The following is a 144,179-nucleotide window of genomic DNA, read 5'->3' on the forward strand; positions in this document are numbered from 1 at the left end:
CCTGGACTTAGGGCCTTGGCACAGCACTTTGGGGGAATCAGAAGTTAGGCTGACCAATGCCTGAGCCCCATACCTGCTAACTCCTTACCTACCACTAACTTACTGAGCTAAATGAGGTAATTTATGAAAAACACAGACACGTGGTAGGTCTGCGATGCATCTCCGTTCTCATCCTGTTGTTTTAATTGTCCTCATCCCAAAGAGGAAAAGATGGACGATGGAGCGTGGGAGCAGACATAACCCTTCTGAGAATGGCTAACATACCCGGCCTGTGGGACTGTCACAGCAGGGAGTGTGGCGGACATGGGCCCGCGCTGGAGGAAGGGGGTGACTGTGTCTTCCCCCTTTCAACCTCCTAACACAGAGGGCTAGCAAACAGCCAAGCCTTCCAACCACTGTGAAATAAACCCCTTGGGTATGCAGTTGTCTTGTTTCATTCAGTGATAAATAAGTTTATAAAGGTCTATGTTCACTGTCTTCTCAAGACTAGACTCACGTCTCCACTTCTTTGTATTAGGTAATCATTCTTCTCTGTTTGAAAACCCTTCCTGCAAATTTTGCTCTTCACTCCTATCCCTCTGAGTGCTTCTTAACCTAGAGAATATTAAAAACTAAGGCCTCCTGGGGTGAGCCCTGGGCATGGGACTTTGAGAAGCCTCACTGTTGATGTTTGAGAACCACTGCTTTCTAACTCCAGTGAAGGCCCACCTCCCCCAGGCAGCATTCCCTGATTGTGCCACCCACGGCGATGGCCCGACTTCCAAATTCCCACAGCCCTCGCCTCTCACACACGCCGATCGCAGACAGTTTCACAAGCTATTTGTGGTGAGAGAACTGGGTCACACAGGAGGCTTACATTCCAGGCTGCATCATGTCCACTGAGGAGATTTACAAAAGTTCATCTCCAGCCTCAGTTTTCCCATTTCTAAAACAGAAATTGTACAGATGACCCCACAGCGACCTTACAGATAAGGAGGTGGACAGTTTGCATCTTGTCTCCTAAACAAATGTGCACATTTCCTGAGGGCAGGGGCTGTCTCTCGCGGGGCTGTGCCCTCCCCCACCACTGGCAGAGAGCTCCAGGCAAACTAGAGACCTTGGTCTCCGGCACCTGCACCACTGCGGGCTTTCCCAGGAAGCTCTTTCCCTCCATTTCTTTGGCTGCCTCCAGAAGAATGATCCCATTCTCAGCTCCCTCTTTGCCTGATGAGCTCCTCTTGAGGGGATCCCAGGAGTTGGGGTGGCGGGGTTCTTTTCCCCTCCATGTCCACTCATAATTGTAGTTCAGAAGGGCAGGTACCATGCCAGCCACTGTCTCTGTGTTGGTTCGCTTACAAACTAGTCCTGTTTGCACAGAATAAATTTTTCCATAAAAAGAGAGTTTTTCCAGCATGATGGTGGCCAGAGCTCTGCTAACTTGCTTCCCAGAGAAACTGATGGAGACTCTCAAACCCTCTGAGTTTCATTTCAGGCCTCCGGCTATGGTAAGCAGCAAATGAAGAAACCTCGATTCAAGGACATCTACAAAACTTCAGTCGTAAAGTCGAGAGTCTGTGGCATTTAAGCCAAGACGTCCCTTCCCTCCCCATGGCCAGCTCAGGGAGACTCCATTCCAGACACCGCGGCCAAGAGCACAGGCTCCGTCTGCCCCGGGCTCCGAGCCCCATCTCCTTGCCAGAAGCCATGTTTGCAGGAGCCAGATGTGGGCATTTCTGCACTGCCTCCCTAACTCTGGTGGGGATGCTGAGTCCTGGACAGGTGCGGCACCCATCCTTGGATGCCCAGGGTAGCGTCGTTGTTCCCTGTCAGGACACACAAGCCCTGGTGCTGGCCCCACCGATGGCTCAGCCACTAGATTGTGGTGTCTCTCAGAGGAAAGACAGCCATTGTCTTCACCCCCAGCTCCAGAGCCTTGGCTCAGGACATGCCTACAGGGAGACACAGGCCTTATAAAATAGATCTCCTGATCTCATCCCTAAGGAACTGACATCATTACCAGCAAACCTGGAGGGAGTCAGGCCTGGGGAGCTCTCAAAGCCAATGAACTTGCCAAGGTTCATAGTTAGAATGGTGATCCGGCCTCGAGTACGAGCCAGAAAGGCCCGGGACTTATCAGACAGGACTGGGAGTAAGGCAGCTAGTTGCCTGGACCCCTCCTGGCTTCAGAATATCAAACACGGACTCCAGAAAGGAACCCATCCCCAGGGAACAATCTCTGAAGATCTGCACATGGCCAACGAGCACATGAAGCGATGCTTTGCCTTATTTGTCATCAGGTAGCTGCAAGCCGAAACCACAGTTAGATACCACGTCACACCTGTCAGAAGGGCTAGACCCCAAAAGTCAAACAGCAAGTATTGGTGAGCTGGTGGGGGAGACTGGAACCCTGTACATTGCTGGTGGAGTCCCCACTTTGGAAACCGGTCTGGCCGTTCCTATCACGGTTAAGTATAGAATTCCCATATGACCCAAACATGCCACTCCTGGATATCTACCCAAGAAAAATGAAAACTTAGGTCCACACAAAAGCTTGTGCATGAGTGTTTATAGAAGTATTCCTCATAATAGTCAGAAAGTGGAAATAACCTAATCATCCATCAACACAGGAGTGGATACATGAAATGTGATTCGTCCACATGATGGGAATTTATTTGGCCCTGGAAAGGAATACCTTCCAGGCTACCTCGTGAGTAAAGCTTAGAGACTTTATGCCAAATGAAGAAGCCAGTCAGAGGAGACCACACACTGCATGACTCTGTTGATAGGGACAAATATAGAGCATAGAAATCCAGAATGCTGATGTCTGTAGAGATAGGAAGATCCGCCCCAGAAGGGCGTGGAAATGTGCTAGGATTGATGGTGGCAATGGGGGACACATATCAGTGACCAAGAGTCCTTTGGATTATGCCTTTCATGCAGGAACATTTTATCTCAATGACACTGCTAAACACATAGTAAATTGAATTTGTGGACATCAAAAGAGAAAAACAGTTGCCAAGATGGTGTTAGAAGGGCCATGGTTATGAAGGACTGTGGATCTAGATATATTTAGAAATATTTCCTCCCAGCAAAGCGTCCATGGCTTTCCAAAGAATGTTTCCATATTGGCTGGGCCCAGCTTACATGCCTTCCTGTTAGCCTTCTGAATGTAAAATGATTAAAAGGGACATTGGCTATCTGACACGTCAGGAATGAATGCCCCACGGAGGAAACAGTAAAACTCCCTCAAGGACTAGAAGCCCCCAAATGTGATGTCCTTTGTTTGGGGACGTTGACGTCCGTGTTCCTCCCCATTCCGACTGTCTACCCATCAAGACGGTATTTACGACCATCGTTGAAACTTCTTACACTTTTTAAAAATACATATATACTTATTTATCTATTTATTTGAGACAGTGAGAGAGAGGTGAGGGGCAGAGGGAGAGGGAGAGAGAGAATCTCAAGCAGACTCCCCTAGGAGCACTGAGCCTGACACAGGGCTCGATCTCACAGTTCTGAGATCATGACCGGAGCCGAAATCAAGAGTCTGACTCCCAAGCCACTGAGCTACCAGTGCTCCCAGTTGTAGCTTTTTAAGATGCTTGTGCCAGGGATTGAAGCTACGAGTTCTCTGCTCCAAAGCCACTCTTCTCAACCTTTGCGATGTTGGTCCAGGACTCTGGAAACCACTTCTCTGCTTCTCTGTCTGGCCCTCAGTTTGGGCTCCCCAAAGACGGTGCCAGGAAGAACCAGGCTGAGGGAAGGGAGGCCGTTTTCCTCCCCGAACATCGCGCACTTCCCTCGGGCAGCAGTCCCTGGGCCAGCGCGCGGGCTGCTCTTTGGAAGGCTGCTTTCCAGCTCCGAGGGGCTCCTTCAGGCTACGAATCCTTTCCGGCTCCTGTGGTCCTGGACGGTGGAGGGAAGAGCTACTCCCCAGAGCTGTTTCACGTGTGTCTTCGTGCTCTTTTCAGTTGTCTTCTTGACAATTGTTTACAGAAACCTGCTTGGATTCTTGTATGGTGATACTGTTGATGTTGTTTTCTTTCTATTAGAATAACTGTGTGATTGGTTTCTCGGTGGCATACGTAGTGCTTTACAGAGAGGATCGGACTTCATGCTCCCCATTCCCCGTCTGGACAAGCACAGGATGTTTAACAGATGAGGCATTGGACTCCCAGAGGTTTAGACACTTGGCCAGAAGCTCAGAACCAGTGAGTGAGAAATCTAGGTCCAGAAGGTCTGGAGGATTCTGAAGACCCTGTCCTCCATCTCCATGATAAGAGGCCACCTGGTCTGCCACTCCCAGGGTTCCTGATTTTCCTGAGTTTCGGCTTCCCTTCCAGAATGCTCTAGATCAAGCACAGCTCTCGTTCTGCAGTGAGCTCCACTGCGTTCTCTCTAGTGGCACTCTGCTCTTGGTGTTGAGTCTGATGGAAAGAGCGGTGCTCGCCATGTCCTTCTAGGTTCCTCTCAAAACATGGACCCCACCTCATGAGGGAGGGCCACTATTCTCAGCCTGCCATGCTCGCGGCAGAGCCCTGGTCCCGTGAGCTGGGGACTGACTGCACCTGCCATGGCTCACCCCCGAAGGGGCAGAACGAGACACTCATCTCCTACTCCTCAAAGGAGTAAGACCTTGCCACCAGATGCTGAGGGAGGTGCAGGGAGCCCCGAGGGCCCAACAGGCTCTCTGCGCTGCCTGCCTGCTCTGCTGGGCCAGGGAAGGAGGATGGACACTCTCTGTTCAAGTACCTTGGACTCTTAGTCTTAGCGAATTCTGACAGATTTTGTCGACTAGATATTGCCTCATCTGTTCTTTGTCCTCAGGACCATTTCCAGACCCTTTGGATGGTTGTTTTGTAAGTATTTGTTGGTAGTTGCACTGCAGAGAAGGCCTGCGGGGCCATGTTGGTGGCTGGCTTTTGGCATTTGTTTCCTGGAGGACCCAAGCAACACATCCTTGACCACCAGTCCCTCCATGGAGGCTGTCACAAAGCAGGACTGAGGACATTACTTGCACCAGAGGGGGGTCGTTTCAGTAGTCTTTACTGTCAGTTCATGTGACCCTGTAAGAATGTTTCTTAAGCAGAATCTGCCTTTCTGGAGAGAAAGACAGCGTTCCCGGAGCACCTCATTTCTCAGAATTCTTGGCAGCCCCAGGGCTCAGCCTCTCTGTTGTAACACTGCTCTGGAGATAATGATCTTCATTTTGGCAGAACCTCAGGATGACCTTGATGTTTACAGCAGCAGGAAAAAATGATGAGCTGGCTGATGGCATTAAAGCCGACAACGAATGGCGAGGAAGAGGAATTCCCTCTTCTTCCCATGTACGTATATTCATTAGTAAAAGGGAAAACTCATAATCTCTTGCTTAAAACGAATTGTGTGCCCCCTTCAACTCCTCATCTGAATACATTTTTTATGACACTGGAGAAATGTTTTTCAGTTTGTTTTAAACATATAAATGATGCTCATATTTTTAAAAATTGATGTTGAAAAACAAAAGCCTCTAAGGATATGACTCAAAATGTCATTTTATATACATTGTATCCAGACAGGGTGTTTATTTCAAGACTTCAACACAAGGCTTTTTTAACCCCCTTAAAAGCCTCATTGAAAGATTAAAAAAATACTTCTAAATATTTCCTTAGAGTTTCTATTTACCATTCTAATTTTATTTTTTATCCAATAAAAGAGATGCTTAAAACTACTCATAAATTGCCTTATGAGGCAAAGCCACCATTAACCATATAAATCCAGTGGGGATTAAATCATGTTTGGCTATTCATAACGAGCGTTCACTGTGCATTATCCAAAATTGCACTAATATACACTTTGATTTTTTTTCCCAAAGTAATTTATAGAAGTGTGGTCTTTTTATGACATCACAGCTTTTACTCTTTATTCTCTATTGATTATAAGTCAGGTCAGTTTGCCTCGGGACATCTCGTTAGGGGTGATTCAGATTCAGGCCGACTAGAACTATATTTAGCTAATGTATAGAAAATAAAATAGATGGCTCTCAAGAACTATGGGAAAAGCTACAGTGAACCTTAGCTAATTGTGCTGGCTTGTGATATATCATGACCTTGCTAGTGGGAGCCATTGACTGATGCCCACTCAGCTGAGAAGAGCAGAACACATCTTGGAAACGCCTGTACGCTTTCCATGCAGGTTACATCCAGAAATTAGTACAGCTAAAAAGCAAAACGCTTTTAGTAAAAACAAAGCGATGCTGGTCACAGATACCTATCGATGAAACCGACGACTACATGAATTAGATTCATAGGATATGTTTCAAACAATTTTTATTCATCTAGTTCTGCAGTGTCAAAAGAGCTTGAAAAATTAAGATTAACATTGGCTAGAAAACATTAAGGTAAGAAAAGATGCAGAGAATATCTGTAATTATATTGACATTTATGGTGAAGTTTTGGAGATTAACTGCCTTAAGCTTCACTATTTCAGAGATCAGGAGGCAGGGCAATAACAGCAAAATCCCCTTTGGTTCTTTCTCTTATGCGAACAAACTAGCAGTTAGTGTTCATAATTTCACCCACATAAATACAAATCAAACCACACATTGTTCTTACAAAAGGAAAATAGAATTGCTCTTATAGTTCCTAGCTGTTTGAGCTTTCATTTACAAGATTATGATTTTTTTTTTAATTTGGGAATATAGAAAGAAACGTAGAAGAATTAGTATAGCTTGGTCATTATACCTACATGCACCTATCCTAAAGAACAAATAAAATACAGAGAAAATTTCTTTATGAAACAATGCATGATTTCATCATTATGTATATTAATAAAATACTGGAAACAGCCTTTGGTTCCAACTGCATGGGGATGATTAAGTATATTTTGATGTGTCTATTTATGGAATAGTGTGCAGAAATGTTAAAATGCTATTTATAAAGGGTTTATAGTTGCAGAGAAAATGTATATAGTGTGTGTACCGAAAAGTTCAGAAAATATAGATCTTTACATAGAATGATGACTCTGGGAGCAGGAAATGGGTCATGAAATCACTGAAGGAGAAATAATAGAAATGGACGCCTTGCAGTGGTGAGTTACAGGTAATTATTTTTGTCTTTTTAGGTGTTTTTCTGTGTCCTATACTGTCTCAAAATAAGGATATACCTTTTATAAGTGGGGGACTTTGATGGCTTTTGTCATTTTGAATAAGATATAACAAGGCATTCATACTCATTTCAAGACCTAGAGTAAGAAAAATCAAAGGGCAGCATAGTTAAACTCACTTCAATCGGTCAATCAGTCCTGCGTACAATTAGGACGCTAACTGGGGCCGCCCAACGTGTAGCCATCAAAAAGAGCACATCGGAAAGATAAAAGGCGGTGAGCATGAAGCGTGGCCCTTGGGCAGCATGGTGCAGAGGTGGAGAAAGATCTTAATGGAGCAGGTAGTGGTTTCTGCACGCATCTGTGACAAGCATTCCAGGCAGGAAAACAAAGTGAGATGCCCAGATGCAGAGCAAATCAGATGTAAGAACGGAGGGACCCCCATGAGGGAAACGGGCAGCTGAGTGTGGGAGCAGAGCTGAGGGTAGGAAGAACAGATTCTTTGAGTAAATTCCATGAAAAAGCAGTAGATTTAGGAAGCACAGAAAAAAGAGATGGGGAAGAGTGTCTCAAGTAGAAAAAATAATCTCGAGTAAGCAGACAGACCAGAGACGTCAGGCTGGGTGCACAGCTGAGTCATTTCTCTGTCCAGGCAGAGAAAAACGGGCAAAGTCTGGCTTTTCAGCATGAAGCTTGGAGGTCACTCCCCAGGCCGTGGAGGGTGTGGAAGACGTGGAAGCCGGCTGCATTCACATTTTAGGAAAAGCACCAACAATGACGTGTGTGATGTTGACTTCTACTTCTGGGCTTACAGGTGGGCTCTTAAGTCACCCTATGGGGACACGGAAAGGTAACGAGGCCCCTTGCACAGGAAGCGCAGTTAGTGACCCTGCGGCCACCAAAGAAATGAAGCCGGCAGCTCCGAGCGAACCGGAATTCTCAAACGTACAATGAAGGAGAGGGTGTCGTCAGAGCGAGGAGGGGCTCAGAGAGGGAACTGGAACTATGCCTGAGTTTATTTGGAAGCCCAGTGAGCCTGGGCTTGGGTTTTCAGTGTAGGAGGTGTGAGGGGCAGCAACAGAGGTCGTCATACATCAGAGCGGCTCCCCGTGAAGCTGGGACTCTAGCGGACCCACGCCTCTGTGTGGGGACACATCCAACAGCAGGTCTCTTTGCACATCCCCCGGTGCTGTGACCAAAAAGATAGCTTCTCACTTAGACATAGTCTTACTGAAATGAAGAAAGCCACGGGCACCGAGAACATTTTGGAACTAGCCAGACATAAAAGACCTATTTATCTGCAAACAGAGAAACAGTTATGCTGGCAAAGCTGTTAATATCAGCAACGAAACAGATCGCAAGGGAGCATTGTCAGTGTTGCACAAAAGCAACTCTTGACTTTCATGCTGTGACCTAAATTCAAGAGTGGGGATATGAAATTAAAAATACACTCCAAGAAAAAGAAAAAAAAAAAGGGAGAATTTACACCATCCGATTTGTCCTAAAAGAGATGTTTCAGGTAAAGGACAGTAATCCCAGGAGAACGCCCGAGATGCTGGCAGGAGTGCGGTAACACAGAAGCACCGCGAGCAACTGTAAGTAAACGTCGGCGTACAAGAGTGACAGCTACCACATTCTGTCAGGTCAGAAGTGGACTGCCCACATATCTAAAACGGTGACATACCCAGCAATCGGGAAGGGGATATAGGACATTAAAATATTTTAGGGTCTCTCTGCTTCTGGAAGAGGGATAAATATATATCCATGAATGCTACAGTCTGACACTGAAGGAACACAGGGTCCTAGTTTCAGTGCAAGTGCTAAAAGAATAGAAGGGAAGACTGTAGCTCCCAAGTTCACAGGAGGCCAAGAAAAGAAGGATAAAATAGTTAACCCGACAAAGGCCGGGAGAGGAGAAAAAGAAGCCGAGGGCAAGAGCGCGGGGAAGCCCCAGACACTGTGGCAGGAGTGAACCCTAATCACTACAGCAGAGACGATGGGCTGCACTCCCTGGTGACAAGGCAGAGAGAACCAGGTTACATTGTTTAAAAATTGCTAAATAATTTAGCAAGAGGTACCTCTAAATACTGTAACATGAACCACACCATGACAAAGGTCCTGTATACATTGTAATATTTGACAAAGTCCACTTTGTGAAAAATAATTCTCAGTAAGGCAGGTACTTCCTAACTATGCAGTGTTAAGATCACTGAGATGATACGGCATTATCCACCATGCATGTCGGATGCTTTTTTTTTATTGCATTATGCGAGTTACCATACTGTGAGCCATTCGTGTTTGATGTCGTGTGCCCTGATTCGTTGTTTGTGTGCAACAGCCGGTGCTCCCTGCAGTCCGTGCCCTCCTTAATACCCACCCCCAGGCTCACCTAACTGCCCACCCCCACCCCTCCAAACCCTCAGTTAGTTCCTCAGAGTCCACAATGTCTCATGGTTCATCTCCGAGCTCCGATTTCTCCCCACCTCCTCTCCATCTCCCCATGTCCTCCGTGTTATTCCTTATGCTCCACAAGTAAGTGAAACCATATGATAACTGACTCTCTCTGCTTGACTTCTTTCACTCAGCATCATCTCCTCCAGTCTCGTCCATGTTGCTACAAAAGTTGGGTATTCATCCTTTCTGATGGAGGCATCATACCCCATAGTGTATGTGGACCACATCTCCCTCATCCATTCGCCCGTTGAAGGGCACCTCGGTTCTTTCCACAGTTTGGCTATTGTGTGTGATCTCTCTATTCTGAGACAGAAGTCTGGTAATCTCACTTTAAGAATATAGTGTATACTACTCTAGTATCTACATCTCTATCATCTAGTATTATCCAACAGAAATCCAGCGAGCCTAGAAATATACTTGACTTAACTTTCCACGTGAAACCTTTTGGAGAACATAGCCTTTTCCACAACTACCACTCAGGGAACACATTCAGTGGGGACAGAGAGGTCCAGCGCCTGCGGCGTTCGGGGCTGGGTGAGGTGGGGCTTCTACAGTAAAGGAGAAGGTGGTAAAATGTCTAAAAATGTTGGAGATGAGAGAAAACTGCCCGCCGCTGCCGGTGGGTGCAGGAGCCCTGACTGAGGACCCATGTGTTCTTGCCCAGGAGAGCTATTCCGTCCTCAGTCCTCGCTGGTCCCCCAAACTGCACCCAAGCCGGCCTCTTCCCACCCTGGATCCTCCCCTGAGGGGAGACTGAAATCGCTCTTTCTTGGGTGAGGGCTTTCATCTGGGGTTAGGTGGGGGAAGGGCAGAGAACTTGGCTGGAAATTCCCCACCTTCACTTAGCAGAAGCAGCGAACACTCCCCAGGCAGAGGCAACTTCGTCTGGGTTTCTCCCCAGAAGCAACAAACACTTTCTTGCTTTCTTGGGGGTCTGAGCCTGGAGGTCTTCCCGACCATCCCCAGAGGCCTAGGGTTCTGGTGAGTGAGTTCTGAAAAGTGCGGGTCATTGGGCACCTGCACGCCTGTGACACTGGGGGGTGCTGAATAGGCATCCCTTGGCACTGGGGTCCTATTTACTTGGCACACTGGCCTTGGCCCACCCCAAGCCCTCAGAACTGTCCCAGATGCATTGGCTTAATCTCCTCACATCAGTTGCCTGGCCTGTCCAGTTTTGCCAAGAGTAAGCCAGGTGCTACGTTCCTTCTCTCCTCGGTGGACTCAAAATGTATGTCTTCTGTTAGCTTTTTCTCATTGTTAGTGTGGGAGCCGTGTTTCTGAAGTCTACCTCCTCTCCAGATAGGATTCCCCCCACGTGGTTTCTGAATGTAACTTCAAGTATGGAGCCCCTCATTTCTCATTCATAAATTCTGATTCATTTTATTAAATGGATCTGTATGTCAAGACCAACTTTGCACTGAAATGGTCTCTCTGCTGAGAAAGCTGTCAACTTTCCTGAGATGTCCTATGTGCCCTCAAAGGGGCCGGTGACACCGGACTCCACCAGCGTGCCGGCATGTTCGCCAGCACCTGCTAATGTTCCCAGGTCTGGAACAGCCTTCTTTTCTCCCAGAATTTGGGGGGTGGTGGGGGGAAGAGCCACATTTCCTCCTTTTCCAGTGAGGGCATCTTCTAGATGGTCGGGTTCTTACACTCAGAAGCCAGGGTAGGTTTGGCATCTGCCACGGTGTATGCCAGGTCAAAAGCCATTGCATTTATAGCTCCAGTTCATCAACAGTTCACCGCCATGTCTCTGGCTCTTTTTTTTTTTTCTTTAAGATTTTATTTATTTATTTGACAGAGATCACAGTAGGTAGAGAGAGAGAGAGAGGAGGAAGCAGGCTCCCCACTGAGCAGAGAGCCTGATGCGGGGCTCGATCCCAGGACCCTGGGATCATGACCTGAGCTGAAGGAAGAGACTTTAACCCACTGAGCCACCCAAGCGCCCCACGTCTCTGGCCCTTAAAGAACGTTTTCTCAGCTCCAAGGAAGGCAAAGCTGGTGACCCTTCTCAGAAGCAGAGGGGTCAGGGTTTGGGTGCAGATCTGTCTGCCGGGGTCCTCATCCCTGGCAGCATGATCTTCACCACCTCACCACCCTGCCTCACAAGGGAAGGGACCTGGGCTTGGGGACTGGGCTGGGCGAGTGGCTGGCCTGGGGTCCAGCAGGGTCCACGCGCTGCAGCGCTGTTGAGGGTCTGCATTCCTGCCTCTGCAAAGAAACTGCCTTTCATAGAATCGTGAGGCACAGAAATTGGGCAGGTTGTACTTTTTTTTTTTAATAAATATAAATAAATGGCCACAGATGAAAGGCTTCAAGCTCTGCACTTATCTCAAGAGCTAAGGGGAGAGAAAGGTTATATTTTTTCATACTCAGGTGTCCCCATGGTAACATGAAAAATCTTTTCTCCTCTGCAAACCACACTTGTGTTATCAAGACTCCCCAAGAAATGTGTGCCTGTTTGCAATCTGAGGTTAAAGAAAAATAGACGCATATATACAATGTTTCAGAATGTTTACTTTTGAGAGCTTTTACTCCAGAAAAATCGACTCCGTTATCTCCCTTCCTGAGATCTTTCTCTCAAGGGTAGACAGAGAAGCTGTTGCTTACCGGTTCGGGGCAGATGATGAACATCGGGAAGGCCCTGGACGGCGGGGGGCGCCTGGTGGCCACAGGGCTGGCGTTTATCAGCAGCGGGTGCTTGTGGCGGCAAAGGTCCTGCACTGCGCTGCGTCTCCGGGGCTGGAATGAAAGCACCGGCGGGTCAGCATGCAGAAGACGGAACAGCAATCATATATGGACACAATCCGGGGGTGGAACAGGTACATCTGAGGGAGACCTCATTTTTCCAACAAGTGGCAGCAACCCTGGCAGCCCAGACTCATTCCTTCAAAGTCTTAACAATCCTGCTGCCTGCAGAAGGGCGGCAGCTGTAAATGAATGTCGCCAGCAGGGGGTCGGAAACTAGTTCCGCTTACTTACCATACCAAGTCCAACTTTGTCGCTGTCTTTGCGGACATTAGAAACCAAAACTAAGTTTTAAAATATAAGACTCAGAAGTGAGTCCTTTGATGAATGAAAAGGCCCCCATGGCTTTCCCTTCTCAAGCTCTGTTAGGCTCACGCACTAAATAACTAGCATAAGGCAATCCAAAGGGAAAGGAAGGGGTGTGCCAAGGCAAGACCACACTCCCTAGGACGGGCTGCAAATGAGTTGCCCTCTTTGTGACCCGACGGACCTCAGCACGCAGAGGACTTCTGTGACCCGCGCACTCTATGAAGGGCCTGAGGTCGGAGGCTGCTCCCCACTTATCTTTCTCCAGCCCCAACCTAGCATGTTCCCTGGAAGGCGGTGGTGCGCCGCTAATCATAAGCACCTATGCAACAGAATTAAAAAGAGCAACAACAAACACAGGGAACAGACTTTCCTTGGAGCGGATTCTGATAACAGAGAGGCGCATCACAAAAGGGAGGAGAAATCACGGTTGCAGGCCCTGGGCGCTCCCCAGGGGCCGACACATTTAACCTTCAGAATGAACCTGTGTAGTAAGAATTATGGTCCCACATTTTACAATGAGAAATGGGCTCAGAGTGCTGAGGGGACACAGGCACCAAGACTGGTGCATAGGGTAGGTGTAGGGGTGAGGACTTTGGTGGTGGAGACCACAGCGGGGCCTCTGGCCGTGTAGACAGAGAACAACACCCTGGGAAGTGGGATGGGCAGAAGGTGAAGGCGTTTGAGCTCTCAATCAGCTGGGTGTGAATCCCGGCTCTTCCACTTGTTAGCCAGGATTTCTCGAAGTGAAATGACCCCAGGTTCTCTACATTCCCATGAAAATAGGAAAAACAGTCTGTACGTCAGAGGGCATCGCATAAATGAGATACAGGTGTCTACTTGGTATATTGTCAGGGGCAAAGGAAGTGCTTCATAGAGTAAGTCTTAGCCACTTGCTACATGTTATTATCACCGGGATGTCATTCAGTCCACAGATGAACCTGTCTATGCAATATCATAGCACAGAAACTGGCTTGAGCACAGTTCTTCCTGAGAAAGACATTCTGCATGTCTGTCTGAGGAGCGCTGTAAGACAGCTCCCCAAACTCTAGGGGTAATAAAACCAGTGCAGGTCAACTGACTCCAGCATGCCAATGAAATAAGTTTTCCCCATTCCCCCTGGTCTGAATGCACGCTCATCATGAGAGCACGTGTCTCTACAAGAACATTTCGTCGCCACAATTTCGGGCAGTTCTTCCGGTGACGCTCCATGTCCATCAGACGGTCCCAGGTGAGCTTGTGGTCTTCAGGTCTTGCTGACTTGTATCTCTGCTCGTTTCCTCCCCAAACCAATCTAATAATCCTACCTTTATTCTAAGATGAAACCTTGCAAGTTTGGGGCGCCTGGGTGGCTCAGTGGGTTAAAGCCTCTGCCTTTGGCTCAGGTCATGATCCCGGGGTCCTGGGATCGAGCCCAGCATTGGGCTCTCTGCTCAGCAGGGAGCCTGCTTCCTCCTCTCTCTCTGCCTGCCTCTCTGCCTACTTGTGATCTCGGTCTGTCAAATAAATAAATAAAATCTTAAAAAACAAAAACAAAAACTTGCAGGTCTGGGCACAGACGTGAGAAGCTCACTCCTTCAACTATGATAGCAAGTGCAGTGGAAGTTGTTCCAGACCAGTGTGTTTAACGCCATCACGGAAAAGACCACACAGCACTGCGAGGGAGAGGACATCGGGCAGCTCATGACTAGACAGAGCTCGGTTTGTTTGGAGAGTGCTGTGCGCACGCAGAAGGACTTGATTAGATCCCGCGGGAATTGGCCTACAAGAGGGAACCTGAATGCAGCATCGGAGGAAACATTCGGAAGACTGGTCAGGAAGAATACAGTCTTGGACCTGTGTGGCACTCTCTGTGGAAGTATGATAAAAACGCTACCTGTCACCTTTGGTTCCAGAAATGGGGTTGCCACTGTTCATCCAATGAGCATGGCTGGATGCAAGTGAGACACTTGCTTTAGCGTGCTTCTGAGCTGCACCCGTGCCCTTCTGAGTTCCTGGGAATGCCTCTACCCTGTATTCTTCTCCATGCACACACGCCCTTCGAAACCACGCTTCGATTTCATTTGCAGGTGGAAAAATGTCTTGATCCTCCAGAAAAAATAAATCATGCCACCTGAATTGTTTCAGTGCAAACAATGGTTTTGTCGCATTTTTCACTATATGCTGACATTCATTCATTTGGAAGTCTATGCTGTGTACATAGTAGATGCTCAATAGACAGTCGCTGAATCAGATGACATCTTCTCTCTTAGGTGGTGATGTGATGAGCTCTGAGTGGGTGTGTGTTTAGACACTGAGACCAAACACAAATGTGGCTGCTTTTCTCCCTGTTCGGTTGATCAATCATCTGATTAAAACATTGAGTGAGCATCCATTACTTGCCACACATTACGCATCTATCTGGAAATGAAAGAAATAATTAAGCTTTTCTACTTGATTCATTGAGCGTGGAGAAGAAAAATTATTTCCATTTTTTAAAAATGTTTTGAGAGAGCAGTGGGGATTTTGCATAGACGAGTGTTTTGTGGTGTAGACTAATATTTTTAATGCAATCACAGTTGTGAATAGCAGTGTAAATATATTTTTTTGTTTGTTTTTAGAAAGAGTTACTTAGAGAATTCAGTCCCTTAATATTGTAGAAACATTTCAGTCATTACGAAGATTAAGCAGCCTGGAGTCTGAGAACAAAATGAAGCTCTCTCCTCTACTGACTTAGCTTTACTGTCCATCCACCATTGTCAAGAGTCTAAACTCAGAGTGAGGGAGGTGGGGGCAGGGCAAGGCAGAGAGGAGGAGAAAGGAAGCAGCCTTGGCCAGGATCAGGCTCTGCTCACATCCAAGCTTGTTTGCACCGTAGCTGTTTTCTAAGACAAGTGACTAACTTGACGCCAGGATACAGGTCTGGACCTCTCTGGATCTCATCCCTATATCTACCTGGAAATACATACTGAACATTAAAAGCATGTAGCAAGGCAGGGTGTTAGGGACACGGTCACAAGCGGAGTCTTGGTCTGCAGGTATCAATCCCCACCCCTCAGTCCCCAAAGTCTGAAACTGTACTGGGAAAGTGACATGGCTTCCAGCCTCAGGATCACCTGGAGGGCTGGTGACAACAGATTGCTGGACGCCGGCCCTGTGGTCTTCTGATCCCACCGGTGTTAGGTGGGGTCTGAGAGTTCGTGTCTCTCACAAACACTCAGGGGATGCTGATGTTAATGGTTCGCGGACCACACTTTGAGAACCAAGGATATAGCTAATGGACCAAATTAAATGAGAAGTGCCTGTTTCATGGCCCATTCTCCTTTTTCACCAGATAAGTTTTAGAGCACCTGATTTTCTCCATCTGAATTTTTCATGTAACCCTTTACAAACATTGTTTTCCCTTTGAAATTCAAATTTTGGAGAGCATCTGCTCAATAGATGATGCCTATTCTTGAGTAAATGAGGTCAATGCACGACAGGCGAGAAGTTGTGAAAACTCAGATACTCAGTATTGCTGTCACCACGATGGCTTAGTGGGTAACCTCTGTGCCGTGCCCGAACCCCCGTTATGTGCGGAGACTGTGCCCGATTCTTAAGCTGCTGATCTTTCTATTTCAGGTCACGAACCACTTGACAAGCTTTGCTTTTAAATGTATAGAAATTCACAAGAGTCTTACAATAATGTTTTACCAACATTATGGGAGGCAACAAGTCTCAAGAAAATATCTTTCTAAGTGCGTGCCACTTGTCTGCTTTTCTTCCGTATCTTTCCCTAGCAACGGCCTTGGGGATTTTCTCCCTCTGCAATTTATGAGTCCCCCCACCCCATTGGTAGGAAAACTGTATGCACAGAACTCCTGTATCATTTCCTTAGGCTAACTTGCCAAAGTTGTTTAAAAAATGATTTTTCCCTTTGGGATGCCGGGATGGCTCCGTTGAGCATTTGACTCTTGATGCAGGCTCAGGCCATGATCTCGGGGTCGTGAGGTCGAGCCACACTCAGCGGGGAGTCTGCCAGAGATTCTCTCTCTCCCTTCCCCTCTGCCTCTCCCCTAGCTCCATGCTTTCTCCCAAATAAATAAATCTTTTAAAAATGATTTTTTTTCTTAATGCAATAATTTTGGTAATAGATTGTCTGGTCCTTGCTTAAAGTTCTAATTCCAAGATTTTTTGTGTTTGATTCTACATGAGAATTTGGAGCCTTGACAGTCCTAACAGCCAGCAATGATAGGCAGAACCAGATCCTTGAACTCATCATTCCAGACAACACTTACGAGCACACCAGTTGGTCATGGCATGTCTGGTCCCATGTCACAGAGGAGGAAACTGAGGCCAAGACAGAGAGAGTGATTTAATGAGTGCTACACAGTCAGTGATGGCAAGTCAGGGGTGGGATTTGTGTGGGTCAGGTTTCCAAGTCCACTGCACGCTCTTCTTAAGTCAAATACACCGTGAGAGAGAGTGTACTCACGGCACTCAGTCCTATTTTTATCTTGATCCAGAAGGATTACCTCCTCTGGCTCCAAATAATGTTCAGAATTCCCCACTTTAATAGGAGGATGCTTCTATCGATAAGCCAAAAAGATGCATGAGAATGAATTCCCTACATCCGCTAAGTGCTACTCAGAATTTCTGGATGAAACTTGTGAATCCAGGCTCAGGGTTTCCTCGGCACTGAAAGCCACGATTCTCCCTTTTTGGGCCTTGTCTTAGTCACTCCCTAAAACATGGCATCTGAAACTTCCTGTCTTAGGATGCCGTCAGAGTCCCTGGAAGATGCAGTCACTCTTCCAATGGCTTGGCTAAGAACTTTTCTGGCTCATGGTTTGCAGGTGGGTGCTGTAGCACTTACATGAATAGGAGAATTTCTTGCCCTTACCAGTCACCATATCACAGAGGATATGGACCGACTGCTTAGAATTAGCAGCTACGTATCAGCTACTACTACATAATAATAAAATGGTGTCATGAATGAGATTGAGTGAAAGATCATGAGGCTCTAGAGGAAGTGATAATTTCAGGCTGGCAGGACCAAAAGCATCTTAATGAAAGAAATTAGCATATTTGGTGAGCTTGAAAGTTTTGTCCATAAATGCACCTATGCCCACTTCTAAGACATGCAGGGAGACCTCCTGTGTTATAGGAAGAAGATAGTAACTTTGCAATTCCACTATTTTTTTAATCTAATATTAAAAAAAACAAAACCTTATCAGTACTAGTACTTGATTTACTTTCGAGACGGGTGCTTTCATCCAGAACCAAGTACCATATTTGACACTGGAGTAGAGCCTAAGGAAGCATGAGGTTCCATGACACAGGATGGAAAGATTGCCTGCTATCGTACTGATACACATTAAAGAGTGCTCCATTAATGGGATTTACAGATTGTATTATTCTGTGTTTATTAAGCAACACACAGAGAAAGGCACAAGTGGTTTAAAATCTTTACAAGAAGACGGGGATTAAAGATGATACTACCATGTCCTCAAGAAGAACATGCAGAACTCCACGTCATTTCCATATCCCATTCAGGTCCAGTTGTGGTCACACTCTACAACCCACAAACCACAGTTACCAATGCAACTTTTAATTCTAGATTTAGAGTCCATTATTCATTTCATACCTCCATCTAAATGGATACTTGTGCTTGTATGTTTAGCTTGCAAAGAACTACACATGCAGTGTATCGATGGATGGGTGAATGGGTAAGTAGAACCTGGAAATGAAGCCACTCTTTAGGATCTAAGTCAAATGAAAACGAAACACTAAGTGATTCAGATCCACAGGCTGAAAGATGTTAAACATAAGGACATGGGCCTTGAAATTTTACTATGTTTCCATCAAATTGCCAATTTGGAAATGTCAAGGCTTAGATCCTTAAAAATTAATTTTAAAATATTAGCTCCTAATAATAGTACACATATTTATTTTAAGCATAAGTGTACATGTATTACAGGATATGAATCAAAGTTTTGTTTTTGTTCTTAATAAACATTATCTGAAGTGTTGAAATGATTACCTAAAGGGATGGGCTTTATTCTAGACTCTAGTGGTCACTGTGATGCTTCAGAACAGTTTGCAAATCCCATAGGCTGCTCTGGAGCTTTATTCAACTTGGAATCAATAGCACTTGGAGTCACACCTGGTAAACTCAGAAGCTGGTGATTGAGTAGGTGTTAAAGCACACACAGCTACACAGCAAGTTCTTACATTTCCTCCTTCCTACCTACCTTCCTTCCTTCCTTCCTCCCTTTCTTTCTTTTTTTTTTTTCCTTCACTCTTTGATTCTTTCTTTTTAAAAGGCCTAAGGAGAGCAAAATTACTATTCCAGATCATCAGTGAAATGGACACTGGGATGAAGCCTGCTAGGGGAAGGGAAGGGTACGCATGTATCTATACAAACAACATAAAGTGTTGTCATGTGGTTCAACAGATGAAACCATGTCAAGCATATTTTTGTATCTTCTCCTTTTTTCTCTAGTAGTAATTAAACATCAGAATCATCATGTTTAAGTAATTACTTATTCTAATTACTTTAGGCAAGAAAGATATTTATACCTTTTTAACAGAAAATCCTTAATTAGCATATTAATCAAAAGATGAATAATTTACAAGTTCATAACAGTTATAAATTATTTTAAAAGAGGCCTTGTTCATGAGGGCCCCAGCAAGTTTATCCATTTTTTGATATTCCTGGACACCTGACCAACGGAAGTTTTACCTTCAACCAGCTCTGCAGGGAAACGAGAGTAAGATCTCAGTGGCTCAAGGACACTAGAAACATCACCCAAGCTCATTCTCTGTCCCAAGGTCCAGAGCTCTCTCTTGACTCTGACTGAAAAGCAAAGCAAAAAGGAGAAACAGGTAAGTCCAGATTATCCAAAACCATCCTGAGATGGTAAGATGCATAGGCGAACTTCAACCCAGCGTACGCTGCCCCGAAGCCCAGACTTGGGCTCATTATGAAATAAGTCCATGGAAATAAGCTCATGAAGACATGCTCACAGGAGCTTGAGGGAGATGCGCCTGAAATTTAAAATAGAATTTCCCCCCTTGGCCAAGCCAAACTGTGCTAGCCTCACAAAACCAGTAGCATTGTTTCCTAGGGCTGATGTGATTTTCTATCCCTAACACAGTAAAGCATGCAGTCTATACACAGTTGCCTGGGGTGAATGGGCCATTTTCCTGGTGGGGAATACATCTGACTCTATCTCCCTTCCCCTCTGACTGATTTATTCATGTCTCTCCTCTACCTCTTCAACTCTGTCCTTGGTCCAATAATTCACAATGGCCCCTCGTAACCACAGCTGCATCCCTGTATGACGTTGGTTGAAATGCCAACACTAAAGCATGGTTATTTGGGGCGCATTGTGTTTAAAATATAGAGTGAGTCACCAGCAGGTAACTTGGGGAAGAGGCATTGAATGAGATCATATTAGAAAGAAAGAAGAAAGGAAGGGAACGGAGAGGAAAGGAGGAAGAGAGAGAAAAAGAGGACGGGAGGGACCCAGGGAGGAAGGAAGTGCTAGGTAGAGAGGAGTTGTGAGAGTTCATTGTTCTTCATGGGCTTCTTTCCCCTTCACGATGGCTGAAGATGCCTCTCTGAGGGCTGGGCCGCTGCGTAATGAGAGCAGAAGGATGGTGGAGCTAAGACCCCGGCTTTGGAATGAGAGGGAAGAGAGGGGGCTCCTGCACCCCTGCTCCCCTGGAGAAGGTCAGTGCATGAGAGTGGACCTGGGGCAGGTGCTGGGGACAGCTCCAGAAGCTCTGAGAAGGAGAAAGTGACCATCACTGGTGCTCTTGACAGCCCTGGAAACAAAGGCCCTGAGGCCACTGTCCAGGTTTTCATTTGGTTGTTTTCCTGTCATTGTGGCCTGTAACCACAAACCTCATGACATTTGGAAAATTGGTTCTAAATTAAAACATTGGTTAATCCAATATAGTCTGTGGGACTTTATTGTAAAGATGGGAAAGCCATGAGTGTGTGTGGGGAGGGGGCGGGAGGAGGGGAAGTGCCTGTGCTCTAAGGAAGTAATCTCTTACATTACAAGATTATGATATTTAGAACAGTTTAATGAAAAATCCCTCAAAACTTACACAGTTAACATAGACTAGGTTAACTTTTAACTTTGACCTAAATGTCCAGCTTTGTCCCGATGTGGGCGTCCACGCCATGCCGTCCACAGGAGTGCTCTACAGACGCTGATGTAAGGCATGCGTGCGGCTCGCTGGTGGACACATGCGGCTCATGTATCCAGGTTCTAGCCCTGCTCCAGATGGTCAGGTGGACAGCAGCTGCACAGACAGCTACACTTGGGATCAGTATCACCTGGAGCCAATAAAGGCCCACCTATCAGAAATCCTTGTCCTAAAAATGGCAAGAATTCTTAAAAGTTACGGCAGAGACACTTATAGGCCCTTGGATGACCCCACTATCCTCCCATAGACAGTCAGACCTAATGATCAACCCTGGGTCACCAGAATCATGCAATCTCTGTCCTGTCCTGCCTTCCACAAGGCCTATGGGTCCCAGTCTAGTGAGGTCTGGCCAGTCCTCCAGACAGATGGCTGACACTAGAGACCCCCCTTGACAACTCCGAGAGTTACTGAGAGGACCCTACCTTGCTCCTCAAACCCATGTTTTCTTAGAGCCATAGTCCTGAATGTTTTCCTCCTCCTCCCCCTCCCCCCTCCGTCCCCTTCTCCATCCTCCTCCTCCTCCTCTTTTTGAACTGCGTGAGATCTTTCTGTTCCGTCCATCTCACCCATGTACTCAGGAAAGAACACCAGTGAGAGACGTCTCTTCCAGGGTGTGAAAATCCTGTGGCTGACATTGATTTTCTGCTCTTTCCTTGCCTGTCTTTGATGATTCTTACCTTTTCTTGCTTTCCAGAACACCCTCAGAACACAAACAGGTGCGCTCTACTTCATGACCTAGAGGTAAATGAGGAGTCACAGAGAAAGGGAGAAAAAAAGGCTTCATACTATTGCCGAGAGTGAGCCCTTATGATGAAGCAATGGGATGTCTACACACACCCCTGAATGCAGTAGAGTTTTTAGCCTGATGTCATTCATCCAACAAAGGCAAACATATTCACTCAGTAACTTATTTGCCATGCGTGAGGCAGGGCTAAGATGAAAGGGCAGTCTCTGCCACAAATAATTCAAATATTTTATACAACACAGGAAGTCAGCTGGTGGCCACTCTCTGTAATGAGAATGTTGAACCGGCGGGGTCTACTCAGGAGACCGTTTCTTCTTGGTCTTAATCTCTTTGAAATATATCCAGTGGAGGAAGTTCCTACCTCGTCCAGGTCGAGAATTGTGGCAGGTCCCCACATTTCCTAATCCTTCTTAGGCAATTCAAAAGGGTTAGTCATTTTAAGACACAAAGCACAGTCCTGATTCAGAAGCGAGGAAGCCCATCTCCGTGGGCTGGTCAGCGTGCCCAGGCTCCTCCTGCGGCCAGAGCCCCTCCTCTGGGACTGGAGGTGGTCCTCTCACTCACCTGCGCCCTGGCTCGCCTCCTCTCCTACCTCTCCTGATGGCTGGGAAGCGTGGGGAGCAGCTAAGGAGAGAGAAATTTTGACCACTTGGTTAAAAACTTTGGTGAACTTGGGGGGCTTCTTGAGATTCCCCTTTACTTTGTCAGAATCAAGGTCTTTACTCCTGTTCTCCTGACGCTTGCTCCAGGCCTTACCTTTTGGTTCTCCTTTGCCGAGGGTCTTCTATCCTCAGGGCAAGTACAGGAAAGGCCTAAGACAATGTCTGCAGGGCTCACCTGTGACCCTTGAGGAACACGCTTCTCCCTTCAACAAAGACCTGCTCTGTGGCGCCCAACACAGCACATGGGCCTTCCTTACAACAACGAATCTCCAATGATCTCTCCCAGTGGAGTCTCCAGCAATGACTGGGGACAGTCCACGGTGTCCCATGAGGGCAGCAGCGACATTTCAACCTCTCCCAGCGGCAATGCCAATGCCATCTCATTAGTGTGAGGCGAGAGAGAGATAACCTACGCTAGCTCTGAGAGGTCAGATTATCAACTCTCATCAAGGAGACACGCTGCTCCTGAAATTCCCATATGTTTTCTGGGTGTTCCAGGAGATTCTATCCTCAACCATTTTCTTTTAAAATTTCAAAATCTCCATTGATGCCTACCTCACAATTCATTTTGCTGGTTTCTACCTCAGTGCCTCAGTCGAAATTGCTAGTGGGACGGCACCCTGTCACAAACATACTGTGGGAACCCACGAGTGGGAGGAGAGGTCAGAGGAGGGGCTGGAGCTGGAGCTTCGTCTCCTTTCTCCAAACTCTCCTCTTCCTGGAAGGAAAGGAGAGAAGGATCCTCAATATTCTTTCTGCAGCCTGGTCAGGAGAGATCGCCCCACCTCCTACCAGCAGAAACGTCCTTCTGCAAAGAAGGTTTTTACGTGCATCTTGTCAGAGCAGAACTGAGGGTGACTCTCAGACAGTTTGGAGTCCTGATTTTGCTGTAGGAATTGGACAAAAGGAAACTCAATTTGCTCCTTTAACACTGAGTGTATTTGATACATTTGATACAGGAAGTAGGTGGACAGTATGAATCGACGGAATGACATCTGTGTATTCATGACACAGATTCGAGCAAATTTTAAGACAAATAAAATTAACTAACTGAATATTTAGTAGCTTGAAGCAAAAAGTTAAGCGTATTTTCTATATAGAAAAATAATTTATAATACCAGGAAGGCCCAATTTTGGCCTCCTCTACAGAATTACATCTGTTTAAAATGTATCAGTTTGGTGACAGACTATACTAACTATAATATATAGTGATTTAACCAAACATTTAAGGAATAATAAATTATCGTCTTTTACTAGCAGAACTCAAAGAAGCCAGAACAGAATATAGTAGACACACCTGCCATTTTTTTAACCAATGTATTGATGAGACCTGATTTTCATCATGATGATGTATTTTAATTTCTATTCATGATTTATAGTTAATTCTAATATTATACTCAATCGTTGTTTACGTAACAGGATGTTATCTCCACAGTTAATTTTAGGGAAAAGTCAACATGAGATCTATAATCCAAAATTCAGGAGCTAAAAATTCTAACCTTTTTTTTTTTTTTAAGATTTTATTTTTAAATAATCTCTACACTCAGTGTGGGGCTCATACTCACAATCCCCAGGTCAAACGTTGCATGGTCCACCGACTCAGCTAGCCAGGCACCCCTAAAATTTCCAACCTTCTAAACATATTCTGAGTCATCTAAAATATTTGGTCGTTTGAAACATAGTAAATGCCTAGTAAATAGAAATAGTAAATAAGATAGTAGCTCTGAATAGCTTCAATAACAAAAGGCTCAAACCCTTGTGTTCCTTGATCTCGCACTGCCGAGGCTCTAGAAGGAGTAGCTAGCCTCCCACCTTGCCAGCCTATGTCTTGCTGGTGCCATCTCTCTGGACAGGCAGAACTTGTGGAAGACAGGAAGCACCGAGGAAAACCAGGGCCCCAGCATGCAGGGCAGGCAGGGAGTGAAGCAGCGGGGCTCCCTGTTGTCCCTGGGATGTCCTAGTCAACTCTCCTCCAGCTCACGCTCTGACTGTCTAATCTCTGAGCACTTTTCCAGTTCCGGTTCTCTGCAGGGCGGGGAGGGGCAAAGGTCCTACACTAGACTGCATGTTCTTACTGAATCCTGACAGTAAATTAGTACTGGGTCCCCTCCCCCAAATGTTCTAGGATTGGGATACGGGGTAGTAGGCTAATCATCACAAACCCATCTTATAGATGAAGCTCTTAGACTTGACGGCTCCTCTCTAGGTTCCTAGCTGTGGACGAAACAGAACTTGGTTTCATTGGGCTGGATGAGAGCCACGGATTGAGCTTCCTATTTCTAGTGTGAATTTAAACATGCGTTTGATGAGCCTTATGTACTTAAATAAATGTAAAAATATATACCTTGGGGAAAATACATTTCATTTAAGAGCAGAACAGTTATAAATTCATAATTTTTCGCCTGAGATTATCAATAATTGTTTGCATTTTTAGGTCGCAGTTCAAGGTTTAAACCAAGAATTTAATATCAAGAAATACAGTGGATTCAATAATTATTAGGAAGAAATCAAGGGAAACAAACTCTCCTGAGGGCATTTTTTCAAGCAAGGAGAGCTGGCGCTGTATTTTAGAGATTATCAGAATAGTGAGCATTTTGTACGCTCATGGAGAATATCTTTGTGTTGTTTTCATATGCATAATTGTATGTTTTCCACCACCTGATGAGGTAAGTTGAGGCAGATTTTCCATTTCCCACTCTGTTTATAGGAGAGGGAAGCCCAGGGAGGTAACGTGACTTCATGTCCACACAGCAAGTAGGTGCTACAGCTGAGGCGTGAGCCCAAGTCCACGGATCCTCGGAGTCTCTTTCTTCTCTACATGGTACTGCTCCCACGTGACAGCACATCCTGCAGGAAGGAAATAAAGGTGATTCCAAAGGAAAAAATCTGTTGAATTAGAGGTTAGTGATATTTTTATATGATAAGTAACATTTTTAAAGATTTCTGGTTCCCAGTGCTCAAGAGTATCTCGGGGAAGAAGCAGTTTCCTATACCACAGGCAGCTGTAGGGACCCTCACATCTGCAAAAGTCGGTTTGGAAATAGCTCCTCCCTGGGACCCACACAAAAAGCCTTTTACCAAGAAGATGAATTCTTAGAACTTGTCTTGGAAATTTGCATTCATGATGCCCATCCAAGAATATTTATTGCATGTATACTGTAATTGAGAAACAGTGGGAGTAACCTAAATGTCCGTGAGCATCTGACAGCTCCCAAAAATTATTCTGTATCTCTTCAAGAGACTGAGTGAGAACTGAGGAGAAGACCACTGTGTGTTTGCGAACTATGCCCTGCACAGTCTTACGTGAACGTGCGCATAGGCAACAATATTTGTAGAATAATCCGGTTCGGGCTGGAAGAAAGACTGATGAATGTGTGTGCGTAGTTCCTTGGCTGAGTAGCTCCATGGGAGCCAGAAATGCTCTGCTCGTGGTTCCAGACCTGCTGGCTCCCTTTCTGCACCCTCTGCTTCCATGACAGGAAGGGTCCCCTCAGGGTCCCCTCCATCCACTCTCCACTGGGTTTGGGCAATGGAAGTGAGGGGGTCCTGCTGGAGGTGAGAGGGCAGGCGCGCGGAGGTCAGCGATCTTGCTACTTCTGCTCCGGGACCGAGGGACCACCCTCCCTGACAAACAGCGCTGCTTGCTCTGAGCCCCTCCCCTGCACTTGCTGGGGGCTCATAGGAGCCTTACGGGCCTCTCTAACCCTTCTGGTTTTCTTATTTCCCACGCAGACCTTTGCAGATTGACCCCTTGTTAAGCTCTCCTCAGAGTATCCCAATTGCAGGGTTCTATTTGTTGCCTGCTGGGAACTTCACGGAAACTATTTATATTTTGGGATGTGGGCATGTGGGTGTGTGGGTGTAAGGGTGTGCGTGGGCATGCATGCTTATACCCCTACATACACCCCACGGCCAGGTGACGTGTCCTTCCCAAAAAGCATGTCCCTGTCCTAATCCCTAGAAGCTGCGAATGGGACCTTACTCAGAACACGGAGTCTTTGTAGGAGTTATTCATTGAAGTATCTTGAGATGAGACCACCTGGACTTGGGGTGCCCCCCAAGGGACTCGCCCTTATAAGACAAAGGCACAGAGAGATCTGAGCCCCACAGAGTCAGGGGCAGAAAGGGGGTGGTGGGGCCACAAGCCCAGGTAGAGCTGGTGCCATCGGAAGCTGGAAAAGGAAGGAAGGACAGCTCCTGGAGTCTGCAGAAGAGCAGGACACACGGACATTGTGAGTCCAGACTTCTGGTCTCCGGATGTGTAAAAGAGTGTGTTTCTGTTGTTGTAAGACCCCATTTTGGGGTGGGGTGTTTGTGGAAGACGTAGACTATGAATGCATGTTGGCATTTTTATCAACGTTTTTACATATTCTGAATATAAGCATAGACAACATCTAGAAACATTTTTAGTTAACCCTTTCCCTGTGTGCGCCCCTGGAAGCTCCCCATACGTCCATTGTTATCCAGGTATGTTTATGCGTGCTTCGAAGGTGCTCACCTTGATGATTTATAAAAAGAAAATAGAGGAATGAGAACCTAAAATTCCCTGCCAGGGCATGTCTGCTGGAGAACAGTGGGGTCTTCTCAGGGTCTCGCCGCAGAGCTTGGCGAGCTCACGGGAGAAGCCAGGGGTTTTCCTCTTGCCCTGCAACTGGGCGCAGTATTTGCAGGTCAGCCTGCTTCCCACCTGCACAAACGTGGGTCAGAGAATCTGGTTCAGAGCTCGCAGCAAGGAGATGCTACAAAGTGCATTTTTAACATGTCTGCACTGTAACTAAAACAAACAAATGGAAGATTCGTGATGTGATGACATATCAAGGAAAATAGATGATACTCGATCAGCCATGTTAGATACAATCGGTGAAGTTGTGCTTCTCTAGTATTGTTCCCAATTTTTATTCTAAATCAGTGCAGGCATCTGAATTATTGAAGAATCAGTATTTTCACTGTCTTGTGACTTTGGATGTATTATGGGTCTTCTTCAGAGAAAATGTCTTGGTGTGCAGTTTTGCAGCAGACTATAATTTAGAGAGCATGAAAACGAAGTCCAACATTTATATAAAAAATGAGCACTGTTTTGTTCAGCAGGAAATAGCTCTGGCATATTGTAGACACTTCTGTTTACTTATATGTAATAGACAGCCAATTCCAAGCAGAAGAAAAATGTTGTACAGAAAGAGAATTGCACAACAAAAATGCTTTCCTGTCCACTTACCTGAAACTAATGCTAGCATCCCTAGTCCTTTCCTCTGCCTCATGCATCCTCTTGCTTTCAAAACAGTATTTTTTTACATTTTTACTTCACATTATTCTCAAGAAAAAGACTCTTATTGCAGTGTATTTTGAAAGGAAATTTTCTTCGGGACAGGAGGGCAAGCGTGGTGATACCGACGGTGGAGGTCTGATGCATCCCCGAGTCAGAGGTATTAAGGAAACCATTGTCGGTGCATGGGGAAAACAGCCCACATCCCTACAATGCCCAGACCTGGGGCTGAAGAGAGAAAAAGATCAATCTACTGGGTGTTTGTCTCAACGTTATGTTAAATAACATCTTTGATTTCTTTTCATTGGATAGATTATTTTCCACTTGGTCATGGTTGTTTCATCTGTTTTAATCACTTAGTTAAACTGATGCTGTTTTTGTTCATTCATTTACTCATTCATCATTTTCTTGTTTGTTTATTTATTTATTTATTTGAGCCAGTGTGCACACAGTGGGTAGGGGTAAAGGGAGCGGGAGAGAGAGAGATCAAGCAGGCTCTGGACTGAGCATGGAGGAACCCAACTGGGGGCTCGATCTCATGACCCTGAGATCATGACCTGAGCCAAAGTCACGAATCAGTTGCTTAAGCGACCGAGCTACCCAGGCACCCCCATCATTTGTGGGGGTTCTTGGTTCCATCATTTGTGTCGGGCCGGGTCCTCTGCCCGGCACGGAGGAGACACAGTGCGGACGCCGAAGGATTTCTGACGCTGACCTGTCCTGCCACACGGGCCACAACGCAAGCTGCGTACCACAAAACGGCCCCCTTCCTCTTGCCAGCGTGGATTCTGCCCCTGCTCCATTCCTGGCCTTCGGGTCTTTATGCAGAAGTTGATTAACTGTCTCTGCTTTTGTTTTGTTTCCCACAAAGACTAGATTTCTCAGCTATAGTGAAACTCCAACTTGTGACACAATAGAAGCGTTTCTACTAGAGGACAGTTTTTGTTTTAATAAAACTTTTTTTCACTTTAGAATGGCTGTAGAATTCTCTGGAAATAATGGAGATAGTGCCGAGATCTCCGTCATGCCCCACACTCAGTGGTCTTTTGTTGTTAACGCCTTACCTGAGTAGGCTGCCCTTGGCACAGGTAACAAGCCAACAGTGACACGTGATTTCTCACCAGACTTCATAACATTTTCATATTTCCCCAGTTTGGTCTGATGCCCTTTCTTCTGTTTTAGGAAACCACACCTCATTTGGCTGTGAGCAGCTTTCAGTTCCTTTCAGTTGCACAAATTTCTCAGACATCCCCGTTTCTGATGACCTTCACAGATCTGAAGAGTACCAGTGGAGTATTTTGAAGAACATCCCATAATTGCAGTTTATAGGATGGTTTTGCCATGATGAGATCAGGGTTATGGTTTTGGGGAAGTCTGAAGAGGTAATGTGCACTTCTCACCACACCACATCCAGAGTGTATGGTCCACGTGACCTACCCTCAATACCCCTGTCGACCTTGCTGAGGTTGTGTCTGGAAACTGGCTTCTTTCTCCACCCCGCTCCCCAGCCAGACACTACTCTTGGGAAGGCTGTCACTGTGCGCGTCAACCTGGGTTTTAATCTTGGTCCTGGAACCTGTGACTTGTCAAGAATTTCAAACTCTTTCGAGCCCATTGTTCCCATCTATAAAATGGAGATGAGATGTCTGCTTTGAAGAATGGTTTTCAGGATGAGAAGTTACTGATTTTGAGCCTGGATGCGGCTCCTGGAATCGTGCCCGGTACTTCAGTGCGGTTTCATGAGTAACGCCCCCAGCTGACCCCTCTCTGCAGGAAGGCGCCCTATGCACATGGAAACCCATGTCTCGTTTCCTACAAAAGCTGTGTAACTGCAAATGTTTAAATGCCCTGCTATGTACAATGCATTTATTGACCAGTTGTTTATTTGTTAATGTTCTTTCATGTATTTTAGTAGGAAAGAGGCATTCTGACCAGATGGCACGTGCTCTGGTTTTCTCTTCTCTAGCCCGTCATGCAGGTGTTTAATAACCAGTCTTTATTTTTTAAAGATTTTATTTATTTATTTGAGAAAGAGAGAGTGAGGGAGTGTGAGGGAGAGGGAGAAATCACAGGCAGGGGGAGAGGCAGAGGGAGAGCAGACTCCCTGCTGAACAGGGAGCCCGATGTGGGGCTTGATCCCAGGACTCTGGGATCATGACCTGAGCCAATGGTGGATGCTTATTAACAGACTGAGCCCCCCTGGTGCCCCGTCAATATGGGACTTTGATTTTCCGTGTTTGCTGCCCACATGAGATAATCTAATAAGTGCTTTGCACATTCCAGGTGCTTCCTTTTCTCAGAACACCACATTTTTTCACTTACATGTGGACTTAGGATCCCAGAAAAAACAGCTTGTTAGGTTGCAAAGTTTGCCAGCTGAGATATGCCTTTCAGACATGGGGTCCCCTGAGCTCCCGGCAAAGGGCATCACAGCCCATCCCCGCCCCTCGGTCTCACATGAGAATTAAGACATCCCCCTAGGGCCGGCGGTGCCCTATGCGTCCTGACGGTCTTGTCCTCGTGGAAGGTGTGCAGTGTGCATGGAGAAGCTGTGATGGCAGAAGGCTGCTCCTTTCTCTGCAGAAGAAATGCTTTCTTTGCATTCCTTCTGTTGCTTTGCTAAAACTGAAAAATACCCCTTGGACACTCTCAAACTTTATATTTGGAAATTTGAAATATCGCATTGAGAATCAGCAGAAAGCCAGCTTGGTCTATTTTTTTTCAGAGCAGTAGAAGCCGAGAAAGATGCCTCCAGATTTATTATTGACTTTTGGTCCTTCAGTGAGTGCTCCTATACATTTATTTTGTGTTTTAATATAAAGAGAAAATAATTTTATATGCAAATAATATTTAATTAAAACATTTTTATGTAATTAGAATATGAGAATACAAGACCAGTAAGTATTCCCCAAATGCTGCTTAATTGATTTGATAAATCCAGATATCAGTTTGACAAAATATCTCTTTCTATAAATAAAACTGCAAAGGATAAAGCCTCTTCACTAAATGAGGCAGCTGTCATGTTGCATTAGGCTGTAATCATAGTGTGATGTAACTTGTAGCAAATAGATAGAATGCATAAACCCAGGCTGAGTATTTTATTGGGCCATTTAAGCATACTTCCATCTTATTAATAGCTTAGTGTTGTTTGAAAAGAACCCCATGATAATTATGTTGCCCTTTCCCATATTTATTGGCAACAGGACTATTACAATAAAATATCATGAAGGAAACATCACTCGTAAGAGTCAGTTGCTCAGAGCTATACAGCAATGTAAAGTCACTATGTCTATTCATTAAAACTTGGACGTATTCTGCTGAGACTAGAACCGGCAGGAGTGAATTATAACAGTGAGACTACACATTTATCTAGATAGATTTGATATTGAGGCAGGAATCTGAAACATTGCTGGGTCCCCCATTAGGGATGCTACCATCTCTGTGTAGCAGACCAAAGATTTCCATCCCTTCTCTAAAAACCACAATCCTTGGGCACCAATGCATCCCACAGCCAGAGCTGGAAGGACCTCATGCCAGTAAGAACGTGTCTTGGGAGGTGTGTTAGCTCAGGGCAGAGCTGAGGGCCCCACCATGGTGAAGCCAGGAGTTTAGGGGTAGGACACAGATCTGTGGAGAGAGCATCTGCAAGAAGAGAAGGTCACAAGCAAGGTCATGAGTCTAAGCCAAGCTATCAAGACGCTTCTGGGGCGCATCTATGTATCAATACTTTATCCTTTTCAGTGCTGAGTAGTACTTCACCATGTGATATGCTTGCCCTTTCATCAGCTGATGGGCCTCTGAATGGTTTCCACTTGTGGGCTGTTATGAATAATGCCGCTGATGTTTGTGTGTGAATTCTGTGGGTGCATTTGCATTCAGTAGATTCCTGAAGTAGACTCGCTGTGATGTGTGTCAACCCTGTGTGTATCCTATCGAGTAACTATATTTTCCTTCACATTCCAGCAGTGGTGTTTGAGACATTCAGTCGCTCCCTCCGACACATGGTGTTGTCTGATGATTTTATCACAGCTATTCCAATGGGTGCATGGGGCTAACCTCCTATAGTTTTACCTTAAATTTTCTTAGTGACTAATGATGTTGAGCCCTTTTCATACCAAGTCTTCTGCCCACTTTTTATTTTTGTTCTTTGTCATCTTTTGAATGAGTTGTAAGCATGCTCATATCATCTACACTTGAAGCTTTTATCTGACAAATGGTATGCATATGAACCTCCTGGGGCTGCCGTCACAAACTGCCACCAAAAAAAGAGTGGCTTCCACAGCAGAAATTTATTGTCTCACACTTCTGGAGACTAAAAGTCTAATGTCAAGGTGTCTACAGAGTTGGTTTTTTCCAAGGGCTGTGAAGGAGAATCTGATTAAATTGTGAGTGGCCACTTTCTCCCTAGGTTCATCCACATTGCTGTCCTTGTATGTCTGTCTGCATCCAAGCTTCCATTTTACAGGGACACTTGTCATATTGGATTAGGGTCCACCCACGCTAAGGACCTCACTATAACCTGACTATCCTTGTAAGGATCCTATTTCCAAATAAGGTCACATTCTTGCACTGGCAGTAAGGACTTGAGCTTGTGAATTTTGGGGGAGCAGAATTCAATCCATAACAGTGTGCAACTGTTTTTTTCCCAGTGCTCTATGGTCTGAATGTTTATGTCCCATCGACATTATTTCTAACCCCTACGGCAATGGTATCAGGAAGTGGGGTCTTTGAGGATCATGTCATGAGGGGTGACCCCTCATCAACAGAATTAGTACATTGATAACACAGACCCTTCTGTCAAATTTTTTTCTTCAGCTATTGCTATGGTTGTGTGTTTTGTTTTTATTTTACTCTGTTAGGATTGTATATTACATTGACAGATTTCTAGATGTTAAACTAACCTTGCATTCCAAATAGAAATCCATTTGGTTATGGTACATAATCTTTCTTATGTGCCAATGATTTTGGTTTGCTAGGATTTTGTGAAGGTTTTGGTGAGTATGTTTATGAAGGATATTGGTCTGTAGTAGTCTTTCTTGTGATGTCTTCATCAAGTTTTGGTATGAGGATTATGGTGGTGTCATAGAATGAACTTGAATGTGTCCCTTCATCTTACACATTCTGAAAAATTTGGGGAAGAACTGGCATTATTTTTTCTTTAAATATTTGATAGAATTTTCCAGTGAAGTCATTTGGGCTTCAGATTTTTGTGAGAGGAAGATTTTTAATCACTATTTTCTTTTCTTTTTTTTTTTTTAAGATTTTATTTATTTATTTGACAGAGAGAAATCACAAGTAGATGGAGAGGCAGGCAGAGAGAGAGAGGGAAGCAGGCTCCCTGCCGAGCTGAGAGCCCGATGTGGGACTCGATCCTTATCATTTTAATTCATGATTTTGGTCATTTGATTCACCTAGTTTTCTTGAATAGCCAAAGATCTTTCAACTCTGCTGATCATTCTAAAGAATTAACTTTGACTGACCATCTTCACTTAACCCATCAGAGCCCAACGTGAACCACTTAACTCACCTAAAAACTATACATTCATCAAGGTAATTACATGGTTAATTATATATTTTGCACAAGGTTTTACATTATGAGTGTGGAGGAAATGTATTTCCTGTTGTTCAGGAATGTGCTCTCAGGGGCTGGTGTATAATAATATGTGCTCAATAAAATGTTAAAGAATAAGCAAATTAATAGAGACAAAGATGAAAATGTTCAGAAAAAGAAAAAAAAAGAGCAAAGAGGAGGGAAAAAAAGACAAGCATAAAGAAAAATCTTTAATGTTTTGCCCACCTCCTATTTGGATACTCTTTATTCGTTCTTAGTATGTTCTTGTTTTTCTTCATTTCACACAGATCTATCCATAGATCTATAAAACTTGCCATGTCTTTGTATCAAGGTCAATGTGAAATGCTCAAAAAACATTCAACTGCGGGGCACCTGGGTGGCTCAGTGAGTTAAAGCCTCTGCCTTTGGCTCAGGTCATGATCTCAGGGTCCTGGGATCCAGCTCCACATGGGGTTCTTTGCTCAGCGAGGAGCTTGCTTCCTTCTCTCTCTCTGCCTGCCTCTCTGTCTACTTGTGATCTCTGTCTGTCAAATAAATAAATAAAATCTTTAAAAAAAAAATTCAGCTGCACTATCTAGAATTAAAAGGCACACTTTTGTCCCATTTAGTTACTCTTTTTGCTATTTCATACAACACAGATGTGTGCCTATTAGAGATCAGACTTCCCATTCTACACAACATACCTACTGTCACCATCTCAAAAATCTCAATCTTTGTCTCTTTTCCCCAGACTCTGGGTAGTTCTGGCCCTCAGTGGGTAGAAATAAACATTGAACTGAGGATCCCTGCAAGAGATCTCCCAGTGTTCACAGTTAGTTTTCTGTAGTTACTTCCTGTGCTGCATGATGCCTGACCCTCCCGTACTCCTGGACCATAGATATGATTGAAACTATCTACCTGTTTCCTCAAGAGATAATACTATGGCCTCATTCACACCTGCTGATGTATGGCCCACTGAGGCACCTGGAGCCGAAGAGAATGACGCGCTGCGGGGTCTGGGGCAGCAAGACCTGTCAGCGGGATGGAGTAGAAGGACCATGAAGACAGGCGCTTCACTGTTTTTGTGTTTCAATGACTCGTTTTGTGTCTTTCCATATTTTCTTTGCTATCAAATTCCAGAACAGAAGGAAATGGCTTCTGCAAACATCTGTTCTCTCCAGGCTAACACTGGATAAAAAGAAATATATTGAGGGAGGCCATTTGTCCCATTAGCTGGCAAATCTTATTGAATGCATACAATAAATGTATTCTTACGTCCCAGTGACTCCACTGATTTAAATCAAATTTCATTTTAAAAGCACTTTGCCTAAATAGATCAAGTTGCCGCCTCCTCAGATTTAAAGGAGCAGAGCTCCAGGCTCTCAGCTGGAATTGGTGACAGGAATGCAGAGACGTCCTGCTGCATGGGAGCCCTTCTGGATGCTTCCATGATGTCCAGGGGTCTGAGGATGGCCAGAGAGCTCACACATGCACTTTCAAGCAAACAGACTACCAGGCTTTTCTACCAGGCATGTTACCAATGCAGCATCTAAGTATGTTCCTTTCAGGTGAGCCAGGCTGGGAAGCTCACACAGACTCTGAACTGCGCGTCACGCACTGTGGTTCACACGGACAGCAGTGCGCACTCAGCACACCTGGAGCTCTTGCTAAAATGCAGATTCCAATTCAGGAGGTGTGGCATGTAGCCTGAGCGTTGACTACACTTTTCACAAGCTCTTAGCTGATGTTAATGCTGCTGGTCTGTTGACAGTACTTTCTTTGAGTGACCAGCATCCAAAATATTACAAACGTTTTTGATAGCAGTTGATCTATGAAACCCATTATCCACAGGGTTAAGAACTGCGTGCCGCAGAAGTTTGATAACTCCCCACCAGTGAAATGGATGTGGATCTACAATTTGCTGCAAAGTTAATCCTGCCGTGTTACGTTGCTTTTTCACTGAATGCCATCATCTAAAAGAAATGAATTTCTTTGAAGTGGGATAGAAAGTTCCTAGATATAAGGTGATACACAGGAATTTTAAGAAAGACATTCAGAAATTCCATGTATGCTGAAAAAATGGAAACAATAAAATATTTGCAATTGTATGCAATCTCTTAGCCATACTCAATACATTAATAATATGGTGCGAGTCTAATAAATAACTGAAAATACCCCACTGATAAAGAAATAACTGATATGACAATTATCGTGCTATGGAAGCAATAAGAAAATTGGACGAAATGTATTAAAGACATGTTTTCAGATACTGGACAACATGCAGAGCTGAACTGTAATTCCTGAGATAAAAGAAATTAATGATGGGAGTTAAACAATTGTCCCAACTTTCTGCCTGCAGGACATTTCTGGGCATTGCTACAGGCCTGAGGAATCCCGCAGAGACTCACTGTCTCGCTGATACAGAATTAAGAGATCAGGGAGGCTGTGGAAATTGGAATTTGCATGGCAAATATCGCAGCTACGAAGGAAAAGACCCCATCCATTCACATAGGGTTCTCACGGAGTGTTGGGCTGACCTGCTCACATGGCCAGAGGCCACAGTCCAGCTAGAGTAACAGGTGAGTGGGCGTGGGGAGATGTTAGAGTTTGTGCCAACCAGACCCGGGAACTCTGCGGAATACAAAAGACAGTCCGTACAGATTCCAGAATAGCCTGGAGAAAAGTCTACTCTGTACCTTCTCTGACAAACTTTAAAATCAATACTGAAAGAATTGAGCTGATCTGAAAGCAACTTCAAAATAAACTTTAAAATTCCTCAAAGGAAGACAATAAAATCTAAGCATTCAACCTGCTTATATCCAAAATCTCAGGAAGACAGTACAAATTCACAAAGTTGTATAAATAAATAAATAAATAAATACCCTAGCAAAAAGTGACTAAGAACCTGATTTAAAAAAAAAAAAATCAGTTGGGCGCCTGGGTGGCTCAGTGGATTAAGCCGCTGCCTTCAGCTCAGGTCATGATCTCAGGGTCCTGGGATCGAGTCCCGCATCGGGCTCTCTGCTCAGCGGGGAGCCTGCTTCCCTCTCTCTCTCTCTCTGCCTGCCTCTATGTCTACTTGTGATCTCTCTCTGTCAAATAAATAAATCTTAAAAAAAAAATCAGTTGATAGAACCAAAGACAGAAATAAAGGAGATAATAAAATTATCCGACCATACTTTAAAATAACTTCTATAGATGAGTTTTTAGAAAATGAACATAACGAGGGGAAAAAAGGAAGTTAAGATAATGAATGACACTTACAGAGTTGAAAACTGTAATTTGAAATGAAAAATACACCAAATAAAACCAATTACACAGCAGACGCCACAGAAGAAAGAATGAGTAAATGCAAATCAAAGCAACAAAATTTAGCCAAAATGAAGAATCAAGGGGAAAATGGCTGAATATTAAAAAAGAACAAAACTTACTGCGAAGCCAGTAGAACAATATCATAAGCTCTAATGTATATTTAATCTGTGTAGAAAATGAGGGGAAGTGGGATGAGGGGCAGAAAGATGTTTTGAAGAAATAATGGTGAATAGTTTTTTAAACTCCATGAAAACACTAAATGTACAAATCCCAAAAGCAAACAATCCAAGTAAGATGAACACAAAGAAAACAACAAGATACAATATACTCATATTGCTAAAAATCAATGGTAACAAGGCAGTATTTAAGGTTGCCAGAAAAAAATATATATATAGGTCATATATGTAAAAATGTATATTGACTACATCCAAGGAGAAAGCTATATGAATGACTTTATATTTCTTAGCCAAAAAAAAAAAAAGGCAAGGAATAAAAATTTGTTTATACTAATTTTAAAGTATTAAAAAATAAAACCGTCAATTTAGAATTCCATATCAAGTGATGATATCTTTCAAAAAATTAAAGATAATGTATTTTTCCACAAAATCTAAGATGAGATAATTTGTCCCTACCAGGCCAATATTTCAGGGAATGTTAAAAAAAGGTTTTTGGGTAAAAAAGGAAATGATACGCAAGGGGAATATTGAAGTACTTATAAGAATAAAGAGTACAATAACTAGAAAACAAAGGTATATGTATTGATGTAAATACATTTTTATATAAAAATACAAAAATATTTTTCTCAGGTTTTATTTGAAAGTAAATAACTGACTCATAATAGTAAAAAAAAAACCTCTGTATTTGGGGGTTTGTAATATATAGAGAAGTAAAAGATTTGTAAAAAGTTACACAATATTTGAGGGAAGAACAATATTCATTGCTAATAGTTTCTTCACATATACTTGAAGTACATCATATAATTTACCATATAAATTAAATCTACATTTTAAAAAATCCTGGGGCACCTGGGTGGCTCAGACAGTTAAGCATTTGCCTTTGACTCATGTCATGATCTCAGGGTCCTGGGACTGAGCCCTGCATTGGGCTCCCTGCTCAGTGTTAGGCCTGCTTCTCCCTCTCCTTCTGCTTGTGCTCTCTTTTGCTATATTTGTCTCTCTCAGGAAAATAAATAGCAGCTTTAAAAAAAAAATGGGGGCTCCTGGGTGGCTCAGTGGGTTAAAGCCTCTGCCATCGGCTCAGGTCATGATCCCAGGGTCCTGGGATCGAGCCCCGCATTGGGCTCTTTGCTCAGCAGGGAGCCTGCTTCCTCCTCTCTCTCTGCCTACATGTGATCTCTGTCTGTCAAATAAATAAATGAAATCTTTAAAATAATAATAATAATAATAACGAATCAGGGACATCTGGGTGGCTCAGTATGTTAAGCATCTGCCTTTGGCTCAGGTCATGATCCCAGGGTCCTGTGTCCTCTCTTCCTCTGCCATTCCCCCTGCATGTGCTCTCTCAATCTCTCTCTCTCTCAATATAAAATAAATAAAATCGGTTAAAAAAAAATCTTAAATAAATGACTAAAAATGAAAAGCACCAAGTTTTAGCTTTTAATTAATATAGTACAGGCAAAATGGAGATAAAAAGAACAAATAATGAAAAAACCCTTAAATATAGTTTCTATAAAAAAATGCACAAAAATAAGGAAAGAAAAGGAAAACAGCATATGGGATATAAAGAGAATGAATACAATGGGAGCCTTAAGCCCAAATAGATCAAAACTGTATTAACTATAAATAATCTAAATTTAAGGCAGAGATTATCAGACTGAATGAAAAAGAATGATCCAACTAAATGATGTCTACTAAAACTCTCACAACAAAGACACAAGTGCATTAAAAGTAAAAAGATCCGTAGGAGCACCCTGGTGGCTCGGTTGGTTAACTGTCTGCCTTCAGAGCCCCGCATCAGGCTCTCCCTCTCCCTCTCCCTACTGCTGCTTCCCCTGTTTTTGCACTCTATTTCTCTGTCAAATAAATGAATAAAATCTTAAAAATAGAAAAAGAAAAGTAAAAAAATACATAAAAATAATTAAAAAATAAAAAGATATGTCATGCAAACCCTGACCTTAAGAAATCTGGAATCATTAAGATCAGAGTGAATGACTTCCAGAACAAGAAATATCTCCAAGGATAGGATGAGCTTTTCACAATGTAAAGTGATTTATAAACAAGAGAACTTTGTAATCATAAATATATGGAGCAGCAGAGATACAACGTATGTGAAGTAAAAACTCACAGAAGTGGAAGGACAAATAGAGAGAAAATCAGTTATCGTCAGAGATTTCTTTTTCTTTTCTTTTTTTTCTTAAGTTTTATTTATTTAAGAAATCTCCACAGCTGCTGTGGGGCTTGAACTCATGACCCTGAGATCAAGAGCAGCCTGCTGTTTGACTGAGCCCGGCAGGCGCCCTCATCAGAGTGTTCGATGGGCTTCGATCAGTAATTTGTGCAACAAATAAATGGAAAATTACTAAGGGAACAAGAGACCTGACAACTGTATCAACCAGCTTGACTTAATTAATATTTACAGAACATAGAACCCCAAACAGCAGAATACATTTTTCTCAGATATGCGTGGAAAGTTCACTAAAGTAGACTCTCTACTAGGTCAGAAAATAATTCCTTTCAAAAAAAGAAAGCTTGAGGGACACCTGGGTGGCTCAGTTGGTTAAGCAACTGCCTTCAGCTCGGGTCATAATCCCAGCGTCCTGGGATCGAGTCCCACATCGGGCTCCTTGCTTGGCAGGGAGCCTGCTTCTCCCTCTGCCTCTGCCTGCCACTCTGTCTGCCTGTGCTCACTCTCGCTCCTCTCTCTCTGACAAATAAATAAATAAAATCTTTAAAAAATATATATAGAAAGCTTGAAATCATAAAGAGAGAATTCAATGACCACAATTACATTACATTAAAAATCAGTCACAAACAGATAAAAGAAAAATTCCCAAATACTTGGAAATTAAATACACACTTCTAAATAGTCTGTGGGATGAATAGACACATTTAAAAATAGAAAATATTTTGAACTGAATTGTGTAAAAAATCAGTGTATAATTGTAGGATGCAGTAATTCAGTTGAAAGGAAATTTATAGTTATTGATGCTTATATTAGGAAAGAAGATCCTCAAATCAATGATACAAACTCCTCCTGTTAGAAACTAGAAAAAAAGGGAGGCATATTTATCCAAGATTAAGTAAAGGAAAAGAAGTAAGAATGGAAATCGATGAAATAGGAAGTGGACAACCAACAGAGAAAGTTTATAAAATCCATGACTGGTTCTTTGAAAATGTGAGTAAAATCCCACACGGCTCGCTATGCTACCGGTAAATGGAAGAGAAAACATAGCACCATGTTATAGCGGAAGTGAACGAGAGATTACCACTTCATATCCTACAAACATTAAAATGGCTTTAAAAGGCTATTTTAAACATTACGCTGAATTGCTGAAGGAAGCCCTGCCCAAACTAGCGTGTCCTGCATCTATCCAAGAGATCGCCCTGGTTCTTAAGCCTCCCCAGGAAGAATGCTTGGGCCCAAGTGCCTCACGGAGGAGCTCCGTCCAACTTTGAAGGGAGGGATTATGCCTAACCTGATGCGGCCTGTCAGAAAGTGGAAGAGGAGTGCATACCTCATGACTGCCTTCCACATGCCGCCATGGCACTGCTTCTAAAGTGAAAGACACCACAAGGAAAGGAGACATCAGATCAATATCCCTGATCAAATGCTCACAAAAATAGAGCAGGCACCATAATCTGGATTCAGGGTTCTACTGATGGGAGACTCCATTTTTACCACAATTTTCTACCAATTATAATAAAAATGATTTAGGGGTACAAATCAAAACCATGATGACATACCATCTCACGCCTGTCAAAACAACTAAAATTAACAATTCAGGAAACAAATAGGGAGAAAGGGGAGCCTTCTTACACGGTCGGTGGGAACGCAAACCGGTGCAGCCACTCTGGAAAACAGCATGGAGCTTCCTCAGAAAGTTAAAAACAGAGCTACCCTACAACCCAGCAATCACACTACTGGGTATACAAAATAGTGACTTTGCATAGGATACAAAGATACAAAAATAGTGATTTTTATTATTTTTATTTATTTATTTATAAAATATTAATTTTTTGTTTTGTTTTTTGTTTTTTTAAATTAAATTTATTTATTTTCAGCATAACAGTATCATTATTTTATCACCCCACCCAGTGCTCCATGCAATCCGTGATCCATGCCCTCAGTAATACCCACTACCTGGTACCCCAACCTTCCACCCCCCCACCACTTCAAACCCCTCAGAGTTATTAAAAAATAAATATTTATTTTTATTATTGGGGCACGTGAGCCCCAATATTTATAGCAGAATTAGCAACAATAGCTAAATTATATAAGGAGACCAAATGTCTGTCAACTGATGAATGGTTCAAGTAGTCATGGTGTATATATATAATGGAGTATTACTCGGCCATCAAAAAGAATGAAATCTTGGATGCCTGGGTGGCTCCATGGGTTAGACCTTTGCCTTCAGCTCAGGTCATCATCTTAGGGTTCTGGGATTGAGCCCCTCATCGGGCTGTCTGCTTGGCAGGGATTTGTTCCCCCTCTCTCTCTCTGCCTGCCTCTCTTCCTACTTGGGCTCTCTCTCTCTGTGTCAAATAAATAAAATCTTCTTAAAAAAATGAAATCTTGCCATTTTCAATGATTTGCCATGATGTGGATGGAACTAGAGGGTATTAACCTAAGTGAATTCCGTCAGCCAGAGAAAGACAAAGACCATATGATCTCAGTCATATATGGAATTTAAGAAAGAAAACAGACGAACATAGGCAAAGAGGGAAAAGGAAAAAGGAGCGAGGGAGATAAAACACCAAAGAGTCTAGATGATGGAGAGCAAACCGAGGGAGGTTGGAAGGAAGGTGGGTGGGCTGGGCTGGACGGGGGATGCGGACTGAGGAGGACATTTTTGTGATGAGCACTGGTGGTCCTACATAAGTGACAGATCGCTGAATTCTACTCCAGAAACCAAGATTGTCCCGTATGTTAACTAAGTAGAAATTAAATAAAACCCTTAAAAACAAATAAATAAATACGATTCGCCATTCTCTTTAAATCCGGGTGGGAAGCTCCCTATCACCAACACTGTTCTCTCTCGCTTCCACCCAGCTGCAATTCAATTATAAATAGTGAAGATAAAAATACACGACACGAGTTCTTCGACCACGACTTTCACTCTGCATTTGTAGGGTAAGTCTAATCCCGTGCAGGGATACGTATAAATTTAGAAACATCCCTGCCAACATACTCACATACATATTAAAGAATCTCGTTTGTACATTGTCAACATAGGAACATGGTTTATTAAAAGGTTTGCAACCTTACTGGTCTTTTTTTGAAACAAATACAGAGCAAATATATTATTAAGCTCATTAATTCTGAACCCCACCGTATCTGTATGCACTTCGGCCCTGTGGCGCTCCACCACTGCCCGTGGGAAGCAGGCTGGCAGACCAAGGTGACTCTCGGGGGCTCCGCCAGAATGTCAGCAGCCCTGCAGCGGCCGGAAACTAGCAGACGGTCGCTCACGGTTGGTGCAGAGCCTTGCTTCATTCCATGTAACTTTCCCCCACAGCGTAATAGGAAACTCAGTATTTCAATGAACCTGATACTTTTGTCCAATTAATTCCATTCTTTATCAAAATGTGCTTACTTGGTGGTTAAATTATAGGGGGCTCAAGCTCTTGGTAGTAGAAGAAATAAAAACCCTACAGGGTAATTCAGGTTTGAAGTTCTTACTGACTTTGTTGAGGTTTCGAGAATGTAGGAGGCCTAGGGAGACTCCGCATGGAAGGGGTGCTCGGGCAGGGCAGCCAGGACCCCGAGGTAGAGCCCCTTTCCGTCCACGGCCTTCCCGCACCGACACGGCACTCACCGAAGCACTGCCCTCTCCAGACCCTGGCTGCTCTGGGGTCATCCTTCCTGTTGGGGGTTGGGACCTGGTTGGTTCATCACAGCTCCGCAAACAATTCCCTGCACTCCCTCCTCTCCCGCCTGTGTTCTACCCCGTGGTGACCATCGGCCCCAAGCCCCGTTTCCGTTTCTCACCGTGCTGCTGACATAACACAGCAGGCAACCGTCTGTAGTGGGAGAGCTGGCCCAGGAGCGCACCCTGAAGCCCCACACTCACCATACTGGCCCCGCCCGTCCCAGAGCCTCTGGGGTCTTATGTCCGTCTGCACCAAAGAGCCTCCTCAAACACTCAGGTCTGCTTCTACTTCCTCTCTGAGCTTCAGCTTTCGCTTTACGTTACTAATTCATGTTTGGATTTTTAAATTGTTATCACTATCTAGGTCACACATTACAGATTTCTCCTGAATTTCAATAACTCAGCTCCCGGAAATGTAGTTTGGATGTCGAATGACCTGGCCTTTCACCGTTGCTACCACAAAGTCAGTCAACGGCATAGTTATGGGGTTGGATCCATAAAACTGATGACTTGCAGTGGGTGTCCCAGCGTATTTGCTGATCTCAGTAAGTTCTTATAGAAAACATCCTCTGGTTGAGTCTCACAGTGCACGTTTCTACTCAATGATCAGTCATCAATTTGAGGAAGTATCTGTAGTTTTTGAAATACAAAATAGAGAAAAATCTTGTTTGCGACTTCTAACACAGGGGTGATTTTTTTTTTCTTTATGCCAAACACAGTGGGATGTAGTGGAACAAAATACTAAAATATTTATCAGAACACTGGATTCAGGTCCCAGATCTCCCAATATTTTTAACAGGCGCATCCAGAGCTCAGTGTGGGAACCAGAAGCACACTAAGTGTTCTATGTGAAAAAGATCGAAAACACAAACGATACACTTAGGGAATGACTGGAGAGGCTCAAGTAATTGGAATTAGTGAGCCAGTGCTTTCATGTCTGCTTTCAAAGCTCTGTAGTAATGTCTGGGATGCAGGAATCCGGGGCAGAAGTCAGGGACCACTGAGGTCCCCACTGATTCTTGGCAAACATGAATCCTTTGCTCCTTTACCCAAAATGTGTCCAAATGTCTGCAAACGTCTATGATTTCTTTTATTTGTCTCTGGGCAACATTCTTTCTACGTTTGACACAATTCTACTCAAACATCTTGTGAACTTGATCTAAATTATAAAGTTAGTCACAACTATCAATTTTTATTTTACATAGAATTGTGGACTCTGAGAAACAAATGGAGGGTTTTGGAGGGTCAGGGGTGGGAGGCTGGTGATCCTGGTGGTGGGTATTATGCAGGGCATGTATTGCATGGAGCACTGGGTAAGGTTCATAAACAATGAATTCTAGAACACTGAAAATTAATAAAATAAAATAAAATAAAATAAAATAAAAATAATTGAAAGGAAAAGGCAATGAAAGACAAATTTGTATATGTGTATATATGTATGCATAAGCATATATATGTGTGTGCATGTGCATTTGTGTGTATGTACGCATGTGTATGTATATGGATGTATTGTGCATATGTGTATGTGGGTATATATATGTGTATATGTGTGTAGGTATGTATATGGGTGTGCATGTGAGTATGTGTGTATGCATGAGTGTGTGTGCATGTGTGTGCATATATGTGCCTGTGTGTGTATAGCACAACAAAGAAAAGTGCGTGGGCAGTGTGGAAGGGAGCACTCACTCAATGCAATGTTTCTTTTGTTCTCGTACAGTTTTAGCTCTTTGGAAATTAGGCGGAGCCGTGCCATTGCTCTAGACAACAGACTGAGCTACCGGAGCCACTCTCACTTCTAACCCGAGGCACAGGAGGGCTGGCGTGAGTTCTCTGTACCCTCTCTTCTGCTCCCGGGACAGGTCTGGAATCAACCTGTGGCAGATGCAACCAGCTGGACGAAGCCTACAGGGCAGCCGCCATGGTGCACCATCTGACCTACCTTGAACTTGGCATTAGCCGATGATGTATTAAACTGCTGAGTTTCCCAGGTTCATGTACTGTCCTAAGAAAACTGATCCATCCGAATGAGGCAGGTATTAGAGCTCTCACGTCTGCTAATGATCTGGAGGCATGGCTCTCCACCGTGACTACCAACCTCCATATGTCCTCTGCCCTCAGCCAGCATTTCAGCAAAACTTGCTGAGACAGAGCAAAACTTCTTTGCTGAATGGTCCAAGTGGATATAGGGTTGCTGCACATTTCTGTGAGTTTTAATCATATTAAAGGACCAAAGAAGTACACTCTAGAGGACTGCATGGTTTCCAGACACAGTCTTCCTTCTTTACCTGGTTTTATGGCAAACTATTTCCTCTTGATAACCAGGATTAGTAATTGCAGTCAACTCAGGACAATGAGAGACCTGGTCAGTTCCTGGTTTAGGGAGATGGTGGTGATTGTTTTCCCTGCTGGAAGTGCTCTTACTGTGGGAAACAATGTCCTCAACACAAGCAGAGCATGACGCCATGGAAGAGGACCCAAAGTGGACCATCGGGTGTAACGGTCAGGTGCGGGTTCCATTCCCGCAATATGGTTTCTGAATCCACGGAATTTGTCTGAGAGAGAAGCAGCATGATATATGTGTCAACAGTTCAGAGCATATTACATGCCCTAGAGGCACCACCTCAGACTTGGAAGGCTCTGTTTCCCAACCAGCATCATCCCTGAGTCTTCACTACTCACCCTTTTCTCGAGCCACTTATTTCTAAGTGACAGAGGGTGTCTCAGCTGGAGAAGCTCACAGACTTCATTTATCACTGCCCTGCTTTTGTGGTGAGAGCAATCACTTGGTCAGAGCAATATTTGAGAGATACTTGGTGTGAGTGCCTCATTCACACCAAGTAAGTTCACAGGGGGCCCTGCTGTTTGCAGTTCATCCCGGAAGGAGTCCCCTGCCCGCCCGCCCTCAATTCTGTGGAGTCTGATCCTGTGTTCCGTCACGGATGCTGGTGTATCACACTGGAATGCTAGTGAATGGGGTTCCATTCCCCTTCCCCAGTTACAGAATGCTCCAGGAAACCATAAATTGGGATGAGGGAGATAACATAATACGGCCAAAGTCGTCAGAAAGGGTTTAGAGATTAGGGAGAAATCACCACAACTCCAGTGTATTTGTCTATTTTAGTCCTAAAGAGTCACAGGAATCAAAATCCACACCAAGATCCAACAGGTCTAATGGCCGACCGCTTCCACCTTTCTCCTTCACCACGCTGCCGATTCGAAGGCAAGTGAGCACTTCCATTTATCCTCTGAGATTTCTGAAGATCGTCGTCATTTTTGAAAATAAGGAGGTCATTCCAATGGTTATGTCCCAAGCTGCACTTCTGACTTAAAGAAGATAAACACCACAGGACTTCCAAGAATACTGACTTTCCATTCTCCATCGTACTACTTCTTGCTGTCTTTGTGAAGGAAATTTTATCTGGATCTTTTGAGGGTCAACATTACTGGGTGGTGGGGGGGATCCTACCCATTGTCTGCGTGAACACTTAGAGCCGTTCTGCACATGTGACCGTGTTTCTGTGTGGGGTGTGTGTGGGGGGGTATGCACTCACACATATGGACGTGTCTACGTTTGTGTGTGTATACCCATTTTACAGGTGAGGACATGGTGATGCATTGATATCTACTTCCCTACTTCCTTCTTCCATGTTGCTGGGTCAGAAGTTTTTTTTGTTTGTTTGTTTTTTGTTTTTTGTCTTGGAGTCATGCTGAGATCTCATTGCATTTACAAGTCTGGAGACAGGAGAGAGGGAAGTGGCGGTTTTTGCAAAAGGAGAATTGGCACTATTTCATGATAACTACCATCGATGAGGTTCCTACACAGTCTCAGGGCAACACCAGAAACACCTTGGTGGGCAGAGGAGGAGGATGGTTTCTGCTAATAAGGGGTGATCAGTGGAACTGAGTGTTAAGAACACTCAGACTCGTCCAAGTCTCCAGAGCTGGGGGCATTCGTATTTTCCACTTCCCGCTTTTTTCCAGTCAGTGTCACACGCTGTGTACTCATGGCACGAGGCACCTGGGAAACCAGCCTGTTGTCACCGACCAGCCCACATGCCCACATATCCGCCACATTTGTGTAATGGGAATGTTGGACAGGCAGATCACTGAGCTGCCGTAAATGCTCCACAATATGTGCTAAAATAAAGCTTAAATCTTATGATTTACCTGGGATTCTTACGAGATTTAAGCAAACTCTACTCCTTGAGGTTCTTTGTTTAGGTAAGACCATTTTGATCACGCACTTACTACATATAATGAACTATGTGTAATGTGCTTTCTTGCCAATTATTTTCAGTTTGTTTACTCTCTCATTTAAAGATCTATTGAAATGTATCTCAGAATTCAGGAAAACATTCTAGGCAGTGAAGGAATATTAGGAAAATAATTCAGTTTCAAGCAGATGAATAAAACATCAAAGTGTCACACTGAACCCAAATCACCAAGCAGAACTCATCCAGCTTCAGTGAGTCATAGATATCGGGAGAGCTCTGAGAAAGCAAAGTAACACATCGCATTAATATTATCAGATGAACTTAATTTATATTAATACAGGGTTCCCTTGGGACGCCTGGGTGGCTCAGTTGGTTGGACGACTGCCTTTGGCTCAGGTCATGATCCCGGAGTCCCGGGATCGAGTCTCGCATAGGGCTCCCAGTTCCACAGGGAGTCTGCTTCTCTCTCTGACCTTCTCCTTGCTCATGTTCTCTCTCACTCTCTCTCTCTCTCAAATAAATAAATAAAATCTTTAAAAAAAAAATACAGGGTTCCCTTGTGTTAAAATTCATATTAAAGAAGTGTATTTTTCATTTTTTAGAGGGCTTGCCTTTTATTGAAATATGAATTGTTTGAATATGCTTATAAAGCTTGATGAAGCTGGCTTTAACCTATTGGGAAATGTAATTTTATATCTTGGCATAATGTTTAAAAATAAAATCTTCCAACCTCTGTACGCCCCGCCCTCCTCACCCCACACTGGTAAGAGATGGTTAGTTCCATGTGATGGCAATGACTCCTCTTATATTCTTGCTCTGTTCAAATGTTACATCAGGAAAGTCAATAGAAATTATGACTTTCAAGTTTAAGACCTGAAGACAAACCGAAATGTAGATTTATAAAGAATGCCCACTGTATCTGGATGGTCTATTTTCAATGAAATCAAGGAATATTGTTTAGTTGGTGTACATAAGATGTTCAAAGACAGGAAATAAATCCTTTTTAATGAAGAATCCACATGCTACGCAATTCACACATAATTAATCTGTGAAACCCAAAAATCACTTAGAGAGATATTTTGAGGACTTAAAGGATACATTTAGCTAATAGTCCTATTGTCATTTAAATCTTAGGACTTTGTGTAATCAAACTATTCTAGTTTAGAATAGATAAGAGGCTTGTTTTTTTAAAGGTAATGATCACCTCCTATTATGTTCTTGCATGATTAACAAATTAATATTTCATTTTATTCCATGAAAATCATTTAATACATTTATTCCTAATTATGTTAAAAACAGCATTTTCTTTTTTCTTTTTTTAAAGGTTTAATTTATTTATTTGAGAAGGAGAAGGAGCAAGAGAGAGAGCAAACACCCGTGGCAGAGGGGCAGAAGCAGACACCCCACTGAGCAGGGAGCAGGACCAGAGCTCAATCCCGGGACTCCAGGATCATGACCTGAGCCAAAGTCAGATGCCCAACCAACTGAGCCATCCAGGCATCCCTAATCTTTTATGTTTCCATAAGATTTAATTCATTTATTTGAGAAAGGGAGAGAGAAAGAGGGAACAGAAGCAGGGGAAGGGCAGAGGGACAGAGAAAACCAACTCCCCGTGGAACAGGGAGCCCGACGCGGGGCTCGATCCAGGACCCTGGGATCATGTCCCGAGCCGAACAGACGCTTAACCAACTGAGCCACCCGGGTCCCCCTAATTTTTTCTTAAAGAGATATTTATATCCAATAATGTTTATTGATATGAGGATATAAGGTAAGTATTCAGGAATTGTATTTTCTCTTTTATGGAATAAAGTCAAGAAAGGCAGTATTTAAAAGGCTGATACTGTTTGCTCAAACACGACCACGTTTCTTTTCATGGGAAGCCTAGTCCTGTCTATCTGTCTATATGTCTATGTATCAAAATATAAAATACACCATAACCATCACCCTGAACAGTTATCAGTAAATTTCAGTTGAATATAGTTAATTTTTGTAATAAAAATCACAACAAGCTACAGATTAGAAGGTCTAACAGTCAGTTGCCAGTCAGATCAACTTCAGGAAACTACCTGAGATCAATGAGGGGGTGGGGTTATTTTATTTACAAAGCAAAAAAAGCAGACAAATTGCAAAACATAGACCAAAAAGTGCTAATAAAATACAAAACAATGTTTCCTAAAGTGCAAGCCACGTTCCTTCCATGGAGTTGTGATAGCATAGGCCCTGCACCCGAGACAATTGTGTGCACCGACTCTGTAAAGCGGAAGAGCTAGGAAGAGAATCACCAATTCTTGGCATCACAGCACACAGGAAAATTAAACATAAAACGTGAACCTCAAACTCCCACTTACTCTCAATAAATGAATACCAGTGTCACGGACTTTTCTTTTTGAGTCACTTTCTTACTCTTAAACAAAACATATGTGATGCATGAGGTCTATAATGCCCATTTTAAAATATTGCTACCATTTTTTGATAAAAATCTATTGAACTCTTAACAGGTGTGATACGCTCTTCTCAACATTTCCTGATGTATTATGTTGTGCAAACTCTCACCCTGGGTTGAGCCACTGTTGTCTGCACCGTACAGACAAGGAGGTATTGCAAGAGACACAGCAGATAAGTCATCGAGGTTTACAGGGAGTGGTCAGGCTCAAAGTCAAGCTTCATGTGTTTCAGCTTCAGAGTTTATGTCCTTCAGCATAACACTGTGTTCTCTCTTTCCTAAATGACTTCGCTAACCTAACCATTTCACCAAATTAAAATTTTCACCAAAATTAAAAATAATTTTTAATGTACTTGTAAAGTGAAAACAAATTGTGGTAAAAATATAGAGTTTGCCACCTTCCATGTTTTTGGGTACAGTTTGGTACTTTGAACTTCATGCACACCACTGTGCCTTCAACCTCCAGAACTCCGTCTTGCAGAATGAGGCTCCATGAATCCACGACTTTCCACTCCCCAGCACCTGGGACCCACCATTCTACTCCATCACGCACACACACATACACACAAATAAATAAATCTTTAAAAACGAGAGAGACAGACAGACTTACTGGGAGCTGGAAGAGAGATCCTTGGTACAGAATAGTGGAAAGTGGAGTAACAGCATCACCTGTGTCTATACAAAAATAGAAAATACACAGAGTGCATTTTTATATGTCAGCATATGTGTGTACACTTTCCTGAATGAGACCTTTATTAATTCTAATGGTAACTATCAAAGTGAATTTTACTGCTATCTTAGTAAGGATTATACAAAACAAACAGCAGCATGAAAATGATTACGGGCCACCAAACAGAGATCAGGAGTTGGCCATACAGCACAGCTGGACCAGGCCGTAAACCCACATACCTCCGACTTGGATGGTTATGTGCTGAACTTTATGATAGCAATTCCATAGGGGTCTGAAATAGATCCACAAACTTAAAACATTAGAAATATAAAAGGTTCACTAAATGCTAACACTTTGTCAGCAGCATACGCACGTGCATTTCTTAAAGATCTGTCAGAGATACTGGGCACACTCTGTGCATCAAATATATACATCCTACAAGATGTCCAAAGAAATCTCTCCCTCGGCTTATCAGGCTTAGAATCCAAAGCAAGTAGCAGCATACATAATAACGTCAAGAAAACAGCCCTGTGCTCTGAGGCACTGCAAAGCCTAAGGCAAAGAAGAAATAGTGGAATGATATCGTTCTGAAACACAGGCGTTAATAAGATCATGCATAAATAAAATGCAATAAGAAAATCAGCAGTTTCTGCAAGACTCATTTGTGCCTTCCAAAAGGACTCACTATTTTTTCTCTCATTGTGTTTTATTTCTGTTTTCATTTCCTCAAATGTTTTCACCATCAAACATGTTCACCAAGAGAAATGAAATAGACATAATTTTCTTTTTCCTTTTATTTCTCCAGGCTCTGCAACCTGCTGTTTTGGTAGACCCTCTTTTCAGAAGATGCTGGTTAAGTACCAGAATGTTGCTGTGCTCTCCAGCTACACGAGGTCACATCAGGACACAGAAGTAAGTCTGGGGAATAAGATGTTATGAGGAAGAAACAGTCACAGAGAAAATGAGGCACACTCGTCGTTGGTGTTGGACCAGTGGCCCCGTGGAGCTTGGCTGCTGGGCCTTAGAAGAAAGCAATGCAGCTCAACGCTCCAGTGTACCCACTGGGACCGAGCACCCCGTGGGGCGTGAGTCACCTGCTCTCCACTCTCGGCCAGCCAGACTCCTTTTCCTTTCCTTCGGTTTGTCTCCTCCCCACGAATGAGAGATGTCAACGTACTGCTGTAGTTTAGTACCCGCAAATCTGAGAGAAGCAACTGTTGAGCAAGCACTGAAAATAGCTTTCGAATATCTTTTGCCTTGGCAAAAGTCTACAAGCATTTTGCAAAACCTCTGTTCTCTCCATCTAAAAAACCATCTGTATTTTAAGGAAAATTTAATGTTTCTAATTGATTGACATCATTAAAGAGCATCTTGTTGGGGCTACTGGATCTATCAAACCTTGTATTTCCTAAAAGACTTTTTTTTTAGAATCTTTAAGCATTGTTTACTACCTGAAATGAAAAGGAAGCAATACTATAAATTTTAGCAGATTTGACAACTCCGAAGACTAGGAATCATTTATAAGCTAGGCAGAATCTGCTTTAAATCTTGATAGGTTTATAAACAGCAAGAGAAGACGAGATGTAGAGTATAATAACTATAGAAACATGAAAAATATTTTAATCCCAAAGAGTTTCTACTATTCAAAAGTTTACATTAGCAGAAAGCTGTCTATCCTAGCCACAGTCTTTAAATAGCCGCAGATGTAACGGGGAGTAATTTGAAAAGCTGGTTCTGAATTCACTTAAATAGTGTGAAGTGCTCATCCTCTCCACAGCCACCGGCAGGCCCCGTATTGTCCCCAGTCTGATAGAACATTCTTATTACACCAACAGGGGAACTCACACACGTGCCCTCTCACGTCTTGTCCCCAGCCAGTCAATCGTTGTTTCAAACTTGAACACAATTTTTCATTATTATTTCCTAGGAGGAGCAGAAAATGTTCCCTCTCTGATAGAAGGCTAAGAAGACGTCCCCAAATCTCCAAAGAGCACTTTCAACCAGACAAGCAGAGAGCACACTTTGCTGCATCTCAGGCAACCCTCGCCCTGTTAGGGGTCCAGCATGTATCAAACCCGTGGTGGATTCCCATATCATTCTTGACTCAAAATCTGCACACATTATAAAATCTCTTCTAAAATCCAAGTCTTACTCTTCTATAATAATACAAATAAAATACATACAAAGAGAAGCTCTAAAGGCAGGAAGTGGAAGCTGAGCACCGTCTCCATTTAGGCAAGTGCAGTAAGAGCAGGTGGAGGGACACGGAGGCCGTGAGATGCGCTGTCCCCAGAAAGAGGGGGACGTGCCTGAGCCTTGGTGCCGACCCCGCAAATACTCGCATCCATGGCCAAATGCAACACGGCTAAATATTAATAAGGTTTTGTCAGAACCCAACTTTTCTGACTTTAAAAACTGTGTATTGTCCACTACTTCATTCCAGTCCCTCATTAGGGACACCCCAACGTTGAAAACTAGTGTAAGCTTGGCAGAGAGTAAGCCTGCAGCTCATTCTTGAACAAAGTTTTCTAGACTCTGATGGGATGTTTTACCGACTAAAATAGCAAGTGAAGGGCTTGGGGGGAAAAATTATTTCAAAAAGAATTGCCTAAATAATCTTTTCTAAGTGAGCTTCTGTGTCACCAGAAATTTAAATTTTTCATGCATATGATCTGGACTGCCTAAACCAATTGTACTGAAATATGAAAGTGCTGTCTTGCCTATCAGCATAGTTTTTTTTTTAATTGCTATGACTGTTTCTGTATGACCTCACTTTGAGTATCATAACACTCTCCTGTAATATTTCATATATAATATTATGCATGCTATATTTAACTGTGAAAGTACTACATTTTGAATTTTGAAGGTAGAAGACTTGTCTTTGACAGTCTTGATATGTTATGGGGAGAAAAAGGAAGGTACACTATGATGGCAGCGGACTTTCAGTTCTGCATCAAAACAAAGAAAACAAAACAAACACTGCATATATTTTATGATCTATTGTATTTTATTTTACATTTATAATTAAATATTATTTTATTTTATAACTACAAACTTACATGCTAATTACCAAAATAAAACATGAACACAATACATTGGTTAAGAGGACATCAATGATATTTAGACAACTTCTGGAATATTAGCAACAGATCCATTGATTTCACGTACCATCTCTAATTCATTCATAGTATCTGGGCAATGGTTTGTTTATAAACAATGGGATGTTTATGCTATTCCTAAGCATATATCCTTGATTAGGGTCACAGGTTTTTGATCAAACTCTTTGGGTTTGAATCCCAGATCTTCCATTTACTACATAGAAAACCAGGGGCAATGATTTGATTTCTCCAAACCTCAGTTTTACCATCTACTAAATGGGGATTATAATGAGGGTTTAACATAAGTAATTACATATAGGCTCCAGATAATTAATAATACTGCTACCATAAAATGTATTTTTTTTTTTGAAAATCTGGATGGCAAAGTGGAAAGAGGAAAAACTGAATGATGTAGTGTTCATATGATCTTCAACCAAACCAGTCACGGAGATGATAGCACACGTGGCCTCTCCTCACTAGAAGTTGATGGGAAAGGAAGAGGGAGCAAAGATAGCAGAGCAGTAGGAGGACTCCAGGCTTCCGGCACCCCTCAAACACAGCTAGATAAATATCAAATCATTCTGAATACCCAAGACATAATTCTGAGGACTGACAGAAAAAAACTGTACATCTGGAGGGAGAGAGGAGACTATATTATGCAAAGTAGCAGGTGCAGAGATATAATTTAGGGGAGAAATGAATGGTGGGTGCCATGGAGGGAGTGATCCCAGTAGTGGAGAAGGGGGAGAGAGACAGGGAGAGAAGAATGCACAGGTGATCACGCCAGGAGTACACTTCCCAAAGTCATTCACTGGGAAAACCCTCAAAATTGACTGATTTTTATGAGTATTTGCAACCAGTGGGGGTCAAAGACTGGAGTTTTAGAGGTCCATGGAGTGGCTGGTTTAAAGCCCTGAGGGTGCTGCCCAACTCCTGCAGAGAAGACAACCAGGTCACCCAGAGAGCAGGACTGTGGATCACCAGAGATGACCTGGAAAAGATGCCCCCCCCTTGGACTACATCTGAGAGAGGTGGCATCTCCTCTCCAAAGACAAAGAGCTGATAGGTGTCATTTCCCTCCCCCACTTCTCTCTCTTTGCCTCCTCCCTTGCTCATGTGCATGCGCGCGCTCTCTCTCTCTCTCTCTCTCTCTCACACACACACACACACACACACACACACATATATATATATTTCTTTTTTTTAATACAGTATAGTACTAGTACAAAAACAGACATATAGGTGAATGGAACAGAACAGAAAACCCAGAAATGGACCCACAACTATCTGGTCAACTAGTGTGATAAAGCAGGAAATAATATCCAATGGGAAAAAGATAGTCTGCTCAATAAACTATGTTAAGAAAACTGGACAGAAACATGGAAAATAATGAAACAACTATTTTTTACATTGTACACAAAAATAAATTAAAAATGGATGAAAAATCTGAATGTGAGAGAAGACCTTCAAAATCCTAGAGGAGAACACAGGTGGTAACCTCTTTAATGTTGGCCAAATGAACTTCTTGCTAGACATGTCTCTTGTCACTAGGAAAACAAAAGCAGAAATGAACTATTCGGACTTCATGAAGATAAAAACTCCTGTACAATGAAGGGAATAATCATCAAAACTAAAAAGCAACCTTTGGAATGGGAGAAGAGATTTGCAAATGACGTATCTGTATCTGTGTAAGGTTAGTTTCCAAAATATTTATCCAAATATTTATCCAAAATATTTAATATTTTGGTATCCAAATATTTAAAGTATTTAAATATCCAAAATATTTATCCAAATATCCAAAATATTTAAAGAACTTAATCAAACCCAACCCCAAAGACAAATAATGCAGTTAAAGAATGGGCAGAAGACACAACATTTTTCTAAAGGAGACATGCAGAAAGGCAACAGATACATGAGAAGATGCTCAACATCACTCATGATCAGAGAAACACAAACCAAAAGTACAATGAAATATCCCCCCATCCCTGTCAGAACGGCTAAAATCAACAAGTCAGGAAACAACAGGTATTGGCGAGGATATGGAGAAAGAGGAACTCTCTTACGCTGTTGATGGGAATGCAAACCAGTGCCCCCGCTCTGGTGAACAGTTTGGAGGTCCTCAAAAATGTTAAAAACAGATCCAGAAATTGCACTACTAGGTTTTTACCCAAAGGATACAAAAATAGTGATTCTGATAAATACATGCACCTCAATGTTTATAGCAGTGTTACCAACAATAGGCAAATTATGAGAAGAGCCCCAATGCCCCTTGACTGATGAATGGTAAAGGAGATGTGGTCTATACATACAGTAGAGTGTTACTTAGCCATAAGAGTGAAATCTTGCCTTTACAACAGTGTGGATGGAGCTGGAGGGTGTTGACGTTAAGCAAAGTAAGTGAGAGAAAGACAAATACCATGTGATTTTACTCAGAGGTGGAATTTAAGAAACAAAACAAATAAATGTTGGGGAGAATCAGAGAGAAGCAAACTGTAAGACAGTTAATAACAGAGAACAAACTGAAGGGTGATGGGGGGGCGCTGGGCTGGGCTAGATGAATGATGGATATTAAGTGCACTTGCTGTGCTGAGCGCTGGGTGTTGTATGTAAGCCACAAGTCCCTAAGTTCTGCTCCTGAAACTAACCTTACACTGTATGTTAATGAAAAACTTAAAACTCAAGGGGGGAAAGAAAGAGGTTGAGGGAAAACAGAGCAATTACAGTCCAACAATAATAACAAATAGACATGATTAACAACTGACAAAGAGATGTATCATATGGATGTATTTTACTATAAGTTCTATGAGAGAAGTGACAGTGTCTATTGTATTCACTAAATACCTTTGGAGAGTAGCTGATCAACAAATTTTTTTTTTAAAGATTGTATTTATTTATTTATTTGAGAGAGAGACAGTGAGAGAGAGCAAGAGCAAGGAGAAGGTCAGACGGAGAAGCAGACTCCCCGTGGAGCTGACAGCCCGATGCGGGACTCGATCCCAGAATTCCAGGATCATGACCTGAGCCAAAGGCAGTCATCCAACCAACTGAGCCACCCAGGCGTCCCTCAACAAATATTTTTAGTACATTTTTGGACCTACGCTTGAACCGAAAATGCTCTCAATGGAAAGATGTAGTTTTAATCAGGGTTATGACAGCTTATCTTTGTTATGACAGCTCGTATGACAGGCTATCTGGGTCATGGCACTAATCTAGTAACCAATTATTAGTGCTTCAGTCTGTCTTAGTTTGTGTAGACACGGATTAAATATAATGATGTATGAAGTTAAAGACAGGAGGATAGAAAGTTTATGTCATGCAAGCAATCGAAAGGAAGAGGATATAAAGTGGATTTGACTTAAGGCAAGAAACACTTCATAGTGATAAAAAATAAATAATAAGCAATAAATCCACATTCATGATACATCTAAATTTGTAGGGGACTAATTGATAACTTCAAAATATATAAGCAAAAATTAAAAAAAAAAACCCTAAAATTGCTACGGGCAAATCCACAATGTTATGGAGAGATTGTACCATGCTACCATGCTCTCTCTCTCAAAATGATAGAATAAGTATTCAAAGTAATCATTAATGATGGGAAAAATTTGAATAATATGATTCATAAACTTGTTCCAGCGTAGATGTGAAGGACACTCACACAGCAACACTGTTATCATTATATTATTAATATTGATAATCATTTAATAATTACTGAACTATAGAACTGCTAGGAGAGTTCAATGAGGTAAATATCCATGACCTTGGATTTGACAGTTGAGTCTTCCATTTAACACAAAAAATGTGAACAACAACAATAAAAACAGATGAACCCGGCTTCATAAAAATTTAAGATCTGTGCTCAAAGGACACTATCAATCTAGTGAAAACACCTTGCAGAATAGGAGAAAATATTTGAAAATTTTATATCTGGTAAGGGAATTGTATCTCGAAGATGTAAAAAATGCAAAGAATGCATAAAACTCTGATAGCCATTTGTATGTCTTCATTGAAGAAGTTTCTGTTCATATCTTCTGCCCATTTTCTTTTATGTGATTATCTGTTTTCTGTGTGTTGAGTTTCAGGAGTTCTCAAAAAATGTTCATCATCACTAGCCATCAGGGAGATTCAAATTAAAACCACAGTGAGATACAACCTTACACCAGTTAGAATGGCCAAAATTAACAAGACAGGAAACACCATGTGTTGGAGAGGATGTGGAGAAAGGGGAACCCTCTTACACTGTGGGTGGGAATGCAAGTTGGTGCAGCCACTTTGGAGAACAGTGTGGAGATTCCTCAAGAAATTAAAAATAGAGCTTCTCTATGCCCCTGCAATTGCACTCCTGGGTATTTACCCCAAAGATACAGATGTCGTGAAAAGAAGGGCCATCTGTACCCCAATGTTTATAGCAGCAATGGCCACGGCCACCAAACTGTGGAAAGAACCAAGATGCCCTTCAACGGACGAATGGATAAGGAAGATGTGGTCCATATACACTATGGAGTATGATGCCTCCATCAGAAAGGATGAATACCCAACTTTTGTAGTAACATGGACGGGACTGGAAGAGATTATGTTGAGTGAAATAAGTCAAGCAGAGAGAGTCAATTGTCATATGGTTTCACTTATTTGTGGAGCATAACAAATATCATGGAGGACAAGGGGAGATGGAGCGGAGAAGGGAGTTGAGGAAAATTGGAAGGGGAGGTGAACCATGAGAGACTATGGACTCTGAAAAACAATCTGAGGGTTTTGAAGGGGTGGGATGGGTGGTGAAAGGTTCGGGGAACCAGGTGGTGGGTATTATAGAGGGCACGGATTGCATGGAGCACTGGGTATGGTGCAAAAACAATGAATACTGTTATGCTGAAAAAAATAAATAAATTTTTAAAATAATTTAAAAAAATTAAAATAACAATAATAATAAAATAAATGCAAAATTTAAAAAAAGAATGCATAAAACTCAATGATAAAGATAAGGCAATTTTAAAACAGGCCAAAGACTTTAATAAGTGTTTTTCCAAGGACGCATGAATGCCTAACAAACACAGAAAAGGATCCCCAACAGAGCCCAGCACTGTTCGTCATCAGGGCCACAAAAATCAAGACCACACTGAGGGGCCACGTCACGTGCTCTGTATTTGCTATTGCAAATTTGCGGAGGAGCTGAAACCCTCCACGCTGTTCCATGGTCCAGAGACTTCGGAAATCACTGTGGTGCTTCTTCAAAATGCCAAGTGTAGAGTCTCATGGGAGCCAACAATTTCACTCTCCGGCCAAGAGAAGTGTATACACATGTCCACCAAAGCATATGTCCACCGTTGGTCACAGTGTCATCATTCAGAAAGTCCCCAGACAAGGACAATACAAATACCTGTCAACTGATGAACAAGTAAACGAAATGTGGCCCATCTGTACGATAAATATTATTTTACAATATGGGGGAATGGGATACCAGGCCTCTCACCACAAGGATGAACCCTGAAGACATCACAGTGTGTGAAAGACGCCAGTCATAAAAGCCCACGTATTGTGTTATCCTCTCCATATGAGATATCTGGGGTAGGCAAGTCTCTCCAAACAAGTTCTAGGTCAATAGCTACCTGGGGCTTTGGGGGAGGGAGTGGGGAGGGAGTTGATGAAATCGTTCTACAATTAGAGGATCACAATGAGATATAGGTTGATAAAAACGTTTTATAAAATGTACTAAAACTTGCAAAGTTTTGTAAGATATACTTTCTAGAAATTAACTTTATAAATATACCTAAACTCACTGAATTGTAAAATTCAAATGGGTGAGTTTTATGCTATATAAATTACATCTTTGTAAAATTGTTTAAAAAAATGTGAAAGTACGTCACAATACACCTTTACGATTTATGAAGCAAAAAAGGAGAGATGAGAGATTGGGAAACCCATCCTGCTGGAGGTTTTATCCCTTCTCCTCACGATTAAGAAAATCTTTGGGGGAGAATTAAGAGCTGGAAGATTTGAAACGACACAATTCACCATTCCCCTGTCATAAATGTGACGTCCACACATCCAGTGATGGCAGAGGACATAGTCTTCAGAAGCACACGGGAACATTTATGAACATGGACTAAAGAAATGTGCCAGCTAGGCACAAAGCAACTTGTATATTTTCTGCCTCCAAACACTGTTTTTAAAATAAATACTATGATTCTTTAGTGAGTATCAGCTTCTCAAGGAGGGCTTTTTCATACCCACACTCCTGGGAACCTCTGCTGTCGCTCTGACTCCGTCCGTGTGGGGGGAGGCCCAGGGCTTACAATCCTAGCCAGTTCCCTGATGATGGTTATGCTGCTGGTCAGGGATGCACATTTTGAGAGTCACGGCTCTAGAATACAGATTTAGAAACTTAACAGCACACTTCTGAATAACATATGTGAAATAATAATTGAAATTATAAGATACTTTCAATAGTAAAAATAGAGGCATACCAGAAACAGTAGGGCGGGGCGGGGGGGTGGATAAACCTCAAGAGGGTCTTAAAAGGCTATTTAAAGCACAGATCCTTGTGCTGGGAAATAGACGGGCTGGGAATGAATGGGTCAAGCATTCAGCACAGGAAGCAAGGAAAATAGCCATGGAATAAACTCAAAGATGAAGGAAAAGGAAGTAATAACTATAAGAGCAGATATTCAGAAAACAAAGACGCCATTCAGAGGATCCACAATGCCAGATCTGTTGTTTTGAAAGTGCAATGAAATTGACAAACCTCTGGCAATGCTGATCAAGAAAAAAAAAAAAAGAGAGAGAGAGAGAAAATGCGCAAATAACCAATATTACCAATGGAAATTGACAATTAGTCCCACATGTAATAAAGACTGAAAAAAAAAATAAAGACTATTATGAAGAACATATGCCAATGCATTTTAGTACCTGGGCAATGTGGAAAATTTCCTTGAAAAGCGTGAATGTCCAAATCTAATAATGGAAGATGTAAATGTAAAATGTAAAGATCTCATGGCAAACCAGGAAGGAAAAAGTACCTTATAATCTGATAAAGGAATTATAGGAAACATACAATATGATAGAACACAAAATGTTTAATACAGCCAGAACAGTATGAATGCCCCCACTCCCCATTTATTGCTAAATGAATATGGGTCTTCTAGTAAGCAAAAACTAAAGGAAAATATATGAAATGTGTGTGAGCTGAGCGAGAAAATAACAAAATTGCCATTATTACAGAGTATAAGAGTCTTTTCAGGAGTCCCCAAAATGCTGTATACAGATCTCCAGAAATGAATATAGGAGTTGGGCTAGGTTGCACAATACAAGAATATTATTAAAAGGCAATTGGATTTTTATACATGAGTAGCAAATGAATTGAAAGCTTTATATTTATTATAGAAAAGTGTTTTGTGACAAACAATGTATTTTAAAAATACATGTGTATGTCTACTGTGGAGAAGCATGAAAGATTGTATTTAATAACATTAAGGAAAGTTTGTACAAATTAAAAGATAAAATATATCTTTGCATAAGATAACATGGTAGTTCGTGGTGATGCTGATTTTCCCCAAATTGATCTGTGCACTCTATTCACTCCACAAGTACTCCGATTATTATTTTTTTCTCACGGCATCAAATATCCTGATTCTACAACAAACCAACAGAGGGAGAGAATATGCAAGACACCTCTTAAACTGGATTTCCAACTCTTGAGTCTGAATTTCAAGTGTTTGCTTCTTCTAAACCCCACCCCCTTCTCCTTGAGGGCATCTTCCTTGGGTCAAGGGGAGCTTGCACTTCCTCTGCATTCCTGATGACCTTCACAATAGTCACCATGCAGGACCTTGTACAGTAGCTGCTTGCTTTCTACCATTCCCACTGATTCATACGTGTTTTGTAAGAAGAGGCCACATGCAATTATCTTTGAATCTTGTATGGATTCCTTGCACTCACTTATTCTCAAGTCAGGAGATGCTACTGTGTTTCTGGTCGTCATAAACACGCAAGGCTTCTCTCACATGCTCATATTCTAGGGTAGCTCATGATGAAAATTTAATTAATGAAGGGATACAGATTTTTATCTAAACAGTGAAGATCATTTTGTTCAAGAAGACATCAGATTCGTACATTTACATGGTATGAAAAGTATATTTCCTAGAAAACATTAATATAAACTACAGTTAGAATCAGACAATTTTAAGGATGCCTGCATGGCTCAGTTGGTTAAGCAGCTGCCTTTGGCTCCAGTCATGATCCCAGCATCTGGGGATTGAGTCCCACATCGGGCTCCTTGCTCGGCGGGGAGCCTCTTCTCCCTCTGTCTCTGCGTGCCATTCTGTCTGCGTGTGCTTGCTCTCTCTCCCTCTCTCTCTCTCTGACAAATAAATAAAACCTTTTTAAAAAAAAAAAGGAATCAGACAATTTTATAGCTAAAGATTAATTGATGTACTACCTAATAAAATAGCTTCCATCTTTAGATGAGGAAACTAAGTAAGGCACAAAGAGACCAGAGGATTTCCTTCTAACTTTTAGAGTATTTGACCCTGGATATTTTCCTATTCCAGCTAAGTCTATTTTTTGGTGTGGATGAACTAAAGAATGAAGTCCATTATAAAACCAAATCTTTCAAAGATGTGATGAAACGATGGATTTAATTATTGATGAGCTCAGAACATTTGATCTATTCCTGTGCTCTGCTACGGTGTCCATGTGGGTCCTGAATATTATTCCTGGGTGGAATATTATTGATGCACTCATAAGGAGGAGCTAAGGTTTTGCTACAGTAGCAACTTCAGAGAAACATGAATGCTACAGCCTCTTTGGAACAAATCAAGAGACAGCCAAAATGAGGATTTTCAATAAAATAAATCTCTAGAGAGAGGGTGTCAGAAGAAAGGTACTTAAAATGACCTACTTCACATGGAATCTGCAAGCTCTTCTCAATCCTAAGCGGGCAGAGACAGGCTTTAGGCTTCTAGCTCATTGTAGGTGCAACCCAAGGCACTTACAGATAGAGGCATTGCTCCAACTTAGATGACTACACGGTTCACCCTGAGAGTCGAACCAGTTCTGACTGCTTTAGAGAATCTGTCCTCAGTTGTATGCATTTATTTTCTTGAGAAAGTCTGAAGTATTTTCTCAGGTTCCTAATGCAAATGAAAAACAAAACAAAACAAAACAAACAACAACAAAAAAATCCCACACAGGGGCAGACAGGTGGCTCTGGGGGTAAGGCATGTCACTCTTGGTTTCAGCTCAGATCATGACATCAGGGTCTTGAAATCCAGTGCCTCTAGGGACCTCTGTGCTCGGCAGGGAGTCTGCTTGAGATTCTCTCTCTGCCTCTGCCCCTCCTGCTCATGCCCACCCCCTCTCTCTCAAATAAATACGTAAATCTTAAAAACAAAACAAAACAAAACAAAAACGCATGAAATCTTCATTTGGGTAAAAAAAAATTTCTCACAGTCTCTAAAATCAGGTAAAACAGCAGTCAAATTAACCAAATTGCTACTAAAAGAGCCTAGCTAAAAGTTTCCCACAATGAACCCAATCATTTTTACGACCATCATTTATCTCTGAGCATCGTATATTAAAACAAGATCCTCAGCACCAAACGCGACTAGGCTTAATTTAAAAATATCTCATTAATTTGCAGTAATGAGGTGTAATGAATATTTATGGAAGGTTTTATCTGTACCTATTAATTTGCTGTGTTGTGTCACTGATAAACCAATCCTCTAAGCTGAAACCAAGAGACGACAGTGAAAAACGTATAAAATAATGTCTTATAACCACCGCTTGAGATCCCACCACTTGCTGTAAAAGATAATATGTTTCCTGCAAATGAAAGTTTACTGTATAATTCACTGAATACACCACAGGGAACTAAGTCATTTTCTCTGCACACACAGTTTATTACTTTTAAATATCATCTCTGCCTTCACCGATAAGGCAGAAAAACAATGTTTTTCTTCAAAAGAAACCAATTGTCTTCCCTTCTGGATATTGGAGCAAAGATCATTTGGATTATAGATCAAAGAAAGCAGCATGTGTGCAAATTATCAGCACATTTTGCTGGAGGGTCTGAGAAGTGTTTTAGGTCGAATGCATGGTCCATTGCTGATCTGGCCAGCAAGCATCCCGTGGAAGTAGCCGTGATGGCACCACTCAGGTAGCTGGGCACTGTTCTCTGCCCACTGCTCATGGCGTCTTCATTGGCTTCAGAGCAGCATATTATAAGAATTATTTACTCCTACTACTTTACCCCAAAGAGCAAACTTAAACATGCTGGACATCTGCAAACACTCCTGATTGATGAGCCATGAAGACAGTCCCTTCTCCAGTGCTGGGGTCTTCAACCTATTGTCAACTTAAAAGGCTAAGATTTCAGCTCTATTCAACTTCATGACAGCCTCAAATGCAGTTTTTAATGCTCTAACCCATAGTCAAGGTCAAGGTCAGAACACTCCAAAATTTACAACACAGGGCTGTAAAATTGTGGTCTTTGGGACATAAACCTTTAGTTACGATGGGGACATTTTCACATATGTCACAAAGATCTGAACTACTGATGGCAAAATAGGCACATTTTGAAATCATCAATTTTGAAAATTAAGGATCTGTATGTTTATTTGTAATTATAATCAGGAAAAATTAAATGAGTTGGAAGAACAGTAGTATTAATTTCGAAGTGTTAAGGTATAAAGTTTTTTAAAGTAGATTTTGAAGTAGATTAAATGTGAAAAGGTCTTTATGCTTTCAAATAAAATATTAAAATGTTGATTTCAATTAGACTTTGACAACTGAAGCAGGAATTTTAAAATTAGTTTAATAACAAATAGAATTATTGCAGACACTAGAGAAACCAATAAAGGGAGCAGAATGAAGAAGAAATAATCAATCTGCAAGGAGGCAGGCTATGAGACAGGAAGAAAATTAGGACAAAAAAGAAGTTAAAGGGCAAGATCGAAGAAACATCGCCCATGCTGTGATCAACACAGACTATGTCTTCCTGGCAGGAGTTCGGGAGGCTTCCCTACATGTAAGGAAAGGAAAAGGCAGATGGGAGTTGCAAACCATAATGTAACTAACAAAACCTGAACCAAAATAGCTCCTTTGTTAACTTATTATTTTTATTATTTTTTTAAATTCTGGTATAGTTAATGTACAATCCCACCGGTCCAGTGCAGTGGTTCAACACTTCCATGCATCACCCGCTGCTCCTTGGAACAGGCGTCTCCTCCATCCCCGTCACCTGCTCCCCCGCCCCCTCGCCTCTAGTGATGTCCCTGTGTCTCTGCAGGTAACAGTCTGTGTCTGGGTTTGTCTCTCTTTTTTTTTCCCTTTGCTCATTTGTCTTGTTTCTTAGATTCCACGTGAGCGGAACCATATGATACTTGTCTTTCTCTGATGGACTTACTTCACTCAGCGGAGTACTCTCCGGCCCCATCCGTGTCCTTACAAGTGGCAAGACTTCTTTCTTCCTGATGGCTGAGTGACAGTCCATCGTATATAGAGACCACCCCTCTTCATCCTTTTGTGAGTCGGTGGACACTTGGGATGCCTCCATAACTTTTTGCCAATAATGTTGCAATAAACAGGGTGTATGTAAACCTTCAAATTAGTGTTTTCATATTCTTTGGGTAAATACCCAGTAGCGATTCTTGGATTATAAGGTAGTTCGATTTTTAGCTTTTTGAGGAACCTGGTGGCTGTACCAGTTTGCATTCCCCCACACTTTCTCACACCATACACATAAATAAACTCAAAATGGAGTAAGGACCTAAATGGGAGACCTGAAACCATGAAATGGCTCTTTAACAACAAGGACATTGGGCTTCATCACAGAAAAATGGAATGCAGATAAAGAAGAATCCTTCCTAAGAATACATGTTTCAATAAAACTGGGAGATAGATCAATAATATGTTTGTAGGCACTCTTAAAATAGATCTTCTTATCACCTGGTAAGAAACACAAGAGATCATATACAATAGCAATAAAATGAGATTAAAAAATAAGAAGGAACCTTTATTCAAAAGGGTTGTGATGGAAATAGTAAGCCGGTCTGAATAAATTGTAAAAATAAACTACAACAAGCGGTAGCTTATTGCATAGAACACACAAGAATCTGTATTCAAGTTCCGAGAAGCTGAAATTGCCAGTGTCAGAGAGAAAACCTGGTATGCGCTGAGCAACAAAGAAAGGCAGAAAACATCCTGGACTGTTCAGCTGGAATAGGAAATAGGACTCTGACTCAGGATCTTTTGTGAAAGGAAACTTTGCTAGCTCTCCTTACCAAAGTCCCTCAAAGAAAAGATCCTAAGATGTTGTGGGAGAGACCCAGTGGGATTAAAATCGTTGTCTCCAGGGAACTAGGAAACAGTTGGAGAAATTCTAGGTCAGGGAAGGACAGTGTTATCTGAAATTACTTCTGCCAGAAAACAACCAGACCAAGATAACCAGACCAAGCGGGGGACATATGAGGACAGAGAAGTTAGGCTGAAGTGGCCACTTCTGGCCACATATAGGACAAGTACTGGGTCAAAAGTGGGTGCTGACCGTGCCTTCCTGCGCCCTGCTGTGCTGATGACCCCTGTGTCCCAGAGGCGTGGGAGCGGGAGGGCGGAGGGCAGCCGCGTGGCATCATTATTGGTCACACCGCATTGTTTCTCCTGCTTTTTTAGGCAGAACCAGAGCAGCTCATTCTCTGGTCACGGGGAAAAGTTTATCCTTTCAGAAAGCACAATTCAGTGAATGTGGGAAGGATTAGAAAACACCTTGTTTCAACCCCAGAGAACATAATTGATTCCATCAAGGATCCTCAATCATTAATGGGCATTAAAGTCATACATCGAAGATTTGCGGGGAAGGATATTTCTAAGGTGCCAAAGGTTAGTCCCCATAATCACTTGTTAATTGGAAAGGAAGAAAAACAAGAAAACAAAAAAAACCAATCAAACAAACAAACAAAATCCTTTCAATGGAGCTACACAACCTAACCCCGTAACCCATTTATCAAACATGACATCGTAAGTAGTGAGGCATCTGAAACCCTATGCTCCGGATGTTCATGATTTTGCACAAACCGTGCTATCTCTAGTACTCGTTTCCTAGGGCTGTCTTAAGAAAGGACCATAAACAGGGCAGCTTCAGTTTCGGGAACCAAGGTGTCAGCAGGGCCAGGCTGGCTCTGAAACCTGCAGGGTAACCCTTCCTGCTTCTCCTGTGCTCCCGGCTGCTGGCCGTCCTCGTGTTCCCTGTTTGCAGCTGCGCACTCCAATCTCTGCCTTGTCATCGCACAGTCTCCCCCCCGCGTGGCTTTGTCTTCACGGGGCTGTCTTTCTAGAAGGACTGCAGTCGAGTTGCTTTAGGGCCCACTGTACTCCAGTAGGACCTCATCTTAACAAAGGACATCTGCAAGGACCCTATTTCCAAGTAAGGTCACACTGTGACGACCTTCCCAGGTAAGGTCACACCAAGTTAGGATTTCCACTTATCTTCTTGGAGGAAAGACACAGTTCAGCCTCTGCCACCAAGGGGACTCATGCCCACGGGCTCAAGGGGCAGTAGAGAACTGAGGAACGTCTCCAGCAAAGCTCACATGCAGACGCTCCTGCCCCAAGCCCAGCACAGAATCTGTCCTTTCAAAGGTGCCCAGACACTATGTGATACTCATTTCCTCATTTTAAAGCATTAGTCTGATGGGCAGGGGTCTGCTGAGGTGCTCTCCAGGGACACGGGCTGGTGGGGGCCATTTTCCGGTTCCCCCCTGCCCTGCACAAGCTGGTGAGAACCACCCCACTCCCTTCTTTTTCTTTGTTCTCTGTTCTATTTTTTTTCTTTTATCCTGTTTTCAACAGGTGCTCCCCCCTTCCGCACACCCCAAGGTCCAGGATCTCCGAGAGGGGAGCTTCCACACACAGCTCGTGCTCTGACTAGCTGCCACCCCAGGAATGCCCTTGATGGCTCAGTCTGGAGACCAGGGTCTTGCGTGCGTGTCTGGGTCCCACAGGCTGTAACAATCGAATAGGCAGTTCCTGGAAAACATTTATGTACCAGGGCACCGTCCGCTGACTGTCGTACACCCCAGTCTTCCTGAGGAAAACGCCTACTTGCTTGTCCAGGAGCTTCAGCCTGGGAGACGGACTTCTGGTTTGGCTCACCAAAGAGAGCACTTTGTGCTCTCCAGTGGACTCACTAATTCCCGTTGCTGTCTTCTAAAAAGGAGCTTATATCCTCATCTGGTGCCTTGGCTTTTGTGGCTGTTGTCAGAGAAGACCTCTACCGTCCCTGGCTCTGAGGACCAGCATGACTGACGTTCACGGGCCCCAAAGGATGAAACTGATGGAGAAATTACTCTTAAACAGGGACCACCCTTAGGACAAACGAGAGACAGCAGTCCTAGTTGCTCAGTCTTTCTCAGAGGTCTGCTGGCTTATCCTGATCACTACAGCCTGAGGGGCAAACTTGTAGTTAAATTCAATTAAATTAAATAATTGTAATGATCTCTAAAGGCTGACTGTAAGCCTTTCCTGAGGCCTCAGAGGGGAGCACTGTCCTTGCCTTCTCTCTGCCATGCTCCAGAGTGCCATCATCTCTCAAAGGGTGCTCCGGTTCTCACACCCAGTGCCCTGGGTTTTGTGGTTGCTGCCAGAAGGGAATGGCATTGGGATATAGCCCAGTGATTCAAGGATGGTTCAAGATCCACAAATAAATCAGCATGATACAGCACATTAACAAAATGAAGAATAAAAATCATATGATTATTTCAACAGATGCAGAAAAAAAACATTTGACAAAATTAAAAATTCATTTACTATAAGGACTCTCGACAAAGTGGGTATAGAGAGAATGTACCTCAACATGGTAAAGGTCAGAGATGACAAGTCAGCAGCTAGTATCACACTCTTAGAAGAAAAGCTTTCAGGATGCTTCTTTTTGCTGTTTTTATTCATCATAGAATTGGAAGCTCTAGCCAGAGTGACGCAGCAAGAAGAAGAATAAAGGACATCCGTGTTAGAAAGAAAAAAGGAGGAAGAAAGTAGAACTGCCACTATTTGCAGATGACATAGCACTATATATATATATATATATATATATATATATATATATATATCCTTAAAGCCTAAAGACTCCATTGAAAACCTGTTACAGCTAATAAATGAATTTGTTAAAATTGCAAGATACGAAATCAATATACAGAAATCTGTTACACTTCCATACACTAATAATGCACTACTTGAAGGAGAAATTAAGAAAGCAGCCCCATTTACAGTTGTATCCAAAAGGTTATAATAACCAGGAATACATTTAATCAATATCTGTACACTGAAAATCATAAAACATCGATGAAAGAAATTGAAGACACAAATAAATGAAAAGATAGTTTATGTTCACGGATTGGAAGAAATAATATTGTTAAAATGTCCGTATTACCCAAAGTAGCCTACTGATTCAATGTGTGGCAAAATTAAACTGGCATTTTTCCAATATCAAAACTCCAATATATTTGTGCGGAGCAGCCGCGACGCCAGCCCCCGGTCTCAGAAACATAGGCAACTGACCACGGCTAGCGTCCCTGCGCTATCACAGCTTCTCCGTGGGTGCAGCGCCTCTGTCCACCCTCAACCCCTCTAGGTCACGCACTGATCCATCAGCAATGGAAGACCCGTCCTGCGGGTGCGTGGCAACACCTGCGCGTACTCACGTTTGTTGTAGCACGTGGCCAGCACACCCTTGTCGGCAGGACTGGTGCTAATGTGCCAGATCTCACCCACTTGATGGAGGAGGACGTTTTTACTTATAATGTTATTCTCGTCATCGAAGTCTACGATGTGGATCTACAAGCACAGTAACAGCACATCAGGACTTGACTTCCCACGTACCTTAATTAAATACAGTGATCACAAAGAAAAAAAATCTGGTAACATTTGTCACAGAGCTAGAACAATTCTAAAACTTGTATGGAACCACAAAATTCCCTGCATAGCCAAAGCAATCTTGATGAAGAAGAACAAATCTGGAGGCATCACAGTCTGATTTCAAACTCTTTTACAAAGCTACACGAGTCACGATGGCATGGTAGCAGCATAAAACAAGACACAGAGATCAATGGGACAGAAGAGTCCAAAATAAACCCATGCGTATATGGTTATTTAATTTACAATCAAGAAGCCAAGAATACACAACCAGCAAATGACAGTCTCTTTACTAAAGAGTGTTAGGAAAACTGGAAAAAAAAACTGAACCACTATCTTGCAGCATATATGAAAATTAACTCAAATGGGTTAAAGACTTGAATGGAAGACCTGAGGCCATAAAACTTCTAAAAGAAAACATAGGTGGTAAACATCTTGACATTCATTTTGGTAAATTTTTTTTGGACTTGACACCAAAAGTAAGGGCAACAATAACAACAACAAAATAAACAAATAGAACAAAATAAAACTAAAAAGCTTTTGAACAACAAAGGCATCCATCAACCAATGAAAAGATAATGTACTGAATTGTAGAAAATATTCACAAATCATGTATTAGGTAAGGGATTACTATCGAAAATATATAAAGAACTCATACAACTTAATAGCAAAACACAAATAATCCTGTTACAAAATGGGCAGGACATTAGGAAAATAGATCTTTTCCTAAAGAAAACACACAAATGTGCTGTAGGGACGTGCTAAGGCTGCACTTCTGACATCATCACAGAGACGCAAATGAAAACCACAATGAGATACCACCTCACACCTGTCCGAACGGACCCAGAGGTCATTGTGCTAGGTGAAGCGAGTCAGACAGTGAAAGACAGATAACACATAATCTCACTTACATACAGAACCAAAAACAAAAAGCTAGTAGGTAACAGAGAAAAGAATGGTGATTGCTAGAGACAAGAGTAGGAGGGAGCAACATGGTGAAAAGAGTCAAAGGCACAAACTTGAGTTGCAAAATGAGTCAGTCATTGTGCTGGGATGTTCAGCAGGGTGACTCTAGTTAATGCTGTACTGCATATCTCAAAGTGGCTAAGAGAGTAAATTTTGAAAGTTAGGATCCCAAGGAAAAACAAAAAACTTCTGTACCTGTGTGTGGTGACCGAGGTTGACCAGAGTCATTTCACAATACCTGCAAACACCAGATCATTGGGTTCCACAACTGAAATTCATATTATACATGCCAATTATATGTTCATAGGAGAAGGGAATGGAAGTAATAGTCCCGCCTGTGCCATAGAGTCGTCATGAAGATGCAGGACAGCGTGCACGTAAAGCATGGGGCGATGCCCCGGCTCATCATCACCTTTAGCAGGTAGCTCAGGAGGCAGCTGAGAAGAAATGGTGAGGACGGTGGGAGCAGTAGGAGGAGCGGTTAGAACGTCAACAAAGTCTAAACCCTCTGTCAGCTTCAGTGGTCCCTTCTGTGAGGTGCTCCTAGGGCCGTCACAACAGTGATAGACAAGTACAGTGGATTTGCTGAGACAGAAGGAAGAAGAAGCTACGATGGAACCAAACTCGAAATGGTGTCCAAACCAGATGTGGTCAGGGAAGTCTTCCTGGAGGAAGTGTCACTTGAGCTAAATTTTCAAGGAGGGGTATAAATTAGCTGAGCTAAGTCTATGTCAGGAGAAAGTGCTTGGGAAGAATGCTTGTGTCCTTGAAAAGCCGTACGTAGAAACCCTCAACCCCAAAGTGAAGGCATTAGGGGTTGGAGCCTTGAGGAGGGTGAGAGCGGAAGGACCGCCATGGATCAGAGCCCTAGTAAGTTGTGGCACAAGACAGCTCACTTACTTCCTCTGCCAGGCGAAGCCGCTGAAACTGTTCTGAAATCTGAGACAGTAAATGGAATACACATGTCAAGAATGACCATCAAAGAAAGCTCATTTTTACTTCTTCCCATAATCTCAGATAATTTGTGAGATATATTACTGCTCCTATACTCTAACATCTGTGGGCTTGAGGCTTCTTCTCTTTGTTTTTTTTTTTATGTATAATCACACACATATAGATCTGTAGTAGTGGGTCATGATGACTATCGCTTCAAAATACACAGCAACACTGACCACGAAGATGGGAAGTAACCTCACGTGCCCAGCTCCGGGTACATGGGTGGTGGGTACAGTGAGTGACAGGGTAAGGGAGTATAGACCAAGGGACTTCTCAAAAAGGCAACACTGCGTGGACAGAGAGCAGCTAAAGTAAAAGGCAAAGAGGTTCGTTCTGGCTGAGCGGTCCTATAACAAATGATGCTGGCTTTTCAATTCGTTTTGCAATCAAGAGTCTTAAGGTCAGTCACCTCTTTGTTTTTAAGCTATGAAGGTCTTCTTTGGCTGACAAGCCCCCTGCAGTACCCTAATAAAATAAGAAACCCTTCCAGTCTGGAGAGAAGCTGAAAAGTGAAGTGGACACTATTTGCGGCCAGGTGGGCTCATCACGTCCAGCTAAGTCTGAGCCGTGTGCAACTCCGGAACTCTATCGGGATCTCAGGTAGAAACAGTGGCACTTCCCACAGAAAAAAATGACAGCAGCTTCTTGGCAAAAAAAATAGCCAATGTTGAAATAATGGGTTTACGCCTAAAGTGTAACAAACCTCAGGGAATACCACTAATAAGATTCTCAGGGGTGTTGATCATTTGATTTGGTGCTTTTCCAACCTCCTATTTTCTGTGTTCTGATGTCCCATTTGAAGTTGCAAGATTTTTCATTGCAACACTGTTTTGCTTGGCTAAAAAAAGAAAATGAAACAAAATTACACAGGTGAGAGGATTTATTTTTTCCAAGAGAAAAACATTTTAATAAGCAGGTGTGTTAAGATGAAGCCTGTTTTACCTGTGAACCACCTGGTCCGCTTGAGGAATTTGGCTCACATTCCATACAAGATGCATTTCGATGCACACACATTTTCTGAAGCTGTGCAAGCTCGTCGCCTCACGTGAGGATGGTTTTCTTCCTTCATGAAGATAAGAGGGTGGATGAGAAGAACCACGGCTCGAGTGGATTCTGCAGATACAAGAGACAATAGAGGTCCTCGATTAAATACAGATGACACCACACACAGGGGGTAAGCTTATGTCAATTTGACTGGGCCGCTGTTCCCAGATATTTGGCTAAATAGTCTTTGAGACATTTCTTTGAAGGTTCTTTTTTGTTTTTTAGATGAGATTAACATTTAAACCAGTAGACTTTGAATAAATCAGATTACTTCTTCAATGTGGGTGGGCCTCAACTAATTCGTTGAAGGCCTCTAGAGAATTAAGACTCACCTCCCCCAACGAAGAGGGAATTCTGCCAGCAGACTGCGCTTGGATTCAAAGGGCCACCGGCTCTTTTCCAGCTCTCTAACCCCACAGTCATGTGAGTTGTTTCTATATCTATCTATCTATCACCTATCTATCTATCTATCTATCTATCTATAGCTCGCTCTCTCTCTCTGGACACGTATGTATCTAATTGGTTTTGTTTCTCTGGAGAACCCTGATTGATACATCATTAAAAGAAAGGAAAGAGAAACATTTTGACAGACAGATTTAGACAGAACTCTCTCCTGCCGGATACTGACGGCCAGAGCTTGTTCTGGGCCTGTCTTCGACTCCCATAAGAATGTTCCCCGAGCTGGGTCCTGTAAAGGGTCCCCTCACTTGCAGCACCCAAATTTCCGTCTGCGGCAACCACTGTGCCTGGTGCCCCTTTCCCAGTGTCTTCAGAGACGTGGGGTATCCGGGCTGGAGCTTTAGTGAAAACACGAACAAAGTAAGACAGCAGCTGGAGATGCGCAGGCACCGTTCGGCGGAGCCCACTGAAGGAGGTGCGGTCTGTGGGAAGCCAACCTCTGCTGCCTGAAGTCAGCTGGGATTTCTTTCTAAACCCAAGGCTCCTGAATCACCCAGTAGCCCCATGGAGCTGGCCCTGGGGGCAGTAAAAGAGCTTTGTTTTCAAACACCAGCCTCTCTCTGGTCATCCTACAGCCACCTGCTTGAAAGGCTCCACACCTGAGGTAAGAGTGCGGCGGACATCGCTAATTCCACAAATTCCAGCAAAATTCTACAGTCCTGCATTCTCCAACCTTGGAACCTGGGAGATTGTCTCATTCATTTCAAGTGAATAAAAAGAGAAATCTACATTATAAAGCATACTTAAAAATAGTTAAAAGCTCAGTCTTTTCATTTCTTACTGGTTTCTAGTAAAGGGCATGTGGGCATTTAGAAAAGTGGCCCCAGACTGGACTGGACTGGACAATGAGAATGGTGGTCTGTGTTTGGATGGAGCTATATTGCCTCTGTCCTTCCGGGTCTGTCTGAGTTTGTCCTGTCTCATAAGCAGCATGATGGGGAGGAGACACCATCTGCTTGGGGTCCAGTGGCCATTGGTTCAAATCCTTCACCACCATCACAGCTACCTGATCAATTCAAACAAGGTATCTAGCACCCCTAGCCATAGACTTCTCATTTGTAAAGTGGTGATAGTAATTCCTACATCTGTGGGTTATAAAAATTAAAGGACATAAAGTGTGACATTAAAGAAGTCGTCAAGGGATACTAGAATCTTTCCACTTTATTACTTGGCATGGTGATCTTTAATAGTAGACAACCTGATCCATATTGTAATTTCTTGTTTATCAGGAAAACTTTATTTATACAATGATCTGGAGAAGGATATAAGACAGATTTATCACCACGGATAAGGAGAAAAACTGGTTCCTTAAGCCATAAAGGTCAGGAAGCTGGCTAGTTACAAAGGTGCCGTATGCCCAAGACTCTCATACGCCCTCAATACTCAAAGTGCTTAGAGCTATGCAGAGCACGTGAGACACAAGCGCTCTGTAGGATTTGGTTATTAATGATGTTTTGCAGAAATTTCTCATTTAAAACACGGTGTTCCTGTGCATTTCTCAGAATACAAACCCTTAAATGGACATGGCTGCTATGGGTTCTATTGGTTTCCGACCCAATAACTAAATTCGCTTTCTTTTAATTTCTGAGACTGTATACTTCCCTGTGGGCAGGGGGAAACCAGAGCCCTTGGGGATGTGAATCTTGCTTAGTTTCAACCTACATGGCAACTCCTGTCCCTGTCCCTTCCTATTAAAGAACTGAGCCCATGACACACTTCGGGAGTCTCGGTGCATCTGGTCCACTCAGGCTGCTAACAAAACACCCCACATCCGGTGACGGATAAACAACCATACTTTATTGCTCACACCTCTGGAGGATAGGGAGCCTGTGTCATCACTTTGGCGGCCTCTTGCACATCTCAGACTTGTGGGCTCACCTGTGGTGGGGGGGGTGGCTGTGCTCAGTAGGGCCCCTTTTTTAAGGTCCCTAATCCCAATCCTAAGGGTTCCACTGCAAGACCTAATCACCTCCCAAAGGCCCCGCCTCTGTCACATTAGGGGTTCCATTTCCACATGTGAATGGTGGGGGGGGGCACAGGAGACTATCTATCTTTGGTGTTTAAATACAACTTAAGTTCCAGGGGATGCTATCGGTTAATAAGTCATAATTGCAAATCTTGGTACCATTTCAGGGCTTTGCGATGTGACAAAAAGAAGCAGATGACAGATTTTTTTTTTCTTTTTGTAATTCACATTTCTTCTTTTTTCTTGTAAAATCTACATGTAACCTAATTATGTAAAGTAGCAAAATAAGTTCCTATGTCTCCTTAAAAGCGCTGGCTCATTTCATACCAATCCGTCCATTAATTCTTACTGCTTTAACCGTCTAGGCACCTAAAAGCTCTACCAACGTGTTCAATAACCTTGTCTAAGCGGCTGCCCGCATGCCTGTGTCCCACACCATGCTTTTCCAGGAGTTACCCTGATGGCCCTCGAGCAGCATCTTCAGAACTCTCGGCCATTCTTCCTACATTTCCAGACACCTGTTGTGCCTTGCCCAGTGTTTGTAGATAAAACAGTCTGCATTAACATTCGGTGGAACGTTCTACAGGGATAACTGACTATCAGCTTTTAAGGGGCATACTGTAACTCAGAGTATCATTAGGAGAATTAAACAGGACCATTTGAGGAACAGTGAGGGTGAGACTCCCTCTCTCGGGCCCGGGATGGTTCCACAGCGTCTGTAATGTCTGATTGTCAAGAATTCTGAGAGGTTTCTGAGCAAATACTTTTCTATCTTTTTGTTATTTCCTCATTTAGTGTTTATTCAGATTAATGCTCTGATGTCTTTAAAAAGATTCTAATTCCCCACACGCCCTGGCCTCCACATCCCCAGCGCAGGTCCTCCTTTGCTCCGGGAAAAGGAGAGACGGGCGTAAAGAGAAGTTGGTGTAGCGCACACTCGAACCCGTGTGGGAGGAAGGATTTGGCCATTAAAATGCATTGTGATTGTTCTACTGTGTATGTTTTCTAAATTTGGCAAAAGCAGCGATTAAACGTCTTGAGGTATGAACCAGCGAGGGAACCCGTGAGCCCGCTGTTGGTCCTCACAGAACGAACTCTGAGTCCCGAGGCTCATGTCTCTCCGCCTGGGGCCGGGGCGGCCACTCCTCCTGAGGCATCCGTGGAGATTCCCTCCCGTCCTGCCGGCTTCCCTGAAACACCATCGCTTCTCTGAAGACTTCCCCGGTCCGGCCAGTGGAAGGAGTCGCTCTCTTATCGGGACTCCCTTAGCCCCTTGCCCATATCGCAAATAAAGCATTTACCACAGTGCGATGGCGATGTTTTATGTATTTTCTCACCATCGGTCCCATCGAGTGAGCGATCCCCAAAGACAGGAGCACCGAGGCGGGTCTGGGTCCCAGACGCCCGCACCCCGTCTAGACCATCCCGCCTCGCAGCAGGTGCTCGTTGGGGAAGCAGACATTTAACTCCCTCGAGGAGACGACTGAATGCTCACTTCTGTTTCCACTACAGACACCCAGACGTTCCTCCATCCTCAGAGGCTGTGCCGTGTTTTTTGGGAAATGGAGGTTTGACACTTAAGTGCTTTAACATAGTTCACGATACCGGGTTCATGAGACGGTGAGGGGCGCAAGTCAAACCACATTCACGTCTGTCCTTCATCCACAACGCACCTTAACCAAATCCAATCAACCTCCAAACAATTTTCGTCTACACTCAGAGAAGCCACAGACGGGTTTCTGGAAGCTTCCCCAGGTAACCACCGCTACAGGGCATTGCACCTTTGTATTTAGATAAATGTGATGTCCACAGATGCAAATAAGACAATTTATAATTCTCTCTTTACATGCCATTGAGGACGGGTTTGTCAGCTTTATAAAATGCCCCAAGCAGAGAGTGTTATTTGTATGATTAAGCATTTGAAACTCAGGAAGTCCTTAAGTGAGATTCAACGATCTTTCGGCATAACTTTAAAGAGGAAATGCAGTTCGTTAGAAAGAACATTGCAGGGCTGGAAATCAGGAATGTGGATCCTTGATGTAATTATTTCCATGACTCTGAGATCTTGGTCAAAGCTTTCGACCAATGTGAATTTTTACTTTTTCATCTGCATGCCTGACTTGCGGCTGTGTGTGTAACATATACTTACTGAATGTCCTCTCTTCACCAGGCAGATGGCCCTGTGCCCCGTGGATTCAGTGGGAATCACCCAGAAACCTTGTTTCCTAAGCCTGTCAGCATAGATAAGCCTGTAGGTCCTTTAGTATGGAACTGCTCCAGAGGTCACTCCCCGCAAGGTGGTGGCATCAACTGCCACAGACCACTGCCCATGAAGTGCCAGATGGGTCCAGAGAAGACTCCCTCCTCTTAATAACAGAGGGTCCAAAGAGGCAGATGAAGTTTTAAGAAATGAGATTGTTAGATTCCAACATCTCAAAAGTTCCTCCCAACTCAAAGACCCAATTCTGTGGACACCTGGAGAATCTTAAATTAAGGTTGTCCGGAGGGCCAGTCAGAGGGGATGCATCTGCACAGAGACAGCTGGTCTTCAAAAAAATGACGCTCATTCCTCAGTGTCCAACACCTCCCTTTTGTCTACATCAGGAGCCATCGTCACAAAAACTCCATTGGTTGCTTACAGTTCTTGAACATAGGGATGGATGGGTACTGTTCCTGTGTTCTCAGCTAGCACAATAGAACCCACAAGCGGGCCTGAGAAAGGATACCGTCTCGTGGACACTGCCGCATCACTGAGCTCAAGCAGGTGGAGGAGGCCGCTTATTTGTTTGCAAAAGAACACGGGAAAGGCCTCCCTGCGGTCTTATTCTTCAGGGGCTCTGTACATGCACCTTGTTTCAGAGGAGCTCATGCACGGGAGACTGTGGGCTCGACTTCTACCCATGCCTGGTGAACATGATCTTCCACATCAGTGTAGAGAGAGTCAGCACATGGGGTTTGCTCTCAATGGAAACTCCCACCTCATACTTAAATCTAGTGGGTCACGGGGACTTAACATAAATGAAAAAGGGAGGTTTTGGAAAAAGAAGTCCGGAGGGTTGGCTGAGCTAACAGGGCTGCAGAAACCCTGAGAGATCCAAGTCCCGTACAGGAGGGTATGACTGCTGCGCGCAGCAGGGGATGGTGCCCAGCGAGTGTTCGTAAGAATCTGGTTAAGTCACAAGCAGAGCATGAAAAATGTACTTTATTGAAGGCAAATTGTTAATGTTAAAACACAAGTATAGCCTTTGGCATTGAACTATTAGGATTTTTTTTTCCCTTAATGTTATCTTGTTAACCATTCATTATACCTAATGAAGACTTTACAACAACAAAAAAAAAAAAAAAAAAAAAAGAAAGAAAGAAAGAAAGAAAGAAAAAGAAAACACACACACAATAAAATCCAATTTGTTCATTTTAAAGGGTTAAGGCAACTTAAACTAGAGATTGAAAAGCAGCTACCCCCACCCCCGAGCTCTGTTTATTTTAGCAACATGTTATTTAGATGTGCAGCCCGTGTGCAAAAACCTGTTTCTCTGTGATGAGTCTTTCTTATTATTTTATTTTATTTTGTTTTGTTTTTTCAGTGTTCCAAGATTCATTGTTTACGTGTAACACCAAGTACTCCATACAATACGTGCCCTTCTTAATACCCACCACTAGGCTCACCCACCCCCCTCCCCCCGCTCCTCCAAAACCCTCAGTTAGGTCCTTAGAGTCAATAGTCTCTCATGGTTTGTCTCCCCCTCCAAGTTCCCCCAACTCCCTCCTCCTCTCCATCTCCCCATGTCCTCCATGCTATTTGTTATGCTCCACAAATAAGTGAAACCATATGATAACTGACTCTCTCTGCTTGACTTATTCCACTCAGCAGAATCTCCTCCAGTCCCGTCCATGTTGCTACAAAAGTTGGGTATTCATCCTTTCTGATGGAGGCATCATACTCCATAGTGTATATGGACCACATCTTCCTTATCCATTCGTCCGTTGAAGGGCATCTTGGTTCTTTCCACAGTTTGACGACCATGGCCATTGCTACTATAAACATTGGGGTACAGATGGCCTTTCTTTTCACTGCATCTGTATCTTTGGGGTAAATACCCAGTAGTGCAATTGCAGGGTCATAGGGCAGCTCTATTTTTAATTTCTTAAAGAATCTCCACACTGTTTTCCAGAGTGGCTGCACCAACTTGCATTCCCACCAACTACAGACAAGGGGCTGATATCCAAGATCTATAAAGAACTCCTCAAACTCAACACTCATAAAGCAGAGTCTTTCTCATTCTTAAGAAAAAGTGAGCCAGCACCATCATTCTGTTCTTCCAGAACAATCTCTTGAAGGAAAGTTGCTGTCCAGGGCTGTAGACCCCGGATTCTGTCCTATGCTCGGGGTTTGGGGTGGAGAGCCCTCTGCCCCAACTAATGGCCTCTGTAAGCCCCTGAGTCACTTCAGCCCCTGGGAACATGGGTGCCCTTGACTCTCTTGCTCCTTGAGAAATGCTCTCCCCCTTCTCCGTGGGTTGCAGTGTCTCCTGGCTTCCTCCCCTGAGGACCTTCAACCCTAGACCCTTTCTCACTGAGCCCACCTTCCCATCAAGATGGAGTTCACAAGGGTCTATCCTGCACTGCCTTCTCTTCTCTCACATTTGTTTTCATTCTCTCCCTCTCCCTCAGCCAGGACCTTCACTACTGTTGTCCTGAACCGCTGCTGCAGCAGCTTCCTGGTGTGGGGGAGGGAGGAAGGCCTCCCATCCGGCCACAAACACTCACCCTGAGCTGGGGTAACGGAAAGACCTGTTTGTCTCCATTCTTTCACTCAGCCACTCATGCATGGGCTTGGGCTCCCTGTGCCTACCAAGCGGAGTGAGGAAAGCCAGCTGGCCTTTACCCTGTCCTCCAAATGCATAGGGTGACCGAGGGAATCGGATGATCACTGGCCATACCACATCCTGCTGCCCACATCCAGGACAGGTCCCAGGCAGATCTGTGACCGGCGCAGCAGGGAGAGACATTTCCCGAGCCTCAGACTCCTTCTCTTTAACGCTGTTGCAGGGATTTTTCCCCCTAATTCTAAACTGTCATTGCATTCTCAAAAAGAGAGACAGAGAGAATGTTGAGACAAGCCAGAGGGAAGTAATATCAATTTTTTTAATCTAAAAGGTAACTGTTTAAAGTCACAAAAGTAACAGTGTATTGTGTGATTACACAATAGATATAAACGCGAAATAAGTGAGAGCCGTGTTATAAGGCGTGGGAGGGATATTTGGGAACACTGTTTTGACACAGACCACACATGGGGCAGATAGTGTTATTTGAAGGTAGGTTTGAATTATTAAAATATAAACTGAAAAGGCTAAAGCAACCATTAAAAAGATTTTTAAAAGAACATGATTGACACGCAAAGAGAGAAGACAAGGGGAATCATATGAAGTGTTTGATCCAAACCAGGGAAGGCAGAAAGGAGGGACATGCAAAACTAAACATCACGCGGAACGCAGGTGCAAACAAAAGCACCAAGAATCACTTTAAATATGAAGGTCGAGGCGCCTGCCTTCAGCGCCGGTCATGATCTTGGGGCCTGGGGGTCAAGCCCCCCATCAGGCTCCCTGGTCAGCGAGGAACCTGCTTCCATCTCTGCCCCTCCCCTCTGCCTGTGCTCTCTCGCTTTCTCTTTCTCCAATTAGTAAATAAAATCTTTAAAAATAAATGAATAAATAAATAAGAATGGTCAAAGTACATCAATTAAAAGACAAAGGTCTTTCAGAGTAGACAAAACAACAGGACCCAACTGTATGTTGTCTATAAGAAATCTCCTGTAAACCTAAAACAGAAATGTGAAAACTAAAAATACATAGCATGCTAGCCCTATACTCCTACTGGAGTTGTATTAATCTTACACAAAACAGACTTCAGGTAGGAAGAATTATCAGGGATCAGCAGGGCATTACGTCAGGTGCTGAAGAGAGGGGAGGAGCCCAGGAAGAATCAGTTCCAGGGAGGTTGGAGATAATCACCCCGCTCCCCCTCACGGAGAGGCAACTGAGCCAGGCCTGCAGGGATAAGGAAATTTACTCCAGTTCGGGAACTCCGAGGACCACACGCAGTGGCAGATGTGAGAGAGGAACTGGCCGTGTGGGGAAGGGGGCTCCGTCCGTGTGGAGCCGGGGTCTGTGTAGCCCTGAGACCAGCGGCGAGGACAGGAGGGCTCTGGGCATGTGCATCCTTAGCTCAGAGGGGAGGCCCAGGACAGTTCTCAAAAGGTGCACGATTGATGCAGACTCGTCAGACACGTTAATGCAAAGTTGCCAAAATAGGGTTTTAAAATTATGGCTTGTTAAAATGCTCAGGGGAAAAAATATGAAATCTCTGCTATAAACTCAAAAACACTTGCAGGAAGCTGGAAGCATCCACGAGCCGGGAAGAGGACCACTGGCGGACAGAGGGCACGGCCCCGTCATAGTCGCAAAACAGGCGGTGAAGAGGCACCACGGACAGCGCGTCGCAGCGGGAGACAGCAGGGCCGCGTGCCAGCAAGCTGGCTTCCCTCAAGAGTGGATCTTCGGCGAGGGTGAGAAGGACAGAGAGGAACGGGGTACCAGGGAGGGGCACTGGCTTCCAGAAAGGGTAGTACCTATGGGATGTCTCATCAGGGAAGGAGCAGAGAACTCCCCGGGACCAGGAACACGGACCAGGGTGGGTTGGGGAGAAAGCGAAGAAGAACATGACTTGTCCTGCGGCTGCCAGGTGCGGGGTGGGGGGCAGCCGTCAGCTCCACTGCACTCACGGGAAGCCAGTGGGTGCGTGGAAGCCGTTTCATAGACATCACCAGGGCTGCCCTTGAAGAACCTCAGCGAGATCTGCCCCTGGGCTATTCCAGAGCCACCCCAGCTCCTCCCAGAACCACGGCACCAAAAGGAGTGCACAAAGGCCCACACTGACCCTTTTGTTTTCTGTACTAGTTCTCATTTTCCACTGGAGTCTCTCTTCTCTGTATCTGATATCCTGAGGTCAAAGATGGAACTAATTTATCATAAAAGAAATTTGTAAACCATATGGAAATCATTCTCTCCTCTTTCATAATCAAGGAGAAGATGTTAGAATAATATCAACCACAGGTTAATGGGACATTTTCCTTGAGAATAAAGCATAAAGCATGTGCGCTCCACAGATTTTTATATGAACTCTGTTTTCAGACATGGGTGAAGTCCTAAAAATTAAACTTGGGAAACAATTGCTTCTTGTTGGACTCTGTTTTCTCACTGACACCGTGAAACACAATTCTGTTGCTGATGGGAAAGGGTGACTGCAGGAGGTGCCATGATCGTGTCTTGTAAGGTTGACCGTATTACGATGGCCTGGGAAAGGGAACGGGAGCCCTGTCCCCTCGGACCACAGAGACTTCAGTGGGGTCAGTCAGCAGCTTTGAGAAGCCTCAAAGTGTGCATTCCTCATGATCATATCGGACCCCGTGCCCAAGTTTGTGTGAAAGACAGCAAACCGCAGTGGGGTCGTGGAGGGTGGCTGGACCACCCCTCTGGGCACTCTGCGCCGGGCGCTGCCCTGAGCCTTCCAGCAGACGGTTTGAAGGTGTCCAGGGACTGAGCTCCTAATGCAGGGATGAGGTGGGAAGGAAAAGTCCGGAAGCTGTGGAAGCCACACATAGCACACAGGCAGGGACAGTCACGCGAAGGGATTCCCATAGATGTCCAGACAGGGCACGAAGAACGGTGGACATCAGTCGCACAGCAAATCAACAGCACAAACTCCGTCCAGCAGGTCCCGCCACCTGCCCCCACCACATCCTGGCTGTGCCTCCTCCTGGCTGCCACAGAACCAGTCCCCATTATTTGAGATACTGGAGTGTGCCTCTGCATTTCCAAATGAACAGATGAAACAACTCAAATTTAACATTCAAAATAGTTAAAGAAAAAAAAAAGTAATATCAAAGAGAGAAAAAAATAGTGGGTTTTATGTTTGGTCCGATGTCTAGAATGGTCCTAAAAGAAAACAGCCATTACACATAATTAGAGTAAGTGTTCCCGAACGACGCCTTGGCCGGGGAGGAAGAGAGAACCACACACCGAGCCCTGGGGGACGCACACTGGTCAACTAGGAGGACTGGCCGCAAAGCCAGTGTGGGCAGATGAGGCGTCGTGCGACTTCCGAAGCTGGCCCTGGGAGACACTAAGGAGAAAGTCCAGAAGGCACAGGGCGACGCACGCGTGGCGACACTCCTGACGGCGTCCTCGGTGTCCCCAGAGGGGAGAAGTCGCTGGAGTGGAAGCAGCTGGCGGCCGCTGGCTGTGAGGTCCGCCGGGTAATTTCTAAGCACATTGAAGCACGACAGACTTGATTCTCTATCAGTCCTGTGGGGTAAGCGCTATTGTTATTTCCATTTTGTAGACAGAAAACAGACAAAAAATAGTTAGCTCACTGAAAGTGTACGGTGATGTTTTTCAGGGTTCCGCAGAGAACTAGGTCATGGATAAGTAGATCACTGGCGGATAGGTGATGGATAGACAGAGAGTCAGATAGGCCATTGGCTCCTGAGACTGTGCGTGCTGGCCAGTGCGACACGTGCACAGCGGGACAGCAGGCTGGGACCCCAGAGGAAGAACGTCCTCTCCCTCCAAGGAAGCCTCCATGCTTTTCTCTTCAGACCTTCAGTGGCTTGTAAGAGGCCTGCACATGTTATGACGGGAAACCCTGTTTTACTCAGTCCACTGATCAGTAAAAATTAATTACATCTGGGGGGCACCTGGGTGGCTCAGTGGGTTAAAGCCTCTGCCTTCAGCTCAGGTCATGATCTCAGGGTCCTGGGATTGAGCCCCGCGTCAGGGTCTCTTCTCAGCAGGGAGCCTGCTTCCCTTCCTCTCTCTCTGCCTGCTTGTGATCACTCTCTGACAAATAAATAAATTAAAATTAAAAAATTAATTACATCTGAATAATATCTTCATTGTAACATCTAGATAGGTGTTTGATCCCTGAACTGTCACCCTAGTCCCGCTAACTTAATGCTTAAAATTAACTATCACAACCACCAAGCGCTGTTGACTTCAGAGGACGAATCAGACTCCCGCAGAGTTAGTGAGCCTGTGACCAGGTCACTGGCTTCCTGAGTACGCTTTACCAGGACTGCTTGCCGAGCAAAGCAGCCCCAAATTGCAATGTGTTGCGGCCTTATACAAGAATGATATGAAATGGAACTCAATATTTAGTGATATGGAAGGACTTAAGCAAAATGTTAGATGAGAACATCTGAGAGCGTGATGATCAAAGATGATAAAATGTACCCTGCATTTATAATAACCTACACATTATAGAAATTCTAGAAGGAATTATTTGAACTATGGATAATGGCTGGTGAACTTTAATATGTTATTACAGATTTTTTCCCCCAAATGTGTTGTATATGCAGAGGTGACTTGTATTTTCAAACCATACCCATCCAATGTGCATATATAAATAGCCACATGAAAAGATGCTGGTCTTTGATTTGGGGCTCGAACCTTTGGGAAGTCATGTTGCCCTTAATGAGAAGCTGCAAGAACAGAAGAGCTCTCAAACAGCCCATCTGAGTATGCACATACATTTACACACATCTCATACTTGCACACACATGCATACATGTGTACACACATATGCACACACATGTTCTTTCTGAGCTAGTTGAGAGGACGCTGCAGACACGTGGCCCCTCAGACTGCTGTGCTGTGTTCTAACATCACCCATCACCCATGACCCCAAAACAGTTACTGTCACACCCAGCAATTGAATGTTGATACTGTAACGTCCTGTAACCTGCGGTCTGCTCTTAGATTCTGTCAGTTGTCTCTGTGATCTCCCTTTTCATCTTTTTCCTGGTCCAGGATCCAGTGGTCATACCTGTTCATTTTTCTGAAACCAGGGCCTTTACTCCCAGTAAACACAGCCCCCCACATGTGGGTTCGTGTGGGTTTTCCTCTCCCAAGTAATCCCCTCAAGAAATGATACCCTTTCCAATGATACTTAGCATTTATTGGAATTTTTCTTACAAAAACCTCTGCCACAGCCATCTTTTTCTATATTATTACTGTGCTATGTTATGTTATGTTATGTTAGCCACCCTACAGTCCATCATTAGTTTTTGATGTCGTGTTCCAGAATTCATTGTTTGTCCATAACACCCCGTGCCCCACGCAGGACGTACAGTCATCTTCTTAGCTACACAAGACAACCAGGCATCTCTGCTTCTAAAACTCAAAGCTGTTTCCTTCAGCTGCCGCTGTACACCTGCCCAGCTGACTTCATTCACTGACTTTTGCTGTTCCCAGGGATTATACCCATCCCTAATAACAGAATTCATCTTAGGGTGTGAGTTCCTTCAAACACAGAAGTAGTGCATCCTGATTCGAATCCCAGAAAGGGAGAGAACTGTCCCACAAAATCAGAGCAGAAGCCTCGTGCTCAAAGCTATTCCTTATATCCCTAACCATCATGGATGGGTCTCCACAGAATAGATTTTGGGAGACATAATGACCAAGCTATGAAACTTAAGATTGTAATTTTAAAAAGCCAAATAAATAATTCTTATAATTTCTAATAACATTCAAAATGATAACTTTCAGTTTGTTAACATTTCCCAATAATTCATAAATTACCCTTTGACTTTTTTTTTTTTTTACTTTTAGAGAGTATTTTCCTAGCTTTGTTCTCCTTTTGCCTTATCTTCTTATTTATTGTTAATTAATTTTCCCCTTCATGAAGTGTATGATGCTTTGCCAATTACAATGTTTCGGGACAAAGTAGCATATAAATAAATGATTAAATTGCAGTAAAAGAGATAAGTCTTTTTCTGGCTCACTCACTGAATGCATTCAACATTAATTTAATTTCCACATCTGTGATGTGTGTCCCTGATCTGCTGCAGGCATTGTTCTCAGGGAATCGCCTGCAGGACTCTGGCTGGGAGCTGTCACATCATAAGCAAGTCTTTGCTAATATCTAGGCACATCTATAGTCTATTGTACAAATGAATTATATGATGTTGGAGTGATGTTACCAGGAAATATCTACTCTTATATTCTTTATGCTCTCCCTAGGTTAGAAATCTACTAATTTTGCAGACACAAAAAAATAATTTAAACCACATGTTCAACAAATGTTTTCCAGTCTCATAATCCTTGAGTTGAGACCGAGTTTTACTGTTATTGAAAACTGTCCAGGGGCCATGACAGGTGATGCCAAAATATTAGAAAAAGACAACAGGTGCACGCTAATCTGAGAGAGCCTAAGAAGGTAGAGAGACACGATGCTGGGTGTGGCAGGCTGCAGACGATTTTCCCTGGGCCGGGATAGCGGTTCTGGAAGTCATTTCAGAACAATGACAGGCTTCGGCATGTTCTGAGTAAGTTCGCTTTTATCCCTTGGTCTGGCCGTCCGCGGTCTATTCTTTCTTTCACTGACTAGCATCCCGTCCTTTCTAGATTGAACCGATCTCACGCTCCTGGTCTTCCTGCTCTCCCACAGTTCTCCATCATTCCGATGGGAGTCCAGCCAGCAGAGGGCAATGCATTCGCTGTCGCAAAAGGAAGGAAGGCGGTCCCTCCCCGCTCAGCCCCCGCCCTCCCTTCGGGCGTAGGTCAGGTGCTTATTTGAGATCTGTGATTATACACTTTAGAAAGAACTACTAATGGATAAGGAAGATGTGGTCCGTACACACTATGGAGTATGATGCCTCCATCAGAAAGGACGAATACCCAACTTTTGTAGCAACATGGACGGGACTGGAAGAGATTCTGCTGAGTGAAATAAGTCAAGCAGAGAGAGTCAGTTATCAAATGGTTTCACTTATTTGTGGAGCATAACAAATAGCATGGAGGACAAGGGGAGATGGAGAGGAGAAGGGAGTTGGGGTAAATTGGAAGGGGAGGTGAACCATGAGAGACTATGGACTCTGAAAATCAATCTGAGGGGTTTGAAGGGGCGGGAGGTGGGAGGTCGGGGTACCAGGTGGTGGGTATTATAGAGGGCACGGATTGCATGGAGCACTGGGTGTGATGCAAATATAATGAATACTGTTTTTCTGAAAATAAATAAATTAATTTAAAAAAAAAGAAAGAAAGAACTACTAAAATGTTTGTGAGAGTCTCATCCAGGGATGTGCAGCTGTTCAGTGTAAGAAGATAATTAAGCAGGCTCTACATGGGAGGGAAAATAAAATATGTCCAAACCGTGAGGCCTCCATGGGGTCAGGCAGATCTCGCTGGTGCAGGATAGTGACAAAGTGGAGACCACAGCACGGGGGCCTGACGAGCAAGTGGCCGGAGCATAGCCCAGCCGGAAGGACAGGACACGAGAGGTAGGATGCTGATTTCTCCAAGTGGATATTTCAGAAATGGCCCAGCTGTGGGTAACTGCCCAGTTTGCTGTCAGACATGAGACTGGGCGGCTGGGCTCACACAGGGAGGATGACGGAGCAGAGAGGATCCAGAAATGTGGTTGCCCAGTGTGGGGCGCTTCAGCGAGCAGTGCTGGGGTCACTGCATGGAAGGGGTGTAGCCCGTGTCCCGTGCCGCTGTAGCTGGCGCACTACACAGGGGTGGAGGCCTGGCTTCCCACCTCATGAGTGCGAAGGGGGTGCCTTCTGCCCAGAAGGAGGAGCCCAGCTCTCAAGCATCTAATCTGCATGAAGTGATGAAAAAGTTGGTTCTCTTTTGGTTTATTTATTTAATCTTGTTTACATTTTATGTTTTACACAAGTTTTCTGGGGAATATAATGCACAAAATGGCAAAGTAACCTAAATTCAAGGATAGCTTCACTCTCGTAGAGCTGTTACACATCTCATATGAGATCACGGAGTTCGTGATCACAATGTTCGTCTTAGCCTATCTATTTAAACATACCTTGCTATCTATCACCACCACCACCACCACCACCACCACCATCATCTTTAAAAGGCTTTATTTTAAAAGCACTGCTAAGTTCACAGTAAAATGGAGCAGAATACACAGTGTTTCCATATACACACGTAGTTTTGCACACTATCAACTTTCTGCAAGAGTGGTACATTTGTTATAATCAATGACCCAATATCGGTTAGTTATTATTAACTAAAGTCCACAGTTCACATTAGAGTTCACTCTTGGTGTTGTCCATTCTGTGGGTTTGGACAAAGATACAATGACATACAATGTATTCACCATTATGGTGTCATGCAGAGAAGTTCACTGCTTTCAATGCCTCTTCTGAGTTCTCTCCATTCATCACTTCAAGGGCAAAGAACGCGCATATTACCTCATTCTCATTGTGGAGGAAGAAGGGATGTGCGTCCCCGATCCTCTTCAAGAATGGACTTGTCGTCCATCTATAGGCTCCTTCAGAGCTCCTTCTGCCAAGAGATGTTTCACCCAAGAACACTGGTTCCCAGCATCCAGTAGCTGCTTGCAGAGGACTATGGACCTCCAAACCATCAATGGGCAGCTAGAACAAGTCATTCCACACCAGCACCCCGTGTCAGGATGGCTGAACATCTGTCTTGCTGATGTAGAGATTCAACCTCTCTCTCTGCCCGCTCTTGCTTCCTGGGAACCCCACATCCCGCCAGAGGTTCACTTCCAACACTATTATTGGAAGCATCGATGGAGACAGAAATCAGTGCTTCCTTGGAAATACTTTAAGGAGCCTCGCTGTAGATGTCAGAGCTGAAGGGAACTTTGATATGCTGATGCCCCTTACACCTTTCTTGTCTGCATTAGGGATTAACGGAGACTGAGAACTCCACAGGATCTGGAGAAGAGAAAAGGAACAGGGAAGGAGGTTGAGGACTTTGCATATTGGTGTCACTGAACCCTAAAGACTGAACAGCTCATCTGGGCTCACCCTTTTTGGCATCCTGCAATTTGCATACTCGTGATTTTTCAAAAAACATTTTAAGGGAAAAAAAGTCAAAAATCTGTCTGAATTGTTGCTACTTCTAAGACAGATAACTTATCTGAAAGGAAGTTGATTTCAAATTTAAAAAAATACTGTGTCCAACAAGGTTTTGAAATATGTGCTTTAGCTGGTGCTGCCCACACTGGATGTTGAATATACAGCTAGTTACAACGTCTAATCAGCCGACTCATGAAACCATCCGGTGTCCTGCCATCCGGCTTACCAAAGGTCCCATGCAGTCGACGGAAGCGTGAGCAGACCCCAGCTACAGCTACCTCAGGCGCCTGTGGGGGTCAGAGGAGGATTCATGACCCAGGGGGTTCACACCATCTCCCCCTCTGCTGACTATGGCTCAAAGACTCCTCCTCAGGACAGAGATACCCTGACCCCAGAAAAACATCATTAAGCTAGTGCTGTCTCACTTGAAACAAGTAACACAACTCTAGGAGGGCTATTGTCACAAAATAACGGTAAACATGTAAAACAAAGTCTCATGGGCATGTGGGACTCTATTGTTCGTGAAGCAGTTGCAATATAACTTAAGTCTGGCTGAGAGCAAGACGCTGTAAAACACAGGCCATGTAGGCCAAGGCAAACAGGTAGGCACATGCCAGAGGTAGGTGGTTCTATAGCACAGCAAAGGTATCCTACCTGAAAGTCCAAATTCCAGCATTACCAGCTTTGCAAGCTAACAGGATTTCAGATTTCTGGCAGTTCTCACTGAAATGAAAAACTAAACTAAACACCCTAAATCATCCTTTATATTAGCATGTACGGATAACATACCGCTGTGAAATATACTGAAACCACGCGTGCGCGCACACACACACGTGCGCACACACACACAAACACACAAGGCAAAAAAAGAAACAGAAAATGCCCTGGTTGAGGGGGAATCGGCATCAGTTCAGCAGTGCTGCCACGAATTTAGATCAGGAAGGTTTGGAATCAAGAACTTGGCTTTTAGATCACAAATGTGGCCAGCTCAAACCTGGGTCTCAAGACACTAAAGAATGCAAGAAGGTAGGAGCAGAACAAGAAAAGAGACGTGACGGGGTGCCTGGGTGGCTCGGTCCATTAAGCCTCTGCCTTCGGCTCAGGTCATGATCTCAGGGTCCTGGGATCGAGCCCCGCGTCCCCCTCTCTGCTCAGCGGGGAGCCTGCTTCCTCCTCCCCCACTTCCCCGGCTTGCACTCCCTCTCTCGCTCTGTCATAAATAAATAAAATCTTCTTAAAAATAATAAATAAGTAAATACATTAATTAATTAATTAATTAATTAGTAACAAGAAAAGGAAAGCGCCCGCAGGCATGGGTAGTAGCACCAGTACAGAACGGTTTACAGAAATGTTTTTATTTTCTTAGACATGGAAGATGCATTGGCAAATGTATAAACATGTTTATTAAAAATTAAGAAAGCTGTTTTCATGAGGCCATTGCCCCTGCTGGGCAAGCCGCAGGCACAGACAGCGCGGCAGGGAAGCCGACTCGCCCTGGGCCACCTCTTCGTTCACTCTCCCAGACAGGTGACAATCATTCTGGCCCCATGATTAAATTGACAAGAACTTTTTTTTTTTTTCCCCTAGTCTAAGGTATTTATCATTTCTATGCCTTACACAACATAAAAGAGAAACAAAAAAAGAGCCCAACTTTATTTTTACATGTGTAAACACTGCAGTGGTGATGTTCTCTTAATGTTTATGAAGGGAGATAAGAATCATAATCATGGCCGTGATGATAGGAAAAGAGGAGCCGAGCCCGCTGGTGATGCTTCTTCAGGTCGCAGCTCGTCATGCGCCCCTCCACTTGCAGCAGGGGCGTGTCCTCTGAGGGATGTGTGGTGACATGCTTCACCACCGAGGAACATCTAGGCAGCTCTCACTACAAGAGCCCTGTAAGCTCTGTTTCATAGCACACACACGAACACTGAGCACATCATTTCCACGGCGTGCTCCAGGAATGATGGAAAGGTGAAAGACACTCGATCCACGTGCTTCAAAGCAAGCTTTTCTTCAGATGCCTGTAGTTTTCAAAACATTGTGTCTGCAGGAAGCAAAGTTTCGTATGCACGGGAGAACATTTGGGGGCATTCAGAGAGGGTTCAGAGCCCTGGAGCAAAGCTTTCCGTATCTACAAGAATTCGTGGCTTTATTTTAACTTCCACTGATTCCAAACCAGACATAAAAGAGACGTCAAGATTCATCCAGCAGAGCCTGGGCCTGTGGTCCCCGAGATGACCAGAGTGGCCGCAGCTATGACTCTGCAGTCAAAGGACTCCTTGTTGTCACCTGATGCCCCCAGGCACTGTGGTTGCAAACAGCAGCCCAGTGGGGCTGTGGGCCTGCCCAGCAGCGGCAGGAGTTGACGGAAAAAATAAGTCGCTTTCCAGAAGTTCTACAGAAGCTGGTTAGGGAATGTTTTGGTTTTTGTCCTTCCCAGAAGTGGTGATTTGCTCAGCCCGCCGGAAGCAAAGGGCATTTTCAGCCACACCTGCTCACTTCCACAGCAGGCGGCACAGGTGATAACCGAAGGAAACAGCATCGTGCCAGGAAGGGAGACTGTCTTTGCTGGGGTCCGCAGGATACTGAGGGCTGCGCTTCCAGAGCATAACTCTCCCTTAGCCCCTGGCTCTCTTCATAGGAGGAAACAAAACCCCTGGGTAAAGATTGTGGGAACACGGTAATAAAATTAAAAGGAAAATTAACTTTTAGCACTGTGATACGGAAGAGGGTAAACTAGATTATACCCAATGGTCTTTTTGTTAAATGGAGAATAAAGGGTACATTTAAGATGAAAATAAAGTAAAACTTGAGCAACATTACAGACATAAAAGAGTGATGGAAGTACTGGTAAAATCAGAGGAAGGCTCCGTAATTCTCAGGCTCCTTCCTCCCTAGAAATTGGAATGGTCCTCGGGTCTACGGCCATACCACCCTGAACGCGCCCAATCCCATCTGGAGTGGTCCTCGGATCACTATGTAAAGAACTGATACATCCTGGGGAGGGGGGGTACAGGGGGGTGATTTGTCTCCAGGTCCCATGTGAAGCCGCTCTACCCTGACAGCTTAGGAAAGGTAAGGCTAAGTACTCTCCCATACAATCTGGTCTGTATGTTCAAATGTCTCAGGTTGCGGAGCTCCCTATGAAGTTTTAAACTAGCTAGTTTTCTTTGTAGTGTCAGCTGATTTGGAAGGTACACTCCTGTCCCTTCATCATCATTCGACTTTAGGCTGCCAAGAGGAGTTAGAAAAAAAAAAGGTCGAGGGTGAAATGGCATCTGACACTTTTCCGTTTTCATGACCCACGACTATCTCTGTAGCAAGAAACTTTCAGGGGTGAGATCATCTCACCGCCACAGGGGTCCTAATACAGTTCTGGGAACCAGAGCTGGAGTACAGGAAGTGGCGTCCCCAGGAACATGCAGTGAGGGCCAGTCCCACCCGGGATTCTCCCACAGCAACTGTGGCACCCCGCCTGCTTGCAGAATGTCGTTTGATGGGGTCTCCCGGCAGAAAGAGCATATCCCAGATCCTTTCCCTGTCACGTAACTCACTCTCCATGCAGAGAGCACAGAAAGCGTCTGGAAGCATCTAGACTAGCTGGTGGTGTTAATCATCAGTGAAAGTTTAACATGCATTTTGATTTTAGTAATGGGGCATATGAGGGAATGAATGAAGGGGAGCTTTCTTAATGAAAATGGCAGTTTAAGATCCTAACTGTATTTAAAAATAAGTTTAAAAAAATTAACTGTAGGACCTCCATAAATATATTTTTATGAGAAAATAATGAGAAATTGAAGCAAAGTGTACATGTTACTTGATGAAACAACGCTAACATGAGAGTCATTGGTATGAATAAGAAGAAACAGAAAAGCAGGTTTGTGGCCGATGATTGTGCCAAATCTTATAATACTAGCAAACATATCCCAAAACAGAGAAAATAAATATAACCTAAAGGGGAAAATATGTGAAAGTGTAAAAAAAAAAAAGACGTACAAATAGTGATACATCTAATAAAAGTTATCAGCATTGTGGGTCATTAACAATACTATTTTCAATGTGTATCACATATGCTGACTTGTGATAATTATTGACCAGGTGATGTGCTAATGAATATATAAAATATGGTACATTAACTCTTACCTTCCATCAGTGCTCTCCTGTGTGTTTTCTAAAACCAAAGCCTGTTTGGAATCCAGTGTAAATGTGTTTAGTCAGTAACTCGGAACTTCTGAGTTGAAAGTTTTAGGCACTATCTCACCTAAAAAAAGAGGGGGGGTGTGGTCAGGAACTAAAGTGGAAACGTGTTACAATGTGTTCCCAGGTCTCTGTGGTGGGTCATGGAGAAAATTTGGGAGGAGGGGTATCTAATAATAATATGAATCATTTCCAGAGGCAATGGTCTAGTCTGCTTTTTTCTTTTTATTTAATTAATTAATTAATTTATTTATTTTCAGCATAACAGTATTCATTATTTTTGCACCACACCCAGTGCTCCATGCAATCCGTGCCCTCTCCAATACCCACCACCTGGTACCCCAACCTCCCACCCCTCGCTTCAAACCCCTCAGATTATTTTTCAGAGTCCATAGTCTCTCATGGTCCACCTCCCCTTCCAACTTCCCCAAACTCCCTTCTCCTCTCCATCTCCCCATGTCCTCCATGTTATTTTTTATGTTCCACAAATAAGTGAAACCATATGATAATTGACTCTCTCTGCTTGACTTATTTCACTCAGCATCATCTCTTCCAGTCCCGTCCATGTTGCTACAAGAGTTGGGTATTCATCCTTTCTGACGGAGGCATCATACTCCATAGTGTATATGGACCACATCTTCCTTGTCCATTCGTCCGTTGAAGGGCATCTTGGTTTTTTCCACAGTTTGGCGACCGTGGTCATTGTTGCTATAAACATTGGGGTACAGATGGCCCTTCTTTTCACTACATCTGTCTCCAAAGACAAAGGAAACAAAAGCAAAAATAAACTTTTGGGACTTCATCAAAATCAAAAGCTTCTGCACAGCAAAGGAAACAGTCAAGAAAACAAAGAGGCAACCCACGGACTGGGAGAAGATATTTGCAAATGACAGTACAGACAAAAGGTTGATATCCAGGATCTATAAAGAACTTCTCAAACTCAACACACACAAAACAGATAATCATATCAAAAAATGGGCAGAAGATACAAACAGACAATTCTCCAATGAAGACATACAAATGGCTATCAGACACATGAAAAAATATTCATCGTCACTAGTCATCAGGGAGATTCAAATTAAAACCACACTGAGATATCACCTTACACCAGTTAGAATGGCCAAAATTAGCAAGACAGGAAACAGCATGTGTTGGAGAGGATGTGGAGAAAGGGGAATCCTCTTCCACTGTTGGTGGGAATGCAAGTTGGTGCAGCCTCTTTGGAGAACAGTGTGGAGATTCCTCAAGAAATTAAAAATAGAGCTTCCCCATGACCCTGCAATTGCACTCCTGGGTATTTACCCCAAACATAGTCTGCTTATTTCTAAGACACTTTTCTGGCTCTGAGGTCATATGCTAACCTTTGCATCAACCGGGAAGACAAAGTATTTCAAACACGTAGATTTTTCATGACTGATTTACACATGTCTGCATTACCACATCCTGGACGTGAGGTTAGGCTCTGCTCACTGTCAGAGACACATTCCCCAGGATCTTCTAACCCACATCAAATCTAGGCACCCATGGATGGGATGTTTCCCCACAAGGTCATTTGTAAGATTTGTACATTGTTTCTGACTCTGTCTGACCAGCGTGGATAGAGGTTTTATGTATGTTCTTCTTCCTGCTTCGTGGATACCTGCCCTGAGCCCTTTCATTAGAGAATAAGTAAAACCACTATTTAAAGATGTCATAGTTGTTTATTTAGAAAATTAAAAGGAATCTAAAGTCAACTGACAGAATTAATAAATGAATTGAATACAGATCCAGGATACAATGCCAAACACCGGAAGTCATTTTATTCCCATAAGCAGAAATGAAAGATTGGAAATAAATTTTTTTAAATTACATGTATTTTTAAAAATCAAAGAATATTAAATGCCTTCTCTCTCTCTCTCTTAAAAACCTTATCAGCCATTGGGTGAGCATTATATAGCCGTGCTAATTTGTTAGATTTACAAAGTGGTGATATTTTACTTCTCTGTATGTTTTTATTAGCAGCGATTTTTTCATACAGATGAGTTTGTCCTCATCAACTATTTGCTTACCCCAGCTACTGTTTATATCAAAAAGCAGCATAAATGCTTGCTCTGTTCATTTACACATTTGCTCTATTTTTTTAAATTATTAGTCATAAACAATAAGTTGATTCTATAGGATCTTCCAGAGGTTACAAGTGGGTTTAGGTAATTACTATTACGCATTCCTAGGTATAAAACTAGGTAATGTGTTGTCATTAAAATGCTCTGTTGTTGTTTATTTTATTTAATTAATTTATTTTTTTTAATGCAGTAAATGTGTCTGGCAAGTCAGGAGAGGATATTTTGTGAAGATCGATCTAAAATTTGATGGGACGCCGGGGCGGCTTCGCCGGTGCAGCGTGCTAGTGTGGATTCCGACTCAGATGGTGACCCCCGGCCGTGGGGCCGAGCCGCCCGTCAGGCTCCCGCGGCTGCAGAGTCGGCCTGAGGTTCTCTTCCTCTCCACCTGCCCTCCCCCCTCCTCGTTCAGGTGCTCTTTCTCTCTCCTGAAAATAAAACAAAAAGGAAAGGAAAGGAAAAGAAGTGAAACAAAATAAGATACAATTCGGGGTAGCCGGTGAGGACGCGGCCTGAAAGGTCACGGAGCCGCTGCTGGACAGCACCTGCGCCCCGCGCGTCGGCCCTTCTGTTTCGGCTCGTGCCGCTCTGCCTCTGCGGGGTGCTCACCGCTCTACACCAACACCCCACGCCTCCCTCCCTGTCCCCAAGTGTTTGTCACGGGAATAAGAGCCTAGAGGAAGGCATGCTGCGAGGGGTCGGGCGCTTCAATCTCCTGGGTCGGAGGACATGTCCTCCTAAGGGGAAGTGGAGATGGAGCAGAAAGCAGAGGCTACCGCGGCACCCAGGACACTGTGGCCTGTACGACAGTGACAGTAGACCCTGAGTCTCAGTCAGGGGCCGCCTGGCGCTTCCTGTCCCTCGGGGGACATGTTGATGGTCACCGCTGGGTGTGGGTGACACGGACCCGTCGGTGGAGGCTACCGTTGGGGCCGCTGACCGTCCTGCAATGCGCAGAGCAGCCCCCAGCGCGCTGAAGTGTCCAGCCCCAATGTCAGCGGCAGCAAAGCTGAGAATCCCTCAGACACGGAGAGCTGCTGCCTCTGGCCTGGAGACGCATGCCGAGAGGCCTGTACCACGAAGGCGGACCCCGCCTGCTGAGATCCCACTCTGCTGCGGAGCCGGGTTTGCGGGCGGACAGACATGGCTGCTGGCCGCCCATCTGTCCGTCGGGCGTTTCTACCTTTCCCTTCCTGTCCTGGGACATCTGGGGTTAACGCTTCCTGCAAGAAATACAAAGAAAGGTGAAGGTGACCCCGCATCATTCTGATTTCTGTGACTAGGGATCCTCCAAATCATGGGGTGGTCTTTGAAGCTGTCTGTGCACAGAAGCACAGAGGGCCAGTTTTGTCAGCTTCTGGTACGTTCTGCTTCCTAGGTTTTTGGTTTTTTTGTTTTTTTTTTTTTTGTAAAAAACAACATGATTTGGTTCTTTCAAAATGATACGATTTGACATTGATTCAAGCCGTAATATATCTTATGAGATAAATATAAATCATAAGACAGATCAAAGCAGTCATATTTCTTTTGCTGAAGAGAAATAGGGCCTGCATCTAGTATTAAAAACAGAATCCATCCTTGTGATATTTCAGAATGAACAAGAGTTACACTTCAAGTTCGTTGCTACTATTTAACAGCTAATGGAGATATTGTATCAATTTGATGCTGATGCTGTTCTGATACAAGTCATGTAGCCCTTTTTGAAGAAAAGCCAAGAAAAAAATATAATGTATTATGTGTCTGAAATATATTTTATTATACTCATCCTATGATTTTTTATGAAAATGAATTTATCCTGACCTTTTCAACATTTCCAAATTAGATTTCTGATATGTCTAATGTTCATGTAAGAGTAAAATTTTCACTTCTACTTTCCAGGCTATACTGTAGAGATCATGACTGTTCACACACGTTATAAGGAATTTCAGGGGGAAAACAAAACAATACAAAACAGTTTTGTGAGAAACAGTGGGCTCCCTAGTTAAGATTTTGATTGCTTAGATCAGATTTTTCTACATGTTTAGTTTATGTATTAGTGCTGTCCCATAAGGGGTTTTAAGTGGCATATGACTTTAATTTAATTTATTTTAATTTAATTTTAAATAGTATATGAACATCCTGTTTAATTTTAGAAGTTATGGAATGATACATAGTGGAAAAACCTATGTATCACCTCAAACATATACTTTTTATGGTGATATAAACATTTCCTTTCAGGGTGAAAACTTTGAAGTGCAAGAAGTGGTTTTAATTAAAAAGACACATTAAACAGGTGACGCTGTTCCGTGCTCTATAACACAGCTCCACTAGGCACTCACGGCTAACGAGCGCTTGAAATGCTGTGAGTGGAATCTGTGGAAACAGTACTTTTGCTATCCTGGATGTTGGAAAGTTTCTAATGAAAATGAATCATCCCTTTGTTTAGCTTTTTTAATGTGTCTACTAGGAAACTGAAAATTCCACGTGTTGCTCGCATTACATTTCTACGGCACAGCACTGCTCTTAATTTCAACAAAGCATGATCCATGGCGCTTGTGCGCCAGACCTCAGGTTGGGGAGATGCTTCTCTAGGCTCCATGTCGGCCCAGCTCACGGTCAGTTACAGCGCATCCTCGGGGATGGGCCAAGGAGCGCCAACGGATGCCTGGTGCTCATCAGGTGCCCCAAGAATCCAGATTCACATGGGTGGTTTTTGGATCCTTCCTGAAAATAAGTCACTGCAGGTGACAGGATGCTTGTTTCTGGACTTCTTGATCCTTCTTCTCAGCCTGCTGGAGCACGGCCGTCCCTGACGCTGACTGGGTGACCTCCAGCCCATCACGTCCACTGAACTTCTGCCCCCAACCCAGGAGCAGGCTCTGGGAACGCTGCAAAAAACACCTACAGTTTGTCTCAAACATGTTCTCTTATCGGCTTCCTCTGCCCCTTGAGGGAATAGCTTCATGCCTTTGCCTCCAGCTGTTTGGGGTTTGGATGGTTTTCCCTATTTAGCTACAGGGTGATTTAGCAATCTTGTGGTTTGTGGCCGGCTCCCTCCCTTGCCCTGTTTTCTGGCTCCCTCATATGGAGCACTGACTGGGGATAGATGTGAGTTCAAGTCTCCAGCTCTAAACGGATGGCAAGTGAGACATGGGCAGGTGCATGGTGGGAGAGTGGGGAATGCACAGGAGGAGACAAGCAAGCATCTGCCAAAGGATCAGACTGAGAAGGTTTTTTGTTGTTGCTTTTTTCGTTTTATTCCGTGTGCATAATGGATGGCCATGCCTTTTCTTGGTTTCCTTTTTGGGAAAACACACACACACACACACAAAAAACAAACTACAAAAAAACAATTCTATGATATAAAAAAAAAATTCAATAGAACCATTCACTGAAATAATGGCTTTTTAAAAGTGTCCCTCTACATTGTTGTGGTAAAATAGCTTCATCAATTTAAAAGGAATTTGAAATGTTGGAGAGCGAAGGATAATTGTGAATGGTGTCTGTTTATTTTGTGACAACATCCAACGAACGTGGCAGCCGGCACCCCCATTACTTAGAATTCATCAAATCCTCCATAGATCTTCCCCGTGCCCCCCTCCAAACACTCACATGTCAGCTTCCGTCCTTGTTGCCAAGTTTGGAGTCTCCAGAAACTTTCGAGGGGTTATCTGGTCCGAGCGATTCATCTCTCGCACGCCTCACAGACAGGATGGAGCTTGAACTGTATACATTACGGCAAGAAGCACTTTAAATTGAAGAACCACTGAAGAAGCAGCTTCTCAGGAAGTCCAGAAATGTGTCACTCAAAGATAAGCATCAGTAAAACAAATCACTCTTCTGTTGAAAGAATTACAAACTGGGATCGCTACAAAAGTGAGCGGAGCACCTCCCTCCCCTCTCCGCGCAGCAACCGCGAAGTGTGTGCTCCGGACAACGCTTCTAAGTTTACACCAGCCAAGCGACACCCCCCACCGCGCCCCCCAGTCACATCTTAGTCACTACGAGCTGCACTTTCTAAAAATTTGATGTTGAAATGCCCGATATACCCTGTCTGAATTTAGGGCAGGAGAATGGACAAATGCTTAGTGCTGCTTTTTACTACCGAGCAACGTGCAGGGCATCAATGCCGCGTTTTGCAACAAGACTCTGATTTTGCCTCAAGCGTAGCCTAGCCTTGATACACAAATGTAAATAAATATTTCATGTAATGTTCACTGCGGAAGGGAGCGAGACCCTTGCTAGTTACCTAACTAGCTAGAAAGCAAAACAAATATCCTTTTAAGACTAATTAATTTAAGGCCTCCTGTAAATGTCACCAAATGCTTGGAGTGGCCTTATAGAATGTTCTTTCCCTGTGAAAAGTGAGAATCTTTAACCATAGTCACTTTTATACCTGGAAACGGTTTTGTCTTCTTTTCTCAGGGGAAGCGTATTCAAGTAGAGACTCTTAGTATTTATTTTAGTTCAGAAGTACTTGATGTGTTTCCCAGATAACATACGCTAGCGTTCTCCTCAACAACTTCGGACTCCTGTTTACACAGCTGTATCTCCAGTGTCTATGCACTTTGGACGCCGAGGGTGCGCCCCAGGCTCACGGTCCGCATCAGCCAGGCCCACACGGGCCCTTCAGCCCGGCTGCGGTGAGTGCGACGGCCACCGCCCCGGAGCAGGCCAGCTTCAGAGTCTAACACGGCAGGGGTAGTTCATGGAGCTTCTCACGATGTTTCTTCTTCGGAAGAGAACCTGCTTATTGTTTTATTCGGTGAGTTTCAGCCAGCCTGACGCCCAGCAAACGCACGGTACGGAATGAACGACCACACTCGGAGGCCGAAGGATGTCCCAGAATGGACTCCAGGCTAGCGGGTCACAGACACGCCATTTTCCCGAGTTTTTGGTGAATCGGCTCCAAGCTCCTGCATCTCGTCTTTGCATTTCACATGGCCAGGGGACAGGCGCCTCTCCCCGCACACTCCTCTTCGCTGACCAGAGAGCGAGCCTGGGGCTGGCCCTGTATCTGGCCCAAGCATAATGAGGCATGAAGCTGCCAGGGCCGGAGCCTCTGATGTCAGGGACGGATGGACATTTCGTTCGCCCGCTCCCAGGGCGCCCCCCACCTCTGCATCTCTGGATTCATGTAGTATTTACTGTAGACGCTCACTTTTCTCCTCTGTGATCTTCACACCAAATGCAGGATGGGAAACACAGTCCTTGCAAGAAAAAGGTCTCCAGGTGGAGGAGAGGGGAGTCGCGGAGAAGAGCTGCGGCTGGGGGCATGTGCAGGACTCGTGATGAAATGTGTGACTGTGGGAATCCAGAGGGGAGAAGGCTTGTCCCCAGGGCAACTGCTCCAGCCTCTCCCTGGTCCCGATGAGAGCTGCTTCTCTTGGCCCCAGAAAGGCCTGGCTTTGGCTCCACATTCTCTGCCTGTCTGCCCACCACCGGCACAGATGCTGCTAGAAAGTGCGTCCTCAGGGAACCCACGCTCAGGAGAGCTCTGCGAAGTGCAGAAGCCAAAATCGTCACAGGTTAAAAACACAAGAGCATGCGGTTTTTAAATCACTGAAGTTTTTAAATCGTGTCACCAATGAGCTTTAAGGATTTTCAAAATCTGCCTCATGGTGTGAGAATGACGCACCTTTATTCACATGCATTAAAGGACAAAACCCCCATGTTAGATGCTCAGTATGCAATTGTCCTGATTTCTCCTTCTAACTTTCTTAATTATTGGAAATGCACAAAAACACCTCTTCCGTGCCACGGGAGACGAGGGGATTGGCTCATTTTCAGGGAGTACAGGTCGGCTTTTTTTTGTTTCTTCTTTTTTTCTTCTTCTTCTTCTTCTTTTTTTTCTTTTACACATAGGTTTTTGATACAGTGTTTCATGTCTCTGATACCTTTAGCTGTAAAGGGGGGGTAGGTAAAGCAACATTCCAGGTAGACCTCAGATGCCTACAGCAACGAAGCATAAATAGTGTTTCTCTAAGGAACCAATTCTAAAACCCTCCCAGAAAAGTCACAGAACCTCAAGTGGAAGTGAGAAGGTCCTAGGCTGTGACATCGCCACTGGGTGTTACATGCGCACGTGTGTGCACATGTGAGTGAACACACACCCAGAGCACTCGACGCACTTGGACATCACACTCTGTAAACTGCAGCCGTCAGTTTTCCGCACTGGCACCGGCGTGGAAAACACTGGGAAAGCACCGAGGGCCGGAGCCTTCTGTCTTCAGATGGCAGGGCCAGGGCCGCCGCCTGGGAGGCAGCCTCTTGTGGGCAAAACGGGACCACCTGCTCATGGGGAGACACAGCCTTTTTGACTCTTGGCCTCATTTAAAGTTGACTTTTCACACTACTATTTGCATCAAGGCTCCCAATTGCACATTTCACTGAAAGCCCAGCTTTGCCATTCAGAACGCTGGCCAGGGAAAGCCATCCTCTAGTATCAGGGGCAAATCTCAAAGTTGAAAGCAGTGCCAAGGCTTTACTCGAGCTGCGATTTACCTTATGCTGAAAATAGCAGCTTTTCTTTTTCCCTGATGTGAGTCACTGGAACACAGGATCTTTTATGAATATTTTAACAACAAAAGCACTGCTGACAGCCAAAGATGCAGTTCAACACCAGAAGACGGAGTCCCTCTCGACGAGAAGGAAGGAAACGTTTCATCCAGAAAGAAAAGAAATACAATCTCTCACTCTAGAAGGTTGACTTGAATATCGTAAGAATGTTGGGAATAGAAGTAGCTCTTCATCGAAGAGTCGGTTCTCCATGGGATGAGTCATTCTCCAACTTAAAGGAGAGAATTTTTTCTTTACAGTAGAAATCACTTTAATGCATTCTCAATTAATCCTTAGTCAAAAATGACAGTGCCTTGTACCTGAAGCGGTGGAGAAACAGTAGAGATCATCCCTCAAATGCAAGCTTGGAATTTATGTTATAGGAAATGTATGTAGGGTCTAAGCAGAGCTCCCTAATTTCCTCAGTAATTAGAGGTAGAGACATGTGATCATTTATCCAGTCAAGAGACGGCAATTCCATCACTCGGAGACAGCGTGGACATCAGTAAAACCCCAGCCTTCGTGACCTATCTCATGAATTTAACTCATTTTTCCCTCAATTTCTTGGTTTATGATGAATTAGCCTACCGAAAAAGTATCTGAGCAAACTGTCTGGGTATTTCTAAATTGCTACATATTCTGTTAAAGACGATTTGTTTCCATAGATTTAAGAAATGAGGGAAAGGAAAGAAAAGGAAATCCTCTCACCTTCCTAAGTATTTATAAAGTGAGAGGATATTCATGACTGTTGTCCGAGTATCAAGTTCCGACTACGTTCCGGATCCCATGTAAAGTTCTCTACATAAATGACCTCCTCTAATCTTCACAACAAACCAGGAGAGCGAAGGTTTAGATTTAGGTATGCCTCTGGGTGTGAGATCGCAGGGAGAATTATTCTTGGCTTTCCACGTTTCTATTCAGTTCTTCTGCTAGGCACTCCTTGGTATTGTGGAAACAATGTTGAATAAGAAGAGAAGTTTCTTACATTTTAGACAAAATCCTCAAGAACTTACGACTGAGTCCATTAAAAATCCTAAATATTTATCCATTTATAATGAACCTCAGAAAAATACCAGAAAGACCCAAGAGCATTCATAATTGAAAAAAAAAAAAAAAAAAAAAAGTCAAGAGCTGTTTATGGTGGGCATTGGGGTCAGAGATAGGCTCTTACAGACCTCAAAATGTATTATAAAGAATTCTTTAAGTAAACATTGGGTATTAGACTATAAATAGGAAACCACAGCAATGAACTAAGACATAAAGTTCAGATAGGATTTCACATACAAAGTAGGATTTAGTAGATATTTCAAAGGAAAGGTGAAAAAACGTATTATCTAATAGGTGGTATTGGATTCTTGAGAATCCTTCAGGAAAATTCATGTCTCACTGCTGGCCTGAAGACAAGAGGTAGCTAGACCAGTTGTTTTAACTGTAAAATGTAAAACTTTAAAAGCACTTCAGAAAAAGATGCACTTAAATCTACACGTAATCTTAGAGTAGGGAAAGTCTAAAGTAGACCCCCCCCCAAAAAAAAACAAAAACAAAAACTAAGAACAATTAATGGCAAACCTGAACATATAAAAATTATTTCAACAACAAGTCAAACAACAACATCATGAGGGTAGTGAAGAGAGGACCTCTTCTTCACAATGTAGGGGGGTGTAGCAGTAAAGAAAGAGATCCCTCTTCCCTAGCTGAGTGGGAGTGGCTACTGTGGGGTCCTTTTTTAGGACTGAGGGCACCTGATGGCAGTGGGACAGCACTTTTTCCCAAACTGGGAGTTTCTTGAGCTGCAGAGGCATGCATGACCCGTCTGCTACATGCTCCAAAGGACTGTGTGGCTGGGGAACTGTCAGGAAACCCCTAATGCCTTTCAGGCTATGTAGGGGCACTTGTGATCTCAGAAACTGGCACCTTGCTCTTGCCTGAACATTTCTAAAAGCATGATCCTTGATGAAGACCCAAACCAGTAGGGTGAGTAGAAGCCATGGTTAGTGTGCATGCTGAGAATGGGGGAGTCTGCATTCCTGCTCTCTTTGGATCTTGGAGAACATGGGAAAATGTGCAGACCCCATGGCTTCATGCAATACGTCACAGTGGAAAAAGGCAATGGGAGAATTGTAGGGCTTCTTCAAGGGGATTTGGGTGCCTGGGCTACTGGCAGGAGTCAAAGGAGTACGGATCATTTTTGAAGGTGTCCAAAGAGTAAGGGTAGACTGAACACATTCTCCCAAACCCACATGCACCATTTATGCAAAACACCATTTCCACAGGCGCCAGCTATGACCACAACAGTGAGAAGCAGCGCGACTGGTTTCTGCAGAGACGGTGTGTGGTGCTCCATCAGGACATTCCCCGGAAGGTAGTAGCTGGCCGTGAGGGAAACTGTGTGCTCTCCTCTTCTCTCCTCTCCTCTTCTCTTCTCTTCTCTTCTCTTCTCTTCTCTTCTCTTCTCTTCTCTTCTCTTCTCTTCTCTTCTCTTCTCTTCTCTTCTCTTCTCTTCTCTTCTCGGAGCCTCCAGATCCTGGGAGCTGGAGTCAGAACAGGAAGGAAAGAAGATCGCATATGTAAAGGAGTTCTTCTTGTTTTGGCTGAGATGGGAGAAGAGGAAGAGGATCTTGTGGTCCTTCCCATATGGACCCCTGCCCCAAGGATTAGTCATGAGCTCAGAGAATGGGAAGAGATGAGCTGGAGATTAATACAGATCATGACAGGATTTTTTAAAAGATTTTATTTATTTATTTGTTTGTTTGTTTGTTTTTAAACGATTATTTATTTATTTATTTGACAGACAGAGATCACAAGCAGGCAGAGAGGCAGGCAGAGAGAGAGGAGGGAGCAGGCTCCCTGCTGAGCAGAGAGCCCAAAGTGGGGCTCAATCCCAGGACCCTGAGATCATGACCTGAGCCGAAGGCAGCGGCTTAACCCACTGAACCACCGAGGTGTCCCTTATTTATTTATTTATTTGACACAGAGATAGAGAGATCACAAGTAGGCAGAGAGGCAGGCAGAGATACGGGGAAGCAGACTCCCTGCTGAGCAGAGAGCCTGATGCGGGACTCGATCCCAGGACCCTGAGACCATGACCTGAACTGAAGGCAGAGACTTAGCCCACTGAGCCACCCAGGTGCCCCTATAAGATGTTTTAATACTAAGAAAGTCGTTTGTTTTGCCCAAGGGAGAGGGGGTTTGACAACCGGTGTAAGGAGATGGGAAAAATTCCAGGCTCCAAAAGTTGAATTAATGAGTGTGTCTCTGCATATATAGACGCATACACAAACACGCATATCCCTTTTTAAGTACATGTCCCTCAAAAATTTAAAAAAAAAAGCAAACACAGAATTGTCATATGATCTAAGAACTCCTCTATTGGGTATTTACCCAAAGAATACAAAAACACTAATTTGAAAAAATATATGCACTCTTATATTTACTGCAGTATTATTTACAACAGTTAAGACATGGAAGCTGGCCAAGAGCCCGTCTGTAGACGAATGGGTAAAGCAGCCATTGTATATATCTACTATTGAATATTGCTCAGCCTAAAATAAGAATGAAATTTTGCTATTTGCAGCAACATAGATGGATCTAGAAAGTATAATACTAAGTGAAATAGGTCAGAGAGAGAGAGAAATACCATATGATTTCACTCAGATGTGGAATTTAAGACACAAAATAAATGAACAAAGGAAAAAAGGAGGCAAGCAACAAGCAAACAGCCCAGACTCTTAGCTACACGAAGCACCTGATGTCAGCAGGACGGAGTGGGTGGGCCACAGGGTGAGGAGTGCGTTCACCACGACGAGCACTGAGTCACGACAGAATTGCTGAGTCGTTGCATTGTACGCCTGAAATTAACAGAACATTGCATGTCAATTAGACTATTTTTTTAAATCAGAAATAAAATAAAATTGAAAAGAAAGAAAAGTAGATGAATCACAAATACACACGAGTAGAAAATTAACACCTTCAACCGTGAGTCCGAATATGTTTTCTCTAAAGGATCAGCTAGTGAAGATTCTGGGTTTGGGCGGCAGCACAAGGTCTCTGTCGCATACCTTTCTTTGCATCTTTCTAAACAGGCTTTTAAAATTATGACAGTCACGTTTAGCTCCAGGGCCAGGCAGAAGTCGAAACCTAAGTCGCGTTTAGCTCCAGACTTGAGACTGAATCTGGCAGGCGGGCAGCGTGGTAGAGTCGAGATCCCAAGACCAAAGACCAGGACTTGGGAAAAACTTCAACTCTGTAATATTGAATATCGATTGTTTAAGAGATTATGTCCTCTTATAAAAAGAAAAAAAAAAAGGAAATAATAATCAAATTAATGTTGACATGTCATGGGAGGGGGGGCTCTCTGATGCTCAAGCTCCCTGGCAGCCTGCTGGGAAGCTGCAAGGTGTGGGCAAGACTTTGAAATATGTTTTTACGAGCTTTGTTGAGGTATAACTGATGTGCAAAAAGAAATAAGAAAGAAAGAAAACCACAAAACAAATCAAACAACAAAAAACTCTCCATACATTAAATATTCTAAGAATCTCCGCCTACCCAAAGCAATCTACCAATTTAATGTAATTACCATCAAAACCCCAAAGGTATTTTTTATAGAAATAGAAAGAGCAATTCTAAAATTCACATGGAATTACAAATAAGACCCAAACCCAAACCTAACCAAACAACAACAGTAACAACAAATCCTCATAGCCAAAGTCATCTTGAGGAAGAAAACTAATCCTGGTGGCATCACATGTTCTGATCCAACATATTGGAGAGCTACAGTAATGACAGAGTATGGTCCTGCCGTAAAGATAGGAATCTGGACCCAGGAGAAAGGACAGAAGCCCTTCCCGGGCTCTAGGCCAGCGGGTCGCCTGACGGACTGTCCGAGTGGCGAGGTTAGAGAGAAGCCTTCCCCGTTCGGGTAATGGCTTCTCAGTGTTTCCCTGGGCTATAAAACTGGTACCAAATAAAAATCTATGATCTTGCAAATAAGACTTCTCTTTGTCACTACTTTTCTTTGTCCTTCAGTAAACCAGCAAACATCACCTCACAATGCCAAGGGAACTTGAAACATGTCACTCGCACGAAGGCCTGTGCTTCTAGTGGACTGTCCTCCAGCAGTGTCGTGTGGCTCCCTGGCAGAGCAGGACACGCACCCACTTCCACCGGCCTTCACCCGCCTCTGCTTCACGCGGCGGACGGCTGATACTGGGTAGCACACACGCTTCTCTTACAGGGGTTGGGGGAGACTGTGTCCCGCACCAAGATTTGCTGCCCCTCTGGTGCCCAGAAGCCTATGAACTTAGTGGAGACCGACTACACAGAAAAGCCGCTGCCTCAAAGTTGTTCCTGTTTCTGAAGGTCGGCCTTGGATCTGACCCCAGGCTCTGCGGGCCAGTGCTTGCGCGTGACTCAGCCAGCCTGCTCATCCCGAAACAGAGCAGGTTTTTGAGAGATTACAGGAGACGACTGTCCATTCTGTACTGCCCTGTGGATGCCCATGGAACGCTCTGGGAGGTTTCTTAAGCGCAAAACAAAAATGCGAGTTTTATGGTTTGACTTTTTAATTGGAATCTTTGTGTTTATGCTTTTCATCGTGTGTTCTATATTTTTCTATTTTGCAAGGCACTTTTGTTTTAAGTTCAAAGCAATGGAAGACTTTTCTGGGCCACCTCCCCTTGCACACACTCAGTCCTTGCTGGCAGTTTCTCCCCACAATAGACCCTGAACGAGGCCATCCACATTTCCCCAACCTTCCTTGGGCAAGAAAGTCTAAAAGCTGAAAGCCGGAAGGAATACTGGTGAGGGGGCTTGGCTTCTGGTAATTCTTTGGGGGGCGGGGAACAGTTTCTTATACTGAGTACACAGGGATGGCCCCTCAACAAGTTAGATATATTTTAATAGTCTGAGATACTACGATGACACTCTTGGGCTATTATCTTGCTATGTCATTACGTATGTGCTGGTTTTTAATCAACATAACCTTCTTACTCTACTTTCTCTCAAGAACTTTGTCCCACTAAACTTGTTAGACGACGCGAGGGATGTGTTAGTCTTTGTCCCCAAAATGTTATTTCATAGAACGCAAGAGCAAATATCACAGGATATTATAACATATCTCATAACAATCTTCCAAAACAGGATCCAGCGAAGGCACTTTCTGAAGGATGAAGCTAATGGTATCAAAGTGCATAACCTCCCCGTGGGTGGGTGTGATGCGAGAGTAACCCAGACATATGGGGAAGTAGCGGGAGGTACCTCCAGCAAGGCCATTTAACCCATTTCACAAAACTTGTGTTTACAATGGGACAGAGTCAGAGGTTTTCAAGGAGCTGTTTGTCTCAGGCACAGATTCGATACAAGGAAAATGTAAGGCAAGGCTGTAATCTGCCTAAATATAAAGTTCTCCGACCCTTGCTATAGAAAGTCTGTCCCACGGCCTGGTGGGGAGGGCAGATAGAAGGTGACGTATTTTTGTTTCTACTGTTTTAGCTGCTGTCACAGAGTGTGTTCCCAGTAACTCCATCTTGATCTGCGTGGCTTCTCTGCATGACATTCAGTTCATAAACTGTTGTTTATTACTTGTCGGCATGACGTCCTCTCAATCCACAACCTAGGAGAATGTTTTAAGTACTGAACAAACACCAATGCACATGGAGCCACCAGGTCGCTCAGTGGGTTAAGTCTTTGCCTTCAGCTCAGGTCATGATCTCAGGGTCCTGGGATCAAGCCCTGCATCGGGCTCTCCGCTCAGCGGGGAGCCTGCTTCTCCCTCTCCTTTTGCCTTTCCTCCATGCTTGTGCTCTCTTTTTTGCTCTGATTTCTTTCTCTCAAATGAATAAATCTTAAAGAAAGGAAGAAAGGAAGACAGGAAGACAGAGAAAGAAAGAAGAAAGAAGAAAGAAAAGAAAGAAAGAATCGAATGCCATGTTTCTGGTTGAGCACTAAAGTTTGAACAAATTGTTTTTTATTTCTGACTTAGTCAAATCATTAGCTTCCTTTTATAATTAAAAACAACAACAACTGAGACATCTGGCCAACTCAGACTTAGGTAACAAAATACAACAGGAGATCTTACGTTCAACTCCAATGTTCTTACATATTAAAAAAAAAAAAAGTTACAAAGTTTGAGAAAGGAAATCAAACACTAACTGACGTAAACCTTTTGAAAGGACGAGCTGGCGAGAAGCCAGATGATTTGATAGCTCATGGGCCCTTCCAGAAGATTTCAATCATTTTTTCCTACTTCTCATGTTGAGGGTATTGCTGTCCTCATGGAATCACCATCAAATGACTCGATCTGCATACATGTAGAATGACATGGAGCTCGCTGACACAATTTTAACTCACTCGTAGTCGAAAATCTTACATGTAAAATAAAACTATTTTCTATAAAATCAAAACACAAATAAGAAAGAACTCAAAGCCAAAGCACTTAGTTGGCCTCAGTGAAAGGAAACGTCTGACCTCCCCGCCCTCTGTCCTGTCCACTCCCGTGACTTCTTCCCTTCCCCTTACTCCTCGCCTGCCTGCTCTCCTCCCTGCCTAACTACTAAAAAATATGGAAGAATTTTATCAAAAATCAATAGCAAACCTTTGCAGCCTTGGCTCAGACAATGATAAAACTAAGTCAAATGTAGCTTGAAATGTGAATGAATCTATGGGTGGAAGAGTCAACTTTTAATTTTTTCAGTTACATCACTTTTCAAAGAAGCATATGAAAAATACTGTAAACATGGATGCAGTAAACAGGCAAAGGAGCAGTTAGCTTTCAACAGTTAGCTTGAGAACGGGCCTCCAGGTTCTGTTTCTCTGTGACCATCTTGTACTTTCCAAGTGCTCCGAAGGCTTGGTTCCCTGAGACTGAGAAGATTATTACTCATGAAAGGAAAAACATTCTGGGTTTCCTGGTGCTGTGACTGTTTTATCTGGTGTTAAGCATGAAAGCCAGCCACTGAGAAGCCGCAGACTGAAACTTAGTCTCAATGAAACAAGCAAAAATAAGAGCAATGAAAAACAAACTTTCTTCTGGAGTCCAAGAAGCCTGTCAAAAACACACTTTGAGAGAGAATAATTGGGCACCAGTGTTTATTTTGGGAAGACCACTGGTCTCTTTGTTGGATTCTTTTACTTGGATTGTATCCTTCATTGTTCTTGCAACTACGTAACAATCAGTTAAAATGTTCCCTATGTTAATATATTTAATCATATCATTGGAGTATTACAATTTAATAAGCGTGTTGGGATAGCAAATTTCTGTTTTGCATTTCCCCTGTCCTGTCTTTTTTTGTCTACCCTTCCTTCTTTCGGCCTTGATCTGTCCACTGTAGGTTGCAGAGGCCACAGCTGGACCGAAGGACACATACCTTCTGTGTTTTGTAGCCTGCACACAGCTGTGCCCCACAGACAAACTTGTCACAATTAGAACCACATTTGTGTAAAGGGATGAAGGCACAAGGAGGAGATCTAAGCTTGCCAGGGGCACCCAGGACAGTCCCCCAGAATGCTGACAAGTGAGCGTCCCAGGCAGAAGACACCAGACAGATGGGAGCTCTGCAGGTTGGTTCTTCCCTGGCAGACAGACGGCGAGACCCCAGGGTTCTAGGGAGCAGCGGAGTCAGGAGGTGCGGTGGGCAACTCGTATCAGACTGGATTTTGTAGATGCTGGTGAGATTTTAAAAGTGAATCTTGAAGGACATGAAAGCCATTGACAGAACTGGGCAGTGGTGTGTGTGACCGAATCTGGGTTTCTGGGCTGAAGTTGCTGTCTGGAGAGGGAGGCAAAGGCGGCTAGGGCTGGGGCCAACGTGTGGAGGCTTTTCGGTCAGGCCAGGGGAGCTGGTGATGTTCCTGGGGACGGATCTGAGGGACCTCCGGAGGCAGAGCTGCTATTCCAGAAGAGAGGTCTGGCACCACCTGCCCTCGGATCCTGGCTGCAACCTTTGCAGTGGGGCAGTCATGAAGAACCGACGGCTGATTTCTGGAGTCGGAGGCCCTTCCTGCCTGGGGAAGGGCAGTCTAGAAGAGCTTGGCAGAGGTATCAGGAAGGAGGGACAGGGATCAAGACAAAAGCCAACTGAACACAACCCTGAAATTTGGGAAGGAGTTGCCTGCCTGAGCTGGGCTTTCTGGTCTGTTGGAAGGGAGCACGTGTCTCCCTTCCTTTCCAGCAACCTCTTACTCATCCTTCGAGGTATGTCCAGTAAATCAGTTCTGCTGATACCTTGCTGAACCAACTCAAAGCAAGTCACAGCTCCTGAGCAACCCCGCCTGGCCCCGAGTCCCCTCGTGTTGTGTCCGTTTGTACTGCTGACTGTGTGCTCCCTGAGGCCAGGCTCGACTGTCTTCCTCGCCCTGGACACTCGGTCCCTGCGTCCGTCAATAACTTTGTATTGATGTGACATTTATCCAATGTCACATCCACACTGTGTCTCCTTGCCTGCTAGTTGTTCCCAAAATCTGGGTTCCATGATGTCCAATGTTCTCAGGATTAATGGCTTCCAACGTAAAATCATAGTGCAGCCTGCCACACAGGCTCACTTTTAGCCGAACCTTATGTCCTTGCTTGTGACGTCTCTCAGATAGATTTAGCCATGTTCTCACCGTCTTTTTCCGCTAAGCCTGTGTGAAGCTCAGTGTAGATTTTGTCCTCTATACACAGTGACATGTGTCCAGGAATTTCTCCAGAGGCAACTAGGAATTGACCAAACAATCGGTATGGGTCATTTTCAATAAATGGTCCAAACAACTTTCCATGAGCTTTAGGGGCATTAGAAAGCCAAAAAGAGTATAAAGCTGGAATGGCTTTGTACAAACGAATACAAAAATAAATCAGAATCGAGGGGAAATTTCCAAACAGTGAAAACTATTTAACTATGAAAGTACTTCCTTAAAGGGAAGCAAAAGATACCACTTTTTGCAGATATTTTAAGGTACTTTAAGGGGCACTTGTGAAAGCCTGAGCTGCTGAGCCAGCCCATCTATCCACGTGCAAGGGAGGGAACGGAGGCCACCATGCTCCTCCCTCAGCATCTGGTCTGGTTGGCTAGGCATTCTCATCAAAGCAGAGAGATAGCAAGGGTGACACTGGCTCCGTCTGTGTCCATTATGTGAGGAGAAAAAGGGTGGAGTGTGTGAGCAGAGCAGGACGGTGATTGCAGGAACCGAGACATCGAGCCTGAAGGACCAGAGGGGCAAGCCACTGAGCGAAAATCCACTCCTGATTCTCCAAAATAATTTCTTACTTAAAAAACAAACAAACAAACAAACAGAAAACCCTCAGTTCCTTGGTTTTAGGGTAGCGACTCTAAAGGGTGTGAGTGGACAGATTGCAAAATACCAGCAGAACCTGTAACTTGACAGATGTCCACTATTCGACAAAACTAGAGTGCCCAAATTATTTTCAGATTACCCAGCACAGCACAAGTAATAAAACAGAGTAATGACTCAAGCTCCGTTATTTATTCATCTTCCACTCAGTCTAAAAAGCCATAAACCTTGCGCTGATGGATGTAAATCGTCTCAGACAATTAGTTCCAATTGTGCGATAGCAAATTTGAACTCTCTGCAGTTTAATAATTAGGAAGCCTTGGAACTCAGATGGGAGGCAAGTCAGGGGAAGAAACGAGGGTGGCTGTCGGAGACGCAGACACATAATGACCAGAGGCCGCCAGGAGAAATCTCACCACACACAAATGTGACCATTCAAATAGAAGCGTCCAGCTCTTCCCTGCGCCATTGGATGATAACAAAATCATTGCTTTATGCAAGCATACATGTTATTTCTTTCTCAGATGCTCACCCAAGATCCTTCCAGGAAGTAGGAGATGTTGTTTGGAGAACAAGCAGCTTCTCTTTGTAGGTCTGTGTCTACAACCAATAGTCCTTCAGGGGAGAAGTTGTATTACAGTGCTAAGTGTGGGTAGTTTTCCACAGTGTTTTTGCACTGGCCAAGGCTGATAAATGCATAAAATGTCTAGGTTTTTATGAGTAGCTTATACTGTCATAGTATTTTATATAAGGAGAGAATTTTAGATCTGGTGTGTGGTGTATAGGGTGTATAGATCTAATAATGGCCATGATTAGGTTAAACCCACATCTGAACCATAGGCTAGACTCTTTCCCCCAAAATAAACTCACTGGTTGTTAAAAAATAGAGTAAAAATGAATGCATAGAGGCACTGGACTGGATGTTCTAGATATGGTGAGAAGGAGGTCTTGAAGAAATAATCTGCCCGTGACAATTAGGACAGCCACCTGGGGTCACAAGGACTCTAGGAGGTCACCCATTCCAATGTCCATTTTCTGAATAACCCGTACATGGCCACACACCCACATGCATTCTCCAACAGACACACGATGCTCAATCCTGCACCTGCTACCTCCCGGTCGTGCATGAACCAGCTTCTTCGGAACATCCGGAAAAAAGGGAGATTTATTTCCTCCTGAGAGACTGGCCCCATTTGAGAAACTCTTACTATTAGAAAATTCATTTCATCAGGAGAAAATCTTTCTCCCACTGCTCAGACCATGAACCTCTGGGGTCTGTGAAAACATGGCTAGCCCCATGACTGTGTCAGCCTTCGTAAATGTGAAGACAGCTCTTGTGAGTCCTTGAATCTTCCATTCTTCAAGGTAAACTTTTAGCCCTTCCTCCTAAAGCCTGTTGATTCATCTCTGTTCCTATCCCAGCTCTCTGGGTTGTGACTCTGTGAAGCCAGGAAGGAGTCCAGAACCCCAGGGGAGCAAGCCCCCCTGGAAAGCACGAGGGACAATTGCCTCCATCCAGCTGCCTCTAGAACGTGAGTTTGCTTGCTTCCATAAGACGGCCCCAAAGAGGTATCTAGTCATATAGGATTTTATAAAATGTCTTCTTTGATCATGCCAGGATTATATATGCTGATTGTATAGTTTATTATTTTATGTATTTATATATCATAATATACATATTTTGATTATGCTTCATGTTATATAAATACACATAAATGAATATTTATATAACTACATATAACGGGAATTCACAAAGGTGTGTGTGGACACGTATGCAGACTGAGTTACGGACTTTTCTTTCTTTATCTTATTAAATCCCCTAAATCATGTTGTCCCTGCAAGGTTCTCTTTAAAGGTTTATTCTAAACTCATATCGATGTATTAAAAGTCTAGCTTAAGCATTAAAAAAAAAAAAATTGGGGACAGCTGGGTAGCTCAGTTGCTTAAGCATCTGACTCTTGATTTCAGATCAGATCAGGAGCTCAGGGTCCGGGGACAGAGCTCTAGGTCAGGCTGCCTGCTCAGTGGGGGGGTCTGCTTGAGATTCTCCCTCCCTCTGCCCCTTCTGCGCTGCCCCTACTCATGCACACAAGCTCGCTCTCTCTCTCTCTCAAAAAAAAAAAAAAAAGATGAAAAATCAGGTATTTTTTTTCTGTGTATATTATATTTAATAGTGAATTGTTGCAAAGTCTTTTTTTTTTTTTTTTTTTTTTTTTTGCTTTGGCAATGGACACACTGTGGACTTTGCAAATACTGAGCTGTCTCTGTTCCCTTTCCAGGAGAAATGGGTAAAACGGGTAACCACTAACTTGGTTTTGATAGTGAGGCTTGTCTGTGGTGGGGAAGAACTTGCCAGGAGCACTTTTGAGTCAAAAAGCAGGATCCAGCCCGGAGACTCTTTCACGAGGCCCATCTACTTTTCCTTTAACATATTTGTCTTTCCTGCCTTTATCATGAGAAAGCCCCAACAGCCACACAGAGTCAGAGCAGACAGTCTCTGGGGAGCCGGCTCGTCAGACTCCAGTCCAGCCAAGTCCGGGGCAGCTGCAGAGCAGTTGGGATAGTGGAAGGAGGATATGACTGGTGAGATTTTCAGTTCGTGCCTAGGGTTGCTCAGATTAAATGGACATTCCAAGAGCATCATTGGAAGACAAAAAGCCCCTGAGAAACTGATTGCAGAGGGCTCATGAGTCGGGTCACGAATGACAGAGCCACAGAGAGAAATGAGTGAACAGAGTCTGGTAAGAAGAGCGGTTAGCAGAAGAGGATGAGTCAACATGCTGGTATTAGTGTACATGGCAAGTTCAACGTGTGATTGTGCATGGATGTGAGTGTGTGTGTGCGTGTGTGTGTGAGTGTGTGTGTGTGTGTGTGTGAAGGAAGAGTGCCAGCCACCAGGGTCCAGGTCAGAAGCACGACAGGAATATACGAGATCTGGACACCTGTGTCTACAGAGATAGCTAGAATTAGTTAAAATGCCTAAAGTAAACTACTTAGCAGAGTGTAAAGTTACTTCACTCATGCTGTGATTTAATTATTCTTCGATAATTGCTTTGTCTCTGAAATGCCAATCTGGGAACTCTACTTAGTAATTATCTAAAGTAATAATACCTGAACCCAAGCGAGCCTCCCTGGCCATTACACCCTGTTGGCAAGCGTCAGTCAGAAGCCGGGACAGACCTGGCACCGCAGGCATGCCTAATGAACTGCCAGTTCACACGGGGGATTTTCTGAACAAGTCACCAAGCAAGGAAGTGAGGCTACACACTATACCTTCACAGATCTCTGGCTGTCTGTCATGCAGTAGGCCTGGCAGCACACCAACGACGGAGCTAGCCAACAGCAGATCTCCCGTTCAGAACAATGTCGTGTACTCTAACGGAGGAATGGGTTCCGGCCGTATGAACACAGAACATCAACGTGCCCAGAAAAGCACTCACCAAATACTTCCGAAATTATTCACAATCCCGGGATCATTTTAATCAGCTCTCCTCTCCATTCAAACAGCAATAGAAGAAAGTATTTTTCCTGTGAAGAAGAAACAGAGCCAATGAAATGACCCAATATTGTCCTGTATGCTTGACATTTTATTTAATATTAAAAAAATTCTCGTTCTTACCTAATTAAATTTCCTCACCCATTTCAAGCCTGATAGCTACTATATTCTCTCTGCCAAATGAACTATTTGCTGAATGAATAACTTACATTCCAGTATTTCTAGAAATGATTCGTCTTTACTGATCAACCTTACTTTTATAAAACAAAAACAAGAAGAAGTTATCCATAGCCCACACATTTAGACTCTGTTTCTTGATGGAGGGGCTACCCATGTCCAGTTTCTGTCCAGTCTCAGTAACTGGTACATAATAGGATCATTAAGTACTGGGACGGATGGACGGATGGACAAATGGACGGACAGATGGACAGATGGAAAAACTGGGAGGACTTGCATTCAGAGTAAGTGATGAAGTTGTAGGTATAGTCCACCCTATTTTGCCTAGACTTAGACATTGGAACATACAACTGCCATTCAAATAACTTATTAATCAAAAAATAAGTGTCAGCATTCATAAGGCAGTGTGAAAGAATTTAAAAAGTTAAAGAATGCACAAGAAAAAAGTGTTGGTGAAAATGTGGAGAGAACGGAGCCCTTGTGCACCATAGGTGGGAAAACAAACCAGTGTAGCCACTGTGCTAGTCAGTCTGGAGGGTCCTCAACAATTTAAAAATAGGACAACCCTAGGATCGAGGAATTGCTCTGTTGGGTCTTTACCCAAAGAATACAAAAAACTCGAATTTGAAAGGATACATGCAGCATTATTTACAAAAGCTCAACTGTGGAAACAGCCTAAGTGTCCATCCAGAGATGAATGGATTAAAGAAGACGGTATGTTTATAAACTACTAAGTATTAGTCACAGAAAATAACGAAATCTTGCCATTTTCAACATGGATAGAGCTAGATAGTATAATGTTAAGCAAAATAAGTCAGTCAGAGAAAGACAAATGCCATATGATTTCATTCATATGAGGAATTTAAGAAATAAATAAACAAAGGGAAAAGAGAGAGACGCACACAAACCAAGAAACAGACAGTTTAACCGAACATTGATGGTTACCAGAAGGGAAGGGGCTGAGCGTGGGGATGCTGAAGAAATAGATGAAGGATATTGAGGATACACGTATCATTACGAATACTGAGTAACATATAGAATTGTTGAATCACTATCGTGAACACTTGAAACTAATACAGCAGCGTATGCTAACTGTACTGAAATTGAAATAAAAAAAAACTTTAAAAATAAATAAAATAAAAAGTTGAAGAATGCTTATAACTTCCTATTTGTATGTAGTTGTAGATTAACTTAAAATATAGGGACATTTGAGAATACATAGATTATAGATTATTTATTTTAAAAAAGGCTTTAAGGTATCTTGTATTGATATTGGTGACTACAAAGAAAATAGGGTATGCTGTGTTCTCCATCCCCTAAGCCATTTGGTGCCAAATAGAGGACCAGACACATAATTGATTCCATTTCCTCAGTATTTTCTGAATTAGAAGTTTCCTCTAATTCATTAGAAAATATTCATTTTCCCCCAGAAGTTTAACCAAGGTAATTTTTCTCTTTACTTCCTAATTTGTTTGAGAAAAGTAGAGTGTTATTTACAAATCCTGACAGTGGGGTGACAATAAATGACTAAATGACTCTAGGCTTCTTTTTTTTTTTTAAGATTTTATTTATTTATTTGACAATGGGAGAGAGCACAAGCAGGGGGAGCAGTAGGCAGAGAGAGAGGGAGAAGCAGACCCCCTGCTGAGCAAGGAGCCCAACGTGGGTCTCCATCCCAGGGCCCCTGAGATCATGACCTGAGCTGAAGGCAGAGGCTTACTGGACTGAGCCACCCAGATGGCCTGGCCGCAGGCTTCTAAAGTCCCACCCTTTCTATCCTGCCAAAACTCCAGGATGCAATGCAATGAGACCTGAGCTTCAGCTCAGGCTCTCCGAACAAAATATACGTGACCTCCACCCAGTATCTACAACCGTGCTCAACTATAAAATTACCATGATGCAACTTACTTCAAAGAGTTTTGCAGAATAATGACATGATATGATGACTGTAAAAATATTTTGTAAATAGTTAAAGTATGGATAAGGATTAAGTACTGTATCTATATCCCACCAAGGACTGAATGCAGGAATCTACATTTAACTTCAAGCTTCTGCTCCTGACCTTCTTCTTGAATGTCCCCTGACCCTGCAGAGGGCAGTTTATGAAGACCCCATTTTCCACAGTTTCTTGAAAGCAAGCCCCATCATGTGATACAAATGCGGGCAACAGTGTCTGATCTAGAGAATTCATAGTGAACACTATCTGGTGTCAAAGTTGTAATTAAATACAGCAAAAAAGCAAATTTGTCCTCTGAACGTTAATCTCATTACCGCCTTCCCAGAGTTACTCGCCAGAAAGTTAACAGCCGTTAAAGCTCTGCTGCTTGTCCAATCAGAATATTAAATTAATCAGTGCGGCTCTGACAGAAATATTACCAGCGGAATTAATCCTTTGCTTTGTACATGTCTAAAAGGATACGGGAAGACTCTGGGGAAACTTGTGATGTACTTTTCACCGTTTAATATTCTATACCTTTTTAGAAGGAAGATAACAGGACTCTGCTCTTACCCCTGCCCTATTTCTTTACTCAAAAATCATAGAAAAATTCCATTTTTTAAACCTATTCTTTTTTTTTTTTTCTTCACAGAGGAGATTTTGACCTAAAGTTAAAAACAATGACGGTTACAATGTTACCATGAAGCAACAAGAGTCCACTCAGGAAACGCCTCATTCTTGGGTGGGGGGCAGTTTGATGAATGCAGTCTTTGAAAAGAATAAATGTTATCCAGAATGTGTCTCCTTTCCTCTGTCTCCCTGTTGTGGCCCTCTAGGTGAGCAAGGCGCATCTCTGCTGGAGGAAGTGATTATCCCGTCTTCTATCTTTTTGCTAATGAAACACCGTATTCCTAGAGAGAAGGAAATGGCCAGGCGAGCACACGGCTTCTGGCAGAAGCCCTCGCACTGGCTCTGTTCTGACGTAGCAGGGATGTCAGGATCCCGTCAGCATCCGTCAGCCAGAAGGACTGGCTGTGGCCACTCACACCCTGGGTTGTGCCTGGACCCTGAGTTCAATTTCCTTCTCTGGCACAATCGGCATGAATTTAATGTCCATGAGAGTAGATTGTGCCGCAGTCTAGCAAGCTGCGAAAACTTAAAATGAATGAATAAATACTTCCCTTTCCCAAATACTTTCTTCCTGGGAGTCTTGTACCTCACTGTCCATGAACTAACAATTTAAGACCACATAGACAAAGAGCTGCTGCTTCCAACCCATAGTAAAATCCGGAAGAAAAAAAAAAACTGTAAAATAAAATCAGATTCACAACTCTTCTAGTCGCCTCTTTCTCATTGGCTAAATGTGCATATTTTCTGTTAATTGTGATTCTGAAGATGGGGCTTCTCGGAGGTGGTAGACAAACAGCAGGATATCATGAATATGGATGGCGTGTCTGAGAAAATAAATTAACAGGGGCCAGCCACTCTGGTGACCCACTTATGCTGTCAGAGCTGCCTGTGACAGTGAGGGTCTGCATTGCATGAATTTGCATGACAGAATTTCCTCCTGATCAACTGATTTACTTCATGCATTTGGATTATTTTAAGCACCACACAGCAGTCGGATAATTAATCACTGAATCACCAATACTGACATTAAGGAACGAGTAATACGTTATTGCCGATTACCACTTAAAACCAGAGTCTGTCTATACGGCCACACCTCCCCGGGCGGGGGAGGGAACGTGGCGAACACGTGAAATTCCTGGCAGCACATTGATCAGGGTGTTGTGGAGGGGATGACAGGTTGGCAGAATTCCTCTCATCCTGAGCTTTCTGACTTCAGTTCTGAGCCTTCTTGGATTTTTTTTTTCAGTGTAAGTCATAAATGGGACATATAGCTAAGTCTGAAGTGACAAATGCAAGTCGTTCTGATAATGGAGGCAAAAACACCACCGGTCGTTACCTCATGGTTTCTCGTCCACGTGGTTCCTGGCCTGAATCATCTGGATAATTTGTGTAAATGCCCCTAAATGTAATATTTCAAGGGTTTAATCATACAAATAATTTTGTCATCCAATTTCTAGAATAACATAACTGATAGATTATTTATTATGCATATTTTTGGCTTCTAAGCTTGTCCTTATTAGTCAGGGGTGGGCAAAGTATGAGCGGCTGAAGGCAGAACGGTGTCTTTTTCACGCTCCTGCCTCTAGGACTCGACACAGTGCGCAGTGAGCAAGGACATTTCCTGTCAACCTCACAGAAGCAAGAGAATGGGGACGAAGCCCTGTACTCAAACCCAACACAAACTGCTTAGCTGTTCGACCACACGAAGCGTAGAGACAGAACTAAAAGCCCACTTAGACTTCAGCTGGAGGAATCACAGCCCCAAAACAAGGTTCATAATTTCTTATTCTGATTTTTCTCATCCTCCAAATCTCTGAGACCGTCTTCTCATCTACAGCACAGAGAGATTAATACTTTCCTCAGAAGACAAACACGGCATGGAAAGCAAAGTGCTGGCATAGCGATTACCTCCTGGAAAGTGAGTAACACAGGGGAGCTGTGATCAGTAGAGCACTGGGTCCAGGAAAGTGGAAAGGTTTAAAAAAAAAAAATGTGTGGGGAGACAAAGCCTTTGAGATTTAGTGATTGATGGAATGTAGAGACTTCAAGAGAGCTCTGAGCCAACAAGGACAACCCAAGCTTATTTGAGACCATAGAAATGACCAGGATATAGATTTAAGGAAAGAAAGAAGCGTATGTAGAAAGATGATGACGTTTAGTTTGGGACAAACCCTGCAGTGCCTGGAAGGAATTCAGGCTCCCATGCCTCGTGGGATGCAGCCCGAGGAAAAGCCGTAGCCAAGGAGATACATGTTAGCGATGCAGCAGCCTGGAAAGCAGGGCAGGAGCTTTGATCCCAGAAGGACGAGATCCCATGCAGATGAGTGGGCTCTTCTCCAGGGCTCTGACGGACATGCACTCTCAGACGGAATTCTGGAGGTGGGATGGCCAGCCAAGGAGGCAGGCTATGGAGCTGTTGTCCTACAGCGGGGACCAGGAGAATGTGGCTTTTTACAAGAAGTAAGCATTTCACAAATGAGGAAATGCACATCGTATCAGCTAAATCTTAGCTGTTTCACTGCATAAAGACTGAGAACCACATGCTGCAGCGGACGGTAGAAAACCATCATTTGCCTGAACGCTCAGTAAAGGCATCCGGGAGGAGGGAGAAAGTCAGACTTCAGTGGATGGAGTGAGGGACAATGAATGGACAAGTGAGCAGAGCCAGTTAAAACATTTGAATGAGATTAGTGAGAAGTGTGAGTCCAAATTGGAAGGCTCAGAGAGGATGTTAGGCGCACTTTTGTGACCAGTTATGTTGGAGTTTATTTGACCTCAGAGGAAATCAGAGCAGAGGGCAGAAATGCAGTAAACTGCGTCTCTGTCTTTGGAAAACCTTATCACCCTGATGACTTTTGGCAGAAGTGTGAAGAACAGTGACATGTAATAGATTTCATAGCAATACATGCATGAGAATCAGAGACTGTGTCATAGATGGATTGATCAGTGCAGTTTGGTGGAAGTGGGTTTGTAGCAGTAGCAAAGAAAAGTCCAGGAAAATTTGTACAGATTCCATTTTTTGGTCAATTGGATTAATGCTCTGAGATAATCCCGGCCTCTCTCCGCTACGTGACCTTGATTATTCTGCATCCATAGGACATGCTTCCCCTACCCCGATGCTGGCTGGGACTTACGCAGTGGTAGCAGATTGCTTTGTATAGAAGTTTCAACCATGCACCTGCCATTAGGAAGGTCCCCCTTAAAAGAAGCCATCCCTTCCAGAAGCTGGACGAAGGAAAACACGAGGATATCCGGCAGACCGGAGCGGATCCAGAGCCTGGAATCCAAACCAGCTCATCCCAGGCAAGACCAGAAGACGTTCTGCAGACCTCCACAGCCTTGATCAGACACAGAGTGTTCGTTATGATAGACCATAAAGGTTTTGAGGTTAGATACTATGCCATAAAAAATGTATCAGTATTAATAAAGATAAAGTAGACAATGGAGGACCAACTAAATACTCTGGAAAAATGGTGTATCTAAGTGGCACCTACACAAACTTCTTCTGGTCAAAGTTGGTTGTGATGACGCGATCACTGATGAGGAAGGCAGATATTGCCGCTCAATGTTTAAATGCAGGATCTAATTTACATTTCATCTTGGAGGAGATAGGAGAGGATAACTTACAGGCACAAATATCCTCCGCTTCCTCAACTCTCCGATCTATATGTCATTTATTTTTTTGACATAGAAATTAAATATCACAAAAGTTTTCAGTAAAAAAAAAAAAAAAATCAGTTGTGCAATTTTCACAGTCTATTTTTTTTCTCTCAAACTTTGCAAAGAGATTGTTTTTCAGTGTTGTTATTTGATTTCTCAGAAGTACTATAAATTCCCTTTTGAGCATAAAAATGCTCATTTAGGTACTTCTTTCTGGGCTAAAATGGAGATGAAGAGGGAGTTTTACTTTTCTTTTTTTTTTTTTTTAAGACTTTATTTATTTGACAGACAGAGATCACAAGCAGGCAGAGGGGCAGGAGGAAGCAGGCTCCCTGCAGAGCAGAAAGCCCGATGTGGGGCTCAATCCCAGGACCCTGGGATCATGACCTGAGATGAAGGCAGAGGCTTTAACCCACTGAGCCCCCCAGGTGCCCCTACAGAGTTTTACTTTTAAATAGACTTTATTTCTTAGAGGGGTTTTGTGTTCCCAGCAAGGTGAAGGAGCAGATGCAGAGCCCCTGTGCCCCCCAGCCTCTTCTGCGACCAGCATCCCTCCCCAGAAAACGAACTTGTCACAACTGGTGGACCCACAAGGATACATCATTATCTCCTAAAACCATTGCTTACATGAAGGTTTCATTTGGGTGTTTTACATTTTATGGGTTTGAACAAATATTTAATGACTTCTACTCACTGTTATAATATCAGATGGACTATTCACTGGCTGAAATTTCTCTGGGCTCTGCCTATACATCCCTCCCAACTGGCCCCTGACAACCACTGATCTTTTTACTGAGTCCATAGTTTTCACCCTTCTAGAATATCACATAGTTGAAAGCACACAGCCTATAGCCTTTTCAGATTGGGTGACTTCACTTAGGAATAGCCATTTAATTTTCCTCCATGTCTTTCCATGGCTTGTAGTTCTTTGATTTTTAGCACTGAATCATATTCCATTGTCTGGATGTTTCATGGTTTACTTATTCACCTACTGAAGAACATCCTGGTGACTTTCAAATGTCAACTCTGAATAAAAACGCTGGACACCTTGTGCATCAGTATTTGTGTGGACTTAAGTTTTTGCGTCATTTGAGTAAATACCAAAGAACATGACTGCTGGCTCATATGTTTAGAGGATGGCTAGTTTTTTTGTTTTTTGTTTGTTTGTTTGTTTGTCATAGTGAGAGCGCACAGGCAGACAGAGTGGGAGGCACAGGCAGAGGGAGAAGCAGGCTCCCTGCCGAGACGAGAGCCCGATGTGGGACTCGATCCCAGGACGCTAGGATCACGACCCGAGCCAAAGGCAGCCGCCTAACCAACTGAGCCACTCAGGCGTCCCAAAGATGGTTAGTTTTATAAGAAATCACCCAACTTTTCTCCAAAGTGATTGTACAGAGAAGAGGTTTTCATTGCTATTATTAATTATTTTTAGAAGAGCTTCCCATGTGAGCTTCTTTCATTTCCAAAGGTTGCTTCTCACTCCAATTGTATCATGCAGTGACCTTTGTCGGAGCCTGGTCAGACAGACCAAATTCTTCCCTGTCATTCATCTTCCACTGTAATAATCACAGAAGAAAAAAAATCAAGCAAATGTAAAGTAGTATTTTAAAAGAGAGGAAGAAAGAGAAAAAAGCATTTTTGACATTTTTTGGTTTTTGGTTTTTGGTTTTTTTGAAAGTTAATTCAATTTCAATTTAAAATAATTTATTTTCACAAGGTTCACTTGACAACATTCTTGAGTCCTTGGTCAGGAACATTTCTTCCTCTCCCCTTTCCCAGCCACCACATATACCCTGCAACTCGGCCATGGGCTGTTGGCAATGGGTCCTAACTTCCAGGAGGATTTCTCTGTCTACCTTCAGCCCTTAGCTCCACTGAATGGTGTCCGCCCCAGTTCTTCCCTGAAACAAACAATACCCCTTTTTCTGTACCAAAAATAACATGTTGAAATGAGTTATTCACATATTTCTCTATTTGATTAGGCTATAAGTAAAATTAGGTCAAAGTTTTGATATTATCCATTTTTAGGAGACAGCCTCGAGAAATGTGCCAAAATCCAGTAAATGTTTAACTAAACCCAACTATTTCAGAATGAGATGGGCAGGTGCACTAGTCTCAGATCTGACCCTAACTCACTGCAGGACACAGCAAGTCCCCCTCATTTTCTAAATGCAATGTTCCCATTTCATCTTGGGAGGTCACCTTTGTCAGCTGTGGGATGCTCTGTTCCTACAGTATGTCCTGGGAGTGGATAATCTAAAAAGGAAAAAATACACACACACACACACACACACACACACCTTGTTATTTGGTAAACAAACAAACAAACAACAAACAACAAAAAAACTATTTTAAGGAAAATATTGAGTACATTCCCAATATAAAAACAGATTACAACAGGGGCGCCTGGGTGGCTCAGTGGGTTAAGCCTCTGTCTTCAGCTCAGGTCATGATCCCGGGGTCCTGGGATCGAGCCCCGCATTGGACTCTCTGCTTAGCAGGGAGCCTGCTTCCTCCTGTCTCTCTGCCTACCTCTCTGCCTACTCGTGATCCCTGTCTGTCAGATAAATAAATAAAATCTTAAAAAAAAAAAAAAAAAAGGAGGTTCTTCACTTCCATGAAACCACTCTCTTAAAAAAAAAAAAAAAAAAAAAAAGATTAAAACGTATGTTTGATACACTTTGATGACATCCAAAAACAACCACCACAGGTCTCCAAAACAGCCTCTGGGTTAGAGAGACCAATTTCTCAAGAAAGGAAGGGTGTCCCATAGGCAGTTTCTGGCTATGTGTGTGACCAAGACATGGAAGTTATTTTTTAACGTTTCAGGAATTTTGCAAGCCAGTTCTCAGACAGTTGGTGGGGTGGAATCCATGGCGGGGGCTCTTCCCCCCAGAACGTGGCAGATGCAGCCGCCAAGGGCTTGCCTTCCTCCCCTGGAGAATCCGTTTGCTAACCCACTAGCAGTTGAATACAGCTTACAAACAGAAACATCACCTCTCTCCACTAGAGAAATCAGCCCAATGCCCCAGGCATCATCTGTGATAATGAACTGATTCATCTCCCATGCACCAGAACGTTACGACCTCCGTGCCATCTTTGGCAGAACAGAGAAGATAATCAATCAAATGATTTTCTGTGGGGTTTAATTCTTTTGTAGAAGCCTGTGGAGGAAAACTGATAGAGGCATCAGAGACTGCAAGCTGATGGTTCTTAACACTGATGCGCGTTGGAGTCTCCTGGAAAACTTAAAAAAAAATTACATCTATCTATCTATCCATCTATCAATCTATCTATCTATCTATCTCATCAGTTTCATGCCGAATACATAAGAAGCAGCATCCCTGGGGCTCTCTGTTGTTATGCAGGGTGTCCCGGCCATCCTCCAGACCCCAAACATCAGAATCTCCGGGTTGAGTATCAAAATCCCGTAGTAGCTTTGAGAACCATTGCTGAAAACACTGAAAAGTTTGGCGAATCTGGGTATTTCCTCAGAACACGGAGGGAGGCAGGTGGATAGGGACCAAGCCCGAGTGCACAGCGCCCGCAGGACCAGCTCTATGCAATCAGAGTCTGCACACGAGTCTGAAGTCCAGCTGTCACCATTCCGGGCTCCTTGGTGGCTCTCAGACAGGGGCGTCCATGGAACCTGTCTCACTACCATCAGCACAGGCAATGGGCGCGGGGCACCCCACCTTCCCGCAGACTTCTCCCCCTACCCGGCCGCCCCGCCACGGAGCCCGCACCCCCGTATCCTCCTCATTTCCCCAGATCCGGGTGAGTGCCCCTCCCCAGGAACTGTCATGGTCGGTCCCTCTTCTGACTCAGAAAACCGTCCGATGGCTTTCAGAGGGCCCTGCGAATGCCCCTCTCCTGGAGGGTTCCGCGCAGCCCTGTGAAGTTCTGAGGGTCGGGGTACACCACAGCCCCGTGTCTTTGGAGCCGTGCCTGGGCCGGCCCAGAACACGGAGTCAGAACCGGGTAGGACAAAGCGTTCCAAGCAGACACATACATATACACATTCACACATACATTTTGTGTGTCTATGAAACCCACACACCAAAATTTAGATCTCTAAGAGGGTTCGCTACAAACTCTCACTACAGCAACATTAAGAGACTATACAAAATATACACCAGGAAAAATAAAAACGGACCCTACAAGGGGATAGTGATGTCAGAAGAAAACATGAGCAAGACCGGATAAACGTGGGTGAATGCAAGCGGGCACTGACTTTACAGTATTTAAAATAAGGAGAGTAACTTATGGATTAATATAATGGAATTAAGACACTTGTCAACAGGAGCATTTAGGATAAACACATCAATACCATGCGAATAAATCACTTGAAAAAGCAATTAAATTAAAAATGCCTAATAGAAAACAAACTCTGAAAAACGTATCATTGCAAATTGAAGAACACATTTCTTAATAACTCATGGGCCAGAGAAGAAACTATGGGAACATACAAGCTACCACAAACGTGGTGACCATCCTGGGTGTCAGACTTCTGGGACACAGCCGAAGAGGCTCAGAGTACGAGATTCGTGATTGTGAATGTTTTCCTGACACAAGGACCGAGGATGGATGAGCGGAGGATATGATTCAAGAGGCTGGCATGGGAACAGAAGGCTAACCCCAAATGCAATTGTAAGTAAGGAAGTGAGTAGCAAACATGGACACCGTGTCACCTCGACCTCATCAGTTTCATGCCGAATACGTAAGAACCAGAATCCCTGGAGGTTCTCTGTTTTTATCAGGGTGTTCTTCCCACTGAAAGTCAGTGTGGATCTAGATCAATTTTATGTATTTCTGCATCTACACCAACTGTATCTGTAAGTATATCTATACCTAATGTTTAAAATAAATACTATGTCATAGATAAAACAGATCAAATAGACATATATTTACAAGGGCATGCAGCTTTTATTTTTATATCATATATTTGTGTGTGTGTAGGATGACCTCATTCTGCAATACATTTTTTAAAAATTTTTTAAAAGATTTATTTATTTTATAGAGAGCACAGAAAGGGGAACAGCAGACAGAGGGAGAGGGAGAAGCAGGCTCGCTGAGCAAGGAGCCCAATGTGCGGTTCGATCCAAGGATCCTGGATCATGACCTGAGCCAAAGGCAGACGCTTAACAGCTGAGCTACCCAGGCACCCCTGTAGGACTTTAGATGTTTAGAGACAATTACAGACCAGGATCCCCTTATCGACAAGGCTTCTGGAGTCAGTTTGATAAAAGATATAGTGTTTGTTTGCTCATCGAGGAACATAGCTTTCCAGCCGGCGTCCCCCCTCTGATCACAGGCAGGATAGGGGTACCTCCCATTAGGGGACGATCAGGTCAGAGGGAGAGTCACAAAGAAGAAATTTAAATCAGATTAAGAATTGACCCTCTTGCTGTGGGTTAGGAAACAATGATCCTGAAGTTAGCTAAGAGTATACAACCTTGAGATTAGCCTCCGAGCTGTCCTATTAACACAGAAGTTGGAGGAATGGCAGATGTTCTGTGTGGCTCAGAAATGGAGCTAATGACAAAGGTGACAGTGGGATTCTGGTAAAACTGGAAGAGAGTGGAGTGTCTCAGATGTACAGTCACTAAACCGAACAAGATTCTGGAGAAATTTCTTAAACTAAGCCTTTGCTTCTTTCTCTTAATATAAGTAAAATCCCTCCTTATTTAGAAGTCTCGTTGGGTGGTTTGCATGCAGTTGTAGGTGGAGGGCTTAGCACAGACCCTGGCACGGAGCAGTATTGAATCTCAATAAAAACAGCTGTAGAAATCGACCTGTCCAACAACCTGGAATCGACTCTGAAAGCTGGTACGGTCCTTACAATTTAACAGGCTTCGGATGTCTATATGCCCATCCTGTTCTTAAAGAAACTTATCACCTTATAAAAACAAAACCAAAACAAAACCGACCTTAAGTACCCAGGTGTTACAGCAAAACCTTTGGGGGAAGATATTCACACAACCAAGGTTTTCGTTCTTATGTCTTGAAATTCACTTTCTTCATTGGTGGTTCCTAAGTGTTGCTGGTAACCAAAACTGAGTTGCTTTAGCAAACACTGTCTTCCATTTAGGACTCGACCACGGCTTCTGTATCACGGTGCTGTCGATACAGCAGGCGGGGTACTTCTTTGTTGTGGGGGGTTGCCCAGTGCAGTGTGAAATGTTCGGTAGTTACCCCATCTCTACCTGCTAGGTGCCAGTAGCATCCCTCATCCCTATGCGGCAAGAAAACAGTGACTCCAGGCTTTCTCAGTGTTCCCTCTTCCCCATGAAGGAGCCATTGTCCTAGAACAGCAGGAGCTCATACCTTTTCCCTTAATGCCCAGGTGTACTGGGTAGGAATAATGAGATGTTACTACAGGTTTGGAGAGAACAGAATTATGGCAGTCAACAAAAGCAACACAAAATTGTGTCAATACATGTAAAAATGTGTACGGTTTATTCAACTTTATCTTGGATTTCCCAGCAAGTTCAGGGAAAGAGAGTTCCTCTATAATTCTCCACCTAATCTTTGGAGTGAAAGTCACCTGTCCCCATAGGAGCACTGTCAAAAATACCTTGACACTCCCCATACGCTTAATTGGGAACCAGAGCGAGAGAATGCTTCCTGTCTCACTAAAGTCGATTTCAAACTGTCATTTTTGGTAAAGAATTTTCATACTTGCCGCTGATGGATGCCAGCAAGTTCTACCTTCCTGTTAGAAATTTCACCTTAGTTGGCCTTCTGTCTCTGGGGCTTCCGTGGGGCAAATACCTGTGGCTAGGTTGGGACAAGGCCCTCATTCCTTCAAGAAGTCCCCCACAGTGACAGGGTGGGGAGGAGATTCTATCCCGGGAAGTCCTGTAGCCCTGTGCGGCCCTCCTGGCAAACACAGCTGTAAATGCTCCGTCATCTTCTCGGCCTTTCCGGAAGGACCTGTAAAGCTAGACCCCCGTTAGGCAGAACACTTACTGCTGTTACAGGAACAGAGTCCAGCATCATTTCCAAATGTCTTCTGGTTTCTATCCCTCCCAGAGCCGAGTGTTCACCATTTCTAGATATGCCCATAAAGTGGGCTGGCCCTCGAGTTGTCACCAAATACCTCATATCTATGGAGACACTTGGAGCTTACGAGCATATCTATCCCAGCCTGAGTATCGTGAGGTCCCTGGTTTTACAAGGCGTCCAAGACTCCTATTCATCGTTTGGGGAGTGTTACACAGGCAGATAGAAAACTGCCCACCTGCTCAAGAAAACACAAATTCTGCCTCTTTTTTTTTTTTCTTCCAAATAAGGTTAATCATTATCAGACAGACTGTTGTGCTGCGTGAAGTTTGCGTCCTTTGATTTGGTTCCTTCATTAATGCGGGAAATGGACATTGTTTAATGAAACAGCTAATATGAACTGCTAGTCCTCCCTTTCTTTCATTTTTAAAATAACAGATTTGATATTTGAAATAGCAAATACACTGAAGCCATTAGGAGCTAAATGACTCAAATGCCTTTCAAATAAACTGCTCAGAAGCCTTTGATCCTGTTAGCTGACAACTCAAAGACAGCTCGGGCACTTGGCCACCTCGGACCGTGTGGAGGCAGCGTGGGCCAGGGCGTGAAATACAGTTACCCTAAGCTGGCCTGGGAGCACAGAATAGTTAAGAAGCTCTGAAAGGAATACTCGGGCTGCCTCACACCTGAACTGCGTGGAGGTAGACAAAGATTTGCATCTGCCATTTTGAATGATGCTATTAATGTGGTCGGTTGAGTTCACAAAATTCTATTCATTGATGCAAAATGATCTCATTTTAGAAAAGCTCTCTGAGCAACCCCAACTCCTAGACCGATCAGCAGTCTCAAGAGAGAAAACCCGACGCTCAGGCTGCCTCGGCTCCACGTCCTCTCAGTCTTCGCACCGGTGCCCTCCGCGCACTCTGTCCTGAGCCCCAGCCTGGGCAGCTTCCCGATCCTTCGAGCCCTCTGCCTCTTCCTGTTCCCATCTCCAGCAAGGAGTCATGGGTCCGGTTCTAAGTCTCTCCAAGTCCTCTTGAATACCTGGGATGACCTCACAGATCACATAAATCCACACGTAACGGTCAGTACCATGTAGCCTACAGGAGGAGAGCAGGGTGACGATGGCAGCCCCATGTTCAGAAGGTGGGAAGATGCGGCATCGAGGTGTCTCACCAAGTAAGCATTTAGGCAACCTCCCCACCCCTACACCTGCCTTCAGGTGCCTTATACAGAGTCTTCAAAAATCCCCAATTAAAGTTGAAAGGGGAGCTTGGGGGGAGCAACAGACCAACCCAATGGGGAACGGGCTGCCGTCCCCTGGTGCTCCCCTCTGTGTCCGTGACTGGTGGGAAACGCTCGGCACATCCTTAAGAGAGGAGGCACCATCAGGGTGTGGTGCGCCTCCCACGGGCGCCACGTCTCTGAGGATATCCGGGGACCCACCCGTCTTTTATGAAGACCCACCTGTCTTTTATGAAGCACATGGGAAACCGTGTTGGGGGAGAGTGACAGCGATTCTGTGACTCGCCATCTGCTGCTTTATCTCAGCTCCCAGCAGCTCTGTAATGAATATTTCTGCATGCATGTTTCCGACTGATAATCAAACTCAGAACAAGTTCTAATTGGGTTTTCCAGTGCATAGAGAAGTGTCTATATTAGCTTGGCAGATGTCCCACTAATGTTAAATTAAACGTACAAATATAGCAAGCTTTAAAAACAAAAGCCTACTTTGGTTGGATCTGAAGCACATACAGAAAACAGAATTTATGGGGACTCACGTGTTCAGACAGTATTTAAATGTGGCCTGTCCAAGAAAGGGACAAGTCGGCAAAATGCCAGCAAGGGGTTACATATCTGATAACTAGGAAGACATTAACTGGGGTATTTTAACTTGTACCCAGAAAGCTGGAAAGATAAAAAGTAATCTGAAATTTGAGGGGGTTATCTCTGGTTACACTAAACTAAAATACTTCCTCCTGTGTCTGTTACGGTTCTTTAAACTCTGATGCCATCCATCAACCTCTTGCTCCGCCTTCCATGGCAAGAAAGATTTCTTAGGGAACGCTGTCGAGAGAATCTAGAATAAGGAAGGGAAAGAACGTAAAAATCGCCGTGGAGCCTTTCACGGAAGTTCACTGTGACACCCGGGATGCTCGAAAGCTTTGAGCTGTTTGCACGCTGGTCTCCGGTGACAGGTAATGTTTGCACGCTGGTCTCCGGCGACAGGCGATGTTTGCATGCTGGTCTCCGGCGACAGCGGAAAAGCAGGTAATGTTGCCCGTTGTGGTTGCCTCCCATGCCTAGCACACTGTCTGGCCGGTACTGTGTCCTCAAGACAGGTTGGCGAAAAACCGAGTTAATAGTTGGGGCCCGGAACATTTCGGGGGGCGGCGAAACTAGTCTGTGTTACAATGGGGAATGCACGTCATGAGACGTTCGCCCAAACGTGCAGAATGTGCAAAACTGAGCATGAACCCTGGGGTGTTTGCAGGGTGCGGAGGAAGATCCACCGACGGTGACAAGGGACCCACTCTGATGAGGGCGTCGACAGCCGGAGAGCCTGCGCAAGTCGGGGGAAGGGGCATGCGAGAATCTCTGCCATTCCCTCAGCTTCGCTATGAACCTAGAAATGCTCTAATACATGTGTGTGTGTGTGTGTGTATATATAAATACAGCACTGGAAACAATCTGATTAACAATTAAATTAAAACAGGTAAATTCATTTCCATATTATTTTATGAGAATTTTAAAAGTCTTTGATACAGCAGGTCTGTATGTTTTTTTAAAGAACATTGTGCATTCTCAGACCTAACAGAGTCTTCGATGACACGAGATCTACTGTTCTCCTTCTGGAAGGGTGGGTGTGTAGGACCGGGAGCATGGGAGTTCTGTCCTGGTCACCCAGCATGACCCAAGACCCCTCCTCGCTACCTCCAGCCAGGGGCTGCTCCTCACACCTGTCTCTTCCCTGGGCTCCTACACATCGCCTGTGTGGGACATGTCCCCAGACACCACAGACCTGGCACCCCAGCCCCCTCTGCAGCGGAGCCCAGTCCTCAAGAGAAGAGAGTTGTCCTTTGTCTTTTCTGTATGTTGAGCTCAAATATTTCTGTGCCCTCGGCACTCCGACTCTTCCACCAACAAGAACGTTTATCTCATTTTTACCCCAAACACTCAGAAAGCAGATGCTGCTCTGCAAGGTGCCGAGGGCCTCCTGCCCAGCCTGACTGACCGCTGCCCTCAGCTGCCCCCTAGGTCACTCCCAGGTCAGCGGGTGCTCAGTGCCACAAGAGGACGGAGCATCTGGCTTGTCCAGTGTCCTCATACTTCTTCCCTGGGATCTTCAGGTTGGCCCAAGAAAGGGAATGACAAAGAGGAGTGAACAGGAGAGGGAGGTCATAAGAGGACCCCGGCCCTGGGAAGCTTCTGTGTGACCTTCACACGGAGCTCCCTGAGCACTGCTGTGGCCAGTTCGGGCAACACAGACTAGACTTTGGTCTTCAGGTTCCAGAACTGCAAACCAACATATCTTCCTGCTTTCCTTGAAAACCTTCTTTTGGATGATAGATTTAATTTGAGGAGATGATTTTCATCCTTACTTCCAACAGAAACAGACTGATGTCTTGTCTTTGTTCTGTATAGAGTTTTTTTTGTTTTTGTTTTGTTTTGTTTTGTTTTGTTTGTAATTCCTTAAAGGCACATGTGTGATCTGCCCACTTTTTATGAAGTCTCTGTATTTGCCCAGCGAACATTCTAGAATCTAATAGTAGCAATATAAGAACTAGTTAAAGCCTGTTTTTTATGACAAAGAATGGATAACTTCATGTGGGATTTTTATAAAATAATCCCAGGTTGTGTTCCAAATCACCCCCACTTGGAACACGATTCATTCTGTTGGGTTTGCAGAACGGCTCGAGGTAGCTGCTTGGCGAGTGTCCGCACACAACGCCTCGTGTCCCCTGTGGGAGGCCCCGATGGAAAGCCCAGAGCAACTTGGTGCTGATGGTTTCTCTGTCCTCAAAATGTGTATCGGAAGCAGCTCTGTCTCTGTCCTCTCTATCAAGATCTAACTATTAGTTTCCAGCATGAATTTTAAATGCTGATTGTATCCTCTATGCTGCTCTGTTCCTGAATATGCATATCTTTGGCTGAAAGCAGAGGTGTTGGTCCCAGCTGCCGGGGTGACACAGAGCTGCCTTCTGGAGCCAGTCGGCTTGGAAGCCGCTTAGCACCCCGGCTCCCCCAGCTGCGAGAATTTCCTTATCGGCGTCTCCCACCCACATCTAATTCACACTGATCCATTTCAGGAGATAAACCTTGCACAGACCAGCTCTGTGAATGGGATTCGCAGATGAAAGCTTACTCAAATTTTCTGACATTTATAAGCAAAGGAAGTCAACCTGCAGGGAAGTTAGCTCAAAGAGGGACGTCAGCCTCTAGAATGGCAGAGATAAAATAACATATTGTTGGCAAGGATGCGGAGGATAGAGATCATTTTCTGCCGGATGGAGGGATTATGTGCCGCGTCGTCTCTGATGGGGACCATGAGTGTGGGGGACCCAGCTGTTCGCAAGCGCTAGGCATCCACTTCTCTCGGCCCCGCAGCCGCACAGCCCAGCCACAGGGGCTGCTGCGATGCCACCTCTGCCTGTCCCCAAAGTCAGGGCTTCCCAAACTCTCCGGTCCTGTACCCGTGGAAAATTAAAGTATTTGCCACGTCACTGGGGGGCCTGGCTGCCCCGAAGACTGAGACAGGACGCGTCGATGTCCCCTGCGCCACCAGGGCCCGCCCCAAGCTGGGACTCTAGGGAGTGCCGCTAAGTGCACTGGTGAGAAGACAGACAGCACACTTCTGAGAAAACCAACACAAGCGAAGCCCTTGGGTTCCAGGCCGGGTAAAGATTTCTTTATACATGAGGAATTGCGTTTGTCCATCCTGAGCCCTTGTAAATGGAGTTATCCACACTGACATAAAGTATTTTTTAAAAATGCTATAAAAGCTCAGGCCCACCCCGAGACGGCCCTGCTGGCATTTGGGAACACTCAACGGAGTTCCCTTCGATTCCCTTCGGCGTCCACCTGGTCACGGGCCACCTGCGGCTACCCCAGCTCCTCATCCTCGTGCTGCCACGGTCCTGGCCCTGAACCATGAACTTCAAAACGACCGTGGCCTTTCCACCTCACAGAGACGCCCCTGAAATGGGGAAGCAGGCCCTGAGCGACACACTCAGACTTACAGCGCGGAGTGGGGGCGCTGACAGGGCCTCGGTTCTCTTTCTTCTTCACACCAGTGACATCGAGGCACAGATTCTGTCTTCCTACGTTACCTCGTTTGGGCAAGTGTTGTGAATGTTCTCCTCACCACTGGACCGCATTCCTTCACTGTCCCACAAATCAGCGTCCTCTTCCGAGCCCCGCACAGGAGGTGACGTAAATAATGTCGGGTGACAGGATTTCCTGTCTACTTCTTCCTTGAAGAAATTCCAGAGGGTTCCCGGCACCTGAGCACAGTGGAGCTGGTCGGCAACCCCCCGCTGCTTGATGCACTGAAGAAAGATGCCCGTCATACTAACGGTGAGAAACTTCGTGATCACTGGATCTCTCAAAAATTAGTGTGGCTTCATTCAAAACCCATTTCACAAGGAATCTCCATCAACCATGTGCTTCCCTGAGTATTACTCACGGAGTCCTGACTAACACCCTAAAAACAAAGTATTTGCCTCTGTTACCTCTCAGAAAAGCTGATGTCAGGCTGATGAGATCTGTACATCTAGGGTGGCGATGGGTATAGACCCAGATGTAGACAAACCAGTTGCGAGGCAGAGGATGTACTATGAGCATTTGTTCAAGAAAATTGCATTCTTCTCAAAGACCTCAGTTAACAAATTTGTACCTCCTCCATCCCCAGAGACTCTACGTAGTGTCCATTAGTACTCCAGATCCCACGGTTTCTCAGTCTTTGGGTTGGATTCTTTTAAACCTCTGCAGGATAAATGCACATTGTAGTAAGGAATGGACAAGACCAAAAATGTTGTTTCTCGAATCTCCATTTCAGAAAATGCTAGAACCATGAGCATTAACTAGGATCACATGGATGGAAGAAGTCCAAAGTCTAGACAAGTAAGGAAGAGAAGGGGTGGTTGGTTGAGCGTCCCATCTCCTTGGGCAGTTGCTCCTCTGTGGGAGCTGGGCGGAGCTGACCACCTGGGGAACTGTGACTTCCAGATTATGTTAGGAGTGAGGTCAAATCCCATGACCTTCTGACCAAAGCAGAACATGCTTACAACCTCTCAAAGATGACCTTCAGAATCTTCCATGGGGCGGCTTTCCTCCCCAGGCAGAGGCCTGGCCCTGGTCCTGACCTCTGAGCCTGCAACGGTGCCCTTGGAAAGGAATGCAAGTGTCCTTGCTGTTCTGCTCTCTCTCATCTAGGTTCCAGGACACTAAGTGTCTTCAGGTCTCTAGTCAGGCCTGGTGGTTATTTCCTTGGCCCAGAGTCTCTAGCACAGTGGCAGGCACCCCTCCTGACTTCCATGGGATAAATCAAACCTTACATTTTATTTTTTTTCTCCTTCAAAGCACTGGGTCTAAAACCCATACACATTTCCATTTAGTAAGACTCCATATTTGGAAATTATTTAAATTTGGAATTCTGGACTAGTGTTGTTTCAGGGTTCAGAAGGAGAACGCTGAAATTCAGAACCCAGACTCATGTGTGTGCTGCAGAAGGTCCTTAGCCTTCAGGTCCTGATGGGGAGTGTGAAAAGGTAGTGACGCCCGTTACCAACACGGGACAATAAAACTCAGGATCCACGTTCAGGCCCCTCTCTGTCCCCAGCGGTGGAGACTCCAGCATCAACCACCAACCAGCTCCAAGTCTTCAGAAACAGGGATTACAAATTCAAGTCTGTGCGTGTACAAAGGGAAATCCCTGCTACTCCCCCGCCCCCAAATGTAGCAATTTTTCTATTTTCAGTACAAACTTTGAAATGTTATTTCGGCAAGGAAATATGAGGCCTGAGTTGTCTGCCGGGCGTCCTAAGGCTTGGTGTCAGGCCACACTGTCACGAAGGTGAAGGAACTTCAAAGTGAGACTAAGTGAGCTGAGCTGCTCTTACGTGTAAGCAAGAGGACCATCGCGGACTGCGGCACCCACAGTCGCCGGCCGGGCTGGGCCATGTTCCATCGTGTCTGGGGCTCAGCACTGGTTTTTGCTTTTGTTTTTTTCATTTTAAAGAAAGAATCATCTGATTCAAGATGTGTTTTACTTTAGTGAGGGGTTATTTGTCTTCATGTATTTTAAAATGTATTTCAGGGTGATCTCCTGTCTGTCTTTGTAATTAGCAACTTCTAAAACATCACACAGCTCCTGACTTGAATCCCAGAGGACAGGACAGTGAAAGAAATCTGTATTTATTGGAAATGGGGTAACAAATCCATTTGGCCTATTTTTGACATGAGTCCTCGAGTTTTCAGATGTCAGAGCCAAGCAGGACATCAGAGGTGGGAGTGTCCCCAACTCTGAGCAGCTCTGGTGCTCCCCCACACCCAGGGACCTCATGGTGGCATGATGATGCTTCTCTACAAGCAAGCTGGACTTAGTAAGCAGGTTTTTGTTTATTTGTTTGTTTGGTTTGGTTTTACAACTTTTGTAAGAAAGAAACATGTGCAGCCAAAGCCCTTTGCAATCCTGAGATATCCACGCTGGGCATAGGGTTGGAGGGGCAGGAGGCCCGGCCTCACCGGGGCTGGCCCAGAGTCTTCATCCCACACCTGCTCAACTGCAGATCCAGTACCGTGCTAGATGTCACCTTACGGAGGCCCTTTGCCTCTCTAGGCCTAAACTCCCTGTTGGGAAAATGGTGATTCCTGGGAGAATTCAATTCAATCGCTGTTAAAAATTGCCTAATGGATAGCAGACACCTGATACATTAGGTCCTCATCATGCCGGGGCAAGAGAATTCCAGACAAAAGCAAACATCAGCTAGGAGACTCCTCTTTGTAGTCTTGTTCCAAGTGGAATCTTTCTTAGGCCTGAAATGCTGAGCGCAGTCTGAGGACATCCAAGTCCTAGGTGGCGGGGCTGGAAACAGACCTGTTCCAGCATGGGTTTGTACCTGAGGGCCAGGAAGCAAAGAGAAGCTCGGAGAAGTCAAACAGGTCCCTTAAAACCCGGGCCAACTAGTTATGGCAAAAAGGGGTCCTGGCTCCCAGCCTCCGGCCCCGCCTGGAACAGGAGCTCAGTGGCTGCGGTGCACCCCGCTGCTTGTTTTCAGATCCGGAACTGTGTACCCGTAATGCTCTTCAAGTTAGCAGGAAAGATTAGAGGTGGACCCATGCTCTATAAAGGTATGCAGTAAGCCAATTTAGGATTTAACTTGAGTATGGCACATGGGTCTCAAGGTGGGGGTTACACATGGCCCCGAGAGTGTCAAGCTTGTTTTAAGCTTACTTTCCTTCTCTGCTGTCCTCTGACTCCTTCGGCCCATTGTGGTCAGAGGGTGCTTCACCCCAGATAGACTGTCTCTCCCTGGACTGTTGAGAATGTTCTGTCCCAGCCGTCACTCTGTCCTCGGGCCCAGAAACACAAGCAGCCGACTCTCAGCAGCCCCATGGGACATAAATGTTTCTCTCTGTCCCTCCTCCGACTCTAGGTCTAGGCTTACCCAAATGGCCAACTGTTTCTCAGGCGCTAGTGAACAGTTAGCCCTCATTTCAGCATTTGGGTTTGTGTGTGTGGAGCTTGCTCTCTCTTGGATTGGGTTTCTCCATGATATTAGGAGATCAGTGGTCGGAGCAGGGTTGCCTGTGAGGAGCCAGAATTTACTAGAATTTACTAAACGTCAGCACAGGGTGTCATAAGCTGGAGGCATTTCTCTGCCACTAGATAGCTTCCTGAGAATCCAACAAGGAGCATGGAGAAGCACAGACACCATACTCCCATCCCTCAGTGATGTAAAATGTAATCAGAAGACCTAGCATCTCAGGGAGCCTTGTAGAGCATTTGAGACAGAGGAGTTTTTAAAGATGGGAATGCATGAATGAATAAATGAGTGAGATGTGGAAAATAATGCAGTTTCATTCTTTCTTTACTATCTCATTTTAAAAAAGGATTTGGCTTAAGAAACAAACAAATCCACAAAGAGGCAAGAGTCACAGCCATTTACATTAAAGGAATGATGTTTGACAATCTAGGGGCAAGGTGTCGAGCTCTAGTCTGCTTCGTAAAAATTGATTTCAGCCAGTGTTCGATGGAGAGTGAGCCTCTCCGATGAGCCCCTGGGTAAAGTGGAGGCCGTGGGCTGCAGGTACCTGGAATTAACATGGCGGCCACAGGGGTGGATGGGGCAGGGGGCAGAGCCTGTCCCGTGGGCAGTGATTCCCAGGGCGAGCTCTGCCATGACTGTGTTCCTGCAAGGTCTCTATGGGGTTTGTCAGATGGAGGGAAGACCTCTCAGTGCGGAACACCACCTTGAGAGTTCAGCAGAAATCGTTCCAGGACATGCACTGGCCAAAAGGAGAAATACCAAAAATCTAGACTGTTGTTTCATTCAAATGTCGAGACTGACCTGAGCATTGTCCTTCTCCTCACCCGGGCCTCTTGGGAGGAATTGTTTGTGACGGAAGGAATCCGATTACGATGCAGCCAACCTGGGGCAGGCTAGCCTCACAGAAATATAACAGTTACAAAGCAGGCTCTCCGTGAAGAACCTGTATTTGCAAAGCGTATCACAAATCCAGTGGCCGCTGGTCTACCTTGAGCTCTGCAGTCGGTTGGGCAGGTAGGGTTCACAGAGCTGGCCGCCGGGAAGCAAGGGGAAGAGGGCGAAGTGCCAGCCCCACACGCAGTGGCTCGGTGGCCACGTGGCGCTGTACGGTGCACACAGACCAGAGGACCCGGGCTCGCCTGGGTCCCCTGGGCTCTCATTTAGTGACTATGTGACCTGACACCCTGCCTCCCGGGGTCTCTGAGATTCAGTTGCATCATGGCAATATAATATCCAAACCGTGATGTCATCTTGAGAATAAGACTTAATGTACCTAGAGCACCTTCCACGATATTTGCATGGGATGCGGTGATGCTGCTGCTCTTATTACGGCCCACTTTGTTTACGATCAGCCTGCACACCCTGGGCTTTGCATCTTTCCTAGTTACTATGTTTCTACCTGGTCAATGGTACCATGTCTCCTAGTTACTGTTTCGAACTGGTCAACAGTAGCATGTCTCCTAGTTACTATGTTTCTACCTGCTAAACCATAACATGTCTCTAGTACACATTCTGAGCAGACCTACCTGCATAGTCGGCCATGTGTATAGCCGGACAAAACTGGCAAGTGTGTGCTCATGTGCACACATGTCAGGAGGGCCGGTGCTCATGGAGCCCCTTTTACACCAGGCATGTTGCACACAGCAGGCTACTCGATCCCCGCACCACCTTCCACTCCTGACGTAGACGTTGTCCCTATAATCGCTGACCTGCTGGAAGAGGTGCCCCTGCCAGGCCAGTGACAATCTAAGTCCATGAGTCAGGACCACGGACCCTGTCCTCACAGTCCCTCCCACACACCCTGTACTTTCTGAGCACCCACTGTTTGTGCAAGACCTCATGAGCGAGGGCTGGGATTCTCATCTGTCGACTAACCTCACAGCCAGGATTACTGCCTCTCCCAGTAAATGCTGGCTGTGGGTCTCAGCCTGGTGGCCCTTTCTTGTCCCCTGTGATGCTGGTCCTACTCAGACCCGCCGCACTGGAGCCCCGTGTGTGAGTCGGGCATGACCATGTTTCCCCACCAGGCATGACAATGTGTGACCAGGGGGGGACACTCTCCAGGTCTCCACAGAGAGGAAACTTCCTCTGAGACCATATACAAAAAGACCCACACAAGTTTCAGGGCCTACCACCAAGTAATACACCATCTGGTGTATTATCTTTTCTTTATAATCATGAGAACTGGGTTTTTTAGTGTCATTTGTATCCTGATAAAATGACTTCCTTAGAAAGCCTTCCTAAGAAGTAGCATTTCTCCTTAAGTTTATTTTTTTATGATTTTATTTATTTATTTGTCAGCGAGAGAGAGAATGCACAGGTAGGAGAGAAGCAGGTTCCTTGTTGAGCAGGGAGCCGGATGTGGGATTCGATCCCAGGACCCTGGGACCATGACCTGAGCTGAAGGCACATACTTCACTGACTGAACCCCCTTCTCCTTAAGTTTATAACATTTATTATTTCTCTTGTGAGATGGTGATGGAACTGCTGTGATTTGGCTTTGAAGTTTTGTTAATCATTATTTTCTCCCCTTTAGAATTTCCGAAAAAAAAAAATAAAGAAAATAAAGAAGTATGTGGCAGTGATTTATTCAAGGCAGTAAGAATTCTCCACACCCAGAATGGCTCTGCTTTGCCCCGGGGAAGTGGAGCACGTCAGAGTATACAGACCAATTCAAGGACAGATGCTCTGGAAAGATGTCTCAATGTCTCTGTGGATTTGCAAGATGGAAATCTACCTCAAGTCCCTGAATTCAGGTGTAAAACCTTTACCCTGGTGTTCTCACCTCGAAGCAGCCGTCTGGATCTCTGGTTCTCCTGAGGAAAGAGGCACCACCTGTCCTGAACTTTGAGGACATTTCTAAAGTCATCCAAGACTTCCCCTACACGAGGGACAAAGACAACAAGGGTGATGTTTCAGCTCAAACTTTACTGTTGTCCTCGAGACCACGGGGCTTCCTGAAAATAGATGTTGAAAACCATATTAAGAAATTAGAAACTCAGAAGTCTGATAAAAACAATCCTTTTTTCTCAAATTCTACCATCTGTTAATGTCAGTTCGAGTATGATCTCATCAGTGAAAATTCCCGCTACGGCCACTGGGAAGCACACAGTGATAACACCATCTTAACCTCATCTAGTCACACAGTCAGGTATTAAAACACAGACAGCAGTTCTGGCTCTACTCGGTAAGTTAGTAAGTGATGTGACCTTGGCAAAGTCACAATCCTTGTATTTCACATATAAAATCACTATGTATTGTCAATGATCTACCACTTGTAAACTATGGTCCTGTCATTGTCTAAAATAATCCACTGTACTTATCACTAATAAGCAGAAGAAGTCACAAACATTATGGGAATTTGAATAGCACATAAGAGAAACACACACACACACACACACACACACACACGCATTGAAAGTGTGAGAGTGAAAGTCAAATCTCAAATAGACTTCTTTCCCAGAAATTCTTTAACTTGAGAGATACTATAGGTTGTCTTTCTATGAATACATTATTAACAAGACACATAGTTTGAGAATGAATTTTTTTCTCCTCTGGACAGTCTATTTTAAAAGACATTTTGTGATTTCAAATGTGCATTTAGTTATTGCAAAAGTTTTTTTTTTTTTTTTTTTTAGAAAGATCAGACGTTTTGGTAGGCATCATAGGAAGTTGGAATAGCAATATTCCAAAATGAGCTTCTCTATAAAAGCAATAAGAAAAATACCAAAAATTGGTAATATCAAATTTCTCAGATCTCTGGAAATTAACAAAAGGCTTATAACAATCCTAGGGGGTTTTATTGAAGAAAAATGATGTATTTCTTCAAACATCCTTCCTGCTCATTCTCATTGGCTCTCCTCTCTCTGGGACTCCCATTATGCGTGTTTGCTGAATAAGGAACTGTTCCGGTTGAGAGTTCTTCTTCCGGTACTTTCAAGATTTGGCTCTACTGTAACCCCCCCACATTAGTTCTAACAGGAAATTTGCCATCACCGGAACTTTTTTCTCTGCTCAAAATGCATATATATGTTTCCCTCTTACTGCTTCTTAAGATATTGCTTTTCTTGTATTTTGATTATAACATTTCTCAGCTTGGTGTTCTTTATGTATCTTATCCTGGGGTTCATTGGATTTCTTGATCCGTGGGTATCTTATTTTCATCAAATTTTGGAGTGTTTCATCTTTAAGTATTCCGATATTTTTGTCTGTCCTCTACCTCTTGTCTCTCCTTCGATTCCACACCCATTGGGCCACTTAAAATTTGCCCACTGACCCTAGCCTCTGATTTCATGATTTCAACATTCCTTTTTTTTCTGTTGTTGCTTCATTTTGGATAGTGGCTTTTGCCATGTCTTCAAGATCAATATTTATTTTGTCTGAAATGCCTAATTTGCTGGTAATCCCATCCAGTGTATTTTTAGCTCAAACATGATAGTTTCCTGTCTCGATGTTCCATATGGTTCTCTTTTGTATCCACTATGCCTTTGCTGAAAAGGCACTGAAGCTCAGACACGGGGGTTGGGAGCACGGGAGGAAGAATGCTCATGGCTTATTTGGTACTCTGTACACGGACACACGTCCATACCTAGCAGGCTTTCCACAGCGGTGGTTTGAAGACACACCGTCCTGCTAAGAGGAAGGCAGGATCGGGCCGCCCGCACACAGGAGCAGCTCAGACGGCTGCTATCACAGCTCATGCCATTGTTTCCACGGGAGAATGGGAGGCCATGACTTCTGCTCAAAACCAGGCCCTGTCTCTTCTCTGCCCGCTCTCTTACTCTACCTTGCTGAGCCAAGTCCTTGGGCCCTGGGCAGTAGTTAGAAATGGCTTTGAGCGGTTAGGCATGGAGGGGTCTGGAGAGCTGAGTGACATTTGGTCACGGCACTGAATGTCATGCCCTGAAACTGATGGATCTCTGTGGCCTGGTTTCTCCCTGTTTGATTATTCTCTCCTTCTCCCCCACTTCCCCTTCCTCCTCCTCCTCCTCCTCCTCCTTCTTTCCCCAGCAACCCAGGGTCAAATTGGGGGTCCTAAAAACTTTGTTGATTTTGAGAGGTCGATTCTTGGCACTAGTTTCCACGTGCAGGATATTGTCGTTGACGGCCATTTCTTCTGCTTATTTCTTGGTGACTTTCCTCAAGTCCATTGATACAATTTTCCTCATTGGCCCAAGAATCATTAGGTGTGAGTCGTTGCCTCTGACACGGAGGAGGAACTGGCAGAAGTGGTCCATGTGCTCAAAGCTGACCTTGTCAGGGATGGAGCCGGTACTGAGGACTCTGCCAGCCGTGCATGTCCTCCTCCCGAGGGGCCGAACTCCCCTGCTGGACTGTCCCGGACTGGAACAGAAGCTGCTGGACACTCCCCCCGGGAGGAATGCTGGAGTCGCTGTCACCAGCAACTGTTGGGGACTGAGCCTGGGGCAGCAGGACAGTGAGTATCCCCTGGGGTCCTGGCGTGGGGCCGTGTCCTCAGGAGCCTGCATAGAGTCTCACAGTGAAGACCCAAGAAAGAGCTACATATTTGGTTTTAAATTAAAAATGTCATTTCCTTCCAGTGTGTACATAGACTTCTTCTGTCCTTAAATTTGTCGGTGCTTTCTAACCCTTCCTTAATGTCATGTGAGTTTGGCAATGGGAAAAACATTTATGGTATATAGAATATATACTTCCTGTGTTTTCTTGTGTGTGCGTGTGTGTGTGTGTGTGTTTAAGATTGTATTTCTGTATTTGTCAGAGGGTGAGCGAGAACGAGCAAAAGCAGGGGGGTGGCGGGCAGAGGGAGGAGCAGACTCCCTGCTGAGCAGGGAGCCCGGCAGGGGCTGGATCCTAACCTTGAGCCATAGATCCCAACCTTAACCAACTGAGCCACCCCGGCTTCCCACGCTATGTTTTCTTAGCTCAAATTCTACAGGTTCACTATAGCTTCCTTAAATAGAAAGAAAATAGCTTTGCTCCCAAATTGGTTTATTTGGAAATGGAACAATTTAATTTCTTTGTATTTTTTGCTTTTTGACCATCTCCTGTGTCTTTATCTCTGACACTTATCCTGGACGTTCTTTTTAAAGATTTACTTATTGATGTATTTATAGAACAAGAGCTTGCAGGGGTGAGGTGCACAGGAAGAGAAACCCAAGCAGACTACCTGCTGAGCAGGGAGCCTGTTGTGGGGCTCGATACCACGGCCCTGAGATCATGACCTGAGCTGAAACTCAGAGTCAGATGCTTAACGGACTGAGCCACCCAGGCGCCCCCGTCCCAGACACTTTTAAGTCATCGATTTGGTGCCGGTGAAATGAGACCCTCCCTAGAAGCGCATGGCCTCGTGCGCAGGTGTTATGGGCAAATGAGGAAGGGGAGGCCACGGTGGGGGAGGGGGCTCTACTCTGTGCATCGGCTGCCAGAGTGGCAGGGCTCTCCCTCTGCACATCCGAAGCCAGGGGTCATGAACAGCTTAACATGAGAGGAAACAAAAACCCCATGACTTTGCCTTGCAAGGGTTCTGTTTCTGTAGGAAAAACAGCCACTGGTTCACTGTGAACCATGATCTGCCCCCTTGCCCTGCATTTTAGGTGGGGCACCCCTGAGCTGGGGCATCCCTGCCAGGGCAAGAGGACCCCTCCCTGCCCCCCAACGCAGCATCCCCACCCCTCATTAGACTTGTGCACACTCTCCCTGGGCCTCACCGTTTGCTTGTGTTCAACAGCTCTTTTCATTGAAGCATGTTAAGCAGATTCTGGGGGAGGATTTTAGAGGGGGTAAGGCCCTCTGTGCAGAGGCCGCCCTTCCGTGTTTTGATCCCGTGTGCTATGTAAATAGAAGAATGGCCTCCAAATTCCAGCCGGAGAAAAAGGAGCTGGCCAATTAAATGCTAACCACTTGATGGAAACGGTGCCATTATGAGAAGACCATATTGTGAGTTCACATGGAACAAAGATCCAGCACAAAATGCCTTCTAGGTTGAACATTCCACTAAAACATGTTTGAAGTAAGCAATAAATAAACAAAATCTCTCCTTCACAAAGCTAGAAGCGGGCATTAGAAGGAAACAGATAAATGACCCGTTTGTAGAAACTATGCTTTCTCCCCTTTTGCATTGAGTAATTGACAACTATGTGGGTCTTTTTTTTCCCCCCCTTTGCAGAGGGAAGAAAAGATGTGAGTTGGCTCTGATCCCATTAGCACGACTAGCTGGAGACAAGCCATCTGTCACAGCCGCCGCTTGCTTTAACTGCCACTCTAATTGACAATGAACTCAGAGACCTGTAATAATTGTGGCTGCTCAGTGACTCCGGCAGGTAATGCTTCCTTTTAGGACCCATCAAGCCCCATCTGTGCCTGCTCAGTGCCTTTCTCCGGGGACTCTGCCCTCGGCGAGGCGGCAGAGCTCTGCTCAGACCCGGGGTT

Source organism: Mustela nivalis (genome assembly GCF_964662115.1).
Source record: "Mustela nivalis genome assembly, chromosome: 8".
In the NCBI taxonomy this organism is placed as follows: Eukaryota; Metazoa; Chordata; class Mammalia; order Carnivora; family Mustelidae; genus Mustela; species Mustela nivalis.